Consider the following 141,005-nt stretch of genomic DNA (forward strand, 5'->3'; position numbering starts at 1 on the left):
TCTGAGCACCACCCTAAAGGACCACAATACACTATTTCATTACATCCCAGGAGGAAAGTGAGAGGTAAGTTCCGACCTAGCTTTACATTTTGTTTTTCAAGCTTCTGCTTCCGGTCTCGTAAGTCAGCAACCGACTTCACTGGAGCTAAGCGACCTTTAAGCATTAGGAAGGCTGCACTAATAAAAGTCAAGGTAAGGGCAGCCGGTTGGCTCAGTTGGTTATAGCGCAGTGCTTATAACACCAAGGTTGCCAGTTCGATTCTCACATGGGCCAGTGAGATGCACTCTCCACAACTAGACTGAAAACAATGACTTGACTTGGAGATGATGGGTCCTGGAAAAACACACTGTTGACACTACACACATAAAATAAGACATTTATTATGGCAAAGAACAAATTTTATTTTTCATTTTCCCAAAACACTAAAATAGCACACAGCATAGTAATTTAGCACACAATATAAACTGATATAGGTAATCCATAATCCGAAAACAGTTAAGTCTTACTTTGGAATTCCTTAAAAACTTACTCTCTTAAGTGACCTTTATCCAAAGTTATCAACAAACAACAAAAGGAGTTATCTCAGAAAAATCTTAGTGTAAAAGAGACCTCAACTCCCAGAAACTGGACACCTTCTATAAGAGAAAAACTTGATTTGCCTCTGTGACCGACACAATACACTCTCACCAGCACTGCTGTTTCAGGTAACACCGCTAAGGTCCCTAGTTTAACAAACGTTTATTCTATGAATGGGTTTAATATTGCAACTCTCACCATAGGGCCTCCTTTAAAATTGCGTTCCAAGTGGAAGGAAAAGGATGTGAGGAAAGGAATACAATTTTGATGCAAACCAAAATCATTCTCCAAAATGCAGAAATGGGAACAGCTCAGCATCAACTCAGCAAGGCTTAGGGCAATTACAAAAGGCTTTTACAAACACCCCCTTCCGTTAGATGTTCGGAAAACCTGCAGACAGGACCTGGGACGGCAGCCCTTCAGCATGGGTGCGGAAGGTGCATTGAGCACTTTCGTTCTACTCTGATATTCACACAGGGTGTATTCATGTTCTCTTGAAGTGGTTTGCCAATCCTGAATGTCTTTCCAACACAACTTAATGCCCTCACATTTCCTCCTGCACCCGCCAGCCTCCCGTGAGTTTCAATTCCACTCACTTTAAGTTTGTCTGGTCATGAAAACCAAAGCCGGAACTTCACACCCAGCTGCACTTTTGCATCCAGACTTACTGGAAAGAAATCATTCTAAGACAATTGAAAATTAATCTCACCACCTTTATTGTTCGGCTTGTACCTTAATTATGGCATAAACACTTTGCTACTTCTAAAGCTTGTAGAGCCAGTGACCGCAGTGTTATCCACAGATGGTGTGAGGTACTTTTTACACCTGGTAGCACTTTCTTGTATTCTACTGTTTGCTCTGAAACCACGGGCTCGGAATAACCAAGGGAAACACATTCTGTCCCGTTGCTCGGGGAGACTTCAGGATGCAGGCGCGGCAGTGTACCCAGGACCGAATGCAGGCAAGCCAGTTCCAACTCCGAGCCTGGCCCCTCAAGAAAAGCACGCGGTGGTTCATCCTCAGGGATTCCCACTCCTGACCGTTTTCCACAACATCGAGGTCCTGATCCCCGAGGCTCTCCTTTGCAGCACTGTCCTCTGTGGCTGTCAGCGGCCCCAGGCTCTCCTCCCAGCCAGGCCCTCCCCTGGGCTCCCTGGACACCACAGGAAACCCCGGCGAAACCTTCTCTTGCAGGAGCAAAGAACAGGTCCACAGTCTGGCTCCGAGCCACTGTGGAGGCGGAATTTCTTCTTACTGATTCTTTCAAATATGGAAACACTTCATCGCCATCATGAAGCAACAGGCTGACCTCCCTCAGATCATTTTTCATTTCCAATGATAACGTCTGACTTTGTGCAGTTTCATTTTCATCAACTGCAGGCTTCTTTATCCGGCAAAGTGACCCTGACGGGCCAGGGCTCTCCTGCGTTCTTTTAAGTCTACATAGCAGTTTGTCCAAATCGTCGCCCTCTCCCTTCCCTCTTGCGAGGCAGGTGCAGGGCGTCCCTCTTCCGTCCCTCATGCTGTGTTCTCTGATGCGGTGAGCCTCAGGACACGCCTTTGTCAGACAGCGAAAGGTCTTCAATGGATCTCAATATGAACCTAGAAAAGATAATGGAATTAAAGCGCTATAACGAAGAAGAGTCTAAGGGAGGCTACACACACCAGAGCATGAAGACCTTTCAGTCTCTCGGACGAAGGAGCCCTACATTTTGACAAAAAAACAGCATGACAACCTACCAATTACAGATCACAACAAAAAGAACAGTACTTTATGAATGCAGATGCCTAAAATTACTTAAAAATAAGAAACATACATGCTTAGGCTGTGTACTTTCCCCAGCAATATAGTTATCTGCATAGGTTCAACAAAAACCTGTCCTCTCTTGAACCGAGATATAATTGGATGACTTGATTATGCAACCAAGGCCTTACTTGAAGCGTGCAATTTAAGAATGACTCTAGTGTGACAAGCCACTTGTTAGGAATCGAAGTCGACTTGACTTACAGATCCAGTGTCTACGAGAACCTCCCAGGAAAGCCAGCCTGGAGGGTCCTGGCATACAAGACCCCAGCCCCAAGGTTAAGGAGGGTCACATGCTGGCAGGTCAGGAGCCTCAGTAAATTCTGGGGCCTTGATAAGAGAAGGTTTCCCCTGAACTTGTAGGCCCTGCAAGTAAAAATATGGTGGAGAAAACTTCTCAGGCTTACTTCCCCCACTCTCAGACTAGCAAATTCTAGAGGCTTTTATAATCCCAATCTGAAATTTCGCATGAAAATTTCTGGACAGCAGCTGATCTGTGACCTCAGCAGCTGTCCGAGAGCAAACTTGAGATGGCCCATCCATTAAGTCTTGCTGCCCTCACTAAACCTAAAGAGAACAGCCGTTTTCTGTAACCAGCAGTAACCTTCCTTTGACATTATGATGCCCCAGAGGGCATCTGTCAGACAAGACTTGTGAAAGCGTTGAAACGGACCAAACACAAGACTGCTGGGTGTGCTGCCTAGTGCGTCCTCTGCTTCATCTAACTCTATAGGCCCTTCTGCTTTACAGCTCCCTCAGTTGTAGGAGACTTAACAAGGGAGGCAAATGATGGCTTTTCCAAAGAAGTGAAAATCAATTTGTCTGGAGGGATGCAATTGATTATAGTCCTGTGGAGACTGACCAGCTTTACATCTATTTGTCAATTCAGTTTAGCATCCCTGAATACATGTGTATTTTGCCTAAATTCTCCTTTAAAATGATTAGAACATCTTACGAGTTCCCTCATTAATTGACGAGAAAATTTTTGACAAGAAATTTTTTTGACAAGAAAATTTATGGTTCCTTTAAAAAATAACCATAACCCCAGAACATTCATAGAAAGTAAAGAGATATATAAATCACATTCAGTAATTTTTCTAGGAGGTAGCCTAAGGAGCAGCAACCTAACCAAAACACAACACCTACTGGGGAGGAGGGAGGAAGTGTGTGAGGTGGACGCCGGGTGGAGAGAGCTCAGTTATATCATCTCCTACAGTAAGACAAAGACAGAGCCCACGAGTGAACAGTCAAGAAGCAACAATACAATCACATAATTCAGAGACAGAGAAGTCACCACTGAGAGAAGCAGCTGTAGCAGAAAGCGGCTGGCTGTGGGATAGAGAAATGGAGGCAGGAAGCTGCTTAATCTTGTGGAACTAGGTATGATTGCATAAGCATGTAAAATTTTTAGAAATGTAAAGAGATTACACTAGGAAGAAAACAAAGGAAGCAAGTCGTATTGTGGGCTGGAGCTGAAGATGGGAGCCAATCAGGGGACAATAAGGAGACACGGTCACCGCCACCAGGAGCTTGGACTTCATTCGGTAGGTAACAGAGAGACACTGAGGAAATTGCAGCCAGGAAATGTTGCTAGGTCTGCATTTTAGACTAATTACTCGGGCTGCAGTGTGGCGGCCAGACTGGAAGGGACTCACATTAGGCCAATTAGGAGGCTAAGCCAACAGTGCAGGAAAGAGGATGTAAGGAAAAGAGGGGAGAATTTTTTTAAAGATGGTGACTGACTAGATGTAGAAGAGGGTGAGATGTAGGTTTCTTCTGACTTTCAATTCTGGGTAATGAAGGTGTCTGAAAATGGGGAGGAGTACTCGGGACACACAGAGCTCAGGGGGGGTCAGAGCTGGAGGCCTCCATACAGAAGTCGCCAGCTTTGGGAGGTCGATGCAATGACGGCCCTGGTATAACAAGCAGAGAGCAGACAGACCCAGGCAGGTACGAAAGCCAGGATCTCTGAGACCTAACGACCTGACGGACACAAGGCCACCAGAGCCACCAGGGAGGGAGACTCAGTGTCGTAGACGCCGACTGCTTCAGAAAGGGGGTGAGATGTGGTTTTTGCACAAACAACTTAGTTACAGGGAAGTGCTGAGAACCTACCCACAGTCCTCTGTCCAGCAGTCATTACATGGGGTGACCTCACCTCAAGGGGCACGGGAGAGAGTATCAGGACATCTCAGCCTAGTTCATCTCTAGCTCATCCCCCATTAACATTTTCTGTTTTATAATATACACCATATTCTGGTAGAGCAAAATACGGACTTTATAAAGAAGTATATATCTGAGAAGCATGCTCAAAACTGTTTATTGATAGAAGTGTGACCAATAATCTATATAACCACTGATAAAAATATATTTGAACAGTTTAAACCAATATACAAACATAAGGTGTAATTTTTTAAATTGAGATATAAATGACATACATTGTGTTAGTTTCCGATGTACATGATTCAGCATCTGTATGTATTGCAAAATGATCACAAGTCAATATCCATCATCATGCATAGTCACAATTATTTTTTTCTTGTGATGAGAACTTTTAAGAGGTGCCATTCTTCTGAGCGTGAATTCCGGCTACAATCCAAAATAATACTTTCAAAGTTCACCAAGTCAAACATAATTAACTTCTCTTGACACTTCTCTCAAATTAACTCTCCAAACCATATTATTTCAAACCTTACATTTATTTTACTGATTTGAAATGTACTAAGGATGAAGATTTTCCTGAAATGAAAGTATTCCCAAATACATTTTTAATACATACTAAAATAGGTGTGTTTTTTTTTGTTGTTGTTTTTTTAAAGATTGCTTTAACCGCATTTTTACATTTATTCTTTGAAACATCACAGTAAAACATTTAATATCTTCCTCATTATGCAAATAGGTAAACCAGATTTCAGAGGATTGAAAGGGCATGCCCTCGGTGACACAGCTCGTATAAAATTGGGACCAAAAGCCAGGTTTCCTGACTCGAGTCCCACATCCTGCTCCCAGGACCAAAAAATAGGTTTTTTTTAAAAAAAGAATCTTAAGAAAAACAGGTCATTTAATATGGGCCACCTCTACAGAAAATTAGTTTCTAACCACTTTTGTTATGTCCTTGTACAAGGAGTTGGTACTGTTCAGATGATGAAGTATTCCCAGAATTGTGTTAAAATATTTTAAATAAGGCACCAATAATGGGCACCATTAAAGTAATCATGTATTTAATGATGGAATAAATTGTTTGCTGAAGATCTTCTGGTTCTTTAGTAAATTTCATTGTAAACTATGTATTTAATTCTCTTAACAAAAATGCTTCAGCAGGTCAGTGAAAACATTCTGACTCTGAGCCCTCAACTAGCCAGCTCTTCTGATTAGACTGTTACACACAATACTGATATTTTTGAGAGCCAGAAATAAATTTCATGTAATTTATAAACATGTAATCATTTGTGAAATATTTTGTGTAGTTTCTTCTCACTACACTACATACATTGGCACACGACATGGTACCAAACGAAGTACACACAATTATGTAATGAACGCTTCTCGGCCGCGGCTACGTCATCATCTCCCACCCGTGCTAAGTCTACAAAATGATAAGCAGCATAAATTATGGGATACAAACTTGTCCACTAAAACTGAGACCACTAGAATAAAGGAAGGAGTCTATTTTGAAGTTCAAGACAGTATGATTCAGGAAAAATAAAGTCAGTACTGGGAGTCGATTCCTGAACTAGGTCCCTCATCCCTCCCCCGCCCCCTCCCCCGCCAAACGCAAAGATGGCAAAGGTTGAAAACGGGAGCCTAGAAGCCAGGTGTGCGTAGAGAATGAGGACGCCTGCGTGTGCCCGGGATCCAGGTACAGACAGGAGAGTCACCTTCCACACAAATCCCTGCCTGCTAGAGGCAGCTGACCCGCTGTGTGACAATAGGCCTGACCCACTTAGGCAGCTGCTGCCCTCTTGGACTGCTGTCACCTTCCCTTCCCTCACCTGAGCTATTAATGGCCTCAGGGAGCTGACGGTCTGGACACCACCACTGTGTAAACTAAAAATACCCCAGCCTTGACGCTTCAGAAAGCCAGCTGGCAAGGGGACTGGGAAGAGACACAGCTACACAAGGTCGCAATGACAACGGGCTTGGAGCCGGGTCCTGCCGTGTCATGGCTCACAGACATACTCCAAGACCGTCCTGGCGTCCCCGCTTTGAGATGTGGACATCAGGACACTTCCACACTGCTGTGCTCGTGACGGGACCAAGGAGGGGGCCCAAACAAAGTGCTACTCAGCTAGAGGACGAGAAATCGGAAGGACTCAGTCCTCTCTACAGTGAGCTGAATCATAAGCAACAGTCCTAGTTCCTGTTACTAGTCACCTGTTACTAAGTTCCTCTTACTAATCACCTGTTCCCTAGTTCCTCAGTTACTAAGCAATTCCAAATCACACCTGCCCTCACATAACGAGCTGTGCAGCTCCCATGAGCCACCACCCCGAGGCCTCCTTCCGTCACCTAGATGCAAACGTGCCTCGCTCACTCTCCGAGGGCCAGGCTGTGTCCTGTCCCAGGTGGGGCCCTCAGGAACCCTCTTTTCTCAGGATGCTGTAAGAACCCAAGTGTGAAAGCACCTAGCAGCTTTTCTGACCAGCATCCTGTGGACATGCAAGCAACAGCAACTTTTATCACTATCCTCATCAAGAGTGCTTTAGGGAACAAATGACAAAATGCTGCTGAGGGCTTCTGGATAGCAGAGGGTACACAGGTGACCACTGGATAGCAACGTGAAAGTGGCCTAAACACAGACCAGCACATTTCGGGGCGGGGGGTGGGGGGGGACAGAGGCCGAGGCCCAGGCTGCAGCGGCTGAGGAGTGGGGAGCAGCCAGAGGAGCCCCCACATCACAGGAGGAAGCACAGTGCAACCTCAGTGGAGGGCAAGCTGGCAGTAACATCTAAAAATGCGAACAACCTTCCAATCAGGAGTCTACTCCCGTGATTTCCTGGCAGCAAGGGCTCACTGGGCCCCCCACCAAAGCCAAGGGCAGGGGCAGGTGCCGGTTTCAGGACTGTATAGACAAACCGGGCTCTGTCTCCTTAAAGTTTGCTTTCCAGTGAACACACATACAAGGATTTTGCAATGAAACCTTGACCATGCTGGTGCCTTCATCTTGGACTTCTTAGTCTCCAGAACTGTGAGAAATAAATGTTTGTTTATGAGCCACCCAGCCTGTGGAAGTGAAGAAACACAATCCTTCTGCACAGATCGTTTGAGAAGCAATACCCGCTCCCTCCTGAGTCGGGACTGGTCCCTCGTCCAGGAATGCTCCCCCATGCCCAAGTATGGACAAGCACATTTATGACAAAACTTTTCAATGGGATAATACCACATAGATGATTTACAAACTTACTTTTCTTTATATATGGTGAGACATCTCTTGGGACATTAGTACACATAGATAGAACTCATACACTTTACTATCTGCATGAACCATTATATGATTATTTGTAAGACTTTAAAAACTTGAGTCAAGGATACAGGGGTTCACTGTACTTATTCTTTCAAATTTTATATAGGTTGAAAATTTTTCAAAAGTTTATGAACCATGATTAAAGCATTCACGTGAAAGACAGAAAAGATTCCATAGTATTTCTATGTTTCCTATATTTGGTATTTATCAACTCAAAGTATACAGTTGTTGATTATCTTAGAAGCCAGAACAAACCAGGTTTACCTGAACTCATGCTTAAGCTTTTACAATGCTTACAAGCTTTTACAACATTTTCTTGATAGACTATAATTTCCCCCGATCTCTTCTGGGAACTCGCTGTAATCCAAGCAACAGAATAAAACTCACTGGAAGCTGCACTTGATCGTGGGAAGAAGATCTTGGGATCTTTGCTATTGTTTGAAGTTCTTCAGCCCTTAGTAAGATAATTTCATCAGAGTCAAAGCCAAAGTCCTTTCGGTGCCTACAAGACACCATGTGAGCTGCCCCCTAGACCTCTCTGACTCTCCTGCCACCTTCTCCTCACTCTCCAACCTCCTTCCTGTTGTCCGGGACACACAAGGATAGCCTAGCTGTAGGGCCTTCTCTGTGCAAAGCGAAATACTCTTCTAACGCAGACATCTCTGAAGCTAAAGCCCCCGCCTCCTACAAGGTTTTGCTCAAATGCCATCTGATCAATCAGCCCCACTCTGACTGCTCTATTTAGCAGGCAACCAGCTTCCCCATCCCTTTCCTGGACTCTTTTTACCTGATTGGAATGAATGAGTAGATTTTCAAGTGATAGGTGAACACTGAAACATACAGAGCTGGATTTAGAAAGTCATTCAGAAAAAGAAGATGACTAGAGAGACACTGGAAACAGAATGAGGAGAGGGGCTGCACAGAGGGAGGGGCACAGAGGGAAGGCAGGTCCAGGCGTGGCCAGCACAGGGCCATGTGGCAGAGTGTGACAGCGCCGGAAGACAATAAAGACACTACACTGCGATACTGTCATCAATCCTCACGACATCTCCTCTTCTCCAACTGTTCTTTCTTAGGCCTTCTCTTTTATAATAACAGTTATAAGAATCTGGGTGACCTGGGGCTAAAGCACTTGATTCTTCCCACAGGCCACATAATTGAGAAGCTATAGGCATGACTTGTTGAATTATAGTAGGTTCTCAGTACAATTTTTCCTCTTGCTTTTACTATATTTAGAATCTGGTATGGATTCTCATTTTTTTACTGCCATGTAGTTCAAACTCTGTATAAATAAGGAGGATGCTAACGACCCAAGAGTATTTGCAAGGCTTATTTGCAAACAATATTTTAAAATCATAACACTTTCCAAAGTCCTTTGGCATCTATTTTCTCATTTAATCATCTGTCATATAAAAGAGAGATCAACGTCCTTAGAATGTCTTGCTGCCCGATACACGATGTGGGGGTTCTACGTAAACATGTGGGAAATGGGAGTTCTTGGTCCCTATTACTCGTGAAACAGATTCCAGCAGCCCTGCAATGGAAAGGATGGGCCGTGTTCTCGGTAAAAAGAAGGCAGTGAGCGGGGCCCATCCCCTTTACTCAGATTCTATTTCCTGTTGCACTTGTCCTTTACCAGAGACCAAAATAATTAAAGCCTCACATCAGGTAAGTTAGTGATTTTCCACAAATGAACAGAAGCTCCAAACCTGCAGGGGAGTTAAAAGTAGCAGATATTACAGTAAAGAGACACCCCACTCCCACCCTGACCCCTTCAGCATGTGAAATGGCAGCTGCCGTGCTTGATCAAGCCCAAGATCAAGCCTAAAATCCTCATGCAGTTCTCAGACAGCCCTGCCCCAACGTACCTACCCGGTGATCACCTATCTGTGTCCCCCTTCCCCACTCACACCTAAACTGACTACAAAAGCCCACATTTCTGCCGGAGCATTCAGCTCCCGCCAGTCTCTAAAAGTTGTGCCATACCGGGACTATTACTTGGCATCAAGTCCACCAAGCATCCATTCTGGGCTTTTGGGATTGGTACACCTAGCTCTCCTGACTGCCCACACCACTTGTTCCAGAGCCAATTTCCCTCCTTCAAAATGCACCTACCCTCAGTCATTACAGTGCACATCCTGTTATGAAATTAGTATTTGAATAACCTTACCAGAGATGATCTCCCTGCCCTACAAACTGAGAGATTTGGAACCCTTTATCTCTTAATGCATATGAAACAAACAAGCCTTCGGCACTCTTGCAATGAAGAGAGCAGGTTAAACATCACACCGATATGGGTGAGCACAGAAGTCCTTTGTGAAATAAGAGCTGTGGTGGCAGAATGGACCAGCCTTCGAAGAGCCAGGGAAGAGCTGTGTGTGCAGGGCCCAGAGGCAGGAAGGGGCTTGGTGCATGCAGAATAGACAGGAAACTGAGAAAGAACAGGAAGCAGGGAGCAAGCCAGGTGACAGGTTATGAAAGTAGAATCAGATCCGCAGGTAAAAACGTGTGAACTGCATTCTGTGTGCAATCAGAACTTTGGGTTTTGTTTCTCTAACCGCCCAGTGGGGAACAGGTGCAGGCTACTGCAATAGCCCAGGAAAGTGATGTGATTCCCATAGCCTGGCCTAGAGCGGTGGTCATAAACGTAAGTGGATATATAAGAAAGGTGATTTTTTTTTAATGGTACAAAACTGATTTTCAACACGATGTACTGAGTTTTCTCTTATAGTCATTCTTGTGATTTCATAAATGACTGCAAATTATTAATGTAATTCTAGAACAAGAATTTCCAAAGTGGGAGCTTGGGGGTCAAAATATAGCCTGTGGACACATTTTTTTTTTTTTTTTTAGTCCATGAAGTTTTTTTTTTTAATTTATGTTAATTTGATATCTAAAAATCAGGATTTCCAATTTCTCTTGAAAATCATTAGATCTGGCAAACAACAAAAAGAAATCGGCCAGAGCATAAGTTTTCTGTTAGCCCTGTCCCCACACTCAGCATCCTTCACTCATTTATACCACCTGCTAGAAAGACATTTGAGTTTTCTACTCTACTAGTCTGGTACCACTTGAGGATGCCACAAGCTCTTGCTCACATAAAAGTATCTCAATTTGGACCTTGAAATAGAGAGGCAGGGTCATCTCATTTCACATTCACACAATTTTGATCAATAGTTGCTTTTAAGTTTTATGAGGCCTGCCATCACCAGTGACAGGCACCCAAAACCTGAAAGTCCAAGCACGGGGACAATTCCATTCTGAGACAAATGAAGCAGAAGGAAAAAAAGGACAACACCTGCTGAGTCTCAACACGACCTGTTCCTACTGCTCAGACTCCCTCATTTTGCACGCGGGAGAGCAACACAAGTACTGTTAGAATGTAAACTCCAAGGGGGAGGGAACTGTCCCTCGCCCATCACAGAGCCTGTGCCCAACACCCAGCAGGTACTCCAAGACAGGTAAATGACATCCAAGAGGAGCTTGGCACTTGGTCATCTATGACACACTTGGACAGGAATAATTCTCCCTCTGACAATTCTCCATTCCACTAGAAAAAGGCATCTCTAATTCAAGGGATGTAGGTATGTCGGTCATTTATAACAAAGGTGAGCTCCAGGGTGGTGTGTGTGTGTGTGTCTACTATTTCACATCTGAATTGTTTCAGGCCGCTGAGCCTTTTGAGGCTCTTCTTCTTCCACCTCATTTTCCCTCACCTTCACCCCCACCCCACTTCTACCCCGGCCAGGATCTATCAAAACAATTAACATTAATTAATCCATGCTAAGTTTCAAGGATAATTTTTCTCCCCGAAGCTTTGTAAAGTTCGGGAACTAGAAAGTCAACCATAATGCCACCCCCCACTCCAAGCCCAATTTGTCGTTTTTCTGGGCAACAGTTCCCGTTCAGGGTCAGGGCCTTTCCAGCCAGTGCCAGCTTCCACCCCGGCTCCGCGGACCCCCGGCCCGGCCGCAGGCCCTCCGCCCCTCGCCCCGGCCTTGTGCGCAGAATGGGGATAATAACCTCAGCGGGTTTGTCTCCCGTGGGGTTGCAGGAGAAATGCACGGTGCTTGGCAAACCCTCAGCGCCCAGCTTGGCATCTCATGACAGCGTCTTCTCCGTCCTGGGCGCGGGGGCAGGACCGCGCTGGGTGGACCTGCGCTCGGGGAGGGTCGGGGGAGGGGGCGGGCGCGGCTCACCCACCTGCAGGCGGACGTTGAGCATCATGGAAGCCACGATGTAGAGGTAGGGGAAGTTGATGCGCAGCCGCCAGGCCAGGTCGAAGAAGATGAGCAGCGTGCGGGTCAGCCCCTTGCAGAAGACCCCATAGGAGCGGGCGGCGGCCGAGCGCGAGAGCCGGACAGCCAGGCCCGACAGAGCCGCCGCCATATAGACCCGCGCCGGCAGCCAGCCCGCCGCGCACCGACCGGCCGCGGACCCGAGCCGCCCGGCGCTCCGAAGCCCGCCCGCCCGCCCTTTAACAGGCGCCGCGTCGCCCCTGGGCCTCCGCCCCGGCTGTTGGCCCGCGCTCCGCGCGTAGAGGGAGGCGGCGGCGAGGCCGGCGGGCGGGCGGGCGGGCGCGGGGAGGGGAGTCCGCGCGTCACCCTAGGGGAAGCGCCTCGGAGCACCGCCTGCTCCCAGCCCAGCCACCAGGCCTGACGTCACAATGCCCTCGCCGCGCCTGCGCGCCCTTGCCCCGCCCCAAAGTCCGACCCGGGCCCGCCTCCAGTCACCTTCCCGCAGGCGAGATGCGCATGCGTGAGAGGGCGGCCGTGGGAGGGTGGCTGATACGCTGTCTACGGCCGCCCCCTAATGGTAAGCAAGAAAAAAAAAAGGAAGATGAGTGAATTAGCATTGGAGAGTCGCACAACCCCGTGAATGCACTTAATACCGTAGACCTGTACACTTAAAAATTATTAGAATAGTAAATTTTATGTTATGTATGTCTTATTGCAATTGTAAAAAGCAAACGAAGGGAGGCTTCTTGGGGCCAACGGACAGAACACTCTCCCCGTGTAGATTTCTTGTGGTCCCCAGACATGTCAAGTTTAATATTTTAATAATTATGATATTAATTAAAGCCCCTGATGCGAAAAGTAAAAATATTGAAACTTCCAAAACGTCTGCTGTTCTGGGTTTTTTCGGGAGGTTCAACAGTAAGTTTTTACATTACTACTTAAGCATATAGGTTTCTATTACAGGTTTAGATAGGGAGAAGGTAGAGACCGTACTTTTAGTTCCACACAAAGTATTTCACGTTATTACTTCTGCTCTCCAAGGAGAAAGTGTGGGAATTTGCTATAGGTGGGACAAAAGAATTTCATCGATGAAATGAAAAGCAAGTCTTAAATCCTTTAAGAAAGCAAAGAGTAGAAAGCAACAGTGTGAAAATGGATTTAAGTGTAAAACCTTTTGCCCCAGAATGGATTTGCAATAATAATTTTTAAAAGTCATTTAAAATTTTTCTATCCCTAAATGAATTCACATTCAAAATCATTTTTTAAAATTTTCATTTTATTGATCTATAATCCAAAGAAGATTATAAATCACAGAGGACATTTCTAGTATTGTCATTATGGCTATTATTTAGCATTATCATTTTTCTTTAAATGCCTTCTGTATAAAAAGAATTGTATTCTTTGATGGTCAGTCATCCGATATTGCCATTATCTTTCAAGCCAAGCTCATTTAAAATAGATGTTTCAGGGAGTTTGGCTTTTGGCTAGTTTTATTATTATTGAAACAATATTTTTCAAAGTATTTGCACAAACCTTTAGTTTCTCTTACCTTTGCAGCATATTTTGACACATTTATCGACATTGAAAAGCTCTCTTCCCTTCTTTTGTAGGCTATTTTTTCCTTGCAGTGCACAGTGGATGCTATCTTTGAAGACCGCACAACACATGCTGCTGAATTATCATGGTTGTTCAGGCAATCCTTCCCCAAAGTAAAATGAACACTTCTTTATATAGTATTTAGGAACATAATGTAAACATTTTAAAGGATAGTCTCCAATGGAAAATTTGCCAAAAGACACAAAATCAATCTGACAATGTGTGAACAGGTTTGGAGATTAGCTAAATTTATTCTTAGGCTTGTAAAGATTTCAACTGGTGGAGAACTGGCAGCCCTGTTTATTAGAATTATGCAGAAAGACCAGATGGGCTGTGGCAATGTGAGATTTATATATATCTTCTCTCTGGTTACTCATTTCTTTGTCTCTAAATGCCACTAAGGTAACGAGGCATTTTTAACAAGGCTCAGACCTTTAAGGAATGAGATTTTAAGCAAAGAAACTAACTTTGATGCTGGCCAAAGGCAAGGGAATGTTAGAAAGGGGAGTGCAAAGGTGAAGTGATAAATGTCAGCTACAGGCTTGTGACTGAGGAAATCGGGGCTGTCGAGAGTGTCTACCTGCATTTCCTTGCTTGCTGTGTCATATTGTTACTTTTAAATATTTACATCTCCACCCTCTTCCTTTTCCTCATTATTGTATATAAAATGAATTGATGTTTGTTACACTTCTTTGGTCCATAAGTTGCAAAACATTGAGATGGGCCTGAAGGAAGTGGTCCTGGACTGGGAGGTATGGTAGCACCTGGACCTGATTCTGTGTTTATCTCCTGAGGACAGCGTGTATGTGTTCCTGGTTGAGTGTGAGATTATGATGGTTACATTATGATGGGTGGGAGGGAACATTTAAAAATTAAACGTGTGGAAATGTGTGCATGTGAGTACCAGGCAATGGTGGGTGTGGCAGGACCTGATCACTGTCCTCTAGGATCCACTCTTCCTTAGGGGGTAATAGAATTTGTAGCAGTGACTACATTTCCCAACCTGCACTGCAGCTTGGTGTGGGCCTGTGACTAAGTGCTGGCCAATGGGGTGCAAGAAGTGTGGTGGCTTCTTGAAGAGACATCATCAAGAATCATCCTAAAGAGACTACTGGGCACTCACTCCTCTCTTTCTCCATCCTGTGCTTGGAATTTAGATGTGCTGCTGGAGCTCCATCTTGGTACATGAGGAATGAGCTGGGCCCTGAGACTTCATGAATAAGAGGAACATACCGGCGTTATTTGCCTCTGGATTTTTACATGAGAGAAATAAACCCAGATCTTTAAGCCGTTGTCACTTTAGGTCTCTGTCATTCGCAATGAACCTACCATGTTTCCCCGAAAATAAGACTGGGTTTTATATTAATTTTTGCTCCAAAAGACGCATTAGGGCTTAGGTTCAGGGGATGTCATCCTGAAAAATCATGCTCGGGCTTATTTCCGGCTAGGTCTTATTTTCGGGGAAACACGGTAGTCCTAACGAATGCAGTGGCTATCTTTTGGTTCTGCCTGCCCAGCCACAACTTCCCATTCTTTTGGGGGACTTCCTCTACCCCATTCCTTGTGGTTCTAGTGGGCTGTGAGTCACTGGGTCCCTCCCTTTTTCCCCAACAGAATGGGCAGGTAACCAACCCACACCAACCAGAACACCCCTCCCTTGCTAGGAAGGGAAACCTGAGTAGAGTGGCACCCTCAGGCAGTAGGTCTGTTATTGTGATGTCAATATCCCAAAAAGAAGATCCTTGGGGACCCCAGAGTGGCCCTGGATCCTGTCATTTTTGAGTCCTGGTTACTCCACTTTTCCTTTGATTCTTGAACTCACCAGAGTTCTTCCCATTAATATTTCTTTCTCTTTTTTTCTTAATCCATAATAGTTTTCTGTCCCCTGAAACTCAAGAACTACAACTGATGATATTCTCCCACCATGCCCTTGGAGCCACTCGTAATGCTGATAGGCTGGCTATAAATTCCAGGCAGGAGGAAACTTTTTGGAGGTGATGGATATGTTTTCGGCATAGATTGTGGTGATAGTTTCAGGAGTGTATGCTTATCTCCAACCTCATCTTATAGACATTAAATATGCGTAGCTTTTTGTATGTCAATCATACACCAATAAACGTTTTTTAAAAATGTTGGATAGGACATGGTCCAAGGTGGGGGGAGGCACAGAACTTCCATGCCCTCTCCTCATGGAATCCGGGCATGCCACCCTCCCAGGAAATAATATGTTCTCCAAGCAGGAAGTTCCTCTGGCCTCATTGTTTCAGGGTTTTCATTCCACAGGCACGATTGATTAAATCACTGTCACATGACTGAACTCAAGCTCTAGTCCCTCTCCCCTCTCTGGAGGTTGGGGAGTGGAGCAAAGGTTCCAAGCCTCCAATGCTTGCTTGGTTTATGCGGTGACCAGCCCCCTCCTGAAGCTGTCTAAGCACCAGCCATGAGTCACCTGGGCATAAACTCAGTGCTACACAAGCATAAACTCAGGCATGGTTGAAAAGATCTTCTTATGAGTCACAAAAGACACTCCTATCACTCAACAAATTCCAAGGGTATTAGGGACTCAGTGCCAGGAACCAGGCACAAAGACCAAAGGTATTTTTTATTATACCACACTTCCTCACTCAAGAACCTGGCAGTTGAGGCCGGCTATTGGCTGGGTCCTCAGCTGGGGCTGTCATTCCAAGCACCTGTACGGGGGCTTCTCACGTGGCCTGGACTTTCACACCGTTTAGCGACTAGGTTCCAAGAGCAAGCTTCCAGGAGATCCCAGGCAGACCCCTGGCGTCCCTTCTGTCCTAGACATAGTTCTGCCCAGCTTCAAGAGAAGGGAGCATAGATCTCATTTTCAACGGGAGGAGTGTCAATATCACTTTGCAGGAAGGGTTTGTAAGATAGGAGACCTATCCTACACCTTGGAAAATACAGTTTGCCGCAGCTATGGAAATCCAACCAATACCTGCCCTTTTGGATCCCGGCCAAATATCATGTCTTCCTGCAGATTTGCCCTCACTTCTATCTTCCAAATCAGAAATGGTTTCTTTTTGTGATAGCACTCATGGCTTTATTACACTGGAAACTCCATGAGGGCAGGGACGGGCTCTTTCAAATTTTATAAGGAAAGAATAAATGAAACAGCTTAGTGTGGTGACTAAGACAGCAGGCCCTGCCTTTGGTTCAAAGTGCCATTTGCCAGAGACTGGATCTTATGCAAGTTACTAAAGGTCAATATGCCTTGATGTCCTCATTTGTGATATGGGTATAATATTACTATCTTTTATCCATGGAGTAGTTTTGAGAACTAGAAATAATACACGAAAAGCAAATACAGTGCCTGCTAAGTCGTATGTGTTCAGTGGTTAGTGGATTTTTTTCTTGTTATTAATTACTATTAATTATGATAATAACATCCTCTTCAATACACACACTAATAAATGTGACGGTTAATTTTATATGTCAACCTGACTGAGCCATGGGGTGCCCAGATATTTGGTTAAACATTATTCTAGATGTGTCTGTGAGGGTATTTCCCGATGAGACTAACATTTGAATTGGTGGACTGAGTACAGCAGAAGGCACTCTCCAGTGTGGGTGTGCAGCATTCAATCCATTGGAGACCTGAATAGAACAAAAGGTGGGTAAGGGAGAATTTTCTCCCTCTGCCTGTTTTGGAGCTGGGACACTGGTCTGCCCTTGGGCTGGAACTGATATTATTACCTCTTGTGGCGTCAGTTCTCAGGCCTTTGGACCTGGACTGGAACTATCAGTTCTTCCGGGTCTGCAGCTTTCAGAGGGCATATCATGGGACCGCCCAGCCTCTAGATTCACACGAGCCAATTCCTCACAATAAATCTGTCTCTGGGTAGATAGATGTAGATATAGAGACATATATCCTATTGGTTCTGTTACTAATCCAGTAAGCACTAGTTCACTTTTATTCATAGCATTTATCAGTATATCTGAAATTATATAAACAAATACAACCCATAATGTTTATTTCAGGAGCAGCACCGCTTTCACTTTCACCATAACCTAAGAGATGGTTCTCATAGAGGATTAGTAGGTGAGATGGTCAACAACACCCGATGATGGGAAGGAATGGAACAGAAGGAACTTGCACAGACATCTGTGATGGTCCCTCCCGGCAGGGCCTCTGTGCCTGAGTAGCACCAGCATCTATAGACCTGCGCTGTCTTGTAACCACTTTTGAAATTTACATCAATTTAAATTTAAAAACTGATACTCAAATTCAGTTATTGGAGAACTTTTAAGTATGTTTAGAACAACTTGGATATGGGAACCTACCTTTTCAATAGTAAATTTTACAAAATCTAAAGGCACAGCAAATATTTCTGGTGAACACTTAGCGCGTGAATTAAAACGTGATAGAAGTGTAAAACATCAGATTTCAAAGACTTAGTAGCAAAAGAAAGAGTGTAAAAGAGCTCAATAATTTTTGTGCTGATTATATGTCCAACTGATCATATTTAGCTCTATTGACTTAAATAAAACATGAGATTAAGATTAACTACATTACTGCAAATTCATCAAATTGTAATATTAAATATGTACAGCTTTTTGTATGTCAATCATACCTCCACAAAATGGTTTTAAAAAATTAGTTGCATTAGTTTCCTCTTGCTTTTTTTTTTTTTTTTTAATGCTGCTACTAGGACATTCCTGTGTAGCTTGCATTATATTTCTACTGGACATTTCCTGGTGTGACACACCACATCTGGGAACGTTGGCTAACAAAGGAGCAAGCAGCAGCTGGCTTGGCGTTGGGAGAGTGTGACATCATCCTAACATCTCTCCCGCCAGAATTCTGGGCAGGGCTCCAGCTGTCCAGACTTCAGGGCTAAAACCGATGAATGTTAAGGATGGGCCCAGGCAAACAGCCTGCCCTTGGGTCAGAGAATCTCTTACTGCCCAGGCCGAGGCCCTGCTGGCCCAGGGAACCACTGGTGTTATCCTCATCTTACCTAGAAGTTACCCAGAGATGGTGGGCAGAGCATAAAAGACAGGGACAGAATAGTATGTAAAGTTTCAATGGTGACCAAGAGAAGAACTAAGATAGTGATACATACAATAAAGGGGAAATGGTAGTATCAGTGAGTTAAATCTTCATTTATCACAAAGCCAAGAGATAATGTTGGCAGCTAATCAAACGAAATAGTGGTATCCGCTTATTATTCAGAGATACAGTGGAAATCACTACAAAAGTCCGATATGGTTAAAAGTGGTTACCTCTAAACTGTACATGTAGGTATAATGTTCTTTTCTTTAATTTGTTATATTTCAAAATTTCTGTAAAAAAAAAAAGTGGTTGCCCCTTAGGGGCAGATTTGGGGGCAGAGAGACCCAAGGGAAGGCTGGGCAGGTGACCGTGGTCTTTGGTGTAAGCTCTGCTGTACTAGTTGCTATTTTAACAATGTGAATGTGTCTTTACTTACAAAAAATTCCAATACAGTAATGTGTGGCTGGTATAGCTTGTTCCTCCTCACGTTTATAGCCCTGGCTGGAATTGTGGGCACAGAGAATGGAGAGCACAAGGTTTGTGTTCATTGTGCAGATGGGCAAAAGAGCTTGGTGTCTTAGCAAAGCCAGAGCCCACGGTGGAGAACCTGGGGCATTCTTGGGCTCCTACCCCAGCATTCCTCCCACTATGTCACACTTTCAGCATAAAATGTCAGCAAGGCTGATGTGATAGGATTACCTATCCCCAGGTAGCCATTTCTTTGGGACACTGGGTGCTCATAATTGAAGGAATCTAGGTCATATCCTGGGGCTTCGCTTCTTTCCATCAAGAAGGCAAAGTATGTTCACACACTTCAGATCTATTTGATTTCCTTTTTGAAATCTCTTAGCGTGAGTGTAATTATTATTCCTATATTTTTGAGTAGGAATACAATTTTGCACATAGTATTAAATTTGAAAGGGCAAACAGTGAAAAGTCTCCCTCACACCTCTTTCCCCACGTCAGCACCGTTACCAGCTGCCTGTGCCTCTTTCCAGAAATATCCTACCCATCATGTATCCATAAGCATGTACATATAACAGAATTTTTCTTATTTGAAGAATTTGTAGTATTTTTCTTCATTGCAGCCCACAAGTATCAGAAGACTCTTGCCAAGTTGTTACTTAAAAGAGGGGCATGGTGATAAGCCCTCACAAGTATGCACACACACACACACATTCAACACTATTAGCCACGAGGGCGATGCAAATGAATGAAATACCCCCTAGAAAACCGCCAAAGTGACTAAAATCAAAAGGACTGATTAGGAAAAAAAGACTCATAACACCAAGTATTGGAGGTAATACTTTGCTGATAGGAATATGAAATGGGACAATTACCTTGGAAAAAAGTTTCAGTTTCCTATAAAATGAAATACACCTAACCTATGACCCAGCAATTCCACTCCTAGGCACTTACCCATGATAAGTGAAAGTTCACATCTAAAAAGATATACAAGAATGTTCTCAGTAGCTTTATTTATAATAGCTCAAATTGGAAACACCCTAGATATCCATCAACAGGCAATCAATAAACCGTGATATATCCTATAATGTATTATTACTCAACAGTAAAAAGGAAGAAATTTCTGATATACACAAAATGAATGAATCTCAAAAGCATTATGTTGAAAGGAAGAATTCAGATACAAAAGAGTACATACTGTATGATTCTTTTTATATGAATATAAGTCCTAGAACAGGTAAAATGAACCTGTGAAAATGACCACACCGTTGTTGCCTTTGGAAATGGGTGCAGAAATTGGGAAGAAACATGAGAATTTTCCTAGGGTGATGGTCATGTTTTATATCTTGATGGAATTTGCATTACACAGGTGTATATATATATTTATCAAAATTCAGTGAATAGTAAATTTAAGATTTGTGCATTTCATTGTATGTAAGTTTTTACCTAAAAAAACAAGTGAACTATAAACTAGTATAATTAATTATACGTATGCTGAAATGTTGAAAGGCGAAATGTACTGATTTCTGTCATTTGAAATGCACCAAAAAATTAGATGAATTGTTTAATGGATAAACGGACAGATATGTAATAATGTGTAGTAAAATGCTAATTGTAAACTTTAGGTGGATATATGGATGTTCATTGTACATTCCTTTCAACTTTTCTGTGTGTTTGAAAATTTTTATAACAAAATGTGGGGGAGTAAAAGAGAAATATACCAGGGAGTGTAACCATTCAATCATGAAGTACTTCTCTATTGTCTTATTGCTACCTTCTCGCTGTTATCACATCCTTGCTGTGCCATCAGAGCTGAGCTGGGCAACAAAAGTGCTGGTTTGTCTTTCACTATCCCTGGCTGATCACGGGAAGTGGCCAGGAATACAGACCATGTGTGGTTTATGGCTACAAAGTATCCCTGCTCCAAAGTGGGTGGGTCATACAACAGTCACCATGGGGAGGTGCACCGGAAGGAATCTGCTCTGTTGTAGCTCCAGTTTCTGCCTTACAGCCACTTTTGGTTTCTTTCTTCCTACTGGAGGAACTCATGTTCCAGGAGCTTCCTGGGATATGGTGTGTGGGAGGTTAAACGTTTGAGAATTTGTCTGAAAACATTCTCATCTTACCTACCCACCCACTTGATCAATAGTTTGGCTGTGAGTAGGATTCTTGGTTGAAAACCATTTTTCTTCAGAATCTTAAAGGCAATGTTCCACCAGTGTAACTGTTGGGAAACCTGAAACCATTCTATTTCCTGTTTCCTTATAACTTGTGTTTTCTCTTTGGGAGCTTGTAGGATCTTATCTCTTCCCATTGCTCTGCAGTTTCACAATGGTGTACTTAGGGGTGGGTCTATTTTCCTTCACTGGGCTGGCACTTTCCCTTCAGGACTGGGAAATTTCCTTGAGTATATTCATGGATGTTTTCCTCCTTTGCTTTTTTGTTCTTTTTGTTCTTCCTTTTCTATTATAGGATATTATTAGGATGATTGGGCCTCCCAGGCTGGTTCCTTAATGTTCTCATTGTTTTCTATTTTCTATCTCTCCATGTCTTTTGTGTCTTCTGAGATTTCTTCAATTTGATGTTTCAAACCCTCTGTGGTTTTTCCTGCTAGCTTGCTTTTCCAAGTTGCTCTTTTTTTTTTAAATCATCTGAACTTTAAAAAAATTTTAAAAAACAGCCCTCCCTTCTCATTCATGGGTGAATTATCTTATCTGAGATATTAATAGCCTTAAAAAAAAAAGTTTCTGGCAGGCCCGGTGGCTCAGGTGGTTGGAACTCCACGCTCCTAACTCCGAAGGCTGCCGGTTCTATTCCCACATGGGCCAGTGGGCTCTCAACCACAAGGTTGCCAGTTCAACTCCTCGAGTCCCGCAAGAAATGGTGGGCATCGCCCCCTGCAACTAAAATTGAACACGGCACCTTGAGCTGAGCTGCCACTAAGCTCCTGGATGGCTCAGTTGGGTGAAGCATGTCCTCTCAACCACAAAGTTGCCGGTTCCACTCCCGCAAGGGATGGTGGGCTGTGCCCCCTGCAACTAGCAACGGCAACTTACCTGGAGCTGAGCTGCGCCCTCCACCACTAAGACTGAAAGGACAACAACTTGAAGCTGAGCTGCGCCCTCCACAACTAAGATTGAAAGGACAGCAACTTTACTTGGAAAAAAGGCCTGGAAGTACACACTGTTACCCAATAAAGTCCTGTTCCCTTTCCCCAATAAAAAAAAAAATCTAAAAAAAAAAAAAAAGTTTCCTTTTCTCTGCCCTGTTTTTTCCCCCTCAAATTTATTTATTTTGATTTCTAGGTTCCAGTCTGGAAGTTTCCCTCATATATCTTTTAATCCATCGTTGTCTGTTGCTGATCAGAAGTGGGAAACTGAGAGTTAATGGGCTGCTCTGAAGGAGTGGGGGCTTCCTGGAGACCCCTTCCCATGTTGGGGTCTGCCTTCCAGTCTGCCCTCCTACTCTAAAGGGCTTCAGGAGACGTGAAGGAAGGGGATAGAGAGGTTCCAGATTCAGCTCAGCCTCCTAAATCCCTTTGTTTTGTTTTCCAGGCCCTGTGTCTCCCCCTCCAAATACTCTCTGGTTTACCTTCTCTAGAGAGGAACCTCTAGCGTTTTGTAAGAGAGGAGGAAGGAGGACACCTTGCCTGTACGTGATAAGAAGCGATGTAGACTGTCTGCGGCTGCTTCTTAGCTTTCATCCCATCTTCCTCTCCCCACTCTCCCATCACCCCCACTTCCACAGGTACCTGTTGCCTCCAGTGCCCAGCCCTTTGGTGATTCTCTGGTGAAGAACTGGTGTTGCTTGGCCTTTCCCACTGCTAGTCTAGGTGGCTAAATTAGTTTCAACCAGTCTGTCCCCTCTTTCCAGCTTCCAGTATCTATTTTCTCTATACTTGCTGTTCTAGGATTATGTTTGTTTTGTTTTGTTTTATATCCCTTTCCTGACGTTCTAGTGGTGATTTGGGTACAAGTGAAACAAGATACTTGCATGTAATGCATCATGTTAAGTTGGAAATGAATATTATATGTTCACTTACCTATAAAGCATCTCCCCAGCTAGAAGGTAGACTCCCTGATGGCAGGGAACTCTTTTGTTCATTTCACACTTCCAACACCTAGACAGTGAATGCAATAGAAAAAAATGATTGACCTGGGATAATGGAACTAAGTAGGCTATAGGATTGCATATATAAGAGGCACTTGAGAAATAACTATGTAGCATATTCAGAAACACACATGGTCTAATATTTGCTTATTTAGTTTTAACTTGAACTTTTTTGGACCATTGGTCACCATGGATAACATTACAATAAACACTCAAAGCCAAACTTGGGGAAGTTTTAAGTTAACTAAGTTTTAGCTTAAAGCTAATTTTCACATATGGATTGTACATTTGTTTTGTTATTTTATAGTCACAGTCCAAAGTCTGATATGGTGGACTTTCACTTTATCAATCTACAGAAATAATGATCTGAATGTGGTTGTGTCATGTATTGGCTGAACAATTCATGTCCTGTCATAATAAAGTCCATACTCAAGGCTGTCTGTAATCCAGCCTGTGATTACTCTAGATTCTAGACCTGGGACAGCCAAGTGTTTAGCTCCCTCTGTGTCCCATCTGAAGACAGTCCTCAGCTTTCAACTTCCAGGACTTCGTTCTCTCTGTGGAAAACTCTTTTCTTCTTCCTCCATCAAGACCCACCAAAAATCCTACACAGACCCATCTTTCAAGTCTCATCTCTTTGATGAAAGCCTTATTAGAGTGAACACAGTTTTGGCTTCCTGATAAACACCGTATTTGTACCCCACACATAGTACTGAGCACAGTGGGCTTGCTATTCTAGCAACTATGTCCTTATTTGGTTCATTTACTATCAGGCCATAATGCAACCACAGCATGCAAATGTTTGTATAATTGAGTTAAATTATTGACCTGAGGCCTACCCTTTTATTTGCCTCTGGTCCAAAGACATGAAGGTAATTACACTTAGTTTAGGTTTGTCATAGATTCACAGGAAATTTTTATCAGCAAAGGGGACACTGTTGCACTTGAAATTTCAACTCCTTTTTAAGGGAGTTGTGAACTTTATGAACAGAGTAAAAAGGAGATGCCCTTTGCCCTAGGAACATGTTTCTTTTGAAATAATTGCAAGACAAAAACAAAAAACAAAAGGAACTCTTAAAAAAAATTTGTGTAGAAAAAGCCTGATTTCATAAAACTGTTACAATACAGAGCAACAGAGTGAATTATACAAAGAGAAGGCCTAAAAGATGAAAATATCAGTGGAAATCAACTCCCCTGGATGGTCCACTCTCACATAGGGTTGAGGGGAGTGTGAAGCTTGCAGGGGGGGTGCAATGTAACAGTACCAAAGCTTTAAAAGCACTCACCCTCTATTAAGCCAGTAACTCCGTTTTTGGGAACTGTGGTTTAAAGAAATAAAGCTATAAAGATCGTTGCACAAACATGTTCATCCCAGCATTGTTTGTCAAATGGGGACAACTCAACCCTCAGATAATAGAGGAATGCTTAAATTATGGTACATGTGCATAATGGAATGACTAGTAAGCAGCCATTAAAAATGTCCTAATGATTCAGTATGACTTCACAATGCTGTTTAAAACATGTTCATTATGTACATAAAGCAACAACTGAGCAGAAGTACACCAAAACATTGGCACTTGAATGGTCTGCTAACAGAACATTATCTCCAGAACTTGGTATGAAGTGATGAGAAAAATTCTGCGATGGTCTAAATTAAATTATAACCGGCTGGAAAGTGAGCAAAAGAGAAGAGTTAGCTTGTTAGTAGCTGGGGGCCAGCTAAGAAGACTGCTCACATTCCTCAGTGTAGGTTGGAACTTTTAAGTTCCAGGTGGCTATTTCCACAATTATCTAAAAGACATAGTAGCCAGGTGCCATCAAACCCTCCACTTCTTGTTTAAGCATGAGCTTTCTAGAGTGTTGCCCACCACTAATCCAAAGAAGCAGATGCTTCTTCCTCATGGGCTCAGTGCCTGCCCCAGAGCTAGGTCTGCAGCACCTTCTCCCACCAGCTTTATCTGTAGCCAGTGTAAATTCTTTCAAAACAACCTACATCTTTCTTCCCCAGACTGTTTCCCTAAAAAAGCCGGTTGACACCAGGATGGCGGACATGTTGCCTTCTCCACCTGGCGCGGCCGCTGGTGGTTTAGAATCTATGCCCCAGGCCCCGGTCTTCTTTTTTTCTAGCTAGCAATGACCCAATAAACCCTTGCTTTTAAAATGACTTTGAGCCGTGGAAGTTAAAATTTCTGTTCGACGAAAGCATAGGGCATAGTAAGTGCTCAACGCATTCAAAATAACAGAAAATGCATTCGCAAGGGAAGAAAGTTCAGCACATGTGGGGCTTAATGTACCTCGGTTGTGTCTGAATCATGGTACCGCATGTGGTCTTTAGAGTTTGGGGTTCCGAATTTTCTAGAAGTGCCTGTCCACGTAAGTTACGGTCATCACACCGGATGGACAGACCAACGCCCTTGCGCGGGCCTCGGGCGGGAGTCGGTTGGGGCGCCGGGACCGCGGCGCTGGGACCCAGGGCTCCCCGGACCCTGCGCCCCTCCCCGGGCCGAAGCCCGCCGGCCGGGACCGCCCCGCGCCGTCCGCGCGCAAAGATGGCGCCTCGCGCGCCGCGCCGGAGCCGAGCGCTCCCGAGCGCCCCCGAAGCCGGGCGGAGCCGCCGAGCGCGCCGGCGGGAGCGCCCCGCCCCGAGCTTGGGAGCCGCGGCGCGGGCGCGGGGGAGGGGTGGCCGGATGTGAGTGGAGCGGCCATTTCCTGTTTCTCTGCAGTTTTCCCAGCTTTGGGTGGTGGCCGCTGCTGGGCTTCGGCTTCCCGTTGGCGGAGGGCGAGGCGGCGTGGACAGCGGCCCCGGCACCCCGCGCCCTGCCGCCCGCAGCCGCGCGCCCGCCCGCCTGCCGCGCCCCGAGCCCGCCGCTCCTCGTGTCCGCGCCCGGCCGCCGCCGCCGCGGCCCAGCGAGCGGCCCAGATGCAGGCCATCAAGTGTGTGGTGGTGGGAGACGGGTGAGTGCGGGCCGGGCCGGGGGCGGGCGGCGGGGCCGGGGCCTCTCCGGGGCGTGGGCGGGGGGCGCGCGCCGGGCTCCCGCTTTTCTGCTCTCCTTTCGGGGGAGGGAATCGCCGGCGGCGGCCGGAGGGAAAAGTGAACTCCGCCCTCCGCTTTCCCCCCGCGCGCCGGCCGCGGGGCCCGACTTCGCCGGCGCCGCGCCGCCAGCCCCCTTGGTTTGCCTGCGGGTTACGTGGGCTTAGAGTCGCCTTTCCCTGCAAAGGACCTTTTCTTGGCTTTGAGTTAACCTCTCGAGCCCCATCGGGAGCTTCCGCGGTCCCGGCGCTCAGGTCGGTCGTCGTTGACCACCATCTGCCTGAGCTGCTTTGGGGACCCTCAGCTGCTTTGCCAGGGGGGATCCTCCCCGTGTACTAAGCCACTTTCCGGATTTTTTAAAGGGTTATTTTTGCTCTTTCCGTGGAGAAACTTTCAAGGTTCTAGCTGCGAGGAGCTGGTGTGATTGAGACGGTGCTTTCCTCCGAGCGTGGTGTGGTCCTTAAAAAACAATTGGCCTCCGCTTCTTGCGCTGGGGATGGGATGTCGCCGAACAGGCTCCCTGCGCCGAGCGGCCCTGTGACTCAAGGCGTCTCTTGTCATCGCTGTCGGTGGTGCTTACAGGCCCTAGAGGAAGACAAGACTTGTCTTATGCAGTTGTTTTTCTCCCATAGAAACAATCTCATTGTAATCCGAGCAAAACTGTGTGTCTCAGCATGGCTCGAGTGGTTAAGCGTACACAGGAAAGCTCCGAGAATTACTACCCGGTTCGTCCAAGTCAGAGCGCAACTGGTACATTTTTGGAGTCGGGAAAAGTCGGAGGAAGAGTTCGGGCATCACTGTGCCTTTTGATTAATATTCCCCGGTCGTGTCGTTAGGACTGCTGTAGCTTTTATACCTCTCAGTGAGGGTATGAATTCTCAGCTTATTTCGGCCATTGCAGAGTAAGACATTTGAAATTGGTTCTGGAAGAAAAAAAAAGTCAGTGCTGATAATTTAGTATCTCGCCATAGCAATATTCTTATTTGAAGATTTCTAAAACTAAAACATAAGCGTAGCAGACACGTTTCGTTTATAACTTACGGAGTGGACCTCTACTGTTCCGATTGGCTTATGTAGTCAAATACTTGTGGAACGCCTGCTACGGGGTCTGGACGGTTCCTTCAGACCCACAGCCCCCCACTGTGGGGAAACCCTGAGCCCGTCACTCACCCCCGAGAGGTGTGGCCAGGGGAAGTGGTGACGATTCAGCTGGGAGCCAAGTGCCTCAGCGCTGCGGGCCCTGCCGAACGCTTTACACGCGCCGGCCGCGTTGTTAGGGCGGCTTCTGTGTTGCTCTGGGCGCTGCTAGGCCCTGGAAAGGGAGTATTAGGCAGAAAGCAGTCCCTGCACTTGAGGTTTTTTAGTTTTGTAATACTGCATTGGACATGGATGTTGACTAGGGCTGAGCGATGTTAGGAGTGAAATGTACCTTTACAAAAAAGTTTCAGCTGTATTATTTAAAATAACGGACAGTAGGTAGGAAACATTGCATCAGTGCAAAACTTAGATACCTAGTTTTTCATACGAAAAATATTTTTCTGCTTTTACCCAAATAAAATATACTCCTGGTGGTATAGTTAGAATGTTCTTTTATTCAACAATTGTTCAAGCTGTTAACTGTGGACCTGAATTTTGTGGGACTGAGAAATCAGTTAATGTGTGGACTTTCAGGCCGTTAAGGGCAGGTTAAGCAGTGAAGGCAAACTAACCGGGGTTCCACAAATTGTAAGCTTCCTTTGAAAATATTCTTGGGAATTCTGGTTAAAGGCTATGTCATATTATAATTAGGGTCAGTTAGCCTATATTCTTCTAATGGATATTTCCTATGTGGCAATTTGGCTTTGAGGGTAAAATATGACATAAATTTGGTACATTTTAATTCTAAGACAGTCAATCCTAAACACAGGGCCTGTCACTTTTATTTGGGTGACTCTGCCCCGAGATTTTCTCTCTACTTAGGTAAGACAGTATCTCACATTCAAATATTGGTAAAGAACCATTTGTAATAGTGTTGTTTTGGCTTCAGTTTCCTAGAAGGCTTGGAGTGAATGACCTGAAGCCCTCATTTCACTCACTATAGAAACTGGCGTCCAGATGGGGCAGTGGTCCCTTTAACCTTTAGGACAGGTATTGCTGTCCAGGAATTTCTTTCCTTGAGCATGGTAAATAGCCTTCCAGGATGTCATCTTTATAGGAGTGTATGTCCACCGGTTACTCTCCACTTCCAGTGAACAGTCAGCGATAGCATGCTACATGAGGCTGTTTTTCCCCCCTTTCTCTTGCCTCCCCTCCCTCTGGTTCAAGCTGTTGTTTCTCAGTCTAGTCGTGTAGGACCCAGCTCCCTGGCCCATGCTGGTCTTAGGAGCCTTGCACTCCCCCTGCTGAGAAAGTCGGTGGCTCACAGTAGCTCACAGCAGCTCCTGCTGGCTGCCGGCCACTCACACCGACCCCTGGCTGCTCACGGCAGCCCAGCTCCAGGGAGAGCCGTTGTTCACAATCCTAGCTGTAGAGGGTGCGGCTCACTGGCCTGTGTGGGAATCGAACCAGCGATCTCAGCGTTAGGAACACAACGCTCCAACCACCTGAGCCACCTGGCCAGCCTGAGTTGTTTTTTTAAGCTTCATGAATTGTCTGTATTTTCATCTTGAGACAAAGGTTCCATATTTTTGACCTTTTGTAAAGGTGTTTGAATTCCACACTGGCTTCCAAATTTAGGTTTAGTATTTGATTTTAGTTGGTAAAATTATACATAGTGCTTTAAAAAAATGTTTCAAATGATAATCCCATTAAAAGTTTGGGATTTGGTTAATGGAGGAGGACCAGGAATCCATTTTTAGAAACCTTAAATCCACCTTTTATGAGCCACCTTTTTTGTCTTTGGCTTCAGTCACCTCATGTCTCAGTACTTCCTACTTTTTCACTTCTGCGTCACCAGGTAGCTCGCTGCCTTGTAACTGTAGTCTTCCTAGAAAGATGTTTAATCAGGAATCCTGCTACCGATTCCTGATTGGCAGTTACTTTTCCTCTGACATCTTAATGTGAAAAATTTCGAACATACGGAAAAGTTGGAAGAACTGTGTAGTGAACACACATATACCCGCCACTTGGATTCTGTAATCAGCATTTTTCTGTTTGCTTTATCACATATCTCCCCATTATTGGATGGAATAGTTTACAAGGATGGATTTAATAGACTTGAGTTTGAAGGAGAATGAGATTGATATGCAGTTAGATATAAATCCTGGTTTTGAACTCTGTATCTTCAGCTCACATATCACTACCCCCCAGGGTTAGGATTGGTGGTTCTAGAAGGGCGGTCTAGAGTCAAGGCTCCTTCAGACTTGAACTGTACTATTGGTAGTATTTTCAGCTTTGAGTGTTCTAGAAACTACTCACAATCTGAATTTTTTGAAACCTCCAGCGGTGATAATAGATGGCTTTCTATAAGTTGGTTGCGGTGTCCCCTGTTAGTAGCAAAACATTAGAATTTCAGAATGGCTTTGGTATTTTTGCTGCATGAAACTACTCTATGAGTTCATACGTTTTCTAAGTAGTATATTCTTTGCATAGTTATGCCCTTACCGAAGGTCTGTGTTCGAGTCCCCATACCGTCTCAGTGTAAATCGAGGACTTGCTCTCAAGGGCTTTTACAATTTTTGAGCTTCCTGGATCCCTTACTTTTTTTTTTTTTTTTTTAAAGATTTTATTGGGGAAGGGGAACAGGACTTTATTGGGGAACAGTGTGTACTTCTAGGACTTTTTTCCAAGTCAAGTTGTTGTCCTTTCAATCTTAGTTGTGGAGGGTGCAGCTCAGTCCAGGTCCAGTTGCTGTTGCTAGTTGCAGGGGGCACAGCCCACCATCCTTTGCGAGAGTCAAACCGGCAACTTGTGGTTGAGAGGATGCGCTCCAACCAACTGAGCCATCCGGGAGCTCAGCGGCAGCTCAGCTCAAGGTGCCATGTTCGGTCTTAGTTGCAGGGGTCGGAGCCTACCATCCCTTGCGGGACTCGAGGAATTGACTGACAACCTTGTGGTTGAGAGCCCACTGGCCTATGTGGGAATTGAACCGGCAGCCTTTGGAGTTAGGAGCACGGAGCTCTAACCGCCTGAGCCACTGGGCCGGCCCCCCTTACTTTTTTTAACATGAGGAAATTGCTAATGTTTCTAGATTGATTTTTTTTTTTAAAGTTTTGGTTTATAGATTTCAGGAGTTGACACCGAAATTTACCCAAAACATTTTAAGTAAAAAGTTTGCTTAAAATTCTTCTGATGGAAAAATAAAGAACATAATAGGAACATAAGTTATTGGCTTTAATCTTGGTCATTTCTACTAGATGGAGCAGAAGCACTCATGTGAACTTCCTTCCAGTGGATTCATTCTCATTTTCTAGAGTTACGGCATCTTTCAAAGATTAAAAAGAGGTTAAACTGAGCAGTTAAATATATAAAATTGGAAATTCCAGAGCAAATAGTAACTTCGAGAAAATCGGCAGCAGCATCAGTCCAGGCTGTGACCAAATAGGGCTCCATTCTTCCTGTGGGGAGAAGCTGTGACTTCGCCCAGAACCCATGTTGACTTTGGCCTCTGGCGTTTATTTGCGGAGTGTGTTCAAATGGAGTGAATAAATACACTAATGGGAGGCAGATAACTGTTTTCATTTTCTTTTTATCTGTTTTAAAAATTAAGTAAATATTTAAATCCAAGGTTGGACATGTACTTTATTTAAAGTTATAATTTTATATAATAGTTTTCTTATAGAACACAGATTTATAGCAAACAATGATTGGTTATAAAATTTCAGTCAATATCCAGTTATGTCTTTACTTTGAATTTCTTTACAGTTAAACCTTTCTTTCAAAAGATAATGCTTCAGTTAAAGACGAAGTTTCTGGAAGAGAAATTTTGGCGCCTTTAAAAGTATTTATACTAATGGCTTTGTTCCTCTTACATATAAAGAAGAGACTTAGGCCAGGATCTTAAAGGAAGTGCTGCTACATTTTAACATAGAATCTTTATAGCTGCTTATCCTGGACATTAAGTAGCAATAACTGTTAACGTTTTTTACACAATATCATTTGTAATTTTGAACAGGTTCACTTACCATGGTGTTAGGCTCAGCTCTCTTCCTCAGCTGCCACATCCAACCTGTGGCCAAGTGTGCTCGTTTTGCCTCAAGTCTGGGTAGCTCTCGAAATGGCCCACTTCTCTACCCCCCACACCCCCTTCTGGTCCAGACCCCCGTGGCTGGCAACTGGAATGGAGCAGCAGCTGCAGCTTCCTTAGATTCCTGCCTCAGGTCCCAGCTTCCTCAGTCTTTGCACACTGCAGTCAAAGGCTTCTGCTAAAAATGCAAATCTCTTGGTTTCTTGGCAACTGAAAGCCTTCTGTGACTTCCCAAGTAAGATCAAGTCCCATGTTCTTAACAAGAAGAGACGACAACCTCTTCAAATTTTCCTCTGCCACTTCCCCCTTACTTCTTCATTCTTCAGGTATAGCGGGCTTCTTGGCGTCCTGGGCCTCCCCCTACGCTGCCACTTTGCCGAGAACATTCTCCCTCCCGTGTCTGTCCTGCTAAGCCTCAGCATACGTTACAGCCGCCCCCAAGACCAGGGCAGATCTCTTTGCTGTACATTTCAGAGCATCCCAGAAAACTCTTGTGTCACGACTGCATTCTTCACTTTTGAATTAAATAACTGCATAAATTCCACAAGGTCATGTTCATTGCAGTGTCTTTAGCACCTCGTACACTTCCTGGCATAGCACACAGTTTGTTGGTACAGATTGAAATGGAATTAATACTCACAATGGTTTCGTGACCGAGTTGGTAGTTTCGCATCCATTTTACAGTTGAGAAAACGGGAGGCATAAGGAAGTTCAAACTTACCCCAAAATTCTAGCCAGTGAGTGATGGAGTTGGCGTTGGGTGGATCTCAGATCCGGGGTAATGACTACAAATCTTAGGCTCCTGCTCCTACAGGTTTATTTGACATTCTAAGCTTTTAACAAAATGTATGGTCTGTGAGTCATCTCTGTTTAGAAAGCCTTTAGGAGTGGGAAGCTTCCTCCTGATGATGTAATGTTTGACTCTGAGGTCTTCAGGGTGGGGAGGTCCAACTTTTTGGTAAGCCCTTAATGTTATGAGTGAAACAAGTATTGGCAAGACTGTGTTATCTGCCCTTGTTGAGAGGTTTTGCTTTAAGCTAAGAGTGCAGAGAAAATAGAAAAGCACATAACTTCTGGATGGTGAATCCTAATTTATAGTAGTTGAGATTGAACAACAAAATCCTACAACCCACGTCCAGGGTGTCATCATAACTTTAGTAAGCCAACAGGAGACGGCAGAGAGATGCGCTCCTGTGAGGAGAGCATTCGGTGAACCACTGGGTGGCTGGGGTCACAGGCTCTGGAAGCCCCTGAACTCATCATATGAATGTTGTAAAATCTGGAGACTGCTTCTTGGCTAACGCTGCAGTAATCTTAATTTTTAAGTGATGTTCTCTGGAAAACAATTGAAGTGGTTGGAAGACTTCCATCCCCATTCTGACCACTGCCTGATGGTACACTGTACCCCATTACCGGAGGCCTTCTGGTCTCTGGAGTATTTGTGCATGGTTCTCTTTTACTTGCTCCTCTTTTGCAGCTGTCTGGGAAGTTTACTCCTGTATCCCTGAGCCACTAATTAATACGTCTGGATTCTGCTGTGTTAGCTGCTCTAAAAGCTTGTGGTGATATGTGAGGGGGGGGTAGCACATGAATACAGATGAATTAAAGTGAGAATAGTTCTGTGTGGTGGTTATGACTAAGCACTCTGTTCAGAGAACAGTCACCACTGATTGCCAGCAGGATGGCTTTAGGAAGGTGCTGGAATTTGAGCTGCCACTCTGAGGCAACAAAATCTATTACTTAGCGACAGAGTGGGAATTGCAGAGGAAAGCTATAGTTGCACGTTAGTATTCATCAGAATAATTTGAGGGTAGAATTGAAGATTCTTGGATGAAAGACTCCTACAGATGGCCACAGAAAAGACTTTCAATTTTAAAACACTGTTCTTGTAATATTTCTTGACTATTATGCTAATATCATCCACCTAAACCGGATGCGAAGGCCCCTGCCTGCCTTGCTGAGAAATTTAGTCTGTTTACTTTACATTTCAGGATGGAAATATATGAGTAGTGTTAAAAGGTTATAGCAACAGTTTTCCTTAAATGCTAAGTACTTGGTGTATACGCTTTGCTTTTTCTATAAATTATTTTAACAGAATAATGAAACTAGGATTACATTCATGTTGACTAAGTAACTTACACTTTTTTTCTCTCTCCCTGTAGAGCTGTAGGTAAAACTTGCCTCCTGATCAGTTACACAACCAATGCATTTCCGGGAGAGTATATCCCCACTGTGTAAGTATTTTGAGTTAAATTGGGAATTAACTTGTCTGTGATAAGTTTTTCGGACACCTCTGACCTTTGTTTTGCTATAAAGCAATTCTTAATCCTTACATGAAGAGAGAAGATTAGTTTTCATCTCATTCACCAAAGTCTAGTTATAAGGTATTTGGGCTTTTAAATAATACTTAATGTAAAGTTCCACATAGTGATAAACACACAGCTTTCCTCATTGATTTTTAGACATTCAGGAAACAAAAGACAGTTAACTAATTGAAGTATAGAGACTGGCTAATGTAAGAGTTTCAGATAAATTTGGCCTTCTAAGCTCTGTGTGTGAAGGAACTGGAACGTTAACCTGTTTTAATTGGCCTTTCCGGCAAGTAATCTGCTAGTTACACGTCACCGTTGAGTTCTGGCATTGAAACGAGGGGGAGCCTATGGAGGACGGAATTGCTAATTCCATAGGGCAGCAGAATTGGATGCAGGTGGTAAACTGGGTTACTAGGGAGCCCATGTAGCCTGCTGAGCCTCAGAGCAGTCTGTCCTCACAGCTGCCGTGCTGCTGGAAGGAAACCTCAGGTCCCACGCGTGTCACCCGAGGCACAGCAGTCATACGCAGGGGCTCCCACGGGTGTCATGCCTGTTTTCATATAAGTGGAGTCATACTGTCCATGTTGTCCTGCTTTGATAGTGGGGACTTCCTTATCATACTGTAGCTGATATTAACCTCTTGGGGGCATTACAGACAGTGCTGTGTCTCTGTGCACATGTGACAGAGTGGAATTGGGCCAAATCAAAAGGGAATGGACATTTTAAATGTTGACAGACACTACCCATTTACTGTCTAAAAGGCTATCACTTTGACCAGCTGTGACTGAAACGACCCTTTAATACATGCTGGCCCACATGCATCGAAAAAAGTTACCTCATTTGCATTTCTGATCATCAGTGGGGTTAAAATCTTTTGAATGTTTAACTGTCCATTTATAGTCTTCTATGAATTGACTGTTGAAATTCTTTGCTTATTTTTCTACTGAAATTTTTTCTTACTGATGGAACTTTTGTATATAAAAAACATTAATCTCTCTGTCTCTCATTTGTCTTTGAACTTTGTTATGGTGTCTTCTGCCATAAAGAAGTGTAACATTTTTATGTAAATATGCCCCTCTCCCCTTTCCCTGAGTTTTATGTCTTACTTAGGAAGACCATTCCTACTTCAGTGATGCAAAAATATTCTCTAGTGATTTTTCTAAGATTTTTGTGGTTAAAAGTTTTATCTTTAATTCACTTGAATTTATTTTTTGGTAGAGTGTGAGACAGGAACCTGATTGTTTTTCCCAGATGGGGAAAAAAGTCACACTACCATTTATTGAATAATCTACCTTTTTCTCGTGGAGTCAGAGGTACAACACATCAAACCTTTTCTTTATGAAAGCTCGTTTGCTCGTTAAATTCTGTAAACCACGTTGGAACCTTAATCAGACCTTGACTTTGCTATCCCAGTGTAGTAAGACCTTAAGTTTTAATCTTCAGACTGTGTGAAAATGAATTCTGGAGTTTTAATTTAAAGGGTTATGTATTGTATTCTGTTTGGCACTTGCCCTGGTTCAAATGGCAATGCCAGCTTCTCTTTTTAATGAACTACTCTATGATATTTGTAAATTTTTAATGCCAACCTTATTTTTCCCTGTCAGCCTGTAGGCTTTTCTGGGCTGCCTCTTATAGTTAACTAACTTGTGTGTAGCAACTTGAAATTAACTGACATGTGTGTGTAATCTGGTACACTCACTTTGAAAATGTGATGCAAAAGCTTCTCAAAGCCTCTGCACTTTGGTGACCAACATATGACTAACTACCACCCTACACTCGGGGGTGTTGCAGGTGCCATCTTGTTGAAAGCAAGTCACACTAGCCTGTGAATAACTCAACAAGTGGGATTTGAAAGAGGGACTAATTTTATACTTTATTTCTTCCTGGGAGAAAAATCTTAATATTCTGCTTATTAAAGGTAAATCTTTTTCATTGCTGACAGTAATTTGTTTCAGTGAAACTTGGTAGCTTTCCTTTGTTTTTCAGGCATTTTCCTCAAGTTGTGCATTTGTTTCCCTCAGACTGTACCCTGTTTTCCCTCCATTTCAAAACTCGTAAGGCTGCGCCTCATGCCTGCAGGAGGGGCATCTGCTGGCCTGGTGGCCTCCGGCCCTTCCCAGCCTCTCAGGACCACCTCCTCTGAGACCCCTGCTAGGTCAGCGACTCGGGTCCTGGACCTGTGCCTTATGCTCCAAGGCTAAAGACTAACCATCTTCCTCCGTCCTACAGCTTTGACAACTATTCTGCCAATGTGATGGTCGATGGGAAACCCGTGAATCTGGGCTTGTGGGATACTGCGGGACAAGAGGACTACGACCGACTACGGCCGCTCTCCTATCCGCAGACAGTAAGGGTCCTGCCTGGGTTCTAATGTGTCCTTACAGTACACAGGTCCTGAGTGTTTCCTTATTGCACGCCGCCTATGGATTTGTTCATATGTACTGCCGCCTGGGGTATGTGAGTGTAGCAAGTGAGGTGAGATTAGTGCAGGTGTGCAGAGCCCCCTCGATGCAAACCACGGCTTTGTTTTTATGTTCTGAGCATTGCCAGTTACTGATACTGCGCTTGCATTTCATTTAGCAGTTTACATTGTCATTTAGCTGTATGAAACAGATACTGTTTTGTTTTTGCAAACCAGTTTTAACAACTGTTAGTTACAAGATACCGTGTTTCCCCGATTCTAATGTGTCTTTTGGAGCAAAAAGTAATATAAGACCCGGTATTAATATAAGACTGGGTCTATAATATAATATAATATAATATAATATAATATAATATAACATAACATAACATAACATAATATAATATAACATATAATTAATATAAGACCGGGCCTTATATTAATTTTTGCTCTAAAAGATGCATTAGAGCTGATGGTCCCGCCACGTCTCATTTTCGGGGAAACACGGTGGTTAAGATTGTGGTTCCTGTAGATGAAGTTAGTATTACAACTAACCTTGTGTAAAACGTGCCTATTTTCTGTGGCTTTAGCACCTAAGTCTTCTCTGTGTAGATCGAGGTTTCAGTTCTGTAAAAATGTGTTCATTGTGTCCAGTCAGAAAAACTTTCAGTTTTGCTTCTATATCAGACAGCTAAATAATCTATTTACCAAAGCTAATTAGAGCAGGAGCTGGTGAAAACCTGGGAAGAAGCCACTTCTCTTTAAGCAGTTGTCTTACTTGTATCATTTGCTTCTCTTGTTACATGTTTGTTCTTCCTTTTAAAAGTCTTTTCAAACAACTTGGGAGACTTTGTGACTAACTGGCAGTATACACAGTATAAAGGCAGTTGAGCAAAGTCCCCTTGTCTCTCTTCCTAGCTGTGTGGCCTTGGGCAGCTTTCTTCATCTCTGCTCTTTACTTCTTTCTTCAAAGTTTAATACATGTGAAGCACTGCACGCACATTACAGATACCCCAGGGCAACTGCTGTTGGGGTTCCTCCTCTCTTATGTGGGTGTATTGATCTGGATTGCTCCTCATTTCACAGCCAAACCCAAATTCCTGGGAGTTGTCCTCTCAGCAGGCCAGGCTGGCCAGAGGGGTTAAGGTCAGTGTCAGGAGACATCTGGAGAAGGCAGGCTTTGATCCTTCCATTGATTTAAGATTGATTTCACCATCACTGTCTTGGGAGGGAGTGCAGGTGAAAAACAACTAATTAGTTCCAGGCTACTGAAATCTTGTTTTTTGTTTTTAAATTAACTTCCTATTTAGTAATGATAGTTTTAAACTTTTGAAGGCAGCTTTTTCCATGCAACAGTCATTGTCTTTTTGTTTATTTCCTGTTAGAGGAATTGCCAGATAGTCTCTTTGACCTATAGTTTTTGATAATCAGCCTTTAACTGAATTCTGGTGACAGTGCTAAACAAAGTGCAAACCTCTAAAACAGGGGTTTTGAATTGCATCGTTTTCCAGTTAATCTCCAGCTGAAAATTAACTGAATAAGTATACAAACCAGCTAATTCACAAATGGTGCCAGATCTGCAAGATGTTTAGGAAACTATTCCATAACAAGCAGTGCTCAGTAATTCCAGATTCTGAATGGATTTGCAGACATAGTGACTGGTCGAGGCGGAGTCTCCAACCCCCTGGATACATCTGGAAGGGCGGGGTGCACTCAGCTATGGCCTGTGACTCAAAGGGTCGGGTGTGCCCTTTTTCTCTGAGGAAGTCACCCACGGGAAGTCACAGGTGACTTGGCAGGAGGCCTGCTTTGTGCTGAAGAACACAGGCAGTAACCAGCTGAGTCAGGCTGTGGTGGCGAGGCTGCAGTCGAGTGGCTGTCGTCCTTCTGGAGCCAGGCTTTGGACTGTGGTGTCACATTCTGGGAGGCAACAGGCTGTTTTCCTATCAAATACTGAATAGCAAAGAGGGAGTGAGATGTGCTTCCGGCCCTCAGGTAGGTCACAGGTACCTTGATACGCCCAGCAGGGGCATGCCAAGAGTGAGGCATGGGACTTGGGACTGCCCAAGAGCGAGAGACAGCAGCCAGACATGCCCGCCAGGCCTCCTTTGACATGAGGATGTATTCTTGGCTTCTGAGGGGCAGGCCCCAAGTGCCGAGGGACTGCTGCTTACAAGGTCCCTTCCTTTGAGCCGTGCTGTCCTTCCAGGATTTCTTGCTGGCAACAAGGAAGAAAGCTACACTTGGTACCAAGTGGGACATGGTCTCGGTTGTTGGCTCTCTGGTCCACAGGCCTGTTCACGTGGCTTATCCATGACTGCTCAGACCCACTCTGGCAGGGCCAGTTGGCAAATGTCTTATCTGAGGCGTCCTGAAAAAGGACGTTCGCTGTGTTTCCTGTGGCTGTTTGATGCTGATGTCACTCAGTGTTGGGTAGCTCTGTGTAGCTAAGTGAAATCGGTGAAACCGTTAGCTTCTACTTCATTCTCCAAAAGATGGTGAGCAAGTACTCATCATCTTCAGTGTAAATTGCCCTTCAGCCTTTCATTTTTCTAAATTAAGTAATCCTTAGGGCTTTTCTGTCCGTAGTAAATTGTCTTTACCTTCTCCTTTAAAAAGATTGTGTAAGATCTGCATGTTCACCTTCAGGTGGCGTGCTCAGAAGCAGGGCGGGGTCCACAAAGTACGAAGCCCCACATCGTGCCCTGGGTCTGCTCACTGTGCGCTTACTGGCTCCAGTGTTTAGTGGTGTGAGTGGGGACACACGTGCCTCGCCAGAGTCACAAGGCCCGAGACCTGTGTGTGCTGAGACGCACGCCGTGGCTGGTTTGCTTACATCTGCTGGCTTCTGTTCGGGTCAGCCAGGACCCCAGTGGTTCATGCCAGTCTTTCCATTTTCTGTATGTGACTTGAGAAGGGTTTTAAAATACGGGGATAGATGGCTGCAGTATTCGAGAAGAAGAAAAGCCGTAGTGTTTAGCTTGATTGTTAAGATTTTCCAAAGTTTTCGGGCTTTGTTAGGTTGGCTGTTGCAGCATTAGTGTCCTCCAGCCAAAGCTCTTGAGAGACACACCTGTGGTTAAACAGAATTGGGGCTGTTACTCTGTCCCAAGGAAGACAGACACACACTTTGGGGGACTGGGGTGAGCATTGGGCTTGGGTGGGGTGATTTGGGCGAGGGCTCAGCGAAGCGGGGGTTTGCTCTGGCTTGGATGCTGACAGGAAGCAGGGTAGTTCTAGGGTTGAGTATTGGAATAAACCTTACCTGGAAGGTGGGGATGGAGCAAGGCTAAAGCTGTGATTGGTACAGAAGTGGTCACATACATGTTCGCCTCAGCTGGGAGACGGGGTGTTTGGCAGTTTGCATGTGACCTTGGATTTGTCTGTGCTTAGACAAGATTGTGGCGTGCCCTTCTGTTTATTTCTTTATTTTTGGTCTCAATTTCAGCTTGGTCACACAGTCCCTTGTCTGATGTTGGTGTCCTGGGACATTGTGTGATTCCACACAAACTGGCCGTGGCAGAGTGGCGGGCTGCTCTTCTCGTCACCCTCAGCGTGGTTAGCGCCACGCTGATGATACGCGTGCAGTGGCTTTTCTCTGCCGTTGTATGTCCTGGTCTTTTTTCTGGCGCATGGAATGCCTGTATTAAAAATTATTCCAAGCCTGAAAGTAAAACCATGGTGGAAAGCATTTGGAAGAGAGTAAAATGAGAACATGAGAAACGGTAGTGCTTTTGGAGTGCTGAGATTCCAGCCATCCAGAGGTCTGCCCGCTCTCGTTCTGCTAAGGCAGACTCGTCTTTTTGTGGTAAGAACTGCTGTGCTTTTGACCAGAGAGGGAGGACAGGTGTGCGAGACAGGAGTGACAGAGTCACTGAAGGCCCACTGGGAGTCGGCGTGGTCAGAAATGACTGCTGATGCCAGGAAAGGAGCGTTCGAGTCCAGACGAAGGGTGGGCCTGGGGCCTTGACAGCGCAGTGGACTAAAGAGGCTCCAGAACACACAAGTGACCTGTGAGGAAAGCAGAGTGCGGCCACACCGCAGGTGGCCGTGCTGGGAAGCTCTCAGTGTCACAAGGACAGGCAGATAGATAGAGGGGCCTCCAGGCAGGGAAGAGCAGCATGGACGGACAGCACAGGGCATCAGGGCCGAACGCACAGGTCGGAACAGTCCATGCCAGGTCAGTGTCAGAAGCACAAAAAGTGTTTCCTTAAAGCCATATTTACTGGGGGAAGGAAAAGGAAGGAGGAAGGAACGGGCAGATGGTGTAACATTAACGAAGGATGGAGAGCATGTTCTTAATCCAAAAAGATGTTCTTAAAAATTGAAGAGGGTAGAACAGCTGTGGCTAGAGGACATTTTGAAGCTGAGTTTGTGGCCAGTCCATCCCCACGGGTCCCGGTATGACAGTGAAGACTGGGGTCACGTCACGGCCTTGAGGACACCTCTTCACGACAGTCAGTCACAGATTGAACCTGGAAGTTATGGGACCTTGACTCAGAGCAGCTTGAGTGAGAGGAAATTAAGATGATTCTCTTTTCTGTCTGTCTCTGAAAGTGTTCCAGGGCTCTGTTGAATTCTAGGGTTTGTGTTGCTGCAAGAGCCAGCCTTTCCATTTTGGGGGGACAAGGGGATGAATGGAAAGCACTGTGATGAACACTGGCCATGCTGTCACTTCTGGGCCGCCTCATCCCGATGTGCAGGGGCGGGGGGTTGCAGGTCCCAGTGCAGCAACACTGTTGTCTCAGTAATGCAGGCCCCTCAGCTCAGAGCCCCTCCCCGCGTTTGTGCACAGGCAGACTTGTCATGGCCACAGCTCGCGGGCCTGGCCTGTTCCCGGACAGGTGCCTCTGCCCTTGGCTGTGGCCTCACTGGGCTCGTGTCGGAGAACTTGGATGGAGATCTGTGAAAGGTGTGCGTGGCTAATGGATGCCAGTGACAGCACACGACGTGCCTTTGTAGAGGGAGGGACTGAGCATTAACGTCCTGGGCAAAGGAACCCACCGTGTTTGCTGCCCCGGGGGAGCGCCCGTCTCCTCTCAGTATTTACGTGACCTCTGCTCACCACCGTTGCCCTTCACACAGCCCCTCCTTATGCTGCCTTGGCCACGTTAGTAGGTGGAGTGTTTTGGTGGCATTTGGCAGCGTAGACCTGTGAGATGATTATCTGCTTCCAGATCCAAACCTTGGGAGGGTTGAGACCGAATTCTGATGAAGAAAAAAATAACAGGCTGTATTGATGTTTGTTTTCCTCAGTTTTTACTAACCTCAAACGAAGTTCTCATGCATTACTAGGTTGGAGAAACGTATGGTAAGGATAGAACCTCCAGGGGCAAAGACAAGCCGATTGCCGTATGTAAAACTTTCAGTCGACTTCAGTTTCAAGCTTTATCTGTTCTCTCGTTTCATAGTTTTCCTAGGATTTCCTGTTGAGCCTCACCTCCCTTGAGTGTCTTATATTTAATTCACTCAAGGTTGGGGTTTTGCTTGATGACACGTGCTTTCATTAGAGCGTGCCAGTTTACCTACCAGCTGGAATCAAAGCGGTTTGGAAACTGCTTTCTTCCCTCCTCCTGAGTGAAAGGAGGAAGAGGCTTTGAGGAAAGGTCCTCTCCCCAGGCTGGTGGAGGTGGAAACCTGGAAACTCCCACGGGCCCTGCGCTTGGTCGGGCAGGACTAACTGGGGCTGCCAGGGCCTCCTCCGCGGTGGTGTCCCGGTGCCTGGCCTGGCTGGGTGTGGCTGTGTGGGCGGCGCTGGTGAGCTAACCCCACTCTGCTTGGAAGTGTCCTAATCAGCTCAGGGGCCAAAATGTCATGGTGATTCTTGGACAAGCTTGTGCATGCGCTAGCATTTTGAAAACGTTCATAAAAAGCTGTTGTGTGGGATGTTTCTTTCCTTTTCAGGTACGAGATACCAGCTGGATGATTGAAAGTGTTAGCTTGGGATTGGGTGCATTTCACAAAGTAGCGTAATTGCCTTTTTCCAGGAAAATGTTTTATAAACTTAGTATTTTAGAAATACATGGGCATTTTTTAATCCAGGCAAATATTTAGACTTTTCACATAGTACAGAATGGGAGAAACAACCCAAATCTTTGACTTTTAGCCAGAAATTCTTCCAGGTACTTATTCTGCACCTACTTCTTTCTTTAACTCAACTTCAGCTACAGCTTCCTGGGGCACGTTCTCCAGAGGCCATGTTTGGGTGCAGGGCTGTGACAGCTAGGAAGACACGCACCACTTACACACTAGACCAGCCTATATCACAGGGAAACGTGTTCATTTAGCAAATACTTGAGACCGGGTTGGGGCCAGCGACTGTTGGCAGTTCTTAAGAAGCAGTTTAATTGAAACCGAGCGATCATCGAAAAATGTTTATACTTCACGTGCAGACGGAGAAGCTTGATTAAAAGCATACCATTTGTAGCTGATACTTTGAGAAACAGACCAAATTTTACCGAACTATTGGAGTAGTACCTTGAACTTGATTTTTGTCCCTGAGTATAACAGACCATTAGGTTCCCAGTGGGACTTGGGGATGATGGAAAAGAGGCCTCGCGGGGGTCTGATTTGATGCCTCCGTGGCTTCAAGTAACTTGTAGCATATTCCGCCCTCCACTTCCCCCTTCTCACACGTAACTGGCTGTTTCACCTGCTGGTTCTGGGGTGGGAGCCATCTGACAAAAACCAAGGGGTGTGTCTGAGGAGTGAGCTTTGGACACAGGCTGTGGTGCTCAGCAGTGCACGCACTTGGCTGGTGAGCCATTCCCAGCAGCATTTAGAAAGCGAGTGCGTTGGTCATCGCCAGGTCATTTTCTAAATGCCTCCCTGTGTTTCCTTTTTACAGGATGTATTCTTAATTTGCTTTTCTCTTGTGAGTCCTGCATCATTTGAAAATGTTCGTGCAAAGGTAAGTGGGATTTAGAAAAATATTTTGTTATATAATGTCATTTTCAGGAAGAAACATTAAGAAATAAAATGCCATTGACTGATAGAAATTTTCCATTATTTAAATTGTTTTTAGTAATGTTAAGGTAGTAATCAGCTTTTTAAGTATATGACTTCAGTATGCAGAATTCTAAAGTTTCAGACTCTGATTCAGAAGTTCTGTGTTCCTTGTTAAAATAACGAAGCCCTTTGGAGTCAGTCTAATACAAATGATGGCCATTACTTTTACTCTTGCATCTTTCACAAACAGTGAAACAATACATGCAAGATGTTCTTTCATCGTAGTGATTGGTAATGGCGACAGCTGTCTAGATAGTTTATTCTCATCCCCGAATATAAAGTACTTTCCAAGCTGATCTAAGAATTTGACTCATTGTACCAAAAATAAAGTGGATTGGGGGTGGGGGAGACCTTGCCATCCTCATTCCCTCTTGCACTTACTGACAAATAGCGCCTGTCTTGTGGGGGTAACTTGGGAGTCCTGCTTCCTAATCCAACGTCCGCAGGTAGTCGCGTGTCCCGGTGGTCCAGGTGGCCCCCGTCTCTAGGTAGTCCTGTGGTCCTTGAAGGTATGAGTAGTAGGTGTGAACAAGGCTGGAGAGGGGGCACAGTTTCCTGCATGAAGGCCTGTAGGGACATGTGACAAAGGGGTGGTGGACACGTTTTTCAAGTGTGTGGCCGTAATTGAGGTGAAGAACGTTCATAAAGGAGTGTCATACCTTTTCCCTTTCTTCGTATCCAGTGGTATCCTGAAGTGCGACACCATTGTCCCAACACTCCCATCATCCTGGTGGGGACTAAGCTTGATCTCAGGGACGATAAAGACACGATTGAGAAACTGAAGGAGAAGAAGCTGACGCCCATCACCTACCCACAGGGCTTAGCCATGGCTAAGGAGATAGGTATGAAGTGCATTGTTCATGTTTGCTTTACACGCGGTTTTCCTTTCCTGATACAGACTGGGGCCCCGTCTGGGGAAGTGGAGAGCCCCGCCTGCTCTGGGTGTGGCTTACTTTCGGGGAAGCAGCTAGGCAAGGCGCGTGGTGTTCAGTGTTCGGGAGGAGGAGGTGCGGTTAGGCATTGCTGTGCTGTGCCTCGCCCGGCCTGGGGGGCTGCCTCACCCGCTCTGCTCAGAAAAGGGGGGGTCGGCATGCACACTGCCACAGGGCTGTAAGAGACCGTGCTTCTTGGCAGGTGCTGTAAAGTACCTGGAGTGCTCGGCTCTCACACAGCGTGGCCTCAAGACAGTGTTTGATGAAGCCATTCGAGCTGTTCTCTGCCCACCTCCTGTCAAGAAGAGGAAGAGAAAATGCCTGCTGTTGTAAATGTCTGGGCCCCCGTCTCCTGCTGCCCTGTGCCCTTGGAACCTTTGTACGCTTTGCTCAAAAAACGATGGAGCCTTCGCACTCAATGCCAAGTTTTTGTTACAGATTAGTTTTTCCATAAAACCATTTTGAACCAATCAGTAATTTTTAGGTTTTGTTTGTTTAAAGTGTAAGAGTTCAAACTTTCACATTCTATTAAAATTTAGCCCTAAAATGACAAGCTTTCTTAAGGCCTTATTTTTCAAAAGCCCCTATTCTTGCTCAGAGTAAGAGTTGCCAAAATACCGTGAACTAAATTGCATTGTGCTAAGAACACTAAGCACTAAACTGTTGAAAGACCTTTGTCTTTAAGAAAACGTAGCTTCTGAAGTTAGGAAAGGCAGACACTTTCTCATTTCACACACAGCAGTACAGCCTCTTCTGAAATGTTGCCATTTAATGCATTGCCCATGTTCCCCTAACATTGTACTGTATGTCACAATGGAGTGACTGCAACTACTCAACTCTTTGGATGGATCTCCTTGATTTCGTAGTGAGATTTTTTTTTAAAAAAAATTAGTGTATTAGCTTTTGCTGAGATTTTGGACAGAACTCTTCCGTGTCCCTCTGATGAAGTGTTCTGCTGTAGCTGCGGGCGCACTGTGGTGGAGGGTGTGCGACACTTGATGGGATCAAAGGACAAAGACAGTATTTCGACAAACTGAAGTGGAGATTAATTTACACTACACTGTACACGTAATAATTCAACGGAACAGAAGTGTCACGGGTAAAATTTTTAAAAGGTTAATTTCCAGTGCAGTAGATGAAGAAAGTCGGTATTAATGAGTTAATCACTAAGTGTTTTTTTAAGCTTTTCTTTTTTTTTTTTTTTTTTTAATTTGCAGCCCCTCCCAAAATCGGGCATTTAATTCATCTTTGAACTGGTCATTCCCATAGTTGCTAACTTAGTAAGTGCTTTTCTTATAGAACCTAATGAGCAATATGCCTCCTTGTATTATAATTTTTCTTGATAATGCATTAGAAACTTTTTTTGTAGACTAGTAAAAGTGCATTCCTGTTTTCATGTTACTTTATTCAAGCTAGTAAGTGCTTTCCTTAGTTTTCTAGTAACTAGATGTAAAAATCATGTGTTGCATCTTTACGGTTTTTAAAATATTTGATATTCTTAAACTACGAACCTTCACATCACTGTCTTGCCAGATCACCGACCTGTCCCCTGACTAACGCTGACACTCCTGCCATGCCCGTGCGGGCACGCTTCCTTCCCGTGGCTCTAACAGTGTTCCCTTGGGTCTGTGGGGTTGTGTAAGCCCCGTGCTCGTGCTCATGGAGTTCCCTACAACTTACCCACTGGCAAGCATACAAGGTTGGACCTTTCAACCACTAGAAAATTTTTTAAATTGACAGTTGCAGATTGTGGAGTGTTTTTACATTGATCTTTTGCTAATGCAATTAGCAGTATGTTTTGCATGTATGAATTAATAAATCCTTGAATCATATGACTGGTAATAGTGACTTCTTAAGAGCTTCGTGAACAAATGTATGTTGGCCTCACTTGAAAATACTGGGTTGTTGAAGTTCATTTTTAATGTGTTTTCCAGCTGGGTGACAGGGAGTGAGTGGCCCCTTCAGGGGGAGAAGATGGATGAGTCGGCAAACAATGGGGGATGGTGTTTGGTTTCATACCTGTTGAATGTTGGTGAGACTCAATGTGACGTCCATCTCGGCCAGGGCTCTGGGCTGAAAATGAGATGCTGGGACCCAAGTTGGCATCTTGGTAGGGCAGAAGCTATCTGACAACAGGACTTTAAGATCCCTTCTAGATAGCCTGAAATTGTGCTGTAAATAGTTCATGCTAGAATCCATTTTCTAAATTGTTTTTCTTGTTTTGAAGAAAATTAGTGTTTTAAACCAAAGGTAAATAAGCTATTTAAAGACCAAATCATCCTTAAGCTTTGCTACAAAAACAGCAATCGTCCCCTTTTACACCCTCCTCAGGAGCAACTACTTTTTTTGAGTTCTTCTAATTTTGGATTTGTCTCCACATGTCTAAATCATATGCGTTCTTTTTTTTTTACTTACTAGCTCACCAGCTTATTATAAAAGGCTCTAACTCAGGAACAGCCAGATGGAAGATGTGTGGGGCCCGGTGGGGGGAAAGGGCGCGGAGCTCCCATGTCCTCCCCAAATCTCCATGTGTTCGCTCACCTGGAAGCTCTCAGGACCCCATCCTTTGAGTTTGTATGGAAGCTTCACCACACAGGCAGAATTTGGTAATTTAACTTTATTTCCAGCTGTTGTCTAAGTCGCTCAAGATGTTCAAATAGATTGTGTTTCATCAGTTTTCATTTTCATAGTTTCCGAATCCTGTGACCACCATTTCTCTTAGGTGTTGAGCTTGTGCCTACACCTGACTCCTTGTTTTTAAATTTACTTCCTCATTTTGATGAACAGATTTTCCAAGAGCTTCCTGAGGAAGAATGCGTGGGAAATCTGTTTTTGAGCCCTTACATCTTTAAAAATAACTTCATTCTACCCTGATACTTTCTGACTGGGTCTAAAATCTCAGGTTCAAAGTAACTTCAGATTTTTGGAGGTGGTTCTCCCAGTCCTCCTCGGCCATTTCCATTGCAGGGGGAATGCTTTCATTTACAAGTCTCGCGGGATTTTCCCTTTGTCTTGTGTCCTGGTTTTTATCCCTTGTGCTCTGCGGGCTCTTTCCATCTGGAAACTCACGTCTCCCATTATTCAGGGATCCATTTCTGCTGATTTCATCTTCCATGCTTTTAATTTTCAGGCGTCCTTTTTTTATTCTGTAAACAGCACTGTCTGTTCCCAAGCTGTAGCTGGGGTTGTTGGAAGCTTCTCCCACATGTTTCTCTTGGCTCCTGTTCCAAGTGTCTGACAATCCTTAGCTCATGCTTAAAGGTTGAGAACCTCAAAAGCAGACTGGAAGCTGAGCACAGGTGTGTCATAGTAGGGCAGTGTGTCTGAGATCTCTTAACCTTTGTGCCCTAAGAATGTATAGGAACTGTTTAAAAATGAAACTTGTAGCAATCGGACATTACCATGGCATTTCAATGGAAGTTTTGAGTCCTTCGCAGGTTTTCAGAAGCTAAGGTGATCTGACAGCTAAGGTCCTGAGGGGAGGTATCTCTAGAGGTCAGATTTTCCTGGGGGTTTCTTGAAGGTCCTAGGAGCCCAGTGGGAGGAGTTGAGGAATGTCATTGCCTAGCCCTCAACTGGGCTGGTGTCTCGCCCTGCTGACCCCATGCCAAAGCAAATGAAGGGCCAGGTTCTTAACAGCTTTCAAGTAAAGCCCCTCATGTTGGACATCCCATCTGCTGTCCTCCCGCATTAAAGGTGCATGGGGAATCTGGGTTGTAAAGCGGGTTCTTTCCTTGCCCACTTCACATAGGATTCTGTTTACCTCTAGCCTTCTGATCAGTCCTACCTCATTTTCCACATCCTTGTGAGTTCATGTTTTTGTGGTTTTTTTTTAACTTTTATTTAAGTGTTTTTTCCCAGGACCCATCAGCTCCAAGTGAAGTAGTTGTTTCAGTCTAGTTGTGGAGGGCGCAGCTCACAGTGGCCCATGTGGGGATCAAACTGGCAACCCTGGTGTTACGAGCATCGTGCTCTAACCAAATGAGCTAACCAGCTGCCCCGGGTTTATGCTTTTTAGGGAAATCCCTTTACTGTCATCTTACAGGGCTTCGTGCAGTGGGGAGTGGGGTGAAATCAGATGTCTGTGCAATCTTCCATCTTCAGCCAGAGGGCCAAGAAAACTCAGGGCTTCATTTTGTTGCTTACAGTGGACAGAGAAGCAAAAGGTTAAAAAATGATTGCTATAAAAGCGCCCAGTAAAACAGACCCTCCTGGAAACTTCCAGAAAAGTAGATCACTATACAGACACTAATGACACGTGTAAGTGCTTTACTCTTTAGATTCCCTCTGAACCCACTGGCCCACCTCCAAGAGCCAGAGGGGTGTTTCTATCACCCGGACGCTGGTGAGCCAGCTACATGGTGTAAACAGGAGCTTCGGTGGGAGGGCAGGAGCTGGTCTCCCCTACCTTTCCTGACCTGGTTCTGTCTTGATTGCAGTCGCAGCTCAGGGCTGATCTTAGTGTCACCAGGAGCAAAGCCCAGTCTGCACCCTCACAGCTGAGGACTGAGTTTGTGTAGCCAGGAAAATCCAGTTTGCGAAATAAACTACACAGCTGTCTGCCAAGTTCAGACTCATCTACACAGGCACGAGACCCTGTCGGTGAACATGGCCTGAGGGGTGGGAGTCTACGGATCCAGTAGTCTTAACCCTGGCCGCTGGGGCTCCCTTTCCTGGGCAGTTCTCAGAAGCCAAGGAATCAGCAGACCGCTGATTCCAGGGGAAGGAGTGTTGCTGAGCTGACACTTTGCACATTCATTCATCCCGTCATCTCAATGCTCTCCTGACTCTTGATTTTGCTAATACTATGATCAAAATTGTTTCTCAAGATTACTCATTCAGACTCTCAGATTCAGTGCCTGTCGGATTCATACTGTTGCACTGGCGTCGTGGGGTTCCCTCGGACCACAAGTCACACTAAACAGTGGTGTGAGTCCCAGCCCAGTGTCCGGAATCGGGCTACACTATGTCCACATGAGCGCCCCCAGGGGCTGGACAGGACAAGCAGGCAGCCCTGTTGGCCACCACACTGTCCAAAGCTCTCATCAGGATGTCTGGCATGTGGTCTGTGAGCATCTTGGGGCCGATGAGTATTTTGTTGAATTCGGACTCGTGTGACCACTTTGCGGTATACTGAGCAGTATAACAGGAAAACCTGAAAAAGAAAAATCAATAGCAGAGCACCACTTCGGTTGAAGTCCACACACGTTTCTTTACTGGTGGTGTGTGGACTGAGTCCGTCTGTCCCCGCTGCCCACACTCACCTCCCTGAAGTACCCTCTTCCTCCAGGTGGATGATCCTGCCAGGAGGGTAGAGAGGTGGGTATTTGCTGGGGGACTCCAGCGGGGAGTCACTGGAGAAGCTGTATGCTGGGGACCCGTGTGTCAGCAGACTCTGCTCCCCTAGAAGAGGCTGTGTCAGGTCTCTGTGGTCTCCCCCGTCCAGCTCTGTTGGAAAGTTATCGGGGTCCCCTCCGAACAGCTCATACCAGCATCCGTACAGCAGAATCTTGTACTGAGGGCGAGACCCAAGAAGGCAGCATGCTTGTTATGCAGAGGCTTTCACTGTCACCACAAGACACCTAGGACCCAGAGCTGGTGCCAGGTGACAGCAACCCTCAGAGCCGGACAAACGTCTTGCTGTTTTAGGTGATGGATCTTAGGGGTATGGAGGTCAGTGGGCCTAAGCTCAGGTGTCTCGGGCAATCAAGCCATGTCACCAGAAGCAATATTTAAAAATCAAATCGTGCAGATGTTGAGGGAAAGTTACCCTAATTCTTTATAGGTAATTCTGCAAACCAGTATTATTTGTCCCTAAAGACATTATGTAGTTTTTAAAAATTGAATGGGGGCTTGGGTAGTTGATCAAGTTTAAATTCTTAACATTTTTTTCTAATCAACAAAAACACAAAGTCAGGAAACAGGTTAAGAAGCAGAAATCAGCTGCAATCCCATTATCTAAACAAAATTACATTTTGGTAGGGTTTTTTGTCATATATCTCCTTGTTACCACCCCTGCCTTAGATCATGCCTCTGAGAATCATTTTTAAGCCTGCCTTAATAAAAAAACAAACTTATGAATACTTCCTGGCTATCTTTTCTCTATTGGTAAATATAAATGTCACCATTTTTAATGACTGCATAATATTCCACAGTATAGATACACCATTACCTCTTAAACTATACTTGGCAGCCTTTCTAAGTTTTGGGACCAAAGATGACAGAATACATACCATTGGTCACAAGACGCTAAGCGAAGTATGACAGAAAGCAATCACTTAACCTGGAACAGGGAGGGTTCTATTATAGCATTTTCTAATGGTGGTATTGCACATGCTCTATTTAGCCATTTGCTTTCTTAGACATTATCTGCAGAATAGCAGACAAAAGTCTGTACAGAGGGTAGAAAGAGCTTCCAGCAATGGTGTCAAGTGCTATGGGCTATGACGCTTTGCATTTAAAACCCGCCCCCTCAAGCTGCAGACAGCCTCGGGAGGCCCAAACTCCTGCAGAGCCTCTGACAGGGCACAAGTTACCTTGGGCTTATTACAGTGAGCAATCACTCGCAAGATTCTCTTCTTCAAATCTTCGAAGGTGGTTACACTTAACCTGTTTAGCAAGAGATGAGACGGAGGCTCAGTACTCAGTCTGTTCAGCTACCCTGACCCCAGATGAAGCATCAGCAGACTCACCGGGGAATCACATCCTTGCCCAGAACAATTGACACAGTGAAGTTCTTAGAGTATTCATAAAGGGATTTGCTGAAATTGCAAAAGAAGAAGTAGCTAAGTTTTATGATTATATTGCCAACAGAAGGCTTCAAAGAGAAATCAAGTAACTTTGCCAGGTCAGTAACAGGTCAGTTTTCATACAACTCAACTCAGTTCTCTATCCCCTAAAGGGGAAGAGAAACAAAATGGAAGCTCTAATTAGAGCAACTCATTGGCCAGATTGTTTGTAATAAAGCCAAAAACAGACCAGCAGAGACGAAACAACTAAAATTCAAACCAAATCAAGACCTGCAGACTGAGCATGTATTTTACATAAAGCTTTTGACCCAGCAACCCCACTTGGAGGAATCGAAAAGACACTGGCAAAAATGGAAGACGACGATGTAAAAGGCTGCTCATTGCAGTTGTTATTACTTGTAATAGCAGAGGCTGGAAACAACCGCAATATCCATCCTTAGAGAGCTGTGTTCAGTTCGTGAACTATGGCATATCCACAGAACCTGAGGCTTTTGCATCTGTGAGAGCCCGAGGGATATCTGGACTGTTGTGACGTGATCTCAGGACTCACTGTTCAAGTTAAACACAACTGGACGCACAACCGCATGTATGGTACACCACCTTACACTTAAAAGGGGAGGACACAAAGATGACAAGTCAAAATAAAAATGGCTAACTGCAGGGAGAGAAGACACGGAATGGGCAGAATGTGGATTTCCCTGAAAGTACCTTTGTAGAGTTGTCTTTGGAACTATGCCATTGTTTAATATAATTATGAAACAAAACTGAATCAAGGGGCGTCTGGTTAGCTCAGTCGGTTAGAGCGCGGTGCTCTTAACAAGGTTGCTGGTTTGATCCCCACATGGGCCACCGTGAGCTGCACCCTCCACAACTAGATTGAAACAACTACTTGACTTGGAGCTGATGGGTGCTGGAAAAACACACTTAAATAAATAAAAAGTTTAAAAAAAGAAAAAAAAACCTAAACCAAGTAACAACTAAAGCTATCTTTAAAACCAAAAGCCAAATGAAACAAGTGAACCTAATAACAATTAAGACTGAAAGGACAATAACTTGAAGTTGAACGGCACCCTCCACAACTAAAATTGAAAGGACAACAACTTGACTTGGAAAAAAGGCCTGGAAGTACACACTGTTCTCCAATAAAGTCCTGTTCCCCTTCCCAATAAAATCTTGAAAAAAAAGAAAAAAAAGAAAAAGAACCCCAAAACAACCCAATTAAAAAATGGAGCACCCGAATAGACATTTCTTTAAAGAAGATACACAGATGACCAACAGGTACACGAAAAGATGTTCAAAATCATTAATTATGAGGGAAATGCAAATCAAAACCACAATGAGATATCACCTCACATCTGTTAGAATGAATATTATAAAAAAAAAGAAATAGCAAGTGTTGGTGAAGGTGTGGAGAAAAGGAAACCCTTGGGCATTGTTAGTGGGAATGGGAATGTAAATGGGTACAGCCACTATGGAAAATACGGTGGTTCCTCAAAAAATTAAAAACAGAACAACCGTATACAATCCAGCAATTCCACTTCTGGGTATTCATCCATAAAAAATAAAAACTCTGACTTGAAAAGATATATGCACCCCTATGTTCACTACAGCACTGTTTACAACAGCCAAGATACAGAAACAACCTAAGTGTCCACTGAAGAATGGATGAAGAAAATGTGATTTGTGTCTGCATGTGTGTACACACAGAGACAATGGAATATTATTCAGCAATAAAAAATAATGAAGTCTTGCCATCTGAAACAACATGGATGGAACTTGAAGGCATTATGTTAAGTAAAGTAAGTCAGAGACAAATACTGTATTATCTCACTTATATGTATATGTGGAATCTAAAAAAAAAAAAAAAACCCAGACTCACAGATAACAAAAAACAGATTGGTGGTTGCCAGAGGTAGGGGATGGGCAAAATGGATGAAGGAGTCAAAAGGTGCAAACATCCAGCTATAAAAATAAGTAAGTCATGGGGATGTGATGTACAGTATGGCGACTATAGTTAACAATACTGCACTGCATATTTGGAAGTCGCTAAGACAGTAAGTTTTCATCACAAGAAAAAAAATTCTATTACAATGTGTGGTAACATAACAGATGTTAACTAGACTTGTTCATTTTGCAATATATACAAACACTGAATCATTAGGTTAAATACCTGAAACTAATAAAATGTATGTCAATTATAACTCAATAAAAAAATGAATCTTAGCGTTATACCATTTAGGAAATCAAAGGCATGGTCAGACAGACCTATGAAAGACTATTCATTCTTTCTTCAACTAAATAGTAATTGAAAACAAACTTCTCCTGAGGATGCAAAATTATAATTAAGTTACAAATAAAAGATGGTCTTAACCACAGGGCTCCCAGCGCCTTGTAACACTCAAAACAAGGAAGTACCTCAGAAGCCCTCTGGGTGGGGAGAAGGCGTAGCACCGGACTTCTGGGTGGGACTTCCTGAGCATGATGGACAGCAGAGCTGCAGCGCCTGCTCCCAGGCTGTGCCCCACAACGACAAGCCGGTATTCCTAGGGGACAAAAGTAGAATGAGTAGAAGTCAAAAGACCAAACAGTTAATGACAGAGAAAAGGAAAGGAAAGGTAAGAAAAATTAAAACCTCACAGGAGCAAGGCTGAAGGCTTGGCTCAAAATCCCATCATTGATGAGTCGTCGATACACGTATCTGGCAGCTTGAGAAATCCCCTAAAAATGCAGACAAAGGAGGTGGCTAGTGATTGTCCGATGAGGCGGGTTTCATCAGGACAGACGACAATTACACTGTACACTTATTTGTGACCTTGTCTCCCCAAATAGGAGGTAAGGGTCTCAGGCAGTGGCCATGCCCACCCCTGAGGTGCTCAATAAATATTCCCATGAACCAAAGGGTATCATCAGGAACATCTTTCCATGTCAACAGATATTTCTACAGCGTTTTCTGTAGCTACATAGTGTTATGCCGTATGGACATACCAACATTTACTCCAGCCAAGTCCCTATGGTTGGTCAGATTTAGATTATAAATGACATTAAAAAGTAAAGTTCTGAATCAGTGACATTAAGTATCCACTGTTCCTGCAAAGGCAAAACTTAGACCATCAAAAGTGAGGTACAGGGAGGTCAGGTTTTTATTTGATTTCAAAAAATAAATCAAATGTCAAACGTCCTAATAAATGTAGCTGTCACAGCTTCTTGAAAGTTAAGCAGTTCTAAGAGAGGAGAGACAATCCTATTAAATGTATTTTCAGAGTGCTCCCTACATGGCAAGACAAGATGGGCCTGGCCCCTGCGCTCATACAGCTTGTCCTCTAACAGATGGAGGAGAAATTCTAGCAGATGGGAGGCTGCTTGAGCATCTCTAAAACTACCTGATTCAGTAATTACTGATTCTGTAACTATAATTCTGGGAGTAGAATGCGGAATCTGGCCTCACGGAAGAGAAACCAAAAGAAGCGTTGCAGGGTTTAACATTCTGTGTACAATCTGACAGCAATTGTTGACAAGCCACCAGTTTCCTTTACTCCCCTGCACGTATACAATGCAGTCAACTTCCTTCAACATTTATTTGGCACCGATCACGTATGCAGTTCCGGGCGGTCAGAACCAAACAGAACCTGGACCACAGCTGCTGTTGGTGGGAGTCTCCCCGGGACATGCCTTTCAGACAAAATGCCAAGGCCATTTTCGGCTGCACAGCTTTGAACTCCATTACTGAGGACTGTGCCAGAGCCAAGCCTGGTACAGCGGAAGCCAATAGGAGACAGAGGCCAGATCGTGCCCTTAGGCCTCGAGCAGCTGTCTTCCAGGCTTGAGGGCAAGAATTGTTACTGGATGAGGCAAGAACTGTTACTGGGTGAGGCAGTGCCGGAGGCGGCCTCAGCTGGTTAACAGATCCAGGCCCAAAGTGCCATGGCTGTGGTCACACAGAGCATTTACCTGCAGGAAAATTCTCTAAGAACCGAACCACACAGCCAAGCCCATTCTGTGGTTGGCTGATTATGTGTCTCTACAACAGGGTTTAAATTTGTTTTTTTCATACATGCCCAAAAATAGTTAAACGGGACTTTTCTGTGAATTGAGGCAGCTAAGAGTTAAAGGAAAAAATTCACATTCCTAGGCCTGCCAAGCTTTTACTGGTGACAGACGAAAGCCTCCACTGTGCCGTCTTACTGGAAATGGTCCAGGCAGGACACTGCGTTTCAGTCTCCAGCAGCTACACCTACTGTACCACGCATTTGTATAAAAATTAAGCATTTTATTTAAAAAATGATTACTACAGAATACATGTTTTGGTTTTAAAAAACACCATGAAGTGTATAAAAACAGCACAGGTGCACTGCCCTGCAGCCCTGACTGACTCCTTCTCCCCAGAGTAGCTGCTGTAACCTCTGGAAATCACCCGCTTTCCATCAGACGTTAGAACACTCTGCCATGTAACCTCGTTAGTCATCAGGGAAACGCACATCAAAAGCCCCTCGACATATCACTTCCCCCATACCCACTCGGGGGTGGCGCTAAAAAAAAAGAACGGAAAGTTAAGCGTTGATGAGAATGTAGAGAAATGGGAACTTGCATAGATTACTGGTGGAATGCAAAATGGTGCAGCTGTGTTGGAAAACAGGGTAGAGGCTCCTCAAACAGTTAGACATAGAATTCCATTTCTAGGCCTATACTCAAGAGGAATGAAAGCAGGGACTCAACCAGTATCTACACCCACGCTCATAGCAATATTGTTCACAACAGCCAAAACGTGAGCAAAACCCAAATGTCCATTGTGGATGAAAGGACAAACCAAAGGGATACATATACACAATGGAGGAGTATTCAGCTTTAAAAAGGAAGGAAATTCTGACACATGCTACAACATGGATGGACCTTGAAAACATGATGTAAGCGAAATACGCCAGTCATAAAAGGACAAATACTGTATGAGTCCTCTTATGTGAGGTCCGTAGAACAACCAAATTCAGAGACAGTAGAATGATGGTTACCAGGGGTTAGAGAAGAGGAGTCAGTATTTAACGGTAGAGTGTATGTTTGGGATGATGAGAGTTTTGGGTATAGATACAGCATTCTGAATGTATTCAATGCCACTGAATTATACACTTATAAATGGTTAAAATGATAAGTACTACGTTATGTACATTTAAAACATGAAAAAAGCCACCAGCTCTCTGGGAGGCCGGTTCCACTCCTTCAGGAGGAGCTTCCACGTTCCACCCCCCACCGCACAGCAGCAGCGCCACAAGGACTGGGGTATGGGGACAGCTGCAGAGAAAACAGGCGTGACACACAGGAAAGCGTGCCCACTGCCTGCCTCTCGGGGGTCGTGACGCGCAGGAAAGCGTGCCCACTGCCTGCCTCTCGGGGGCCGTGACGCGCAGGAAAGCGTGCCCACTGCCTGCCTCTCGGGGGCCGTGACGCGCAGGAAAGCGTGCCTACTGCCTGCCTCTCGGGGGCGTGACGCGCAGGAAAGCGTGCCCACTGCCTGCCTCTCGGGGGCCGTGATGCGCAGGAAAGCGTGCCCACTGCCTGCCTCTCGGGGGCTGTGACACGCAGGAAAGCGTGACCACTGCCTGCCTCTCGGGGGGCGGTCCTGGCAGGAGGTCTAGTTTGCTCTGTTAGTGCAGTGTAAGGAGAGTACAGGTTTAGTTTGCTCTCTATTGAACTAAAGTTAGTTTTTTCACCATGAGAATGTTTTACTTTAATTACAAGGGAAGAAAAACATTTGACTGGGGTTCAAATCCGACTTGGATACTTATTCCAAGAACCGTGTGGCTTCTGGGAAGTCACTCAATCGCTCTGAACCTGCTTCTCTCTCTTAAAAAAACGAAAACCGCCACCACCTCCTAGGGCTGTCATGAGAACCTGCGCTGTAAGAATAAACGTATCTCTTTGCACAGTGCCTGGCGTATAGTAGGTATTTGTTTACAGCTTGAATTAACGTGAGAGATTTAAGAGTTGGGAAAATTCCGACCCCTTTCAGTTTCTCCTTCACAGAACCTTCCAGACCCCAGACCCCAGGGCTCCTACCTTATGTGCCAAACAGTCTTTCACCTCGCACTCTAAGTCCAGGGTCTCGCTCTCTGCTGACAGGTCCGTAAGGATGTCCTGCAAAGGTGCATTGAGGAAGGGTTGTCAGCTGGGGTGAGGTCGTGCACTGTCTCAGGCTGGGCAGGGGAGTCCCTCTGAGGGATAGCAGGGATGGCACTGTCTCCTGGGTCAGACTGTTGAGACCTCAACCCATAAAGCCTGAATTCAGGAGAGAAACCCAAGTGGCCAGGTAGCTCGTGACCTGTGGCATGACTAGCTCTGGGCCAGGCATGAACAACAGGGAAGGGGACCTGGGGCTGGGACATATCTAAGACACACCCTTAGTTCTCACTCACTGCACACAAAGCATCTGTGAGCCCTGTACAAGGGCTTACAGTCAACAGCTTGCTGAAATGGAAGGGACGGTAAGAGACACATCAGATGGTGCAGGGGGGCTTCCCGGAGGAGGTGGCACCTGAGCCAGAGACCAAAGGAAAAGCTCACGTGCAGGAAGCAGAGGACAGGCAGAACCAAAGGCAGAGGCATCTGCGCAGGAAGCAGGCAGTGGGCCGCTCAGCAATGGGCAGATATGGGCAGAGAGGCTGCCTGTGAGAGACTGGTGTGTCCCTAGGACCCCATGAGCCCAAGTCACTGGGGCTCCTCGTCTACACTAGTCACATAGCTGCACAGGTGCGCCGTCAAGGTTGGGAGCCACTGGCCCTGTGCCCAGTGCTGAGTGGAAACTGGAAAGGCAGGGTGGGGTCAGGTCATAAAGCACCAGCAGGGCTGATAAGGAACATGAACTTTGTATTAAGGCAGCGGCAAGTCGCCAGAGGTTTTTGACAAGGAATGGTAAGATGTGACCCACGTTCTAACAGAGTATCTGTGAACAGTACTTAGGACAGATTGAGAAGGTGAGAGACTGAGACAGGGTCCAAGGTAGGGAAGTTTCACTGGCCCAGGTACGACAGGACAGGCCAGGAGAGCCGTGACGCTGGGAATGGGAGGAGATGGCCAGAGACGGGTCGAGGCACGGCTCCACACACACAGCCTGGGCAGGAAGTGAGGAGAAACTGTAGACCACTCGGCCACTCCTTCAATGCGCAGCTGGGGGCACTGCATTATTGCCAGAAAAGGGGGCCAGATGGAGGAGCAGATCCGGGAAGAGGTGAGGGCTCTGCTGTCTTCGATGCCTTTGGGCAGACCCAGGTGGCTCGTGAAGAGCTGCAAGCCTGCCCCACAGAACCGGTCAGAGAGCGCAGAGGAGAAGGGAGGCTCAAGCTGTGGAGATTCATTACATTTTCTGGGTCAGCAGGGAAGTAAGAACCAGACAGAGACCAAACGGCGGTTCTCACAGCATCCGAAGGGCAGGCCATTGGGCACCAGCAGGCGCGCTGGGTCGGAACAGGAACTTGGCAATTTGAAGTGACGCTGACAACATGGGACTACCTAACTTACTGTCCCTTTCTGGCTCGGTGTAGAATTTCAAGGGGACGGTCCCCCCGTTTGGAGGCCTGGCCAGGCTCATCAGGGAGCCAAGCAGGCACCCCTGAGCGGGGGAGCCCACCCTGCTGGCCTTTATGTTTCTGACATTTCTCAATTAAAAGGAAACGACGTCATCTGTTTTCTCGAGGGGACTATTTCACAAGCCTGGATTCACTTCCTCATCTTCTGTCCTGGGTTTTCCTAACTTACGCAGGACCTCGTGACTTCTTTCCCTCAGTTCCGACAGAGAAGGCTCGGCAGGCAGGCAGGCACCTGCAGCTTGCTGGCTGGGGGCCCTGTCCCCAGCCGACCGTGTTGGGCCCCTTACCTGCAGAGACATGGTCCCTCTCACAGCGACCACAACAGCTTCTTTCCTGTGATCCAGAGCCACTAGGAAGGGAAGCTCGTACACCTGCGGGAGAGAGGAAGAAGCACGAGGCCTGAGTGACGAGCACACACGTGCTGATTCAGTGGGGCCGAGCCAGTGTCTCTGACAGGACAGCAATGAAAACCTGATTCCCGGACACAGGAGGAAGGGAGCACACTGCGTGGGCTCTCTCCCCGTCACCAGGCAGCGTGACTACTCTGCCTCTGTAAATGATGGCTGTCATAAACACGCTTCATTCACAGGAATCCCCCACAGTACAGCACATCTACATTGTTGTGTGGGCGCTGCAGTCAGACTTGGTCTCCTTCCTCTCAGTCCCAGCACCAGAAGGGAGTCCCTGGATAAACCCAGATCTGTGGGGACCAACTACAAGTCTTCACTCCGGGCCAGGTGCTGGTGACAGGTGCTGTTCACCAATGGCTCTCTTCAGGGTCCTGCCACCCTGTTACCTCGGGCAGGGTGGGGCCTGTACTTGGTATAAGCCTGAGCAGGGTATGAGGCTCTGGGCCCTGTAAGTGCCCACTTTCCTTCAGAAGCAACCACAGGTGAAGCTGTAGCTCTGGGCTCCTGGCTTCAGAGCTCGTCCCAAAAGAAAACTGAGGGTGTGGTGTTCGGCAGACTCCACTCTGCCCCGCCCCGCCCCGCCCCACGAGCACAGGCACACATCTTCCGTGCTCTTAAGTCTGTTTCCTCATCTTCAAGGACATAATGGCACCCAGTACCACTGGCTGGTGCGCAGACAGAAAGCACCTGGCCTGTGGAAGGTGCCTGACCGATGGCAGCAAGAGAGATGACGGCCACTCGCTTACAGTGAACAGTTGTGTACTTGGAGCAAGCAGGAAAGAAACGACTGCCAACCTCCTGTGCCTGGTTTCTCCTGGCACAGGAGAGGACGAGGATGACCTTGTGTGAAGGTTCCTTGAAAGAAAGAGCTCACAGAACAGTCGCAAACTCTTTGAAAAACGGTCTTCTTTGGAAGACCGCAGTTCTCTCCGTCCTTACACTCAGCGTAAGGGCAGTGCAGAGCTGCACAGCACACGCACCAAGGGTGTTAAAACAACACTCGCACCTGGTCGCAACCAGTCATTCCGAGTTTACTTGGATGGCGTGTGAGCTGGACACTGGGCTTCTGTAAACTTCCCAGGTGATTCTGGGAGCCACTGGCCTGGAGAGCAGCACTCTCATCAGTGGTCCCCAAATCATCTGCACAACGGAATCACTTGGGGGGGCTCCTGAGCTGGGGTCCCATGGCCAGAGATTCTGATCTAATTGACCCAGCGTGTGGCCTGGACTTCCGGAGATCTCAAAGCTCCCTGGGAGATTCCATTAGGCAGCAAATGTGAGAACCAGTGCACTGCGCCAGCGGTACATAACCTGTGTGCATGAGAATCACCCGGGGAGCTGCGAAGCCTTGCCAAGGACGCTGTAGAAGCCGGACAGCGCTGTAGGGCCACTAACTTCCCAGGGACTCTGATGCCTTCAGAGTATGAGACGCACTGCACTGCACTGCACTACGGTGGTTGGAGCTCAGACCCAGGAAGCAGCATCGATGAACTCCAGACACCTGTGTGGACTGACACCAAATGCAACTCACTGCTCTCCAATAAAATATGGGCTCATGTAAAAACGTAGCACAGCACCTCTGATGAAGACTTTTTCCTTCATCTTATATTAAACCTGTGTGGGTTTCCAGGGGGTTTGAAAAGCCCCTGGAAGGGGAGAGGTGGGAAGAGAGAAGGGGAAAGGGGAGAGAGACAGAGAGACTAGATATTTTTCTGAGGGAATAATTTATAACTTCCATCAGGATCTCAAAGGGCTCCAGGACCCCAAAGAAGCGAGTACCCACTGTTGTACTCTACCTTGTCATGAAAGCTGATGTGAACAAAGTCCCCGTACTGCAGCCCTGTTGTTTGCAGGATGGAGCCAAAATGACAGTTGAGCTGATCACCTCCAACCAAGTCATATTCTGTCGTCCTGCTTCTGCAACTGAAAACAGGACAACCTGAGCCACCTATCAAGGAATATCAAACTCACTGTCCTGTTTTCCCAGCAAACCTCAGTGAGGACTAGATTTACAACTTTCGGGTCTCAGTCTTGCTAACATATAATGGCCTTTAAAAGACAACATATTTATGTGCATGCTTCTTACTAGCGTGTTGACTTCTGGAATCATCTAAATCACCAAGGATGGAAAGACCCTAAAATCACCCATAATGGGACCAAATGGCATCATGTGTCTCCCACTATGATGAACCAAGGACACAAGGGTCCTCACAGAGCATTCCTGCCAGAAATGTACAACTTGATCTAATCATGAAGAAATCATCAGACAAATGCAAATTGAGGGCCATCCTACAACATATGTGGATTGTCCTTTTCAAAATGTCAATATCCAAAAGATAACAAATGACTGAGAAACTGTTCCTAATTGAAGGACACTAAGGAGACATGACACCTAAATGCAGTACATAATCCTGGACTGGAAGAAAAACTGTATAAAGACATTATTGGGACAACTGGAAAAATTTGAATACAAGTTGTAAATTAGCTAATGGTTAAGGATAAATTTCCTGAATCTTATAATTGTACTATAGCTATGTAAAAGAATGTCCTGTTCTTAAGAAATACAGGCAGAAGTAATTAGAGACAAAAGGGCAAGATGTTTGCAACTAAATCTAATGGTTCAGGGGACAAAATATGTATATACAGGGAGTGATACAGCACATGTGACAAAAATGAGTCACAGCTGGTGACTCTAGATAAAGGATATATGGGGGATCTTAGCGCTACTCTTGCCAGTTTTGAAATATTTCAAAATAGAAAGTTTTTTTAAAAAGGGAAAGATGAAAAAAAAAAAAAAAAAAGGGAAAGATGATTATTTTTAGAAAATAAAGTCTGGGCACCACAGCAAGCAACATCTAAAGGAAGGCGGAGGCCCCAGCCCATGCCGACCTACCAGTCACCACCAATCCTGCACAGCCCTGTGAACGGGTTTCTATAAATGTAGAGAGGCCACCCATAGGCAGCTGCTGCAAACTGCATGTAATGATGGCAGTTTTCTAACTCTGCATCCAAATCAGCTTCCTGGAGAAAAAGAGTCAGAGGAACAAACCATTATGGAGACGCTCAACACTAAGACCTTAAACCTGAACTCCTGCTTATACCCTTTCTGTCCTCCCTGAAGGCACCTCACAGAGAACTTCCAAAGGGAAGTCCTCTCTGGAAGGACTGGTCCTTCAATACAGATGGAGATGGACCCGTCACTTTACAGGAATGCAGCAAGTATAGTGGAAGTCAACAGTCTAAGCCCCTGATGACTTTTCTGGCTCCAGGTGAAGTGAGCCAGTGACTTCCTGCCCGATGCAGGGGAAGGCCAGCAGGTTTCCACGCCACGGCAACAGGTGAGCGGCGGAAAACTCGGTGCTTGAACAGGTGCAGAGAAACACATGCATCTAGGTGAACTATTCTCTTTCAACAGCATACAAATCTCTGGCAGGAAAACTATCGTGAAGCACAGCTGAACTATTACTGCTCCCCAGACCCAGAGAAGAGCCTACACTTTCTCTACACTACAGAGAAGAGCCACTTTCCTGAAAGACAATGCTTTCAAAATACACTGGCTGGCAAACTGGCCAGGCATGGGCTCCCTCTAACTGAACTCCAGGTCGTGAGGAGCTGCCCTACCACAAGGGTGACAGACCACAGCTGGCAGAATCCACAAATCAGACTCCAAGCCGGCTCCTGAACTACTGCTAGCTAGTCTTGTTTTGTTTTGCTTTAACACTTACAAATGGGTGTAAATGTCAAAGCTGGACAACCCAACAGAAACATGGGCTTACCTGGCAGGACCCTGGGGATTGGCTGATCCCCTCCTCAGGCTCCCGGTTATTCCTGATACTGTCCTGCTGCTGATGGAGAAGGGTGAGGCCTGCTGCAATGTCACTGGGCACCAGATCTGTGTCCTGGATGGGAAATCACAAGGGCTTGTCCTAAAACTCAGCAGGAATTGCCCATGAGTTCCTTAAAATCAGTTTTACACCGTTCACATGCATGGACGCACATACGCACATGCAAACACATGCAGATACAGTTATATGTAAAAAGGTGTTTTAAAAAGTACTTTTCTTTCGGGACTCCTCTATGTGAGCTTAATGCTTTTCACTATCCTGCCATCAGACAAATCCACCGGAGAACATAAAAATATTGTTGATATTCCTTTTCAAATTTTACTTCAAGTGACAGCTACTTTTAATCTACTTCCCATCTTTTGTAAAGTGGGGGGAGTAAATGGGTAAATTCAACACTTTTGCCAATTTAGTCCACGTTTATACTCTCACTGCCCAAGATGCTGTGAAGGTTTGGTCCAAAGGTCCATGGTAGATATTTATGAGACTCAACTTATACTCACTGGGCATATCAAGCCTCAAAAAAAACCTAGAACTGGGAAAGCAACAGAGAGCGTCTCTTGAGCCTAACCTTATCCTTCTCTCCCAGGAGGGCTAAGGAGTAGGCAGGGCCCCTCAACCACGCCCATCACTCCCGGTCCGTATCAAGAACCAGGTACTGGCCACTTGGCCACTGAGCCATGAGTGCTGCCTATGATGCAGGTTAAGACATCCCCTGAGAAGAGCCAGCTCCTCTTCTTCCTTCTTCCAACTATCTTAAGACTAGGCTGAAGCATTCCTTTAAAATTCTTTAGGGGGACATACTAATCCCTACGTGGGGGCTGCTGATAGGCTACAGGGCCAGCCCTGGACGGTGCAGGTGGACAACTCAGGTGAGAAAAAGACCACAGGTGCACAGGCTGTCAAGAGAATTCCTCCCCCTTACCTGGTCTCAATACTGATCAGAGTAACAGTTTATTAAAGGACATTATATAAAAAGGCACTTTAAATGTGAAAGAAAAAAGAGCATTTCCAAATCACTAAAGAAACCACTCTAGAATGATGACACTCTTCTGTTGCACTAATCTATTCAAACTCTTCTTCCAAAGCAGAATATTATTTCTACCAAGCTACCAAGTAGTAAGAAACCAAGTCTGACAACGTCTTGGATCCATGACTCTCCCTATTTCTGCTGGGTACCAGCTGGATGGAGGACATGAAAAGACAAATTATTCCCAAAATGTACAGGTTCCTTAAAAACTTACTCCGTTCTTTAAAAACGAATTCAAAATCTTGACAGTGTAAACACACAAGTGTCAGGACAGGATGTGCTGACCAGAGGCAGGGTCTGCAAACGCAGGGCCCTGGCTGATGCTGCCCAGAGCACTCGCGTGTTCATCCCAGGGGCCACTTCCCCACCCCGCCACACCCACAGACTACAAATTCTCAAGAGCTATTTTATGTGAACTGGGGGATGGGTCAAAATGCAGAGTGCTCATCTTAACATAGGAAGCATTTACTTAAACACAAGAAAGAGACGAAACCAGACCCCGTCAGCTTACTGAAAAGTAGGTTGAGAAAAGCTCTGCCGTACTCGAAAAAGCAACTCGAGTGTGGTCGTCATTCCCGATGCAACAGCACAAGAACTTCATTCTGGTCTCCCACACGCTCGTGGCTGCTGTCTTGAGGCCGTTAAGTAACTGACTCGACTCCTGACTGTCCAGGTGGTTGGGAGCAGCAGAGGAATACGGTGCCATTTTCCCCCCCAAGGGGTCAAAGACAATGATAATGGTGACCACAGTGGAGAGGATGATAATCCAACTGCAAAACAAAGAAAGCAAAAGGCTCGAGGGCTGTGGGTTCTCCATCCAGAAGCCAGAGGCTCCCTCCTGCAGCTTCCGGTTTTGCATCTGTACAACTGTAGCTCAGTTACGAAGGAAGATGTGACTCTCCCAGAAGCTGACTAAGAGGAGCAACTTGTTTCTTCTGGAAAGTTCCTCGAGCCTAAGGCTAACCAGGCCCCACAAAGATCAGAGCCCTAAAAGTAAAGATCACAAAAGAGGAAAGGAGCTGTCTAGTGGGTAGAGTTGCAAGCTGGGCATGGAAGCAACTGGAACTTGTTCTCCATAGCCCCCTGACCACGACCCAGGCCCTGACTCCCCAGTGCCTCAGGGTTCTTCTCAGGAAAACCAAAAGGAGTTTGCATATCATGAGATACTCTGACAGGTCTTCCAGTCATGTGTGTACATGGTTCTAGCTTGTCCACAATGTGCAAGGCTCTGTGGGTTCACGACCATGTGCCATTGCGAGACGAGCCTGTGAGGGGACTCTGCTGTGAGACTCAGAAAACGCACCATCAGCACATGTCCCTTCTTTATAACACAAGGGGATGTATGTAGAAAATATCAAGTTTCTAGCCTGAAAAATGCAAGTCTTACTCTAGTGCATTATTCTTTGCCTCAATTCCTGACACCGTATTTCTTCTCATCCTACCGTGAGTACTTGCCCTTGTTTTGGGCTTCAGGTTTTCTTCCTTCTTATAAGAGAAGAGAGGGAATACAGAAAAATGAGAACCAGTAAGAAAGAAAACTACATCAATAAATGCATAATGGAAGATGAATTATTTCTCATGTATAAACAGGTGCTTCTAAATTTTTATGATTTCCTCAAAAAGGTCCAATTTCTAACTATTTTAGGAAGACTGCATGATGCTGGGCGACCTGTAGTTAATCAGAAAGGTCTGTTTGCCTACATGTCAAATGCATTTGGGATAGGAAAGTTAAAGATATGACGGGAAGCCCTCACCTGACGACGACGGTTGCAATGACGCCATTCACAACTGCCCTGTCACACTGAATACCATCTGCAGTCCAGGAGGCCCCTAGAGAAGCCCAGACCATCTCTGGCAGAAAGAGCGTTAGGCGGATGTAAAGCAGCTTAGACATAGATTTCCGTGGTCCAGGATTACAAATGGTTCCTGAAATAGAGAAAATATCCCAATTGGTCACTTGCACCCTCAGAGATGAAGAGCTTCCTTTCTACAAAAATACAGCTATTACAGCACATACTGGTACTGTATGCACACCATCTGACTTTTTCTACTTGTAATTGGCAATCAGTGCCTAAATTTGAGGGCAAGTGACAAAGTAAGGGATGGGAAACATGACCAAAAGGCTCAGATTCATTTCTTAGACTTACAAGGGTTTAAAAACACTTCGGGGCTCTAACAATATAATCATTGTCTAACAATATAATCATTGTCTAAACTTCTGAGAGCAAAAGAAGGCACTATTAAAAATTATGCTGGGACAACCAGCAGAGAACAGAACTGTTCCGACAAACAGAGATAAACTGTCATTACCCCAGTTCTAACCAGCCTCGCACTGAGTCCTCCACCCCTCCAGGCACCTCCGAACACTTTCGAGCAGTTACTCTTTAATCCTCACAACGGCTTTGAGACAGTCACCATCCCATCTCACAAATGAGGAACCTGAGGCTCAGAGAAGTCAGTAACTACTTTCTAAAATGTAATCCAGGTTTGCAGGACCCTGACTCCGCCTCAGCAAGGCCCCCAAGGTCCTCACTTTGGGGAAGGAAACAATTCTGATTTTGAGACCATTTAAAGAAGCCTAATATTTTAGACACAACATTTTTACTGTATTTGTAAAAACAAATCCAAGTATCAATAGAGGTCCGAGTGCTTTAATTCTGATGTAAAACATCAATTCTCTCCCTTTGGGAAAATGTGATAAACACCAATTTAAATAACGCAAAAATGCCATATGATTAAAACAAATACAGTGATTGAAAAAAATCTAAGATGTAAAGAACAATTTGGTCAGGAAATAGTTTTTAAATTCCAAAAATTATTTTCCATTAGAATGAATTATTTAGTCACATTTAAAAATATTAGACCCTATCAGGCCTCACTTTGGCACAAAGGCAAAATCTTATAAGGCAACTGAATCAGCACTCTCTCTTCTGAGGGACAGTGAGCGCAGGCATGAAAAAAATCCGTTCTATATTTGGAGCTTGTTATTGTACAACAGCCGATCACCCGAGAGAAACAGGAAACTGTGTCTGTCCACACCCTGCTTTCTGGAGAGCCGGGGTCCCAAATACAGGAATGCCCTAATGCTGTCAGTGGCATCTGGATCTGAAACTCCAACGTGCCAGTACTGCATGACCGAAATAAATAAGGAGTTCTGCTTTTAAGGTTCCAGAAAAGAAGCAAGATACTGAAAAGGTCTCCTTTCTATAGTTAAGCCTGCCCAGAAAAACATTCTTATTTTATTTAGATATTTATTTTCTTCTCAAGATAGAGAGTTGCTGGTGTGGCCCTGGCTACTGCAGTGGGCGTCTGAGGTCACATGGCCCCTAATTGACCAGCACAGCTATGTCCCTGAATGGTATGTCCTCAATAGTCTTGGTGAAGCAACCCTACCATCCTTCACTAGGCACAACCATTTACTTAAGGAGCAACAAAAGGAAAAAAGGAAGGCCTGTCAAAGAATTCAACACCTCTAGCCACTACAGTGATTTCCTCTGGCATGAAGCGAGCAATGAGCTGTTGAGATACAAATGCAGAGCAATGTTAGATGTCCTAGAATCAAAACCAAATGAATGGGAGACCTTGCATGTTGAGGGTGTTCTATCAAAACGTGGTCGTCAGTAATTAAACCTCACACCTGGTAGGAAGAGTAGGATTTCAGCAGGGAGGTTCTCAAATCAACACTAGAAACAACCACAATAATATCAAGATTCTTCCCAACTAAGCTATAGAGATGACCAGGAAAAAGAGGAGAGGTAAACACACAAGCTTTAGTCTTTTGGATAAAAATGACTGAATTCCATTTGTCCCACATATGCCCTCTACAACTCGTGGTGTTTCTTTTAGAGAAGTATCATCCAACAGCTAAATAAACATGATCTTTCAGCTCAAAAAGACAGATTAATTATTGCGATGACTTATGAAACAAAAGGGGCAATGGAATTTATCCACGTATCAAGAATAAAATTTATCGGGCCGGCCCGGTGGCTCAGGCGGTTAGAGCTCCGTGCTCCTAACTCCGAAGGCTGCCAGTTCGATTCCCACGTGGGCGAGTGGGCTCTCAACCACAAAGCTGCCAGTTCAATTCCTCGAGTCCCGCAACTAAGATTGAACACGGCACCTTGAGCTGTGCTGCCGCTGAGCTCCGGATGGCTCAGTTGTTGGTTGGAGCGCGGCTCTCAACCACAAGGCTGTCAGTTCGATTCCTCGAGTCCCGCAAGGGATGGTGGGCAGCGCCCCCTGCAACTAAGATTGAACACGGCACCTTGAGCACCTTGAGCTGTGCGGCCGCTGAGCTCCCAGATGGCTCAGTTGGTTGGAGCATGTCCTCTCAATCACAAGGTTGCCGGTTCGCCCACAACGGCAACTGGACCTGGAGCTGAGCTGCGCCCTCCACAACCAAGACTGAAAGGACAACAACTTGAAGCTGAACGGCACCCTCCACAACTAAGATTGAAAGGACAACAACTTGACTTGGAAAAAAGTCCTGGAAGTACACACTGTTCCCCAATAAAGTCCTGTTCCCCTTCCCCAATAAAATCTTTTTTTTTAAAAAGGAATAAAATTTATCAATGTGTTAACAGTTATTCAAAAATATACCTACAATTTACAGTTTATAAAAAAACTCATTGATTTTGTGCAGGTAATATATTTAAGGGTAAAAAAACTCAAATTGTTCAAATGGGTATAAAGGAAATATGTAGCCTTCCTTCCATCACTAAACCCATTTTTCAGTTACCTTCCTAAAAGTAAGCTTGTGTAGCCGCCCTCTGCGTATGAACAAAACATGTAACGATACAGATGCCTTTTAAGAAAAAGTAGCAAACTAATACAATGTCCTGGACCTTATCTGCTCACAAAGCATTTCTCATTCCTTTGAACAGGTGTGCAACAGACCCTCATATAAATGAACTATGCTTTACCTAATGCCTATGGACAGGCATTGAGTTCATTCCAGCCTTTTGTTCCTCTAAACAACACTGTAGTGAATGTCCTACCAGTACTTCTTTGCGCACATTCAAATATGTAGGAAAAAGCTGGTACACATGTACACACATACACGTACACACAACCATCAAACTTGGCTTCCAAGAGATTCAACCAAGTTACATTCCCACCAACAAAACAAGCTGCTTGTTTCAGCATAGCCTCACCAACTCAATGTATCATCTAGGTAGATTTTTCTTACTGTGATGGAAGCTGAACGTTTTTTATATACGTAAAAGCTGTTTATATTTATTTAACTTTTCATGATCTTTGCCCATTTTTCTACTTACTGGTCTCTTTCTTATTTATCATAGAAGCTCAAAGTCTCACGTGTTACAATATTTTTTTCCCATTTGTCTTTTTTTTTTTTTTTTACTTTATGGTATTTTTCACTGAAATTTGCATAATGTTTTTAATAAAGCATATGTGAATCATTTGTAACAAACTGGCAATTAAACTAAGATGCTTTTATAAACATGGTATTTTCAGTTCAGTTGTGGCACCTCCAACTCAAACTGGTTTAAAAACAGGAACGATCTGCGTTGACTTGAGGGACTGGAGTGCGGGGCCAGGACAGGAGTCATGGCTCCCTGCACTTCGCACAGTTCTGTCCTCTGTATGTCAGCTCATTCTGGCCTCAATACAGCAGGGATTCAGCAGCTCATCCATACACAGCATCATCCAGAAGGAAAACAATACGTTCCTAGGGGAGCACGGAAGGACTTCCCCAGAACTTCTCGGTGAACTCCCTGAATTTCACTGGTGCAAATCAGGTCACATGCCCATTCCTGAACTGATCACTGACACATGGGGATCATTCCTGAGCTGGGCAGAGGGCCAGCTTCTCTGACACATACTCTTGGTATGTGAGGGACGGGAGACATCCTGAATAAAACTGCGCTGTTTGGAGGAGGCTGCTGGGTAAGCAACCCACCCATAACCCCGTGGCCGTCAGCACACGTTTTCTGAGGTCTGATCTGGTGTGACAGGAGGACATTGTGCGAGAGCTGAGGAGGAGGAGGGGCCATGCGTCACAGGGCTGTGAACGTGCCCCAACACCACCAAAAACACCTGAAGGGAAACACTTCAGGGAACATTGACAATAAGCTTACACTTATCGCTTCAAATCTGGTCCCACTAGTACAGCTGTGAACGTGGATGTACTAACCGGAACATGATCTGAACAGAAAGAGCAAACAAACGAGGTGATGGTGTACGTGAAACGACACCATCTACATACCTCGTCTGTCAGAAGTTCTGCCTTCTTCAACAACGTCACAGTGCTAAAGCCACACTGTACACATTCAGTCCCTTCAGCATCCAGCACCAGTGACACCCCAGCCTTGGGGACCGACACAGACCGCAAAACGAGGACCTTCTTTGACCAGACCCCACGCAGCCAGGCTCTCAGAGGCACACTAAAATACACAGAGCTGTTTTTATAGCTTGCTACAGCAAGCGGGCACAGGCCATATTCTTAGTCACCCAAAGCCTACGGTATGTTTTCATGAAACACTTTACCACTAACATTTCTTTGTATAACTCTCCTTGTGAGCTACTATCTTTTAACCTTCAGTCTATCGTTCAAAAATGTCAAGATCTGGCTTCTGTCAGCCTTCCCCAGTATCAGCTACTCCCTCCCAGTTTTTTCATCACTACCTATGATCTGTAAGCACGCCTCCTACATCCCGATTCAAGCAGTGATAAAACCCCGAAGCACACTGCATGCTGGCATGCCTTGCCTGTGACCAATGAGGTTTATTTACTGATGCATGTCTTTGTTAGCCACCAGAGTGCTCAACTCAGCCGACGAAGGTTTCCAACTTTTTCGGAGACATTCTCAGTTAAGTGATTGCAGAGAATGGTAACATGTAGAAACAAATTATCATTAAGAATAGATGTAACTCTTACAACTCACTAATAAAAGGACAAATATCCCAATTTTAAATTGGACAAAGGATCTAAGTAGACATTTCTCTAAAAATGATACACAAATGCCCAACAGGTACGTGAAAAAATGCTCAATATCACTAATCATCAAGAAAATGCAACTCAAAACCAGCATGAGATACCGTTTCACATCTACTAGAATGGCTATGATCCAAAAGTCAGATAATAACAAGTGTTGTTGATGTGGAGAAACGGAAGCCCTTATGAACTTGTGGGAAAGGAAAATGGTACAGCTGCTCAGAAAACAGCCTGGCAGTTCCTCATAAAGTTGCAGACAGTTACTGTATGATCTAGCTATTCCACCCCTAGGTACATATCCAAGAGAAATGAAAACCCTATGTCCATACAAAAACACGCATATGACTACAGCAGCATCGTTTGTAATAGCCTGTAAGTGGGAATGACCCAAATGTCCACCTGCTGCCTAAGGGATAAATATGGTCTGTCCATTCAGCGGAATACTACTCAGCCAGGAAGAGGAGTGCAGTACTGACACATGCTATAGCATGGATGAACCTTGAAAACATTTTGCTAAGAAGCCAGATCAAAAGGCTGCACAGTGGATGATTCCACCTGGATCATGCCCAGAATAGGCAAAGCTGTAGAGAAAGAAAGTCGATTAGTGGATGCCTAAGGCTGAGGGAGTTGGGGAGAAATGAAGTGTGACTGCTAATGGGCACAGGATTTCCTTTTGGGGCGATGAAAATGTTCTCAGGTTGATTGTGGTGATGGTTGCACAACTCTGTGAAGACACTAAAAGCCACTTAACTGTGCATTTTAAATGGGTGAATTGGATGGCATGTGAATTATATCTCGAATAAAGCTGTTAAAATAGACCGGCTGTCAAACAGAAAAGGCTACTCTTCACCTTTCATGCTGACACACACGATGGCCAACACGGTGCATATAATAACTGCCAGGAGAACAAGGAGAACGATCAAGTAACTGCTGAGCAGGGCTCCACCAGCACAGTTCAGCTTCCCTCTGTACGTGAGGTACAGAGTCAGAATGCCAATCCACCTGTGGAGAAATAGCGCGGGTCAGAAATGGGATCCAAGGAGGTGCTTCACAAAACACAAGAAATAAAAGGAGCTTTTTTCCAAAACAAGGTGAGGTTCGCTTTGGAATATAATTTTCATCAATGAGAGATTTAAGGCAACTAAGAGTATGACTATGATTAATGAGTGTTATATTTCCCAGGCCTACACCACTGTTCTTCTTCTATGCTTGTCATATACGTGAGATGTATTTACAGCCATAAGCAAGCAACGATAATCTGAGCTGCTGGAAAACAGCCCCTCATGACTCAGAAACATGCAACTGGTAAACCAACAATCCATATGCTTGCTAAATTATTAATGAAAGAATTTTTGCTTCTGCGGATTAACAAGAAGTTGGTAAACACACATTGTAATCTGCTGTGTGTAATACAAAAAATGAGGGGTTGGGAAGCAAGTTATGCAAAGATGTTCCATGGTGAACACTGAAAACTTGAAAGGACAAGTATTGGGAATTCCTATTTTGTATTTCAGTGCAGAACAATGAAAGGCAGCACCAAATGATACAAAGTAATAGTGACCTGTCACTGGAGGTGTTTCAGCAGAGGGCAGGGCACCATTTGGAAAGAACACAGTATTAAGAATTGAAGCCCACACTAAGGATTCTAGTCCAACTGGAACTGGATTATATAACTATGCTTTTGTCGGTTCTGTGATATTGACTCTGCGTTTAGAAATAATGGAAAATGATCTCGGAAAGACGTAGCTCTGAAAACTATGAAACTGAGCAGCAGCTCATAACTTTCGTGTTTTTATGCCTTTCCCCTCAAGAATCTTTTCTCATAACCACGGTGTTTGCTCTCCCTTGCTCAGACCCTCTGGGAACACAGGGCCTCCATTCCACACTTGGAAGGACAGCAGCGCACATGCCAAACCTGTCTTCTTCTCGTCGAATTCAGCCACAAGCCACTCAAAAATGGTCCTACTTCCCCTCTTTCCTTTGGCAAATACGACATGCCCTGCGTTCCCACACAGAGGTCAGGAATGATGCAGGTGGCTGCCCCTGGCTCGAGAAGCAGATTCCGAGGCCATGGCTTTCGGCAGGCAATGCGGTCCCGGCGGCTCCCAGGGTCAGGGCTCGGCGCCGCCCGCGTGGGCAGGGGTGCCTGTGCGACCCCGGGCACTGCCTACCTGCTCTGGGCCTCAGTCTGCCGTCTGTAAAATGGGGCGAGTAGCAGCACCTACCTCCATAGGCGGAGAGAACTAGATACGAGAACTCAGAGCAAACTCTGGACACCGCAAGTACTTAGCGACACTGTCGCGACTCTCGGGCGGCTCTCCCTCGCGGCCCGGGACGCCCGCCCGCAGAGCCCGCCGCCCTTACCACAGCACTCGCAGGAACAGCTCGAGGAAGCCCGGAAAGACTAAGTCGTCGCTGGCGATGGCCCAGCGCCGGCCGAAGAGCACCATCCCCGGCATGGTGAAGGCCCGCCGCCCGGCCTCGGGCCAACCTGCAGCGCCCGAGTCGCCACTCAGCGTCCGGCGTCCGCACGCCCCCTCAGCACGCCTGCCCGCGACTCCACGCAGGCGCACACGGGGGCGCAGCCGGCGCATGCGCACGCCGAGGCCGAGCCTGGCGCACGCTGCTGGGCCTTCTGCGCCTGTGCAGATACGCTGACCCGGGGGACGCCGGCTGAGCTTTTCGCGGGTGTGCGGGAGTGTGGAGTCCATTCTACTAATATTTCCATTTTATAATAAGGAGTCATCTGGCTCGGAGGGGTTAGCCAGCCTAGAGACCCACGTCTGCTAATGGCGGATCCGGGGGCTCATCCCAAGTCTGTGGGACCCCAGGGCTGTGACGAAGTTGTCCCCTCTGTGCATCCCATTGTCAGGAGAAGGGAACTGGAGACCCTTCTCGAATTCAGGGCCAGAAACCACCTGGCATCTCGGGGCCGGTGGGTAGTTAGCCTGAGCTGCCTGCCTTGCTCCCCAGCCAGCCCTCGCTCAGTGCTGAGTCGCTACTATTCATTCCTCCTGCAGCAGCCGAGGTGACTTTTTTGACTGTACTTTGTGCCTAAAATAGACCCAACCCCCCACACAGGCCTTTCGCTGGTAGGCACACAGCACAAGCCTGTACATGAGTATTGAACTGTCTCCCCAAGTTAGGGTTACTACTCTCCCTCCATCACCCCACTGCCTGGCATCATTTTCCCACGCCCCGAAACACATCAAGCTCATTCTCGCCCCAGGGCTTTTCACATTTGGTTTCTTCCGCCAGGGATGCTCAACCGCAGGTATTGCCATGTCACTCTCTCACTTCATGCAAGCCTCAGCTCAAGTGTCACTGCCTCCCTGGCCACCTTATCTAAAACAGCACACCCATCGCTTCCCATTCCCTTACCCTGCTTTCATTTTCTTCTCACAGCACTTAGTCACTCCTTGATATTGTATCATGTTTATTGTCTCTCTCCTCCCATCTTAGAGTGTAATTGGCGTGAGAGTAGGCACCGTGTCCATCTTGTTCACTGCTATGCACATAATGGAAGCACATTATAGGCGCGTATTTAATACTTGATAAATGAATAAACAAACTCATTAAATGTCGATTTTCCACCCCTGAAGTTCCTTCAGGGATCTTCTAAAGGGCAAAATTTCAGTGTTAAGAATAATAATATTGGAATTGTATTGATGGTTGTCAAAATGATACAGGGAATTATAAATAGGGAAAAGTTATAAGGTTTTTATAGAAAAGAGCCATTCTGCCGTTTCCATGTAATATGGATCCATTAGATGAATTAGACCTATTCTAAAACATTATTTCATCATGTGGGTACGTCATACAAAGCATATTATTCCTTTATTTTAAACACAGGGTTTTCAATTCTATATTAAAATACCTACTTTAAAAATTGATGTTTAAAAAAAATATCAATTTTTTTAAATAACCATTTCTTGTTATTTCCAAAGTGAAATAGCCAAATCAAAGCATAGTTCTTGAAAAGGTAAATGACCCATCATGACGTTAAGTGAAAAATTTCAAATACAGAGATGTGGGACACCTAAGGACCCACCACCCAGATTTAACAAAAGATAACAGTCTGCCATATTTGCTCCATCTTGAATTTCTGGGGGGAAAAAACTTTGTTATCCTCTGTTTGTTCTTTCATGCTAATTTCACTATTTAATTGCAAACTACAGTAAGTATTCTTCAGATTTTCTTGGCATTTCATCTTATCTTCATATTAACTTGAAACTGATCTTTACTTTCATTTTTCCATATCAATTGATTCATAGTCCCTCTATTTGTCCCTTTAGGGCTTGATTTTCTTTGAGTAAATTTCTATGTCCCAAGAAAAATGAGATCCTTGCATTTAACATTTGCTGCCATTGTTTATATCACATGGGGGTGCAGTTTTAGCCAGGTGGTCCTTCAGGAAGTTGGGTTCTTTTTTTCTAAGCATTCTTTACAGGCCTGAGATCTTCAGTTTTCAGAACTGTAAATAAGTCACGTTTCAGGACACACCAGTTTCCCTGTTACAGAACCATTTATTGTCTTAGAAACCTTATTTGATGAGTAAACAGGTTCTGTTTCCATTGTTTTGGTAATGGAGTCAAGTGTAGTGTAGTATTGGTCTAAACACTCCCCTTTTAAGTGCCCAGGGCGAAAGTAGGAGTAGCCATCTGGAGTATTCTCGTATTATAAAAAGTACTCAAATTGTTTAAAAGGAATAATGCTGTACTATGCTGCAATTTACTTTTAAATTGCAGGGACAAGAGGGAATTGTTTCCAAAATGCAGGACAAACACCCACAGCACCTGCGAAGGCTCCACACTGCGAAGGGTAACCTCGATCAAGATTAGTTGGGGGGTGTGGGGATTGCCGCACGTACTGCGGAGAGAGCAGGTTCCTTGGTAATTCCACATTTAGCCACTAGAGGGAGGAGCGCACAGGGGTTGGGGGGCGGTACTCCACCTGGAGCCTCAATGCAATGGGCCCTCATCAGACCTCCCTCGGACGGGTGCTTTGGGAAGTTATCTAGGAGTCGGTGTCTATAGATGCATCGCTCTCCCAAGGGCAAAGCTGACTAATGTCATCTAATAGGCCACAACTGGTCCTGGGTCAGTTTTCAAGGTAGTAGTCCCAAGCTAAGCACAAAGGGAGGGAAAGAGGGGGTCGTCTTGAAGCACCAAGCTGTGTTGCTCATTTACACTTCACAGAAATCCTGTGGAAGGAGCGTCTGCATGTAACCCAGGGGAAGGAGGAGCGTGTTAAATCCAGGGTCACAGAGCTGGAGTGTGAGGGGTCAAGACTCGGAAGGAGGCTTACTCAGGTTCCCACAAATCGCTTTCTATTGAAACGAAATCATAGCTTGACGTTTCCAGAAGTTCTCCAACCTCGAAGTACCTTTGGAAAGCCTGGGCAGGGTATCATCACAGGGCCTTCCGCCTGCACCGCTTTTTTTTTTCTTTCTCACCTATTTCTCTACCTTCTCCTCTCTTGACCAGACTGTAAGGAAGCGGGAAATGTTAGTAATCAACACTGATTGAACTGGGCAGGGAATGGACTGGGTCTCTAAGCAGCCAACAGCCAGTAGCTTTTCAGACTTAATCACTTAGTGAGCAAATTGGTTAACTGCTTTATTTCTCTTCATGCTTACACTGAAAAAAACGGGTCACGCAAATAAAACAGCTCAATAAAAAACATTAGTTACCTGATAACCTTTATTCAGGAAGTGAGAGTAACTCTGAAACAGTGCTTCGTAAGGCGCGTCACACAAGGCCTTTGTGTCCGTCATGTGCGAGGACGCTGCCCCAGTCCTGCACTCCCACTGTGGCACCCTATTTGTTAAGATGCCATCCTGGTTGGGCACAAAATGGTGGTCACATCTTGGCCAATTTTATTTTTACTTGGGCAGAATGACTAGAGAAAACACTGGTACTTCATACATCAGGTGGTGTGAGAGGTCCCAGAGCCTCTGCTCTCCAGCGAGCCTGCCCCGCCTGTTTGCTTTACATGCACACAAAAAATGTGAGTCCCCCCACCCCACCCCACCCCCAGTTTGGGCAGCAAGCAGTCTGCTCCACTCATGACAGGACTTCCTCCCCTTCCTCCATGTTCTCAGGATCTTCCAAGGAGGATGAAAACAAACTAAACCAAGACTAAGATGCTGGAAAGAAAGATACTCAGACACAGAAGCAAAACCATGAGGCAAAGGGTGAAGCAAAGTGAGAGAGGTACAGACAGGAGGTTACACTATGCAGTCACACAGCCAACTGAGGAAGATGTTAGGAGAGACGCTAGATGAAAAAAGAAAACCCACCCAGCTCCCTTCTTCCACACTTGAACATGGCAAGCACAACTACTCCATCCTCTTTGTAGTGAGCAGTTAGTATGTAACACTTTAACACTTATGGTGCATCACATAAAAACGAAGTCATTTGCTTTGTATAAATAAAAAAAAAAATGTAGCAAATCAATCTAATGGCAAAATCAGGAGGAAAAATTCCAAATTTTCCACAAAATACACAAAGTTTTAGGTTATTAAGTGGACAGTAAGTGTTTGCAGCTCTATAGAGAGCTTTGTTGCCAATTGAAAAACAAAAACCATCCTGACATAGGATGTTCCAAAAGCCTAATTCATGAAAAAAAGACAATTTATTCTGTGTTTAATAAAGTGTTTATTAAGGTGGTAACACAAGATAAATCATGCAAGAGCTCAGTAAAAACAAAACAAAAAACAAAAAAATGTAAGAGTATAAGGAATGGCAACTGGTACTGCCAATTTTTAAAAATGTAAATCATTTTACTATCCAAAAGTGGTATGAACAACCGTATGAATCTCAGCATGAACATGGTTGTAGTAATCTTTTGGAACTATAAACGAAAGTGATAGGTAACTACTTGTGTTCTATTCCTCAGAGGAGTAGAGTCCTAGATCCAAAATAATCAGGAACGGCCTTTGCATCCCCCACTCAGATGGCAAGCAGCCCGGAACCCCCTGCCCACCGAATTCTTTGACACCCTTGGGACACTCTCAAACTGGCGTTTCTTAGCAGGGGAGCAGGGCAGGCACCTTTGGTGACTCTCAAAGGAGACTCCATCTACATTCAGAATCTTAAAATTTTTGGTAATGAAAACCATAAGACTTGCATGTCATTCTTACCAACCTTAAATGTAGTGTTGTGATGTCCAAGGAAGGATTTCCACATCAGGTGGGAAGAAATTTGAACAGATATACCAAATTGAACATAGTGTCTCAGATTTCAAACAAGTATGACTCATCTTTTGGCAAAAAATAAAAATAAAAATAAAATAAATATAGTGGAATGCAAGTTTGATAGATAGAAGAATGTGTAATCTACCAACTGTCAAAGAGTATAATTTCATTGCAGACACAAAGAATCAACAATTTCAAAGAATTTAAAAAAAAAAAAAAAGGTTTGCACTATTTCTCACAAAATCTTCACTTTTGGAATTACCCCAATTGAAGCTACACACTGAATTTATTAATACAGCATTAAGTTTTTTTGTGTAAAAAAATCTTTGTACATAGTAATAAAAAAAGATAAGGCAAGATGCATTAAACAGAAACCTCCTGGTTCTTTTCCTCTGTGTTCTTAAAGAGCCTCTGATGACCTTCCGCAACATTAGAGTTAAGTTTCTGATGTCCCCTATCAAGCATCTTGTGCCTGTGCTGGTAGGAATTCTGTCCGAGCACCCTGAAGGACAGATGCCACTGATGGTCTTTGGCACTTACGCTGGCAGACTGAGCTTCTTTCCCTTGAGTACTAGAATGTGAAAGAGAGGAAGAGAAAACAAAAGGTGACTGATATTGACAAGCTTAGTTTCCTTCTTCCCAATCCTACACATCTGTCACACTCATAGTCAGATGAGATACTACATAGTCATGTTCGAGGAAATACACTTTTGGCAACCAACAGCCATTTGATTCTGATGTCAATAAACAAAGCCCTCTTCACTATGAAAATGTCATGCACACATATACTGGAATTTTCTTCATGCACCCGGATGCCATAGCAATTATATTTAAGAAACACAAATTTGATTGAAATTGTCACTAAATTAATAGCAGCTTTTTAAATCATGACTTTCTCCCCTAATCAACATATGTTAAAATGTAACTGTTACTGTGTACAGAGGTCTATAAAATTGGATGTTAAAAAAGAGGTAATATTCATAAGCCTTTGTATTTAGCAATTCCACCATTAGGAATTTTACTGTATAGCAAGGGTCTGTGGTTTGTGTTCACGGGCTTCTGAATCCCCTAAAACTATATGCCTAATTTTTCCCCCCTTTCTCCTGCCTGCCCCCTCCCCACTCCAGTTCAAGCCGTTGTTTCTCAGTCTAGTCGTGTAGGACACAGCTCCCTGGCCCATGCTGGTCTTAGGAGCCTTGCGCTCCCTCTGCTGAGGCTGTCGGTCAGCCACTCACAGCAGCTCACGGCAGCTCTCGCTGGCCGCCGGCCACTCATGGCAGCACACAGTAGCCTACAGCAGCCCAATGCAGCTCACCGCAGCTCACGCCAACCTCCGGCTGCTCACGGCAGCCCAGCTCCACGGAGAGCCGTTGTTCACAATCTTAGCTGTAGAGGGTGCGGCTCGCTGGCCCACGTGGGAATCCAACCCCAGACTTCGGCGTTAGGAGCACAGCGCTCCAACCACCTGAGCCACAGGTCAGCCCTATATGCCTAAATTTGTGTGCAAATACATAAATATGATTTTGGGGGGGCAAGGACCATAGCTTTCACCAGATTTTTATGAAGTTCACATGTCCTATATTCACATAAATGCAAAAATGTTCATTACAAGAATTCTGACTTAAGCATTGGCTTTTCATAGCAGCCACATAGGCAGCAAAATAGAAGTAACAGTCTGAATACCCGTGAACAGGGGCTGAGTAAGTATATTTTGGTAATAGACACAATGAAACACTATGCCTATTGAAAGTCACGTAGATTTCAATTTACTGACATGAAAACATGTGAGCCAGGAACACAGCCGATTATGGAATCCCATTTGTAGTTTACATCATGTATTTGTATGCACAGAGAGATATCTGGAATTACATTTATTGAAATTTCATTAGCAATAATTAATGACCGTTGAGTGGTAAGATTTCAAGTGATAGTTTTCAGAATTATGAGTTCTGATGCAATTTTTCAAAATGAAAACAGTAAAACTATAGCAAGAGACAAAAGACTAAAAACCTGATTCAGAATTTAATTTGATAGTTGTTAAAATGTTTTTCTGGGGGCGGTGAGATGGCTCTGTTGGTTAGAGCGCGAGCTCTGAACAACAGGGTTGCCGGTTCGATTCCCACATGGGCCAGTGAGCTGCGCCCTCCACAACTAGAGTGAAGACAACGAGCTGCCACTGAGCTACCGGAGGGGCGTCCGGATGGTTCCACTGGTTAGAGTGCGAGCTCTCAACAACAAGGTTACTGATTCAATTCCCGCATGGGATGGTGGGCTGCACCCCCTGCAACTAAAGATTGAAAACAGTGACTGGACTTGGAGCTGAGCTGCGCCCTCCACAACTAGATTGAAGGACAACGACTTGGAGCTGATGGGCCCTGGAGAAACACACTGTTCCCCAATATTCCCCAATAAAAAAAATAAATAAATAAAATTTGTCTGCAGCCAGTTCTGCTTCAGAAAGCCAGTGCTAGCCTGGCAGCGTGCTGGGCACACGCTGAGGGCACAAAGCAGGCAGGACGCAGACGACATACCTTTAGTGATGTACAAGTAGAAGAAGTCGCAGTAGAGGATGGTCTGGACAACGCCGGCCACCACAGCAATGAGGTCAAAGAAGCCCTCAAAGTAGAAGCGCCAGATCCAGTTGACTAGATAGAGCGCCCGGTAGAGGCCCAGGAAGAACAGGTAGTGGGTGGTGATGGTTTCCGCCTCCCCGGTCTTGCTGATCATGAACAGCTGCGGCAGGATGGCCACCGACTCCAGGTAGATGGAGAAGGTCCACAAAATCTGTGAGTGAAACCACAGGTTTTGGTCAGCAGCCAGTGCCCGCCAGGGGTTCACAGGGAATACTCTTGCTTTACTGTGGAGCAGCACAAAAAGTGGGGAGTCTGGGCAGAGAGCCCAGGACAGAGGAGCTCAGCAAGTTCATAAACCACAGAAACCTGAGCTGCATTTCAGAGGCACAGACGCTCCCAGTGACCAGCCAGATCACATGGATACCTACCTTTGCCTGGGAACTTCCCTTACCTTGTCTGCCCAACGTCATGTTCTTCCCTGTATAATTCTCTGAGAATCTACATATATAACGTTTCTCCTGAATCAGCCTGTCCCACTCCAAATCTGGGGTCCCAAACCAGCTCTGCTTTCTTCAGGGTGGCCACACTGATAACCAGACTCCTTAAACTTGCTCACTGCTATTTTTCCTCACCAGCTGGTCTTTCCAGACCATCCAAATATTCTATTTTTCTTATTCTTTAGGCTCTTTGGGTGTGGTTAAATCAAAGGGCTAAGAAATCAGAGCTGTAATTATGCAAACTCTCTGTCCAACGTGGCACTTTTTTCAGGCTGACAACAGAAGGACTCGTGAGCAGTCCCTTGGAGGGTTTTAAAAGTTCAGACACTCCCGGCACCCATCAGACGACCAAGGGTGGTGCGATGATGTAACCAACCCCAGAATGCCAAGGGAAGGACGAAGCACTTAGGAGCAGCCATGGGCCTGCACAGTGCCAGGGGCGCCACGCCAACCACGTTTTCTAAAGCTGAGGAGTGGAGCAGCACTGCTTAGGGCCGTCACAGTGTTAATGTGCCACCCCCATACATGAAGCAGCAGCAAAAGTTGGGTTAGAGCGGGGAGGTCATGTTCATCAAACACTTGAACAGGCAGAGAAGCCAAGTTTATATTCTAGAGGAGTCAGGTAATAATCTGTCGTCAGACACCCAAATCCCTGGAGGCTTAATTCCTGTCCACGATGTATTTATTAATACACCAAATAGTGTATGTTGCACCAGAAGTTTGCCAAACCAAAAAAAACACAGAACCCCACTGCAAACAGGCCTATTTCCCTAGGGAACCAGACCGCACCACTAAATAATCTCTTAACTAACCTCGAGAGGAGAGAAATCATGGTTGACTAGAAACGAGAGGCCTCCCACAGGGACCACAAGAAACTCCACTCGGAAGGTATCGTGATTTCCATCGTAAGTTGCCTTAAATTTCATGTAGATCAGGTACACCGTGGCATAGGAGCAGGCGATGTAGATTAGCTACAAACAAAAGAAAAACCATCAGGTTACCCATACCTTATCATCGTTCCAACTCCCTGGGCTTTCTACATCATCCATATACATTTTTTAAATGTAAAATTTCAATATAGTAAAATTCACTTTTGAGGGGTACACAGTTCTATGAGTCACATAACCACCACCACAATCAAGGCACAGATCGGTGCTATCACCCCGCAAAAAATTCCTCTTGCTGCCCCTCTGCAGTCAAGCCTCCCCCAAGCCTAACCTCTGGCAATCGCTGATCTGTCCTCGGCCCCTGCAGTCGTGCCTTTTCTAGAATGCTACATAAATAGAATTATACAGTATGTCACCTTTAAGACCAGCTTCTTTCAAGTAGCGTAATGTATTTGAGATCCCACCATGCTGTCGCAAGTATTAATAAGACAGTAACCTCCTTTCTACTGCGCAGCAGCAGTCCCCGGCATGGATGTACCACAGTTTGTTCATCCACTCACCTGTGAAGGGCAGGTGGGTTGTTTCCAGCTTGGCGGATGGTGGATAAAGCTGCTATGAACATTTGTGTACAGGCTTTTGTATGAACATAATTTTTCATTTCTCTTGGCAGTAGGATTGCTGAATCATATGTTAAGTATAAGTTTATAAGAAACTGCCAAAGAATGTATTTTTAATCCCATTTTAAATTATTAGAATGTAGCTTAAGAAAAAAAATGAATGCGAAGTTCAATGCAGTTCAAAACCAATTCACTTCCCTCCAGCATCTATTTCTTAGCTAGTCCTTTTCTAAAGGTAAGATAAACAATGTAATTCATGTTAAACTTTACGATGATGGTTTTTTACTTAAACTGTGTTACTTTAACACTGAACATTCAAATTGTTGCTTTAAATTTTGTCTGGTTACAAAACAAAAGTAAAACCAAAACTAAGTGACAATTTGTAAAACATTGCTGCCTATGAGGGAGCGATTCCAGCTGCACTGCCGTCTAGCTGCTGAAGGGCTCCCAATCACATTTTATGTTCCTGCACATTCAAAAGTCAAACACCATATATTCACCCAACCCAAAACAAAAGTCGGATATTCTGAAATTACACCAGTTTTCAGACTGCAGAATTTTAAGCCCAAGAACCAAAGAGCAGGTTTAGCCTATGAATAGAGAGAACTGGGATCCTGTGGGTACACTGCCTGGTACTGCTGCTTAGGAAAACCACCATGCAAAACTTAACGAGGGGCAGCATTTGGGCCATTGAATAAATAGGAAAGTGAAAGCAATCACCAAGCCCTCATATGCTTAAAAAGAAAATAAATAGTCAACAAGGTATTAAAATTGTTAGTCATACCCATCCTCCCAAAAAATCAAGGAAGATGAGTATCTTATACTGTTACAGGGGTTCTATCCATACCCAAACCTATGTATACGTGCATATGAATAAATTAACGTATAATCTGCATGTATAAACACAACCTGTGTAGAGTCCCCACCAGCAGAACATCCGCCTGAGACACGTGGGCTGGGGTTCCCTCCCTAGCACCCAGCCTACAGCCCAGCCATTATGTCCATCAAGGCCCTAGCAGCCCCTGGGAAAAGCAGCCGCTTTTCTCCTCTCATCAGTGCTTGGCATTTAAAGTACAAAGCTACCGTGTTTCCCCAAAAATAAGACCGGGTCTTATATTTTTGCTCCAAAAGATGCATTAGGGCTTATGTTCAGGGGATATCATCCTGAAAAATCATGCTAGCCCTTATTTTCCAGTTAGGTCTTATTTTCGGGGAAACACGGTATGAACACACAAAACTTGACTCTTTACCTGATTTGCAGGACATGCTTGGAAACTAGAACCAAGCAAGCAGTATTCCTCTGAAAGCTAGGTATCCTGAGGGGCTTCTAATACCTGCTGGGATAAGCAGGGACCTGGGCATTTTTCAAGTAAGCTGATTTCCTGATTACTAGGCTCCCATCACTTAGTAATGAAGAATGGAATGATCATAGGTAGCTCAAATTTGCTTTTTTAGGAAAGACTACAGACTCAAATGTTTTGCCACTCTGACCTGTGCTTATGAAAATGCTTGGGAACACAGTGTTGGGGAATTGTTTTCCATGGCACACCAATAGGCTTCAGCTTAAACCTCACTTCCTTGGGTGTGCCAATAACCAAGTGCGTACAACAGTGCCCGGCACACAAGTGCTCACCAAGCCTTTGAAGAATGAATGAATGAATGAATGAATGAAATCAGACTCCTAATCTACATCCTGAGAGCCGCCATACTTTTCCTTCATAGCACCTATCATAAACTGCAGCCGTTCACTTTTACTGGGATGACTGGTACTCCCCCCACCAGACCATGACTTCTGCTTGTTTCTGCCCTGCCCCCAGTGCTAGGCAAGTGCCAGGTCCTGTGAGTGTTCGGTAAGTACATGTCCAGCATTGTGTGAAAGAATGAGTGTGCAGCGTGTACCGGCAGTGCTATACAAGATATCAGGTGTAGGCACACATTCTGTATTTTAACAGTTATACATTTGCTTTCATGTGGATCAGGAAAAATGTAAGGACACCAAAGGTACCATGGATACTAATGTTTAGGACAAATTAAAAGGTTTAAGAAACGTATTTAATAAATTATGGTACAGATGTCATTTAAGCATGGCAAAAGTAATAAAGATGGCACACACACAGGAAGTTTAAGAAACATGAACTTACTAGGGGGAAAAAAGTAGATGCCTGCACAGAGTCCAGCCCTGGCTTTCATTCCTCTTTCTGAACGAACCTGCTGGGTTTCCTGGAGAATCTGTAATTTCCCACTGCTTGAAAACATAATAGTTTCCCCTCTTTCTTATCAAGAGCCTTAGAAGTTTATCATGCTCAAGGAACTTAAGATTAAAAAATTTCTAAGTGCAAAGCACTTTAATTAAATACTGCTTTGAAACTGAAAAAATATGCTTAATGGTTAAGTTTCTATAGGTCTGTGTCTTATGGATGCAATACATTCCATTGGATGCTATACCATACCTTCATAGACGTATTATATAATGAAATAAAGGACGTAAAAAGATCCAGGTAACGAGTTGTGAAGACCAGTGCAAAGAGAAGCTGGCTTTTTCCAGAAATACCTACAGAAACAAAAGGACAGTATTAGAAAAGCCTGGAAGAGCTTTATGATTCTTGTAGACAACCCTGCAGGAAGTGCAGGTCTGGAAAGTGGACACCAGGGGTCAAACGCTGATGTGTGAAATGACTAAATAAATGAGTGGTTTTAGTTGTTCCTCCCCTTGCATCCCTGAACACGCTCCTTTGGGGAGGTTTCTTACTATGATGGGGTTAACTACAAGGAAGTGACTTGGTTATGCCAGGGCCAATATACCAGGCGGTGCGTTGTTCAAGGAAGTCACATTAGGTAGGAACAAGTTTATTTCAAAACTTCTGCTATCATTTAGTGTTGTAACTTGTCTGCTATCTTTAGCACCGTTCTTTCCATTTTAAAACAGTATCTTATGGTGACCAATCTTTCAAGGACGGAGCTGGAATCTAACCGGTGAGGAGATGAGGAACTCTGCTTCAGATAAGACTCTGGGCATCAACTGAATAGTGGTATGGCCTCCCAAGGTGGCTTCGTTTGAGAGTGCAGCATTTACTTGGACATGTTAAAATTTTTTAAAATTCCATTGCTTAGATTCATCACACAACCAACCTCATACTCACATAACAGGGTGGGGACCTCTTGCTACAGCTAGTCTTAAAAAGCAGCAGTCTTTTTTTTTTTTTTTTTTAACACCTTAAAACTGTTTCTACCTCCAGAGCAACTGTTATGGCACATCCAGACTGAGCTGGCGATATCTGGAAGGTCACGTAGCGTGCACCGGGCTTTTCTGATATTTGTATTTGGCCCAATATTTATGTGACAAAGGACGTGAACTAAGGGTTTCAGATGTTGGTGGTTGAGTGAATTCATCAAGGAAACTGAATCTTAACTAGATACCAGAACCCACCCACCCTCATCTACATGGCAAACCTCACACCATTGAGCATGTATTTAGCAGAAATGTCACTGCACCCAAATTATTAGCAATACTACAGAATGTAAAAATCACATTAAAAAACATATTTTACAAAACAGTTTTGCAGCATGGTGAAACTATAGGCTTGGATTTAAGAAGGTTACTTGCAGTGTTTGAATAATTGCAGTTCCAGCCTATTTACAACAACACCCAAGTAGAAATTGAAGAAAAAGATGAGTCTCCTCTTCTTCCCTTTCTGGATCCATCAACAGTAACCAATTTCAAGGATTAAAGGTAGAGCTACAGACAGTAAGTCTGCTCCTTTTAGTTTTTCCCCAGTAATGAAGAACTTTATTTTCCTATCAAAGGTCAACGTTCCAAAGGAGAAACAAGAGACTGCCGTCGACAGAGACCCTGAGAGAGAAGACAAGATGGGGGAGAACAGGGAGCACGCACTTCATATTTGATGTTTGTTGGAGCCTTGAGATAAATTTCCAGTTAATTTCCTGTATGGTTCTTTCCAATATTTTAAATAAAAAATTATAGGATACATATGGGCAAAGTTTGTTGTAAAGGGTTTATTCTAATGGAAACTTGGAAGCCAAGCAGATTTGAAATGTTGTCCTTTTTAGCATTCCTATATTAACAATCAGGGACTATTCCCCTTTGCAACCCAACTCACACGTCACTTCCTATGGGGAAGTCATCTTTGAAGATGCCATCCCTCAATGCTGTTTATTCATTCAACAAATGGGAACTGCTTCTTTCCAGCTGCTGCCCTAGCTCCTATTACATTATAGCACTTATAAAATACACTGTGATTACCTGGTTGCTTGTCCCCCTCCTCACCCCCACCAGACAGAGAGATCCCCAAAGGCCAGGGTCCTGCCTTATTCCATGTGGTATTATGTGCTGAGCACTGGGCCTACACACAGCAGGGCTAAGGAGATATTGCTGAGTGGATGAACAAATGGACAAAACAAAATGGAATTCTTTTTATTTTCACGTCATGGGGTAAATTCTCATTTTGTGGTATTTTGGGAATACTTCCAAAGAGTTTCAAAGTCATACTGTGTCTCTGACTGTAAAAAGGCAATGTCCTCTGGGCTCTGACCTAATTTACTGCCAGTCAGAGGGTAGGGGAGCCCCCTGAGCAGACCATGGCGCAGGAGAGAGGGACAGGCAGCATGTGGCCTGGAGCTTGTCCCGTGGTGCAGAATCCACGCAGGAAATGCCATGGCAGAAATCTGAGGACGCTTACACAGTTCTACCCTATTCTTCCTGGCCTGGGATCCTGATTAGCAAGTAGCAGCTTTTTCCTTCAAAACAAAAAAACTGTCCTGTCCTCACAGGAAGGCAGGGATCCCAGCTGAAGACAGAGAAGGGCCAGAGGCAGGAAATCTTCTGGGGGGGAAAATAACTGCTCAGATACCAGAGGGACTCCTATCACAGGGGCTCCTATCACCATTTTCTCTCCGTTTTGAGACCAGAGTATGTGAAGGCTATCAGGTGACAAGCTCTCAAGAATACTCGCTCTAACCGCTTCTGTAACAGCCATCCTAATACCAAATGCGCTGAATATCCAAATTAAGAAGTATAACTTATAAAATGAAAATCAGTCATTAAACTTAACACCATTCTTCTCTTTTCCCATTGGACCAAGTTAAGTTTCATAAAAGCCCACGACTATATACTCCACTGTGTTACTTTAAATTATGCTGTAGGTTAAAGTTGCATTTCTTATATTCCCACTGATTTATAGAACAGAGCCCTCAACCAAACAGGAAAGCTTTCCAGGAATGACTTTTGTCCTGCTAACTGCTAAGATGCAACCAAGCCGTGTAGGTCACACCATGAGGATAATCCGGACAGCAGCATTTAACAGCGGTCCTGGGCACCGTGCTCCAACTATTGTCTCAAAGGATCGGATACTCTCCTAAAGACGTCAACTTTCCCTGGAAGCAGCAGTCCAACCGTCAGGAACAGACTCACTCCATGGCTCTTGTGACTCAGGGAGAGAGGGTCTGAGTTCAAGTTCAGCCCCTGAATGCACAGGGTAAGCCTGGGCCCATTATATACCTGTCGCCCACCCAAACCTCACTTCCTGCATCTGTCAAATGGGGACAAATTATGCCAACTGTGTAGGACTGTTGGAGAAAGTGCTTTATATTATACCTGCCCCACTGTAAATGCTTGATAAATGACAGCTCTTACTATGTACTGTTTTGACATTTTTCTTGTTTTCAAAGAAATCCATGCTATTTTTATCAAAAATTCCATTGAGCTAAAATATATGGAATAAAAGGCAAAAGGACCTTTTTTAACACCCTTCCCACCTCTATTTTAAGTGCAACGTTCCAGGTCTTTTTTAAGCCCCCTTTCTACTCATTCTTTCTAATGGCTGTATGGTGTCCCACGGTGTGAATACAGCAACATTTGTGTGATCACTCCATTAACGGACATTTGGGTTGTTCACAATTTTCGTTCTTACAATTACTGCATTAACACCCTTTCATCTATAAACAGTGTTTAATACTCATTTAGGTACAATGAACATCTTTATATAAAGTTTATTCACACATTTTACAATTTTTGTTGTTCAGACTCCCTAGAATTGCTGGGATAAAATGTATAAAACTTTTGGTAGAATACATTGTCCAATTTCTGCTAGAAAGGCTGTACCAATTTACATATTCACTAACACCAGATGAGAATGCTCTTTATTTCACAGCCTGCCTACATTAGATGTTGTAAACCTCTTACGCCCGTCCCCCCCACCCCCACCCCAGCGGGCAAATGATGATATGCATTCTATTCCAATATCCAAGTGCCTAACTACTAGTGAGGCTGGGCATTCTTTCACGCTTCACTGGCCTTCTGTTATTCTTCTGTGAACTGCCAACCTTATCCTTTTTATTTTTGTAGGAGTATTTTATTATGGATATTAACCCTTTGTCACTGACATATACTGCAGATTATTTCTCCCAGTTTATTGTCTTTTACTTTTGATATTCCAAATTAGTAAGTGAACTTGGGGAGACGTATCACCGTGTTTCCCACCAGCTTCCCTGGTCCCATCCAGGACCATGGTTTGAACGTACACCAGCAAAGTCTTACACCTCTCTTCACAGGGTCTTACACACCGCTTGTTGGGAAGTCATGGAGCCTTTCCTGGAATCCTGCCTGCCACTTCACAGTCATAGGATTAATACCCTATATTTTAATCTTTTTACGTATTACCATTTTAACTAAATTGCAGCTTTCTTGAGTGCAGAAACTTTTATAGCTGCAAGTTGCTGCTCTGAATTGTGTCCCCAGTGCCTTGCACATAGTGGGTGGTCAATAAATGTTTGAGAACAACGATTATTCAAGAGATTGGCATTCAAAAAACAGGTAACATCTGCTACAAAGAAGGAGGTAGGGGGCCAGCCCAGTGGCTCAGGCTGTTGGAGCTCCGCGCTCCTAACTCCAAAGGCTGCCGGTTCGATTCCCACATGGGCCAGTGGGCTCTCAACCACAAGGCTGCCAGTTCAACTCCTCGAGTCCCACAAGGGATGGTGGGCAGCACCCCCTGCATCTAAGATTGAACACAGCACCTTGAGCTGAGCTGCCGCTGAGCTCCCAGATGGCTCAGTTGGTTGGATGGAGCACAGGCTCTCAACCACAAGGTTGCCGGTTCAACTCCCTGCAACTAGCAACGGCGGCTGGACCTGGAGCTGAGCTGCGCCCTCCACAATTAAGACTGAAAGGACAACAACTTGACTTGGAAACAAGTCCTGGAAGTACACAGTGTTCCCCAATAAAGTCCTGTGCCCCTTCCCCAATAAAATCTTAAAAAAAAAAAAAAGAAGGAGCTGGGAATGTGATGCAAACACTTCCTGAAGTACTCAATGGCAACAGTAAAAGATGAGGTGTTTTCCATTTACTTCAAAAATATAAACTGCCCAATTCTGAGAAATGCAGAGACACTGGTACATTCCTGTCATGTTTGGTAGGGTGAAAAGACTACAGCCTATTTACCAACAGCTAACAACAATGTAAGCAATAGGTAGGTGCAGGGAGCGGGGAGTCTAGGGGAGGATGGCTGGCTGGGCCTTGCGGCTCTCAGGATTCCACCAATAATTTAAGCACAGTACACACAGCCCTATGAATAACCAGCAGCCTTCAGGAAGATACAGACAGGAAATTCTTCACCTACAAAGCCAGGCTGTTCTCCCAAGGCTATCCAGGTCAGCGTCCCGGACAAGAATAAAGTGGTAACTTGAGCATACTGTGCATCCAGTTGCAATGATTGTTCAGGAATATGAGAAACTTACATTTCATTTGGGCACCCCTCTGTAATGACAATGGCAGACACAGGAGAATGCCAATTCATACAGAGCTAAACCAAGATCAACTTCTCCACCCCACTTTAAAACAGGTCCTTTACGGCAACCATTCTTAAATTAGCCGGTCCGGAAAACAGTATCTCTAGCTTCCTCTTCAATAACCTGCCTCATCCCTTACCGTAAGAGAAAAAAGCCCCATGACTCTAGCTGCAGGCGTGTTCAAACAGGTGCCAAATTCCTAAAAGGAACCCCAATAGCAGTATTTTCAAAGAAACGCAACCTGGATGTACATGTCTCCTATTCCAGTTATCTGAGAAACTCGTATCAGATTCTAACTCTTTCAAAAATCTCTAAACAACTTTTATCATTTAGGATGGAAAAACAAAACAGCGCGTCAAATTTAGCATTTAATTCTGAATAAATGGTTTGGTGATTTTGAGTTTTCAAAGGCCAGAAAGTCTCCCTAAAGAACTAAAATGATCCTAAGTCTGACAATAACAATAGGTTAGTAACGCCCTGTAACTACAGGCTCACTGTAGGAGTACTTAACAAACACACATGGACTTAACTCACCTACTTATCTTCCTTATTATTTTGGCTGAAATATGTTTGTATTTTTCTAAATGCTCCTACATCTCCCAAATGAAAATAGTGACTATTAAAAACCAAACAAACTAAACGGCAAACTTTCTCATCATCTCCTTATTACTCAATTCTGTATCTGGGGAATTGCACTAACTTCTTCCCAACATCTTAGTTTAGACACACGTTCACCTTAATGACTTGACACATGAGGGAATTCTGAGAAACACACGAAAAAAGATGAAGAGACTCATACAAAGATTTAGGTGCAAAAATAAAGATTAAAAGTAGTATTTCCTGGGTGCGGGGGAAGTGGGGATAATGAGTGAAGGAGGTAAACCAGGTAAGTCAGTCCTGGGGAAGTAACGTACAGCACGCTGACTACATTTAATAATACAGCGGTACCTCGGTTTTTTAATGTAATCCACGAGCTCTGAAACGTTCGAAAACAGCCGACAGCTAGGCCTCAGGATCTTGCACTCAGCGGAAGCTGTGTGACATGTTCAATTTCCGAGTCGTGTTCGAAAACTGTAGCATTTACTTCCAGGTTTACGGCGTTCATAAACCAAAGTTTGTCAAAGGAGACATTCGAAAACCGAGGTACTACTGTACTGTATTGGATACTTGAAAGTTGCTAAGACAGTAGATCTTAAAAACAATAGATCTTAAAAGTTCTCATCACAAGAAAATAACTGTAACTATCTGTGGTGATGGATATTAACTTATTGTGATAATTATTTTGCATTATATACATATATATCAAATCATTGTGTTGTATACCTAAAATTAATACAATGTTATATGTCAATTATATCTCAGTAAAGCAGGAAAAAAACCATTTTCTGCGTGCAATAAAAAAAAGACCAAAACAATTGGTCTGGTGTCAAACATTTAAACTAAAATTACTTGGACAAAACAGATAACTTATTCAAAATCCTTGATTGCACGTTACTGATTGCCTCTACTTCAGTCCTGGCTTTACCACTAATTTTCTCAACCTCCCTTAGACTCAGTTCCCTCCTTCACAGAATGGGAACAATAGCACCTCATAGTTATTTTAACGTCTACATGGGGTAAGCCATATAGGGCACTTAGTTCACTACTTAGTACTAGCAAGGGCTTAAACGTCAGCTGTCACAATCGCTGCAATTACTTTGCTGTCATTGGAAATCTTACAACTAAATCTCTCAGAACCGTATATAAATTGAGAGATCACCTCCAAGTCAGACACACTGGTTTCAGTACATGGACTTTGTAACATCGATTTTGTTGCTCAAAGGTCTTTTTTGGTTTTGCTTACTTCCTGGATCTCAGCTACGTTCCAGGGAGAGAGGTGAGGCCTGAAGACGGCAATCAAAGACGTGCTGTTACTTTAGAGGTGGAAATTTTCACAAATCAATCGGGTAAATGGAATCTCTGCCACCCAAGTCCGTTAGGACGCCATCTCTTACTGCCTCTGCAAAAATTAAGTTGTTGAATTGATGAAAAGTTATTTCACTGAGGCCATAGCACCAAAAATAAGTTTATAAGGAAGACACTGCATTTCGAGAAGTCATTAAAAAAATTCGCCCGTCTTAAGCTTTTAGGTTTAATAAAACGTAAAAGTCCACAGCGTTAAGAATAATGCAGGCATAAAATGGGTACCTTCAAGGAGGGAATCGCCACCTCGCTGGTGACGTGGAGGGAGGAATCACAGGAGCCGCCGGCGGACCCCGCGGACGCCGCAGTGTAAGAGAACCCGTTATCAGATGGAGGCCCTCGGAGCTTGACAAACTAGTGTGTTTCGCAAAGTACCATTGAGTGTCCCCAAGAAATGCGCTTAGAGACCCCCCACATGCCCTCCCGCGGCAGGCGTGACCCTGGACCCGAGAGGCGGGGGAGTCCGCGGACCTCCACGGACGGGTCCTACCTGACCGCCTAAACGAGCGGCCAGTCCCCCAGGGGGCCGGTGAGGAGCGGTGACCTCTCCCGCGCCCGCCCCACCTCCCGGGCAGGCCTGGCTGCCACGTCAAGCCGAGCCGGCCGCGGTCCTGCCCGTCCTCCTCCCGCCCGTCCCATTGATTCGCAGGCTCCCCGCACCTGCCGGACCCCCCCATCCAAACTTTTCAGGGAGAACACGGCCCAGGGCTGTCCGGCTGGCGCCTCCTCCGCCCCGACGGCTCCAGTCCCGGAGCGGACCAAGCGCGGAGCGGGGCCCAGCGCCGCGAAACCCCGCCCCGGCCTGAGCGCCCACCCGAGGGGTCGCAGGCCCCCTGGGGTCCGGCCGCCCGCCAGGCCGGCCGAGGGGGTGTGTCCGGCCAGCGCAGGCCCGCGGGCCGTGGGGCCACCGAGGTCGGCGGGTCCTCCGGGCGACCCGGCCCCGCGCACGAGCCTTTGCCCGGCCTCGCCCGCCGCTCACCGGCGCAGGAGCGCGTCTTCCAGATCTTCAGCAGCAGGATAACGATGGCCGCCAGGTGGGACAGGTCCCCGGTCAGCCGGAAGATGTTCATGGCGGCGGCGGTAGGCGCGGTGGCCCCGGCGCTCGGCGGCTCAGGCGGAGGCGGCGGCGGCGGCGGCGGCCCCGGAGAGGAAGCGACGAAGATGGCGAGAGCGGGCGCGACGTGGCCAGGGACGTGGCCGAACTGCCGGCGCACGCGCGAGGCAGTCTGGGAGAGCGGGCCGCCTCCAGGCCCCGCCCCGGCCCCGCCTCTTAAAGGGCACGCGCCGAGCGCAGAACCCGCGGGGACTGTCAGCTCCTGGGTTCCCTCCCGAACACCCCGAATCCTCGCCAACTTCCCCTTGCTGAGTTTCCGGCTTCTCCTCGGATGCCAGCGATTTCTTTTAATTTTTGAAATGACACTCCCTTGTGAGCGACGTTTTGCCTCTCATTAATCTTAGCTCTACAAGCTTACTGTATGCAAAAGTGTACGAGAACAAGAAGAATTAATCCGTAATGGCATCACCCAAGATGAGGTCAGTATTGGGGGTGTTGGGGAGGATACAGCTTATGCGGAGGTCTAAAGATTTTATTATTCTGGGGACTCTCTTTGAGAAAGAGTGCAAAATTAGGAGGAAAGTGAACAATTCTGTAGGATGAGAAAATAAATCACAAGAAATTACTAATGGAATGAAGCTGACAAACAGGACCCTCAGCATAATTTGCGGACCCCAGTGCCAAATGAAAATGTGGGATCTCCGATTCAAGAGCTGGAAAAAAAACCTGCTAAAGGTACTAAAATATAACACTTTTCCCTGTGTTTTGCAGTCTCTCTTGACTGGGTGTATTTCCTGTTTGCTATTTAATGTCATTCTAAGTAAAGAAAAAACTTTTAATTATGATCATGAACTTTACTGTTTGTCTTTATATTGGGCAATATCAGTTCTGGATACAAATATCAGGGCATTTACCACAGATGCGGAATCACTGAAAGCACCCAACTCGTATCTCAGGACTTGTCCATGGAGGGTGCCTGGAGCTGGTCAGAGAGATGAACACAGGCCAGACCCAGGAAGGATTGAAGGAGGACGCGGGGGTCCACCAGGCGGAGTGCAGCCTAGGGAGCACACTTTTGGGTACGGGGATACTGGATGGGCCAGTGTTGTTGCTCCAGTGAGCCAGGGTCAGCCTTGGACTTGGATGGAGTATGTACCTGGGCTTGATGGCTGCTGGTTCCCTCTCCCTCCACCTGACCTTGCTGGAGCAGGAAGGTCCAGCCAGGCATCTCACCTTCCCATGCGCCACCACCTCACTCCATGGCAACCCTCGAAGGTATTGCAACCTCAGTGCCAGGACATGCTAGGTACTTGGATCAGGGATGGGTGAGAGGCTTGCCCCTGCTGAGATGACCTTCAAATGGTGGGATGGCCAATGCCATTCCCTGCCCAGAGAGGCCACAGAGCACACGAGTTCAACCAGACCCATTCTGACCCAGCCAGACACCTGCACCGAGGCCCCCACTGAAGTGGACGGTGGCAGTGGGCACTGGGCTGGAGCAAAGAGGAGGCAACCAGGCTGCCAGAGACACAGGAGAGCAGTCAGCCAAGAACCCATCCTGAGGCAGCAAGGAGACGGCGAGAGTGGAACCATGCAGTGGCCACGACTCTTGCACACTCTGTTGTCTCATTTGATCTCACACGCAAAACACAAATTCAAAGATAAAATTATTAAGGATCTGAAGACGGTGACCGCAGAACATTAAGCCTTGAGTGTGGGGCCCGCTGTTCCTGTGAAACTGGTCGCTTACCCTTGAAGCTAACCCTGCTGATAGATACCACAAACAGCACAGAAGCCAGAAAATAACACAATATGTTTATTAATTAACTACCTCACACACATCTGTAATACTCTTTTTCCTACATTTTTTTCACTGCACACTCTTTGGTCACCTCTTCATATGATAATGGTTTTTGTATGGTCTGTGTGTTGGAGTAACAACTTCAATAGTACAGAACATTGTAATTATTTTCTACTTTTTTATTGAGATATAATTATATTCTCGTAAAGGTGCAACATAATGATTCAATATTTGTGTATATTGACAAATGATCACCATTATAAGTCTAGATAACATCCATCACCTCACATCATTACAGTTTTTTTCTTGTGATGAGAACTTTTAAGATTTCCCCTAATAGTACCTTTCAAATACACAATACAGTATTAACTATAGTCACCATACATTACATGCCAAGAGTTATTTATTTTATAACTGGAAGCTTGTACCTTTTGACCATTTCGCCCACCCCCACCCTGACAATGATTTTGAAATATTTTCTAGAGAGAATAGAAAAATGACCTTTTCTCCAGCATAGTTGATTGAAAACATATTTTGATAGTTTGGAAAGATTTCTTTCATCTTCTCAACTTGTTATTGCTAATATCATGGAATTTTTAAGATTTTTGTCACATCTGGGAAAACCCCAGTCAAGCTATTTTATATAAAAGCTGCAAGATTTCAGGGCACTTCTACTGTTCTTGCTCAGAGACTACCATGTGATACTTTTTGAATTGGTGACACTCATTAACCAGCTTGCTGGTACTTCTTGTATTTCATGGTTTTGGTCATTTTGAAATATATCCACAAATTACTTGACCCTCCCTTAAGAAGGGAGCTGAATCCTCTCCCCCTGAATGTGGGCTGGGTTTAGTGACTCTTTTAACAGAATATGGCACAGATGATGTCATATTACTTCCAAGACTAAGTCCTAAAAGGTATTCCTGCTTCCTCCTGCTCTCTCTCTCTCAGATCACTCACTCTGAGGGAAGCCACCTACAGGCCATGAGGACACTCATGCAGCCCTGTAGAGAGGTTCACATGGTAAGAAACTGAGTCCTCTTGTGACCAGCCAGCAAGGAACGGGGGCCTTCTGTCAACAGCCATTTGAGCAAACCCTCTTGGAAGCAGTGGTCCGGCTCGTCATTGAGCCTTAGATGAATGCAACCTCAGCCGACGTATTAACTATAACTGTTGGGGAAGTATAATTAAAATCTCCTGTCACACCAGTAAAAACTCTGTTCAGAATGTAAAAGAGAATGAAAGTTTTATTATTGAATAAGCAACAACCAAACTGTGATGTGCATCACAGGCAGTGCACTAAAGAGATTTCAAAGACAGAATGAACATGGGTGAGAAGACATTTTCAGAAACAAAAGCTGAAAGGATTTACTACCAACAGACTGTCACTATGAAAAATTCTAAAGTAAAAAGAGTACTTGAGGAAGAACGAAAATGATCCCAGAAGGAAGGTACGTGAAGCAAGAAGCAAGGATAATTCAGAATAGTGTGAAGATAAGAATTCTGCAGAGTTGGAAACTTAGGGAGGCCCAGAAAGCCACAAGAACTTAGCACCTACCCTTTCATTAGGTAGAAGCTGTGTCCAGCCAGGGACAATGGGCCTGTTTCCCAGGATGGAGTTTTCCACTAAGCATGAGAGGAAACTGACCAAATAAAAATGTCTTCTGTACCTGTGTTCCCTTATGACTCAGAAATTTAACTTCTGAATCAGCATTATTATTATTCATTTCCACAGTATTTTCCAAAAATATCACTTGGTACTTAGTATAGGAAAGGCTAGTCAAGGTTTTGGGGTGAATTTATTGAGCAAGTGAGAAATGGTTCTCTATTCTTGGCTACAGGTGTAAATCTCATTTATTTTGGGGACGTGTAGTTTTTGGCAACTAAGTAAAGTGTGTTTTGCAAGTATTATATATTTCAAATACGTCTACCAACTGGTAAGTGTAAAACTCTGTAACCACTCAATATTTTGGGCCACTCACAGGCAAGCATAAATTATTTCACTGAGCCTCAATTTTTGGACATCTTGGTTGCTTTCTGATTTAGGCCGCTCATTGGTAAACAGTGCCAAATAAATTGATTTGTGTAGTGAGATGTTGCTAAATTGTATAAATATTTATATACAGCATATACCTGTGTAATTCAGTAATGGGACGGTGGTCCTGTCACTTCCTCTTTTTTCTGTAAGTGAAAAAGATTCAGAGCACACGACCACTTTTCATTCTTGGAAATAGATGCATAGAACCACCTTCTATCAGGACAATATGAAATTAAACACTGAAAGTATCCAAGTACTTTGAGAAGGGTGTCCCCTCTTCATCTCCACCTCCATTGTGGATGTGTAAATCTTTTTTGGTATAGAGTAGGCTTTGTAAGCAATTTTTTTGTAAAATTACAGCATGTTGGCTCATATTGGCCTAGTGATACCTAAGAGATTTGTAATTTCTTTTCAATCTTCTAGAGCTGATGAGATAGTTTCAGTCTCAAGTAACCATCATCAAAACGTTCAACACACATTTCAGTTTGCTGTGAAACCTAGTGGTATAAAACTGTACTTTCTTTTCTCATTTCTGTTTGCATGTAAGTTTGCTGTGAAAATGTAAACCTCTGAAGTATATGAGGTTATATCTGAGACTTATTTCAGCATATTATGTATCTGAATCCATGATATCTTCAGAAGGACTATGAATTATAAGTGTGTACACATATGCATATATTTGTATACGCCTCAATACAGACACACATATGCATATGCACACACAATTTTGAATAATGTGACGTTATTTGAAGAGAACTTTCTGCAGATTCCTTCACAAGTCAGGATTAAATTAATGATTATTTAAAGACCCTTGAAAATTCTGAGGATAATTTTCTCATGAAGTAGATTTGGTGGCTGATAACAGACACTTAGAATTGGCAAAACAGATGAAATGGCGTGTACCTTGCTTTTCCTCCTCTGTAGACTAGCTCTCTGCTTCTCTGGCCCACCCAGTAAGTTTACATCACTTCTGTTCCAGAGAACAGCCACAGCGAGCCTGGAATCTCTCGGTATTTATTTAAGACCCACTGGAGCTGGATTCTGATTGGCTCAGCTGAGACTGGGGACCCAAAATCCAACAAACTAGCCTCACAATGACACATTGTGGAAAATGGCTGCCCAGGGTCCACTGGATTTACTGGGAGGAGAGGCAGTGTGTGAAGCCTGCACAGACAACCAAGAAAGCTGTGCACCACATGACCGGGGCCCTGTCTCTCACTCCACTAAAAACATTCCAGGCAATTTCAGGCCTCAGGATTCAGGCCAGAAGGAATGGTCATCTTCAGTCCAGCCCAAATTTTGTTCTGATTCCTCTTTTCAGGCCTCTAGACTCACCTTTTTCCAGGATGACCGACCGATAGTATGATTTATATTTCCATTAAGAGAAAGTATCCATATAGAAAGATGATCACGTAGAAGTTAGCATCAGTACGTTCCCCAGAAGCTACATCTAGTTTTGAGTGACAGTGCATGTGACAGTCCAGTCCAAGTTGTGTTGTCCCAGTCAGCCCCCCACTTCAAGGGCTCAAAGAGTCTTGTTTTACCCAAGGTCATCTTGTTACATCCAATTCTGTATTTTGCTTTTTTACTTATTATATCATGAGCATTCTTCCATAACCTTAACAATTCTTCAACATTCTAATCGCTGTATCACATTCCAACAAATGACTGTCGTGTGGCTTACTTTGCTGATCCCCTATTATTGGACACCCTGGTTGCTTCTGATTAACTCCACAAGGAACAACAGCATACCTCAATGTCTCTTTGCATTTGTGGGGTGAATTTTCAGTCCGGTCTTTCTCCTGAGGTTCCCCTCCTCAAGCAGCTCCTGGGGGATCCCTGAGGGATGTGGTGGCCTGATGCTTCGGCAGCTTCTATGCTTAGAACCACTGCTTCTGCCCAAGCCATTTGCATTCCCTGAGTGCATTCCCTCCTAACACATAGGAGTCCTACCGACATGACTAAGCCACATGATGATGTCTGCCCCACGTGCAGTGGGAGAGGGCAGTGCTTCCAGGTTGATGCTCTCATCTCACGTCTGGGCCTCTCCTCCCATAGCTCTCACAGGACAGGACCCAGCGCACCTCCTCTGGTAAGGGAGTCTCCACCTCCCCCCCCAAGAGGGCTATCCCTTTCCCCACCTCACAGGCCTTCCTGCTCCTGGACACTGAACAATAGGAACATCCATTTCCTTCTGTGTAAACCCCCTCACTAACCCCAAATGGTCCAAGAGCACACAATCACTGTGTTTATTCAAGGCTGGGGACTTCAGGAATCCAGTCAAACTCTCTTCTAGAGAAAATATTTTCCTCACCTGTAGGGCACTATCAAGATAAAGATGTAGTTCACGTGCACAACTAAAGACCCCGAACCCCTTCGTCTGTGGAATAGCATCTGGTTCCATGGTGATCTCACAGCTTTCCCCCAGAACACTGCGTGGGTCCTGCCTTTCTGTGACTAAGTGGTCCATCCTGGTGAATTTCCTAAAAAAAGGGCATCTTCAAAATAAGATAATTAGCATGTTTCCATCCAGAATCCAGAACTGCCAACTAGCCCCCAACACAGATCCCTTGCTGACATTTAAAGCAAACCAAGTCTGGGGTTTGGGTGCAAACCAAGTATAGGGTACCCACCTATACCCCAGGATAGTATGAATGCATCAAATGGCATAGATATTTTATTTCAGGGGTTGCAAACACACAGCTGGGCTCCATCTGGCTCACGGGAATGTTTCCTTTGGCTCATAATTGATCATGTTTTTTTAAAGTTTTGAGTTGGTTGCCAAGATTTCACCAGGACATTTTAAGTAAAATACTGGGTTTCTGGCTTTTTTTGAGAAAGCCTGAAGATCAGGCATCATACAGCTGGAAGACGATGGTTAGAGGGGGTCAGGTTCCCCCTGCAGACAGGGTATCCACTCCCCAGCTCCCCGGTGCCCAGCCCTCCGTTTTCCCTCGCCGTCCCTGTGTCAATAAGCCATCATCCTTGTCCCGTGTTATTGTTTTCTTACACCCACCCACATGGTACGTTTGCACTGCTTGTCTGGCCTCTGCAGACTTTTACTTTGTAACTCTGGCTTTAAGGGTCTGGATACAGATGGCTGAACTGTTTCATGGAAAGGAGGCAGTCACTGTCTTGAGGAACTTGGTAGCCCCCTATCTTGATATTATTTTGGTTTGATTTAATGGGCAACCATGGAGCATTTGCTGCGTGAAAAGGCCAGCAGCTGGGCCAATGAGAAATGAAGTTGATGACAGGGTTATCGGCAAGTAGACAGCTGGTAGCTGAAGCCTGGGTGTGCAAGAATTTGCAAAGGGAGGGTAAACAGTGCCCAGTGCTGCTTTACTAAAGGTCAGTTAAGATAAGGACAACAAGCCCTCCCTGTAGTTTCCTGTCAGGGGTGATAGCAGTTCAGGGGATGACGGGTGAGAAAGCCAGACTGGCACGTGCTGAGAGGTGAGTGGGTGGTGAGAAGAGGCAGCCAGTGTAGACAACAGCCTGAAAGCTCTGATTCTAAAGGTGGGGTGAGAAGGCACCGGCCACTGGAGTTTAGAATATTTTGAGAGGGCTGCAGTGGACGGGGAAGGAGTTAGTGGGGAGTGAGCTGTGCTCTGAACTGGAGTTAAGGGCAAGGCCCAATCAATCACCACGAGATGAAGATGAGAGCAGGTACACAAAAGTTCGCAGATGGAGAAGGTGAGGGAATCCTGCTTAAGGGAATCCTTTCTCTTGGAAGCACCAGCCCTATCCAGAGATCTTTGAGGCCTCCTTAGAACTGGGACAGTTACATCCTAGGCACCTGATAAGGGAGTGTTTTGGGCTGAATTGTGTCCCTGCCCCAATTTCATATGTTGAAGTTCTAACCCCCAATACCTCAGAATGTGACTGCATTTGAAGATGGGTCTTTAAGGTGGTAATTGAGATTAGGTGAGGTCACATGGGAGGTACCCTAGTCCAATAGGACTGGTGTCTTCAGAAGCAGACACACATGAATGCACACACAAAGAGAAAAGGCCATCTGAGGGCATCGTGAGAATGTGGCCATCTGCAAGGAGTAGAAAGCAGCCTCAGGAAAAACCAAGCCTGCGGACACCTTGATCTTGGACTTCTAGCCTCCAGAACGGTGAGAAAATAAATTCCTGTTTGTTAAGCCACTCAGCCCGGGGTATTTTGTTACGGTAGTCTCAGCAGACTAATACAAGGAGAAACAGAAGGTGGTAAGGAAAGAGAAAAGGGCTTTCTGCTGAAGTCACCAGCATCTGTACACCCGGGAACAATGATATTAAAACAAAGAACACGTTACACACAACAAAAATATTGCCATGCAGAGGAAGGGCTTTAGATTTAGGCAGACCCAAGTTTTTGATCCAGCAAGTCACATAACCTTCCTGAGTTTCAGACGTTTTATTTGTAAAAAGGAGATAACAAAACCTACCTCAGAGAATCACTGGGAAAGTAAAATGAAATGAAATATGTAAAAACACTGAGCACACTGCCTAGTAACGACCGACTGATGTGTAAGTAGGCTATATGATTTTCTTAGTATTACCGAGAGATAAGTAAATCCCTGGGGCAAAGTGCCTGCATTCACACCTAGTCATTTGGTGAGGAGTTGGTGGGGGGACGAGGCGTCCATATTGGCTCATGTGCAGGGCTTTGTACTGACTCAGGTGTAGAATTACCATGAAATACAACCCTAGGAAACCAAATTCAGAGAGGCTGACCCACAAGATGTTTTCACCCAGCACTCTGCCTGGCACATAGTAGGCAGTCAAAATGTATTGGCGAATGTGTTAATGACCGAAAAAAGTTCACTGAGAATGTTAAAAGATTAAACATCTATAGCCATCTGTTGATGGGTGTAAGAGTCAACCCTCTTAGGTTTGCAAGTGACAGAAACCCATTCAAACCAGACTAAGCCAAACAATTAAAATAAATTAGAATTTTAAAATGTTAGGAGAATTTGTTGGCTTGGAAACTGACAAGTCCAGAAACCTGCTTCAGGCATGGTTGGATCCAGGGACAAAGAGCTGTATGGTGTGATCTCTCTTCTGCTCTCCTGTATTGGCTTTACATCTAGGCAGGTGCACTCCAGAGGGTGGCCCTGGAAGCTCCCTCCAGGCTCCCACCCTCTATACATCCAACAATTCATCCAGAAAAAAGGAAGCCTCCCTTTCCAAACAGTTCTAATTTGAGTCTTGAATTGACCCTGAGCCCCCAGCCAGAGTCACCAGACCATCCTTATCCAATCAGCATCTCTCCAGGGCCTGGAAGTAGGGGAGGGATAATTTCCCAAAGGAAAAGCAGGGAACTTTCTCCAGAATAAGGGAGACTGGTTGCTAGGCTGGCACAGACCGTACTGAGTGTATCTAGAGAGGTGTCAGGTCACTCATGGGTGACTAGGTGAGAACAAGAAGCATGCCACCTGGAGGACACAGGAAGATAGGTTGGGTCCAGGGAGGATCCAGGGCCCTGAGGATTTTAAGAAGGCTGGAATCTGTACCAGAGTGCTTGATCAAGAGGGCATGTGGTAGACTGAATGCAAAAGCAGCCCAGATTCTCCACTCACTCTGAATCCTCACATCTGCAATGTCATTTTACAGCATATCTCATCAAGGGTGGAGCCTATTTCCTTCCCCCAGGTGCTGGGCTGTCTTTGTCACTTACTCTGACAACAGACTGTAGTGGAAGGGATGGTGTGCCAGGTCTGAGCTTACAAGGGGTCTTCTATGCCTTTGCTTATTCTCTCGGACCCCTGCCTCCACCATGTGAATGATCCTGGCTATCTGGCTGGAGGCTGAGAGGCCACAGGAACCCACCCCAGCAGACCCAGCCAAGGCCCCAGACATGGGGGAGCCCTGATTAGCGAAGCTGACTCGCTGACTCGCAGATGACAGTAGATACATGAGTGGATCCGCTGAGCCCAGCTCAGGGCAGAACTGCCAGGTGGCCCACACACTCAGGAGCATAAGGGGCTGCCATCTGAAGCACCCGAGTTTTGGGACAGACTGGTACATGGCATTGGTGGTAAATCGATAACCAATACAAGGCAAGTTAGGGAGAAAACTTAGCTAGTACGTGGCTGGCCGACCTGTGCCCCCTGCCATGGGTTTGGACCTACCTGGGGAGGGCATGTGTTTCTAACTTGCAGGAAAGTGCCGTATGGGCTACCTGGGCTGTGGGATCACACCTGTTTCACAGCCTGGTGGAGTCTATGATCTCTACGGATCTCAGGTGGGAATTAACTGCCCTCCTGCCATGTTTCTCAGAGACACAGGCTTTGGAAAGTTATGGAAATTATCCAGCTGGACCTGCTGGGGAGAAACACACACCACTAGCCACAGCTGGGCATATTCCTCCACCCCACCCTTGAATTATACATTATGGTTTAGACATTTGCCTATGAGTGCCTATGAGTGGGAAACAAGAGAACATACATGGCTTCAAAGAAGGGCCTGTGGGAGACTGGGAAGAACCGAATGGGCCCCAAACACTGCCCAGGCGCAACATTAGCCATTTGGTCCAGAGACGTGTTTAGAGCCCCTTTCAGACTTCCCTAGAAGAAAGTTCAGGAAAGAGGTAAACAGGAAGCTGTCTGATGCCCAGAGCTGCCAACCAGAGCGTGGAAAGGACTAAACAAGTTGACATGCCCTCCATGTCCACAGCCTCCCCCGCTCCCTCCCAGTACCCAGGTAACTCTCTCCTCTATGCCCAGTCCTACCAGGGGCTCCAGACACATTACCATGACCTCTGGGGTCCCAAATACGTCCTAGATCGTGTCCTCTGCCCCTAAGTCTACTCTACTTGCAGGACCTGCTCCAGGGACGTCATCGCCACCCATCCAGTAATCGGCCGCCAAATCCTGCTCATCTTCCACCTGAATCCGAATCTCTCCATTCTCTGTACCTCTCTGACGACCCTGGTCCCACTCCTGACTCCCCACTTCATATTGACCACGTATAAACCGGATTTAAGTTTGTTCACTGGCTAAAAAACTCAATTTCAATTCTGCAGCCTGACATAGAGGGTCTTCCTCATCCAGTGCTTCCCTATTTCTCCTGTTTCTCTCCCACCTGCTCCCCTTCTAGGAAAAGACAACTGCAGTTTCTTCCAGCTTCCAAGACCCAAACTGGATGCAGACTTGGGGCTCTCCTTCCTGCCTGCCTGCCTGCTTTCTTCCGAGCAGCCCCAGAAGGCCTGGGCTGGGTGAGGGACCTCCGGGCCTTATCATGCCCCGTGGTGTGGCATGTTCAAGAGCATCTGCTTTCTTTACAAGATCTGTGCTCCACTATGGTGTCCCCAGGGGCCGCGGTTCAGAGCAGGCTCAGAAAGGAGGTTCGACGTCCTTCTTCCCGGCCCCACGAGGTCTGGCCAAGCAATGGAGGAACAAATAGCAGACACCGCCCCAGGACCATGGCCACTTGGCGAGCCACCCGCTGACTGCAGCCCACCCTCTTGCCCCAGGCCCCCCAGACCCCTGACATCGACGTCATGAGGTGCTCACAGCCAGCATCTGCATGCAGGCCCGGGAGCCAGGCGGGTACAAAGCACAGGACGCCCGCGGAGTGTGGGGTACAGCCAGGCCTGGGCACCGGGGACCAGTGCCCACTGGCAGCTGAGGTTCACCTTCGTGGGGAGTCAGAGCGTCTGCTCTTGCCCCGCACCCCCAGAGCTCAGAACCGGGGCTTGGCCTGGAGAGGGGGACACGGCCGAGCCCACACCTTCGCGGTGGCCGGAACTCAATGGCTGAGGTAGCTGGAGATGCAGGTGCAGCAGGCGCAGTGGCCTGAGGTCCCGGGCAGGAGGCGGGCGGGGGGCAGGCACAGCCCAAACCCCAGGCAGGTGCACTCCGGTGCGCTGGGGCCATCGCCATCACCAGGCCAGAGGTGAAGCCATCCCTGAGCTGCGAGCGCCCTCCCCGGCCTGCAGGTCACTGAGTGCTCGCTGGTGAGGGGGGAGCACGTGGGAAGGGCTTGGTCAGTGGTCCCAGGAACCCCCACATCTTCCCTGCCTCGTCTCTCACCCCAGTGCCAGGGCACAGACCTACCAGGCGCCCCTCAGTGGGAAGGGGGGTTGTGTAACTCACTGGGGCCCTATTCCAAACCAGGCATGACAGAAGACCCCCTTCATTTGACTCTGGCGTTGACCTCTCCTGAGGAGCCCCTTAAGCCTTCCACCCTGGCTCACCTCGAACTTGCTCATGAACTCCGCAAAGATGCCGAAGAAGGCCTCGGAGGTGGTAGCTTTCGAATCCTCCCCGAAGAAGGCCAGCGCCTTGCCCAGCTCCTCCATGGCCTCGCGCTGCAGCCCGTCCAGTGCCCGCAGCACAGGCTGCGCCATCTCCAGGAACGACTGATGGGCCTCTGTTAAGGAAACTGCCCGGCCTCCGGGGTCCCTGGGCAGTGACCCCAGAGGCTCCTGGGCAGTGTCCCCAGACAGCAGCTAAGCTGCCTCACTCCCGTCTGTCCCAGACCCTAGGCTGGGCTGGAGGCCCTTTGCCTACCATCCCCCAAGCTCTTCCCAAAACCTACCACAGTCAGTCGGGCTGCAGGGCTCTCACTTGCTCCTCTATGCAGGGCAACTCCTCCCTCTGGGCTCTGCTCAGATGTACACCCTCTGCCCCAAGCACTCACTTGGAATGGCCCCATCATGCTCTAGGCCTTACTCTCGCTCTTTTCTACAGCATCTGTCACTACGCTTGGTGGGAATGCTCCCCTCTCCTGACTGCCTTTGGCTGGCCAGGGCCTGCCAGGCCTCTCCTGCTGTCTTATGACTTAAGCCTGGGCTCTCCTGCCCATGAGGACAGATGGGGCAAGGCAGAGGCTTTAGGACAGTCAAAAGAGCTCCTCCTCAGTTATACACAGACTTGGCAGAAGTGCTCGGATTCGAAAAGACCCAGGATGGACCCTCTTCCAGCACTCCTGGACCCACAGCAGCCTCTGCCCAGAATCTCAGGGGAGCCACAGCTAGCTCTATCTGACCATTCCAGCGTCAGGCTGCTCAGAGGATACTGTCATAACCACGGCAAACTTGTCCTCGCTAGAGGGGGACATGCTTTGGCAGGCGGCCTGTATCTCACTGATGGTGCCGTGGAGGTCAGCCAGGTCACTGATGAGGGCCCGTTGGTTCACTGTGGGGAAGGGGACAGAGCCTCATGGAGCCACACTCCCAGCCCAGGACGGCAGTGCCTCTGCCTCCCCACCCACCCACCCACCCAGCTTACCTTTGGCAGCCAGGGGCACGGTGGGCAGGTCCTGAGCAAAGCCCAGGAGTTCAGGGAAGTGCTGGCTCAGTGATTTGGCAAGGATGTGCAGGAAGGTGGACTTTCCATCCACCGTCTTGGTGGAGTTCAGCTGCAAGGGGCCCCCAACACACGTCCTCCTCAAGGACCCTATCAGACCCCTATCACATGGGCCCAGGTACTCTCAGCCCTGCTCTCCTGGACTGTGGCTTATTCCTGGCCCTCAACACTTGCCAACTCCAAAGCTCATAACCCAATTGCTAGTATTCCTTACTCTAAAGTCTCATCTGCTAGGATGCCACGGGCCTCTCTAGGAGTTTGCAGGTTCCCTGGCCCAGATCTTTGAGACCCCCAGGAACCAGGCTTCCAGCCCCCAACTCGGGGAGGCCCCTAGGTTTTCCTATCCTTGTCAGCAGATATAGCCCGAGATTCTCTGACCCCAGGGGGATGGGTAGCATCACTCATGGATCTTCGCTCTTGTGGTTTTCTGGAAGCATCTGTGGCTCATCTGAGCCTCAGCCATCCTAAAGCATTCGTATTTACAAACGGACTCTTCGCTTCCTCCTGGAGCCTTCCCTCCCTGCTCCCCCCTACTCCGTTATTCCAGATACTGAAGCTTAAATTGGAGGAGCTCACTCCCACCCTAGCCACCCTCCAACCTGTGCTGTATGACATCCTGGCCTGTGGACAGCCAGCTCTTCCTCCTGGGGGAAGCGCTCTCCTTGGTCCTCATGTTCTCTCCTCCCCTCTGCTTAGGCTTGGCCACCTCAACCTCAACGGCAGAACAAGCTAATCAATTACTGCCAACTAGTCCCTCACCTCTGTCAGGAAGTTGATTTTGAAGCCGGTAGTCTTGTTGGTTTTGGGCTGTCCATCATTGAGATAGTTGCCCATGGCCAACACAAACTGGAAAGAAAGGTGGGCAGGTAGGTACTCACCCACCCCTCACCCTGGGTCCATCAGGAGGCACCTCCAGGCTGGAAACCCCCGGGGGCAGAGGGGCAGGGAGAGTGACCAGGGAGGGGTGCGCCCGGACCTCCAGGATCTTGGCGAGCTTCCGGCTGTTCTTGAGCTCGAGGGAGGCCTGGCGCAAGCACTCCAAGCTGCCCCGGATCTCTTCTGTCTTCTCCTGCAGGGTGGCCTGGAAGTGGAGGCTGCGCAGGCGGGTCTTGTACTCGGGAACCGACAGCATCTGGCACGAAGGCAGAGCCAGGATTCATCCATCCCGCCAGGAGACCCACTGCCCCATGGCAGCCTGAGGGGCGGTCAGCTGAGCCTGGTATTCCCTTAGGAAAAATAAGCACCACCTCGAGGAGGCACCCTCATCCCATCTACTTTGGACCCTGGGCGGGGATTGGTCATTAAAGGTGTAAAACTAGGACTCAGAGGTGTGAGCGTGGGGGCGCGAGTGGAGCGGGACCAACGCAGCCCTGGGACATAGTGAAAGCCCGGGGGAGGCGCTGGGCAGCAGCCCCTGACCCCAGGCTGGGTCACGGCCGCCGCACCTGCAGGACGAACTGGTCGGGCTCGCTGAGGCGGCCGGGCGCCTCGCGGAAGGCCTGGTAGCGCAGCTCCTCGTCGGCGTCCGGCGCGAAGAGCAGCAGCTGCGCCAGGTGCGCGGGCTCCAGGCGCCGCGGCTCCATGCTCATGAGCACCTGCCGCAGCTCCGCGGGGCTCAGCTTCAGGTGCGCCAGCAGGATGGCTGCGGGCGGGGCCGCCAAGGTGAGCCGGGGCGGGGCCTCGAGATTCCCCGGGGCTACTGGGTGGAGCCTGGGGCGGGGCGGGGGGAGGAACCGGGGCGGGGCGGGGCCAGCCGAGGATTGAGAGTCCTCTCCGCGACCGATTAAACGGTGAGGGCGGGGTTCTCGAGGAGCTAGATCTGGAATTGATTGGGGCCGAGGAACTAGGGAGGGGCCTAGAGGCGGGACCAGAACTGGGGAGCCAATCAAGGGGCAGGGCTTATGGGGGGGTGGACCCGAGGCCGGCCTGTGCGCCGGTGCGATCAGGCTGGACGTGCGACCTGGGTGGGAGCCCTCACCCGCCGGTGGCAGGTGTGTGTGTGGGGGGTAGAGGGGGAGGCTTACAGCCTAATCTCTGTCAGCATCCAGGGGGCGGACCCCCGCCTGAGGCCCAGACAAAGGGCCACCTCCTGCCCTCCACAACCCCTGGGATGCCCCGGCCCCTCACAAGTGTTGTAGGCCTTCTTGTGGGAGAGGATCTCCACCACCTCCTTCTTCCTGAAGGGCTCAGGCCCAGGCACTGGCTCTGGAAGAGAAACTGGTGGTTTAATGAGGGGAGGCTAGGCTGAGGCTGTCGTGGGAGGGCTCAGGAGGGGTGTGGCCACCCCCAACAGGCCACTGCCCCCTGACCATGGCCTTGACTGAATCATCTCAGGGTATCCACAGTTCCCACTCATGAACTCTTGGGCCCAGGCTAACACACTCAGCATGCGGGGTGCGTGTACCTCCCCCCATCCTCTCTCTCCCCTGGGTGCATGGGACTGAGTTGGTTGAGTAAGGAGAACCAACCACCTCTTGACCTTGCTGATGCTTCCTGGATGGACAAGGGCTTTTCTCTTCCATCCCGGGACCATTTTCCACGCACAATATCCCTGGCTGCCTGGAGCCCCACCCTACCAACAGCTATAGGGAGATGCCTGGCGAGGGGTGAGGGGGGAGAGAGACTGGAAGGGCTCCCTGGGGGTGCCTCCTGTCTGGCTGTGTGACTGAGCAAATTACCTAGCCTCTCTGAGCTTTCTCATCAGGAAGTGGTCAGTGTCACAGGGTTAGTTCTGAAATGAGGGTCAAGGGTGTGTGGCACTTGGGAAGCATAAATGCCAGCTGTTATCATCATCTCCATTTTGAGGTGGAAAAATTGAGGCTCTGAGAAGTTAAATACCTCGGGGGCACAGTAACTAATGGCAGTCAGTGTAGGCCTTGGGGGCTCTGAGCCTGGGGCGGCCACACAGTCAGGTGTCGGGTCCCCCAGGGCCCTCAGGCCACTCACTCGCAGGTTTCTGGGTGCCAAAGTGGAGCTCCAGGTCGAGGTACTTCACCATGTCACTGAGCTTGTCATAGTCAGAATCCTCCCCGAGCTGTGAGGGGGGGGCTCAGTGAGGAGGCACGCTGGCAGTGGGATGGCCACTCCCCACCCCACCCACCCACTCAGGGCTGCCCTCCATACGGACAGCCGGGAGCCTCAGGTCTCCCACCTGACCCCAGATGGTGCCTTCCGAGTTCTCCACCTGCTCCCACCGCAGGCGCTTGACGCTCATGTGGCTGGTCTCACTGCGGCGGTGGCTCAGGCCCCGGGACAGCATGGGGGGTGCACAGGGCACAGGCGGGGGCAGGGGCGGCGGGGGTGGGGGAGGGACTGGGTGGCTGAGTTGGGTGAGGGGCTTGGCCAGTGTCTGAGTGGGGCCCCGGGGACCGTCAGGAGGGCGGGAGCTGGGTTTGGGGTCATGGAAGGGCAGGGGTGGCGGTGGTGGGGGGCTGAGTGGGGGTGGGGGGATGTGGTCAGACATGGAGGAGTAGGTCAGGGAGCTGCCTTCCTCACTGCTGCTGATGCACTCGCTAGCGCTGCTTCGTTCGTTGGTTCCAAAGCTGCCCTGGTCATCGTGGAAGCTCATCTGTGGGGGCAGAATAAGGAAGAGCGGGGCCAGGTGGGGCCAGGTGAGGGAAAGCGGGATGGTCTGGGGACGAGGATAGAACAGTCTGGGGGATTAGCCTGAGGCTGTGGGTGGATTGGCCTGACAGTGTGTCAGGTAGCCTAGGACAAGGAATGGGTAACCTGAGACAGGGTGTGTGGGGTAGCCTTGGGTCAAAGGGTGGGATAGCTCAAGGCAGGGCGAGGGGCAGCCTTAGACAGGTCCCCCGCAGGCCTGTGCAGGGACCAGGGACACTTCCCTTAGACCCCGTGTCACACTGGCTCCCTGGGCCTCACGTCTGCCTGCACACTCACCTCCTCGTAGTCATTCTCAGGGCTCAGGAAATCGTCCACGATGGTGACCCGGGGGCCCAGCTGCTCACTCAGGGCGTCCAGGAAGCGGTCAGTATCCCGGCTTCGCACAGGCCGAGAGAAGGTGAAGAGCTTCCTGCGGCTCGGCTGGCGGGCAATGTCCGGGCTGGGGGGGCTGTCGGAGTGGATGGGCCTGGGGCCTGGCTGTGGGGAGGGTGCCCTGCTGCTGTCCAGGCTGGCGTAAGGGTGGGACTCGGAGCTGCTGGGGGAGGCCGGTTCCCCTGAGCACAACGGGTAGTAGCAGGGGGAGGGCAGGAGCCGCTCGCTGGGCCACGAGACGCTGGACAGGGTCCTGGGCCCTGGGGTGGGGGAGGGCACGTGAGGACCCTTCTACAGTCAGTACCTGGGTTCCAGGTGCAGGCTGGAGGATAGGGGCCCAGGGAAGGTTGGCTCTGTGTCCCTGGGCACCTTCCCTTCCCTCTCTGGACACAGCGCAGATGAACCTGGGTGACCCCGTCCCTCCATGTTCTTCCTTGAGCGTGATCAAGGCTGGTGGGGGCACCCTGCTTAGGCCCAGGCCAGGCAAGATTCCAGCTCATCTTGAAAGGGACACCAGCCGTCCCACCTGGGACCCACTGAATGTAACTCAAAGGGCTCAGGGGCCTTCTCCAGGTCCCAGACCTGGTTGTGAGGCACCGCCCACACCCAGCAGGCCCTGGGCTCCCAGGAGCATCACCAGGGGTCCTGCCTTCTAAATGCAGAGAAATCATCATGTGTGTCCTGTGAGCAACCACCTTTCCAGCTGCGCCTTTCACAGAGCAAGGCATGTGCTTAATAGTGTATCCAACAGCCACATGCTAACTTGGGGACTCTTCTGCAGGCAGCCCTCTGCTTTTCTAGATCCACGGGGGGGTGAGGATCAGAGGGGGCACGGAGGCACGAGGACAACCCTGACCATTATGGCCCCTCACCATGAAGGCTGCTGGGGTTCCCCACAACTCAATCCCATGGCCATGGATCAAAGAGGGGCCTCCAGGGTGTGCCTGGAGGTGGGGTAACACCCAGCTGGCCAGTGCTGCCCTCAGAGCTGGGCTGGCTGAACCCCTACCTGCTGTGCCTGCCGAGCTGGGCACTGGTGGGGAGGCACGGGATCTGGACGTGGTCCCCATCTTCCCTTTGAAGCTGCTGCTCAGCCGGGACTCCAGCTCTGCATAGACAGCCGACATCTGCGGGGGAGGAGGCAGTGAGTCCAGCCGCCCCCACTGCCCCCACATGGTCCTAACATGCCCCAGAGGCCAGGCCGGGGTGGTCTGGGAGGCAGATATCTGCCCCAGACCCCTCTGATACCACCAGGAGGGCAGACAGTTCTCACCATCTTGGGATTGGGGGTCTCAGGGAGGGATGTGCCGTCGCCTGCCTGGCGCTCGCCTGGGATCAGAGGAAGAGGCATCTCCTGGCAGTCGCTGGGACCTGCTGGGGAATTGGGAATGGCAGAATCTGCTATGGGGGGGTCTAGTGACCACTTTGCATCTCTCAGGCTCAGGCCCCAGCCCAGACCCAGCCGGGGACCGTGGAGAAAGAACCTGCTAGCTCTGCAGACCCAGGAGGGCCACCCCTCAGCCCATGTATTCCCAGCGATTTCTCACCTCACCAAGCCCATTTTGCATGTGGGAAAACTGAGCCCTGGCTGCACCCTCACACCTCCAGGCTTGCAGCCTGGGGCCTTACCACAGCCCAGACTGGTCTCCAGGCCCTGGGCCCGGAGGCTGCGGCGGCACGTGGAAGAGGCCCTCAGGGAGCTCCGCCGCTGGGGCTCAGGCAGCTGCTCGGGCTCAGGCTCGGGCTCAGGCTCCAGGTCCAGCGAGGGCTCGGGCTCTGAAGGGGGACATAACGGGGAGATGGGCCCTTGTCCTCTCAGCCAGACAAGGAGCTGCCAAACACAGGGAGGGTGAGGCAGCGGCTATCTGCCAATCTGTGACGTCTGTCCCTGCTAAGCTCTAAGACAGCTGTCAAGGGGAAGCCTTGGATGAGAAACTGGGTGCCAGGAACAGGAGGAACCTAGGGGTGGTGCTAGTCTGAGGACACAGGCTGGGGGAGATGGCCACAGCCCACCCCACAGGGCCTCTTCTCACGACAAGAGCCTAGGACCCCATAACCCAAGGTTTCAAAACCCTGCCCACATTGGACTTATGGGGTGAAAAGGAGGGTTCCAGGTTTAGGCAGTTGTGTGAGACACCTTCTGCCCACCCTGCACCTTACTAAAGTTTCTTGCTAAAACCCCCGACCATTCCCCTACTACGTGTGGGTCTCTGGGACTAGGGATAATGGGCACACAGGGCCAACATGGAGGAGATGTGCAGGCTGGGACACAGCAGACGCAGAGTGCCCAGGACAAACGCACAGGGTTTGGCACACTTCCCAGGCCCACCGCCTATACGATCAAGTGCATGGTTTCGTGGGCACACGGGCACTGTAGCAGGCAACAGCAGAGGAAGGCCCAGCAGGCCCTGGTGCATGTCTGTGTCCAGCCAGCTGTGACCTGGCTGCACGCTCACAATCCAGGTCTGCAAACAGCGGCCACACAAGCTTCTTGATCTGTGCTATACTTCCTCAGGTGCAAAGCACAGCCACTGAGGTCACCCCCATCTTGTGGGAGAGAAACCTCAGACCCCGGGCATTCTGTGGGGTGTGTCAAGTCTAAGGGCATGCTGCATTTGCTGCCTAAAGCTGGGAAGACACGTTCGTGGGGCCAAGCGTGGGACCAGCCAGCTGTGCTGGGCGTGGATGTGCATGGCACACGAGCACATCTGTGTGTGGGAGGGGCCCAGGATGGCTGTACCACCTCACAGGTGAGAACAGGTGGGCTCGGCAGGGCCAGGGGCGGCTCACCTGTCATGGCCGTGTAGCCCAGGAAGCACGCAATCTTCTCCTGGCAGAGCTCTTGCTCCTCATAGGTCAGCAGCTGGTAGATGAACTGCCAAAGCACCTGCTTGGCAGGCGTGTCCAGCACGGGGTAGACATCCACGATGAGGGTGTCAATGTTCCTGGGCGCAGTGGGGTGCAGGAGCAAGGGGTTCATTACTCAGGGGCTCACCGTGGGGTGTGGGACAGGGGTGGACGAGGGGGGCACTTCCAGGCCATAGAATGCAGGCTTGTGCCCTGCGCCCCCTTCCCGCTGCTTAGACAGAGAAGTGGGCAGGAAGGCAGGTTCTGGGGACAGGCTGCCCGAATTCAAGTCCTGCCTCTGCTACGTACCAGCCAAGTGACCTTTCTTAAGTTACTTAACTTCTCTGTGCCTCAGTTTCCTCAGCTGTAAAATGGGGATGAAAATAGCATCTACTGCACAGAGCTGTGTGAAGGCTGCCATGCATGGCATGTACTGGGAAAGCAGAGGGACTTTACATATAAGATCCAAGGGAACTGCACACAGCTCCACAGGGAAATGAGCACAGTGATGCTCAGCACCGTGTCCCTGGGATGGAAGAGACTGGAGGCGACCCCCTGTCTGTCACTGGCAAGGTAAATGGGTGAGACAAGTTGCTGTGATCCACGGGGATTCGGCTGCGGTTATAAACGGTGTATTAAATACACACAGAGCAATGCGGACAGATCTCAACACAGAGCACTCGGTGAAAACAAGTCAGGCACATAGAGCAGAGTGATGATGTAAAATAAAAACACATCTGAAGGAACAGCGATGCCCACTTTTTGAGAACAGCTTTGGACAAAAGGATGTCCGTTAAACTCATCAGACTGGTGGCCTTGGTGGGGGAGGGACACAGGAGAGAGTGTGGGACCAAAAGGGAATGGAAGGTGGAAGCACCCAAACGTCCATCAACCGCTGAATGGATGAACAAAATGTGTTCTTTCCATGCAATGGAATATTACTTGGCCATTAAAAAGGAATGAAGCACGTGTTCTAACTTGAATGAACGTTGAAAACATGGTGCTAAGTGAAAGGAGACAGACACAAAAGTCCACATAGTGTACGATTCCGTTCAGATGAAATATCTAGAACAGGAACATCTAGAGAGACGGGAGGTAGATTGATGGTGGCCGAAGGTAGGAAGGAGCAGAGAAGAGGGTGGGCAATGGTGAAAAGGTGCAGCGTTTCTTTTTGAGGTGATGAAAATGTTCTAAAACTCAGTGTGGTGACAGTTGTACATATTTGTGAATCTACAAAAACGCAGCGCACTGTACACCCAAACGAGTGAATTGTATGATGTATCAATTATATCTCAATCAAACTGTTAAAACAGAAAAAAGGAGAAGGAATGAACAAGTGAGGAGCTTGCACAGGCCATCACAGTGACCGTACGGGCCGAGGAGAGTGACAAGTGCAGCCTGCTGCCCTGATGTGCGAAAAGACAGTCAGCCACCCCCAACGGGCCTGGCTGGTGGCAAGCGCCCACAGGCGAGGCTACTGTGGGGCCCCCAACAACGCTGCGGATAGGCACTGTTGGTTTCCGCTTTGCAGAGGAGGCTGTGACCTGCCCAGGTCATATGGCTGGGAGGTTTCAGAGTCAGGGTTTGCTCTGCGGCAGCCCGACTGTGCCCCCCTTGGGGCCCCTCGTACCAGTCGCTGCCTTATTTGAGCCTCCCCCATGAGAAGGGGGGTGAGGAGGCTCAGGCAGGGAGACCCAGATGGTGACTCTGGGCAGGATGTGGGGCCCACCCAGGTAACCACCACCTTGGCCCGGCCACCTGTGCTGGAAGAAGCTCTCAAGGGCCCGGCAGACCCCATAGCGCTCGGCAGGCGTGAGCAGGTGCTCCAGCTGCTGGCTGAAAGTCCTCCCCTGCACACGGATACTGGATGGTAGGATCTCCGCCACCCACTGCAGGGAGGTGAGTGCCGACGACGGGTTGGGGGAATCCAGAGAATCAGAGTCTACAGGGCCACAGGCGGGAGAGACACGGGTGATTCCATGTCCCTGGGCCAGGTGCAGTTTCCCTGGCAGCCGAGGCAAGGGGCCCTCCTGAGCTGGGAGGTGGCTGCACAGCACCATGCTTCGGGAAGCACATCTGCTGCCAGCAGCTAGGGATGGGGACGGAGGGAGAGCCGGGCCGGGTCCCGGAGGTGATCCCACTGGGTCCTACAGCACCACCTGGGAGGGACGCTGTGGGTTTTGGGGAGGGGGCGGCAGGGTCTCTGTGGGACACAAAGCCGAGTGGCAGTGGGGGGCTCACCGCTGGTGAACGGGACGAGCCCCTCCTCCACCACCAGCGTGGGCATCGCACCACTGCCCTGAAGCATGGACACCACCTTGTCGTGGGAGCAGTTCCTGCCAAGCAGAGGTGGCCCAGGAGGGCCTGGCCAGATGAGCCCTGTCCACACCCCACATCGGCCTTCCTCTCCTGCCCGCAGAGGCTACACAGCAAGGCCCCGCGGGGCCACAGCCACAGCCAGGGCCCTGCCTCTCCTGCTCTAGAATCTCTGCAGGAGAAGCTCCTGGCCCAAGGCCAGCTGGACACCTGGTCACAGAGGGGTCGTACCCATGTCATCCCTAGGCAGAGTGCTCCCTAAAGGAGAAGACACAGATGGTCACTTCCGCTCTGTCCCCTGCATGGAGCGGGGGTGTTTTCAGGTTGGAAGGATGAACTGACATCCTAGCTAGGGTGGGAGGAGAGATTCAAGAGTTCCCACAGGCCAAGGCCCAGATCCTGGGGACCAACTGGTTAGAAGAGATGGGGACGATGGCCTGGATGTCCCAAGAGGCAGCAGTCTTGGGGAACAAGTTCTGGTGCCCAGTAGCCTCTGACCTCATGTCCAGTCCATTGAGGAAGAGGATCCGGTCACCCGACCTGAGGGACGCATTTTCAGCTGGGCTCCCTGGAGGCAAGAAGAGAGGGCATGCTGGTCAGCAGGGCAGGGCCTACTCCTGTTTGCCAGGTGAGAAATGGGACAGGTGGCAGAGCAGAGCCAAATTCAGGCCAGCGGCGTGCCCACATTGGACCCAGTGCCTCTGCGTTCTCAGCTGCTCTAGGTGGGAAGTGATTCTCGGGCAGGGGTGGGAGCGCTCGGGCCCCGTGGACCCCTGGGCAGCCCTGCGCTGTTGGAGAAGAGCTGAAACCCAGGAGACCTTAACAGCAGTGTTTCTCATCATCTGTGCCTCTGTGAGGACGTCACTCCAGACGCTGTTCTCAGCCCCTCATAGAAAGGTCCTCATTACAGACGACGCTGTACCTTTGTCACAAGGGGAAAATGTGTCTGTCTGGAGGGAGGCGGTCCCCTCCCTCAGGCTGGAAAACACAGTGTATTACTTATGATTTTTAGGCTTTGACATCTCGGCGCCTGGCTGACACAAGTGCTATCCCTCCCAGGGCTAGCCAATTCCTAGAGACACCAAGTGTCTGGTCTGCAGTGCACCTTTGAAATGCAAACCCACCAATCCTGAGCCCATGCCCTGCCCCACCTCCGGGGGCTCTCAGAGTCACTAAGCACCCGCCCTCGTCACCCAGGCCCGGGTACCAGACAGCTAGGGACAGACCTGTGCCCAGAGCCCACTGAACTTATTCAAACAACCCTAGTCCTAAGCCTGCTCACCTGCCTCACCTGTTCCTTCCCACGGAAACCACAGTAAAGGCTCTCGTCCATGTTTTCCTCTCTCCTTCTGCCTCCTGACCCACCCTGATTCTTCCCCATGTGGCTCTGCATGGCATGCTGTGCCCCCTCTTCTTGGGTAACAAACTATCTTTTCAATGGCAATCATCTCCTGATTTGTTGATCTCTAAATAATAAAACCTGCATTTTAAACACATGGGAGGAACTAATTCTCACTCTGTCTTGATGACCCTGAAGGTCAGACCTCACCCAGACCTAACACCTGGGGAAGGGGCGGCTGGTGTTTTCTTGTGATGCAGAGTTTCTTTCTGCTTTTTTTTATTAATTGTCACTAAATTTGATTTAGAAGCAAGTTGGGGGTGGAGATGATTAAATGTAACTAAAACACATTCTCACATTGTCAGAAGTTCTCTCTTAAGGCTGCGGGGATTGTCAGGAGAGGAAAGGAGTGATCAGGGAAGACTTCCTGGGGGAGCAATATGGGGAGAAGTCCTTTCCCTGGGACTGAAAAGGGGGAGAGGGTGATGGTGGTGACAAATCCAACCTGGCCTGCTGGGAAGCTTGGGCCAGCCTGGGGAGGGAGGGGTTATAGCACGGGATTAAAGGACACTGGATTGGGATTCAGGAGACCCCAGGTTCTGGTCCTTGATCTACTAGTCTCTCTAGGCCTCAGTTTCCCATATGGAAAAGCTCCCATTGAAGCATCTACTTGGCCTCCTATGATAGGAAAGGCATGGGGTTACCAGCCTGGATGCTGAGCTGGGGAGACCACCTCACCTGATGCTGCCCTTGGCCAAGTACCTCTGACTACACACGTGGGAGGGCAGGGAGGTGGCAGTGGTGGTGGCACAGTTGGAAGAGACACAGCCAAGGAGGAGAGCTTAATCATTCTAGAGGACGCTCCCTAGACAGCAGTCTTGGGCCCTTTCTGAACAACAGTATGTCAACTAGTAGTGCACAAAGCTGAGAAGACCTGGAACATGTCAGTCACCAGGATTAGGTCTCAGAATGATCCCACAGCTGGTACAACGATGTAAAGACACTTAGGCGCTCTCCTGGGGATCAGAAGATGCCTGACTCACAAATCCATTTACTGGAGATGTGAGATGCAGAGGGTAGAAGGACTCAGTCTCAACCAAGGCACCGATGGGGATGCATCACCAGGAGCATCAAGCTCAGGTGCTGGGAGGGGACTGGTGCAGGATGGGGCAGGTGGCCCAGCCCTGTGGGGTGGTTACAGGGAGGGAGTGCTCAATTCAGCTGCCAGGAGACCTTTCTGACCCCTCACCGCCACCCCCACCTTCCACACTGGAATGGGCTCCCTCAGCAAGAAATGAGCTTCTCCCTCTCCCCCGTCCTCGCCCTGTACCCACTGGAGGGCAGGAAGGAGGAATTCCTGCTCTGCCTTCTTCAAGATAACACATTCCAGGAGCAAGAAGGGGCCGGTTGAGTTGGAGGAGGAGGGGAGTCCAGATTGGGGGAACTGGATAACGAGCCAGAGGCCCTGAAGCCTGTTGCCTCTCTGGGTCTGGCCTGCCCACAAGTGCCAAGTTCATAGCGAACACTCTGGCACAGGGAATGTTGCCCAGGGCACAGCCTAGGCAGACACCAGCTCTGTCCTGGCTGCCTGTTCTAGGAAGTGCCCCAGCCATCCCTGTGGACATAGGAAAGGTCTGGATGGAGAACTTGGTTCTCTTGGCTCAGGAGTGATCCTGAACTTGGACGGGGTTTGCTCCAACTTTGGCAGATAGATGGTTTCTGTCTGCTGCTCTGGGACACTCAGAGGACGCTTGCTACATGAGGTTGGTATCTGGGGTGGAGAGGGGTGCTGAGCAGAGGCCTAAGGGGCCTTCATCCCATCCCGGACACCACGCCCACCACTCACCAGGCAGCACAGATTCGATCCAGACAGGACCGTGGCCACGGAGAGTGAATCCGAAGCTCTTGTTGCCCTTGTAGACGCGGACTGTCCTGGCAAGAAAGAAGGGGCAGGCTGGGGGCGAGCAGGGTGCCGGGCTAAGGAGGGGGGCTGGGGGGCGCAGGGGACGGAGATGCCCCGTGTCCCACTCCTCTTAACATCGCCTGCCCGCCCCCCGCCAGGTGCCCAGCCCCGCGCCCGCTCTGCCCAGATCTGCATGGCGAGCCCACGCATTGACCAGGAGGCGCCCGCAGCCCGTGCCCGCTCCCCCCACCCGGGTACCTGCGTGCGCCCCCGGTGCCCGCGCGGCAGCCCAGCAGCGAGGCTGCCTTGCGCGGGGGTGGCTCGTCTGGGCGGCGCGGGGCGGCACTGGCGCGCGTGGACACCAGAAGGCGCTCGGGCCGCTCTTCGCTGCGGCTCCGGCGCAGCCTCTGCGCGCTCTGCGCCCTCCGGGCGCGGCACAGCTTGCCCAGCAGACCCTGCGACACCACCTCGTCGAAGCGCGCCCGGTGCTTCTTGGGGATGAAGATCCTGCCGGCGACGACGGAAGAGTCGGGGCACGTCCCCGGACTGTGCCCCGATCGCTGCAAACCGCGGCCCAAAGGCGCCTCCCTGTGGGCGCAGCCCTCGGCTCAGGTTCGCCCCTCAGTCTCCTTCTCGGTGCCCAGACTTGCGCCCCAACCCGCTGGGGTCGTCACCCGGCTGTGGCGCGCGGCTCCCTCCACCGTCCCCTTTACTCTGGCCTCTGGGGGACCTCAATACCCCCAAAGCCTGCCCTGGACCAGGTCCTCCCCGAGCCTTCTTCCTTTCTGTGGTCTGTCCTCCACTCCCTCATCTCACGCCCTTGTACCTGACAGGCCAGCCCCAGCCAGGGATCCCCACCACCCACCTTCTCCGAGCCTGAGTCGCGGTGACCAGGCTGGAGAAAACAAGCCACCATCTGCCCTGCTCAGACTTCCCCAGGCTCCATCACACTCCCAGTCCTGCTTGCTTCTCCCGCCAGCCCTCTCTACAGCTGCCTACTCAGAATGTGCCAGGATCACCACCTCCAGTCCTGCCTCTCTCCCTTTCCCCCACACTGTTGCGACTGCCCAGGACACTCTCTCCACCCTTAGCTAAGCCTGGCTTCCCTTTCAACAGCCAACACTGGCTTCCTTCAGTTTAATCCTCCATGTTTGAGCAAGTCTATTATCTGGGCCAGCCAGGCACTGGGCTTCAAAGCTGAAGGCACTGTGGCCCCTGCTCAGAGAAGTCATCTGGAAGTGGTGAGAAGCAAGGGGGAGGCTCGCGTGGTCCCCCGTGCAGGGGGCCAAACCATGGGATGGTTCTTTGCTGATCATGGGTCTCCTCTGCCACCTGGAAGCCCTCTGGCGGCTGGGTCTGCAGCTCAGCTGAGCCACAGTAACCAGCCAGCCAGTGCTCCGCACATGACAGGGACTTGGAGACTCAGTAAACAGGGCTGCTGCTGCCACCGGCGGCCCAACCTCACCTCTGAGTGACGGCAGCAGTAAACCTGCTGGTGGACTCCTTGGTCCATGGCAGAGGATTCTGAGGCTCCGTAACTTCCCAGGGTCACACAACTGGCCGTTGGCACAGCTGGGATGGAAGCCCAGGCTCTGAGCCTCAGCACTGTGACAGGGCTCTGCCAAGGTCCCCTGAAGTTCTGGTTGCTAGTGAGGCCTCCCTGCCTGTATCCCATAGCTCTTTTCCCTGTTCTTTGTAGCAGGAGCCAGTGCCAAGGGCATGGTGAGGAGAAGGGAGAAGAGCCAGCTGAAATACAACCCCTCTGAGGTTGCCCAGTGGCCCCATTCAGTTCCCCGGACCTCTGTGGGTAGGACTAATAAGGCCAGGTGGGCAGAATAGCCACCTGGTGGGAGGGTAGGGGCGTGGACCTTCGGGAAGGAGGCTGCCCTTCCCCCAGTAAGCTCTGCTCCTGGATGTCCCATGAAACCAGGAGGCCAGAATGAATGGCCTGCTCAGCTGTCAGGAGCGTACTTGCCTGATCTGCTCATCCTTACTCACTTGCAGCAATTCCCCCAAATCTAGAACCTCAGCCTCATTCCCCAAATGGTCACTCAGTGTCTCTGGAACCTGACACCTGCATCGGCCTGAGAATTCCCCAACCCTCCTGGGCCCACCACATCCCTCTTGCCCAGGCAAAGGAGAGATGACAAGCCAAAAACTGTCCATCTCACACTTTGGGCTCTAGCCCCAGGCTCCAGAAGGCATGAGCCCCACGCCCACCCCCAGCCCAGCCCCAGCCCAGCCCCTGGGTCCAATCTGGACAGGGGCCAGATGACCATCCCAGCTCCATCCTCCAGCAGCAATTAGAAAAGACCCTGCCCCCTCCACCAAGGTGGAAACCATTGTAAGTCACCAACTGCTCAGGTTGGAGAAGGTTGGGTGACCCTTTCCCTGACTGGCATTGTTGGGGCTGAGCCGGAGGCCAAGGCTGCCAGGGGAGCCACACGCCCTTCCCGGCTTGTGTGGACCCTCCGTCGGCTCAGTGTGGCCCGGGCACCCCAGCCTTGGGCCTGCTTTGAATCTACTGTCCCAGCAGAGCCATGCACAGTGGGGTCTCATGGACCATCGTGGCCCATCACTGTCCCTCTGACCCTGACAGCCTGGTTATGGCTGCCCTAGGACTCCCAGGTCTCCGCTGTGCCAAAAGGTTTCTCTGAGGCCACAGGACAATTCTAGTGCCAAACAGTGATGCTGCACTCAGGGGCCAGTTCTGTTCTCCTTGCCTGGGGGGTCAGGTCTAAATCCATCTCCAGATCCCTCCCAGGGGCTGCCCTAGGGTTCTCTCTCCACCACATTCCCTTACTCGGCTCTCTGTACAGTTCCCTTCAGTGGAACTGAACAGTGGCCCAGTCTAGGAAGGAAACAAAGCTTTTCAATCCCAGCCCTTAGTCCCTGCGCCACTCACGGGTTCTGGGCGCCTAACACGGGGAACTCGCCCCTTTGTACCCTTCCTGTTTCTGGCCACCCTTCCCAGCCCTCGGGCCCCAGCCAGGCAGGGCAGGTGCCCACCCAGGTCAGGGAAGCCCTTCAGTGCCCCAGCCGCATCCCCTCTCGGGCCGGCCAGAGGCAGGTCCTCTGCGCCCAGGGCGCATGGTTCCCGCGGGCAAGGGCGCCGTGGGGTAACTACCGAAAGTGCCGAGAGAAGCCCTGGTCCTTCCCCATCTGGAGCCGGCGACCGCAGCGCAGCAGGTGCAGACGGAAGGGGGCGGCCGAACTCGAGAGCAGAACGAGGCGCGGCGACTCCAGGCACCTCTGCCTCGCCAGCGCGCGAGGCCCCTCCGGCGCCCGCCCCTTCTCCGGTGGCCCCGCCCCTCCGGGGGGGACCCTTCAGCTAGCTCCCGCGGAGCTGACGCAGCTCCAGGCTGTCAACGGAGCCTCCTTTTGGCCCCCTCCATTCGTCCCATCCAGACTCCTCGCCTCCGATCTCTCGGGCCGGGTCAGCCGGGCTCCCCGCATAGTGGCGAGTCTCTAACACCCGCTGCACTGAGACTGAACCCCACAGTTCAGAGGAAGCCCCAACTGCCTTTTGTAGGACACGGGGAGGCCTGTAAAACAGGGGATGGCCTTCGCCCTGGGCCTCAAGGGGCTCAGCAGGAGCCAGCACCAGCTCCTGGAAGCCCTCCCGACCCACCCGGGGGAGGCTCTAGTAGAGAAGACGCTAGAGAGGCGGTCCTTGAATGCCACTTTCAGCGGCTCAGACTGCACTGGGAGACCACGGAGAACCATGGGAGGGTCTCAGGGGGTAAGGGGAGGTGGCGGGACCCCTGACGTTGGGGTACCAGAGGAGGGGCGATGCTGGGAGGGGAACAGGAAGGGTGTTGAGATGGGACAAGTGTCTAAATTCTAAAAACAGATGAAGGAGAGCGTAGGAGACCTGGTGAATGAGGAGACTGAGGAGGGGCCACCAGGCTGGGTAGTTCCCAGGTGAGTGGGTGGGGGTCGCGAAGACCTCCCTAAGATGGGGTGTCCTCCTGGGAGAGGAGGGGAGGAACTGCTACAAAGAGGAGGAGAGAGATAAAAGGAAAGAGAGTCTGGACTCTCCCTCTGGCTCTGGGCCTGCAACTCCCTGCAAGTCAGAGCAGGAGCAGACCCCGGAGACCACACTGCATTGTCCTTTCTTGCTGAGCCAGGTCGTGCCTGCAGGCCAGAAAGGGCTGATAGACATGGGGAGCCAGCCCAGGGCATCCTGGGGAGGGGCTCCTGGGCGCACGCTCAACAGGGGAAACCAGCACAAGGCTCTCTCCTTAGCAGGCGGCAGTCACCGCCCAAATAGGCTGGACCTCAGAGGCAGGGCACCCCAGGACTCTCCCTCGGTCTCAGACACGAGAGGGACAACCTCCATGGGTTGCCTGCAGATTCCTGCGGCCCGTCTCAGGGAGGATGCTGGCCCCCTGACCTTCAGGCTGGTACTCTGTCCAGGCCATGCTGTCCAACACACCTCAGCCCCACCTTCCTGACCCCAGCAAGGCCACCACCCTGAGGTGACCTCAGGGCAGCAATTCTCCCCAGCAGCAGCAGCAGGAAGCCAGAGCCAGTGCCCTGTCCTCCCCAGTCCTTGTTCATAGAGAGAGGAATATCCCCTCGCTGTCAGCACGGCTCCCTGATACCCACAGGTCCACAGCTGTCCCAGCATGATGCAGCCATTCTGGGTAATCTGTATGAGCTGCAATGGCCCAGCACCCAGAACCAGGCCTGCCCAAAGGCTGTGAACACTGCCCACCTTGCTGCGGGCAGAGGAGATGGCAACACAGAGCAAACGCTCATGCTCCAACCCAGACACAGCCAGCAGTATACACATTGCCTCGGGGCCGGTGAAGGCGCCGGAAGGGGCCAGCAGCTGGCCTGCCCTGAAGCGCCTACCCCAGCCAGAGTGTGCCACCAAAGGCAGATCACTCCGGCGCAGCAGTTCTCAACCGGGGACATTTGGCACTGCCTGGAGACAGCTTTGCTTGTCACAAAATGACAACTGGGAGGGGGCTGTGCTTCTGGCACCCGGTGGGTGAGGCCAGAGATGCTGCTAAACATCCTACAATACACAGGACGGCTCCACCACAGAGAATTATTGGGCCCAAAAGGTCAATAGTGTGGCAGTTGAGAAACCTCTCTAGGGAGAAGGAGACCCTCCCTGGGGAAACCCTTTCTAAGTGAGCACATACATATGACTGGCACTTCTGCTTCAGTGTCAGAGAGTTCTCCCCATAACTTTGTATGACAGTGTCCCTGACACTTGTCATTACAGCAGAAGAGGGTGAAGGAAGCACAGAGGTTCCCTCACATGCTACCCGTGGATTCTCGACTAACCTCTTCTGCTTGCAGTTGGCAGAGTTCATTTGTGTAATTTCCTACCAAGAACCCTGCTGAGGCCGGATTATCAAACCCCTTTTATAGATAAACAGTAGAGATCAATGAACCTGCTTAAGGTCACACAGCCAGTGAGTGGATGTGGGATTCAAGCTAGGTCTGTGGGGATTTCAAATTCCAGTATCTTCTGCCACATCCATGCCTGCCCCTCCCTCTCCTTCCACATTCCCTGAAACACTAGCAGACCCCAGAGCTGACTTAGCTTTCCTGTTTGCTCCTAACCACGTCGCACTTTCCAAACTGCCTGGCCTGTCCTAATTAGAAAGCCATTTTATCACTTCATCAAACTGGGATCCCTTTGGGGACAGACCCAAATTAAGCTCTGAGTCGCGGAATTAGCTGCCCTTGTAAAGGGAGATGAGACCCTTTGCTGACGTGGCTGCCTGCCACTGACCCGAATCTCCCTGTCACAGCAGTGCTGGCCAAGAGAACTTTCTGCAATGACGAATATGTGTGCTGTCCAGACAGTCGCCACTAGCCATGTGTGGCTACTGAGCACGTGAACGGTGGCCAGTGAGACTCGGAAGCTGAGTTTTAAATTTCATTTAATATTCATCACATTTAATTTTCAATAGCAACACGGGGCTAGTGGCTACTGTGCTGGATGGCCCAGCTTCAGTCTCACTGCTCCTGCTCCTGTCTTCCCGAGCCTTCCGTGTAGGCCACGGGGACCAACCCTCGGAGGCCACGCAGTGATGTGGGGGGTTCCAGCCTGCGCTGGGCACACACACCTACCCTTTGCTGCTCAACCTCTCATGTAAACCTTGTCTCTCCTCGCTGGGGGGCAGGTGGTCCCACCCCAGGCCACAGATGTAGCTCTTATGGCCCCTCACCCCATGCAGGGGCACTGTTGGGTACCCAAACCCGTGGCCTCTGTGGCACCGTCCTCACCCTGGCCTTCAGGGGTCCACCTCTGTGACTGATGCCCGGCCCTGATGAACTCCCCACTGGGAACTGTCCTCCCACCTCCACAGGACACCCACCAGACCCCACTGGCAACTTCCTGACATTGGCACCTGCTGCCTCCTCTGAGGAGCCCACCCTAATTGCCCCCTGATGATTTACCTCCACCGTCTCCACCGGCACTCAGTTCTGGGAATCACAGAAAACTGCGTCTGTGACTCCTGCATGGCCCCCTGAGCTCTCTTGGGAAGGTGCTGTGTGGGGATCATTGCTGCCCTGGGACACGAGGGGGAGTTGCAGAAGTGGGGGTGGCTGAAGTCACCCTGCCAGAGTACTCCTCTCCCAGCAGAGCCCAGCGGGGCGCCGCCCCCTCCTCCCCCGGCCTCCCCAATTTTCCTGTCGCACTTGACACACGCTGACAACACAGGCTGCTGTTTCATCCTCCCCAGCAGCGCTTGGGGGGGATGCTGCGGGAAAGGGCATCCCCAGGTGTCCTGCTTCCCAGGCACTAAATCGCTCACGCCCAGCCCACGGGGGCGCTTCCCCAACCCCGGCTCTTCCTGACCCACTGGGGTTGGGAAAGGCAGGCGTGGGGGCTGTCCCAAGAGGCGGACAGGCTGGCTGGACAGAGGCGGCAGGGACAGAAGCCGGCGAAGCACTGAAGGGAGATGAGCAGACGAACAGGGCTTCTACAGAGTCCAGCTGCTAGCAGCCTAGGGACGTGCACGAAGTTCCCAGGGGATACCTGGCTGCCCTCGACCCTGCCCCAGACCTGGTGGAGAGGGGTGGAGTGGGGGATGTCCATCATCACCTCCCCAGGGAGCCCTCAGAGCCAGCACGTCTCTACAGCAAATTCGGCTCCAGAAATAACTTTTTGTTCCTATAGGGATTTTCCCAGCAAGGGGCAGGCCCCTAACTCACCCCAGGCAGCTCATGGTGGCCTCTTTCGGTGGCTTTCAGTGCTCCGCTGCAGAGCGGAGACACTGTGCCCGCCAGGCTTGGGGGGGGGGGGGGTGGCCAGCCCCGTCCCTGACATTGGCCAGGCCCAGAGGGAGGGGCAGGCTGTGGGGTGAATGGCAGCGAGGGGAGGGGGCGGGCTGAGCCCAGGAAGGGGGAGGGGTCAGGGAGGGGGAGCAGTCGCAGGCCTCCGAGGCAGGGTCGGGAGAGAAAGCCCCGCAGGATCCAGGCAGGGAACGCAGCGCTCAGGCCCGAGCGGGCCTGACGAAAGCTGGGCAGTGACCCTGGCAGGAACCAGGAGGAAGGGAGGGGGCTCCGGAGATTCCCTGGACCACTCCAGGTGTGCACCACCAGATTTTTTTTTTCTGAAAAATAAACTGAGAGGTTCCAAAGCTGAGCACAACAGCAGAAAGTGCACAGCTGACTGGGTTCACATTCCTGTGCCTGCCACTCATTTGCTGTGTGACTTTGGGCCAGCCTCTTAACTTCTCTGAGCCTCAGTCTGCCTCTGTGAAATGGGAATAGCAGCGCTGGGTGGATTCAGCCAGACAGTGTTCCTCTAGGTTGGCACCTAGCTGGCATCAGCAAAGGACAGAGAGCGCACACTGTTTACAGGACCGGGTGGCAGGGATCCACAGCAGGACCCTGGACTTCACATCGTGCCACTGCTCTGTCTCCATAATGAACTAGGAGTTTCCTGGTATCCTGTTGATTTCTATGACCTGGTTTTGGATAGAGCCGGGCCAGCTGCGACTTCAGATGAGGAGGTCGGTCCCCTCTGTGCCCGGCCAGCCTAGCAGTTAGTGTCCCTTTCCTTCTCAAAGCGCTGTTCTGCCATCCAGCACAGGCAACAACCACTCTTCCCAGGGTCACTGGCCCACCCTTGGGGTATTGGGGTCCAGGTCAGGAACAGGCCACGCAGTGACAGCAATGCCTGGGATGGCGGTGGGTCTCCCCTAGCGAAACAAGACACGCCCTTCCTGCCCATCCCACCCCAGACTGAGGTACCTGAGGTTGTCCAGGAGTGGCCCACGGGCCTCGCGGGGCAGTGCCAGGGTGAGTGCCCACACCAGATCATCCACCCGCTGCTCGGCCGCGAACTGCTTCAGTGCAGCGAACACCTGCTCCTTGGCAGTCGGCTGGTCCCCCAGGATTTCGTCCACCTGCAGGGAAGGGCCCTGTGAATGATCACAGGGGACCCAGGGCAGAACACCAGGGAATCTCGCCCCCTCCTTCCTTCTCAGTTTACCTCCACAGGACAGCTGACGCGAGCGGCACTGCCCAAGTCTCTCCATTTGAAACCTCTGCAGCCCTGCGACATGGGCATGGCTAGGATCTAAGGAAACTGAGGCTGGGAGGGGTGAAAGGACTTGCCGAGGGTTACGGGGTCAGGACTCAAGCCCAGAGATAGCCCTTCCACTGAATAATGTAAGAATCACAGGAATCACAACACAAGAGCTTAAATGTGCGCCAAGCACTCAACACTTGCTAATTACTGTCCTTATAAACCGTGCTTCCTTCTACTACACTGTTCACTGAGAGATTCTACAGAGAACATTCTGGCTCCACGGAAAAAGCTCTGGCATGCACGCTTATTAGCCCTGAATTTGGACTCCCTTGGTGCTCTCTCTGGACTTTCATTCTCTTCACCTTCGTGTACAAACCAGCTGATGTGGATCTACTCAGAGGAGTCTGTGGAAATGGGCATGTCACACATCCAATCAGGGGACATCTGTAGTTTATTGGCTATTGAGCCAAGAAAGGAGGGAACCCTTTTTCCTGGTGGGAGGCAAGACCTTGGCAGTTATGTTGTAGCTTTGGCCACTTGGAGGCTCTTGCCCAGGGCTTTGGCTCTTGAAGGAATGATGCAGAGATGCGGGGACAGCAGAGGCTGGTCCGGACAGTGGCAGAATCCTGTCATGCACCCTGAGCGGACTCTTCCTGAAGGATACTTCAGGACAGCTATGCTCCAGATTGCGATCTTTTCTTGGTTCTAAGTCTGGGTCTCCAGCACTGATTCTCTGAACTGTCCCTCCCACAAATTCCTTTCCTGCTGAAGTTAGTGGAGTTGATGTCCGTTGTTTTGTTCCCAAGTTCACTCCATACTCCGCAATACTGGACATCGTTGATTCTAGGGTATATTTTTTCATGTTTTAACATCTCTGAGATCAGCGTGTGTCTTGTGGTTAATTGTCACGCCTGTGCGTGTGTGAATTTGGTCATAGGTATTCTTATTTACATCTGCTGAGCTATGTGCATGCTAGTACTAAGTATGTCCAAATAAGACTAAAAGTCCTTTTTCAATAACTACTAAATTAAGTGACAAGAAGGCGATGAGAAAGCATGTGTCATGGGTTAATTGGCAGGGATTTTTCATGGGTTAATTTCATGGGTTAATTGGCGTTAATAAAACAATGGTGCATCTTGCCATTGACAGTGTTTTCGATTTGCTGCAATGCGGTACTATTTGCCCAGTAAGGATGATGCTGTCGGTCTCTATTTAAAATCATGAAATGGGGAGTGACGGCTAAGGGGTGCAGGGTTTATTTTTGGGGTGATGAAAATGTTCTAAAATCGACTGTGGCAAATACACTAATAACCACTGAATTGTACACTTTAAACGAGTAAATTGCATGATATGTGAATTGTATCTCAATCAAGCTGTTCTAAAATACATAGAAAAGTGTGATAAATAGGGAAGTAAAAAAAGCAGGTTATCAAAAGTAACACATAGTGTTACTTTTTTATTATGTATAATTACACATGTGCATAGGAAATACACACTAACTTTTTTTTTTTCACACTAACTTTTATAGTGATGGGATTTTTAAAAAATTCAGTGGCTTCCATTTTTTCTACAGTGAACTTATATGACGTATAGGCAGGAAAAGAAACACACATTATCATTGTTCCCTCTCGCCCCCCGTTTTTTAGTACTGTTATAATAAAAATTCTTACAAAAGAAAATTTACCATTGTAACCATTTTAATGTGTCCATTTCAGTGGCATTAAGTGCATTCACGCCGTTGTGTAATCATCCCCACTAGTCCCAGAACTTTTTCATCCCCCCAAATGGAAACCTATGAAGCAGTTACTCCCCATCCCCTTATTCCCCAGCCCCTGGCAACCACTAATCTACTTTCCTGTCTCGATGGATGTGCCCGGACTGCATATGAGGCATGTGCATATGAGGTCATACATTGTGCGGGCTCGTGTCTGGCATTTTTACTTTTTTTAATGCCGCCGTCAGTGAACCATCGTCTCTGGGCACTGACTTCCCGAGCCGACCTGAAGTGGAGGTGGGAGGCTGGGCGGCTGAGTGAGCCTCAGTTTGCCACCCATCTCTCAGGGGCATGTGGGTGCGACTTTGGCCAGAACCAGGACTGTCCGGTGCCACTCATTCACCTTCCATCCACCTCCCAACTTCTGAACAGACACTATATCCCCGCCTCCGCCCTCCACTCTCAGAGGATGAAGGGCCGAAAAGGCACTCCTCGGGGCCTGTCCTGACCACCCTGTCCAGTGGCCCCCATCACTCTCATCGCCGTCATCTTTACGTGAAATAGCTTGTTTTTTGATGTGTCCACTTCCTCACACATCAGCTGTATGAGAGCAAGCTCCCTGCCGGTTTTATTCACAGCGGTTTCCTAGTCTTTGCACATCATGGTCCATCATCAAGAACTGCCAAATGCTCGAATCTCAGCGTCTCTGCTGCCTCCTTTCCTTCAGCTTGTTTAAAAGTTCAAGCCTCTCCCAACGTATAAATAAACACATAAACAGAGTCCCCCCGGCCCCATGATCTTGTCACCCGCTTATTTCTCTGGCCCAGCACTGTGTACACCTGCTGTTTCCATACGATAGCCCCTCCCCACTACAGTCTGGCCCACTTGCAGCGCCATGACAGTGCTCTGGCCAAGGGCCCCACACGGTGACTCCTACATCTTCACCTTCAGCCCAGAGCTTGCTCCTGAACTTCAAAACTGTTTCTCCAACTGCTCCCTAGATGGTGGCACAAGGGGGTGAAGGAAGGCTTTTCAGAGGTGGTGACGCCATAGAAGCAGTCAGGGGCCACGTTCTGCGTGTGCCTGAGTCCTGGCACATGCGCACCCCAAGACTGTGTTACTGTCTGTCTCCACTACCAGGTATGACGGCCTGAGACCCAGACCTGACGTCTTTCTCCTGCCCAGCCCCAAGCACAGGGCCTGGCACACAGTAGGCACTCGGTGAATGTTTATGGAACCAAACCAAAGAGCTGCAAGTGGCTGGCCGTTCTCGTTTTGCGTTTCCTGCAGTTCCCCTGCCGATCTCAGTTTCCCTTTTGGTGCTGAGAGCAGGCTGCAGGGCAGGGCACCCCCACCTCGTGCACGCACCATGTCCAGGAAGGTCAGTGGCTTTGAAATCAAAGTCAGCTGCAGCCTCAATTCCAAGGAGAACATGGCTAGCAGGAAAGATGTTTTATGTAAGAAAGAGGAAAAAATAGTCCTCCCTCCTGGGGCCTGTGCCACAGTGCGGTTTTGGTGTCAGCTATTATCCAGATGCTCTCAACCTACATCTAAGCATGAGGCACCATCACGGGACACTAATGGATTTTCTATTAAATATCAGATTCTTCAAGGAGGAAAAACTGGGGCAGCGAGGGTGCTGGCAAGAAAACCAGGAGCTGATTGTTGAAAACCGATGGGGGGCTCCATAGATGCCCTTGATCTTCCTGAGGCAAACTTTTTTGGGGATTTGTTCTCAGCTTTTGGAGGTGCTTGGTGAGCTCTAACCAGAATCCATCACTTCCTATGCCCTCTTGCCAGAAAACACACCACAGCTGGCCTGGGCAGCCCATCAGATTGCACCCTCTGCTGATGACCACCCAGGCCCTGCTTCCTGGCCAGCTCTGCATGTCCAGCCTGCCCTGCTGCAGGCTCTAACCGTGCCTCTTTCTGACTCTCCAGGGATTGGATGCAGTCTGGGACAGACCTTTGTTTCTAGAGCAGATCACCTGGGATTATAGTAGACATTATTAGTTGCTACAGTCTGAATGTTTGTGTTCCCACTCCCCCCCAAAAAAAATCGTATGTTGAAAACGTAATATCCACGAGTTGGGGCCTTTGGGAAGTGGTTGGGTCCCGAGAGTTGGGCCTTCACGAATAGAATCAGTGGCCTTATGAAGGCACCCCGAGGGAGCTCGCTCGCTCCTTCTGTCACATGCAGACAGAAGTCTGCCACTCAGAACAGGACCCTCATGCCATATGTTGGCACCGTGGCCCCAGACTTCCATCCTCCGGAATGGTGAGAAATAACACAAATGCCTGTTGTTCCTAAGCCACCAGGTCTCTGGTATGTTGTTACAGCAGCCCAAGTGGACGAAGACCCCACGTTAGCAACACAGACAATAGAAAGAACAATCCACTGCCACACACGTGGACACAAGTCACCGACACTGCGGAGCACTGAAGTCTGGCCCTGAGGAGAACATACTTATGAATCCATTTACATGAAGGTAACATGCAACAATCATCTATAATGATGGAAGTCAGAATAGCGGCTACCTCCTGATAGAGCAGATAGACAAGGAAAGGGGGACATAGGAACCTTCTGGGGTGAAGAAATCATTCTACAGCCTCCATCCTATTATTATCTGTATTTTATTAGTCTACACTTTGATCCGGGTGGTGGTCACAAGGGTGCATTCATATATAAAACTTACTGAGCTGTACACTTAATGCACTGTATACCTCTATACCTCAAGGAAAAAAAAAAAGCAACCCCCACAAATAAAGCGAACACAATTACAAAATTAGTTAGGTTCAGGGCCATGAAACTTGAGTATCATTAAATTTCTGGTAAACCTGCCCTTAGAAGATTCCTCAGTTGCAAGTTATGGGAGCCTCAAGCTCCTGGCCCACTCTGGGCAGCAGCTTGCCCTGCCGGACATGCCCTGCCCGCACGAGCCCCCTCCCACCCCAAGGGCCCTACCTTGCGGCTGAATTCCTGGGCCTTGCGCCTGCGTTCTCGGTGCACCGAGTCAGGGCGCTTGCGGCCCGCGAGGCGCAGCAGCTCACGGCCCAAGGAGAGACCGCGGCCAGGGCGCGGAGGCCGCAAGACTGTGGTTGGGGGCTCTGGGCCGGATCCCGCGCCGGGGCCGTCGTTGGGGCCCGGAATCACGCCCAGGCTGGGAGGCACGCGCGGGCAGCGCCGGGCCAGACGCACGAGGCGCTCGCGGTTCAGGCCACCCACGGTGAGCCCTTCCACCTCCAGGATCTGATCCCCTGGCCGCAGACCCCCAGCGTGCGCGCTGCTCCCCTCTGTCACCTCCAGGACGAAGCAGGGGCCAGAGCCACCCAGTCGGAAGCCGAAGTCCTCAGGCCAGCCCTGGTTGGTGGCCGGCATGGCAGCAGAGGCCGTTGGGCTGGAGAGGGAGAGACAGCACGTGGGATTCCTCCTGGCCCTGTACACACAACTGCATGCCACTTAAAGCCCCCCCAGGTGTGTGTGTGTGTGTGAGTCTGAGCCTTGACGTCTCTCTGCCTCCATGTGGAGGACCTGTTCCTAGGTAGTGTCTGAACTCCTGGATCCAGCTGTGCCTGAAATCCACCAACTTCCATATGACAAAAGGACTTCCCAGTGACATGAGCTCACAAATTCCTACTGACATTTGGAGGGTATTTGCCCTGTGAATTCTAACACTCTCCTTCTGACCTCCCTGGGGAAGCACTGTAGCTGCTTTGGGGTCTCTGGGATTCTGGCTCTATGGCAGGCTCAGAGGGAAGAGGTGACTGTCCTCTAAGAGGCCAACTGTATGGCCTGCTGAGGTGGGCTGGAGGCACAAACACAGCCTGGCGGCACGAGGATGACAGTCTTGGATGGAGCTGTCTGTGTGTGTGTGTTTCCATACATCTGTAGAGCAGGGATTCCTTTTAGAGGAGCCCATGGATGGCCTCTGGAATTGTAGGCGATATGGCTTAGTTTTCCAGGGGAGTCCACAGTTCTGAGGACTTCCTGGCTCTGGCTCAGAAGAACCTCCCAGGGTTGGATTTTGAAGGCCCTGGTCTCGGGTGCCCCTCAGCCCTCCCCTGCTTGCGGACCCTTGCCCATGGGAGTTATTCTCCTTCTGGCTCCCTCTCCCAGCAACTGGACTCTCCAGAACGCCTAGGGAACACTTTTTGGAAGCTGGGGAGTTGCGGGCCGGGAGGGACCCAGGGTTCCATAGCATCATGGACTAAGCAGTAATGTCCTTGAGCGACATTCAGTGAGAAACTATGTCACCTGCCCACCAGAGAGCATAATGTGACAACTCCTCACCCTGGGTGGGGTGGATGGAGGCTGTCCCACCCCAGGGGCCCACATCCTCCTCTGCTAGGCAGTGCGGCTGCCATAGAGCCTCAGGGACACTTCCTCTGTCTCTTGGTGGCAGCACCAGACTCCTAGGTCCACTGGGCCCAGGAGGGGTGGGGCATCACAAGGTCTCGGAGGGGCTTGTACCGTGAGAGAAGCAGTCAGCTCCTCCACAGTCAAGGAGGGACTGGCTGAAAACTGAATTGGGGACAAGGACACATGCTCCCCCTCCAGGTATTCACCTGTTGTAACCAACACACCTGCGGCAGGGCTGCCTGTCAGAGGCCAGAGCAGGCAACTCCCAACAACACCTCCACACCCAAACTCTGGTGCCCACAGGGCTGAAGACACTGCCAGCACTCGGACGCCCCGGCTTTAACCATGTCGAGCCCTTCAGTGTGTCCCAGCCTGGAAGACTGGCCCAAGCCCTCTCCCGTCTCCCCGGAGCTCCTGATCTGGGCCACTCTCTGCCCCCTCACCTTTGCCTGGAGACAGGAATCCGGCCCGACAGGGCTGGCTGGGCTATCTCAGTGCACGAGAGGGAAGCATCCCAGGACCCCTCATCCCAGAACACCGGGTGCCACACCTCCTCCCCAGGTTTGCTCACCTTCCTTATGGGTGACTGCGATGGCCACGGTGACAGAACCCAGCACTTGTGAACATCTGCTGCTCAGCGCCCTGGCATCAATTACTGGTGCGCCCGAGGTGACAGCTGGAGTTTCTAAGGCAAAGTGATCCTCTGAGTAACCTGAGAGGGCCCCCGTTACCAGGTAGAACAGCAGGATGGCTGGACAGCTTGGCCAGGGCTCAGGGTGGCGGGCCCCTGCTGCATGGTCCTGGGGGGTGAGCATGGTCCTCAGGCAGGAGTGAACACTGATGAGGGGGCCTTGGGATGGCACAGCCTTGGGGTGAGAGCTTGGCAGATGGACTGAGGATTCAACTGGGTTGTCTGGGGTGAGGGGTGTCAGTCTCCTGATGGCAGAGGGGGCTGATGGGACTCTGTAGGGCATAGGATCCAGTACACACACTACCACTGGAACCCCACAGGCCAGGTTTTATTGGTGGGGGGAGGGGAGAGCCAGGCCATAAAAAAGATCCGGATGGGAGCAAAGATGCTGACCTAAGTAATTCTGGAAATGAGTGAAGTCTATAAAACTAAAGGCAAAAGGAAATGCCAGAGCACTGTGTTCTATTTGGTAAAGCTGTTTCCCATGGAGGTATAGGTTAGCAATTCTGAAAGCACACTATACATGCATACTGGAATTGGACAATTAAGTAAATGGATGTGGGAGCCAGATTTCTCTGTTGGAGTGGGAGGTTACAGACAAGCAAAGGGGGAAAGCTAGAATGATCTACGTGGTACTGGATGAGAATAGGGACACTGGTATGAACTCATGTTTAGCTTACTATAGCTGGAGATGGATACACACAGAAATATTTATAGATGTGTCCATACGTAGGGTAGTATCTGCACATATATTTGCTTGCTTTGTCAGCCCCGAGGGACTCGAAGCAAAGACACCCCAGCAGCAATGAGCACATCCAGTGCCCGATTTGAATTTCCATATCATTCCCCAATAAAAGGAGCCTGGGCTCCTTGGAGAAATGACTTGATTATCTGGCTTAGACAGGAAATATATAACATGAGCCTGGAGCATCTTCTACTGCCATAGAGTAAGGAAGGGCTAAACTACCTCTCTCTCTCTGTCTCTCTCTGTCTCTCTCTTTCTCTCTCTAAGGGACACAGGAGTTTGCTGAAAGTGGACAATGCTGGAACAATTTGAGCAAAAAGGTAAATAACATAGTATCAGATTATAACCCAAAATATAAAATAAATATCCACCAGTCCATACTTATATGAACAATTGATTAAATAAACGAGGAAGAGACAAATCTCTTGTGCAGTAGAATTCCCAATAATTTATGTAGCTACTTCCCCGTAAGTGTGGGCTGTGCATATTACTTCCTTCCAAAGGGACAGCATGAAGCGGTGGGCGGGGAGTAACTTTACAGTGGACAAACATGACCTCAGTCAGGTGCTCAAGTTCAGCATCAATAGGGATAAGTCAGGTTGATGGTACTGTACCATTTATTTGATGTGATGAGAATGGCCCTCTTCTTCTGTGGTTTTCCTCTCAATAAACCATAACCAGTCTAACCATGAGGAAAGCATCAGGCAAACCCAAATCGTGGGACCTTCTGAAAATACCTGACTCTTGAAAACTCGCAAGGTCATCAAAAACAAGGAAAGTCTCAGAAGTTGTCACAGATTAAAGGAACCTAAGGAGACCTGATGACCAAATGCAGTGTGGGATTCCGGGCGGGCTCCTGCGACAGAAAAAGAGCATTAGGTGAAAACTAAAGCAATCTGAATTAGCTAATAATAATGGATCAATATTAGTTCATTAGTTGTGACAAATGTACCCTAGTAATGTAAGATGTCAGCAATAGGGGACATTGGGTATGGGGTAAAGGGGAACTTTGCACTATCTTCATGACTTTTCTGCAAATCTAAAACTATTCTAAAATTAAAAGTTTATTTTTAAACCCTCTTCTCAGGATGTGGGGGATGGGAATCAGATAGACTAGAAGGTACTCTTAATAGGTCACCATGACTGAGCTGGATGTTTTCCAGTTTGTTTTACCCAAAGGTGCTCTCCAAGTTAGTGTGTGTGTGTGTGTGTGTGTGTGTATGTGTGTGTGTGTGTGTATGTGTGTGTGTGTGTGTGTTTGTGTGAGAGAGAGAAAAACAGAGAGAGAGAGACAAAGAGAAAGAGAGAGAGAAAGACAGAGAGAGATCCATATGTGTTCCCTAGTCTTCTGTATGTTATAACTCTGATAGGGAGCTAATAGTATATCCTCATATTAAAAAAAAAACACACGAGTGAGCAAGTGTGTCTGCAGAACATGGTAGAAGAGTGTCTGATGTAATAGAATACAAGTTCAAGCACAGGCCAAATGCTTAATGAGCTGCATAACTGTTGTGCTGCATGGCAATTAGACATAAACTGCAGCTGTCACATGGGTGACTTGGCTTGCCCTTCTGTCTTCTTGCATTAACAAACTGATGTTTCTCTAGATGGTAAAAAATGGAGTTACCTGACACTGCTGACGGGAATGTAAAATGGCACAACCATTATAGAATTCTGTGGCATTTCTTAAAAAGCTAAACACTCACTAACCACACGATTCACTCCCATCCCACGCTTAGGCATTTATTTCCCCAGGAGAAACTGAAGTATCTAGGTCCACAGAGACTCAGACATGAATGTTACAGCAGCACTAGTCACAGTAGCCCCAAAGTGGAAACAATCGGAGCAGCCATCTACTGGCAATGGATAAACTCATTGTGGTACACAATGTATCCAATGGAACCCTACTCAGATATAAAAAGAAATGAACTATGGATCCAGACAACAACACGGATGAACGTCAAGAGCCTCACGCTAAGTGAAAGAAGCCAGTAACAAAAGACTCTGTGATTCCAGGTACATTAAGTTCTATAACATGCAGATGAATCTGTAGTGTCAGAAAGCAGATCACTGGTGTCTGGTGCCAAGGTGGAGGGAAGGGTGCATTGCAGAAGGGCATGAGAAAACTTCTGGGGATGATGGAAATGATCTGTATTTTGATTGTGGTGGTAATTTGCCAGGGATATATATATGTCACAATTTACTGAATTGTACATTTAAGTGTATGCAGTTTATCATGTATAAATTATATCTCGATAAAGTTGATTTTTAAAACTTGAATTACTTGAGGGGTACACTCCGAAACTCTATAACTTAAAGAGGATGGGGAAAGAATGCGCACTGAGCCAGACCTGATCATGTGCCAGGTAACTGTCATTTGATTGTCACAACTCTCCCAACGAAGTCACACAAGCTCATGAGCAGTTGAGGTGGGATTTGACTATCTCTGCCCTCCTTTTTCTAAGCTCTCAGAGGACTCCAAGTTCTGGAGTCTAGAACTCACCGCAGAAGAACACTTCTCTGGAATGTAAGCCTGGATCCTTTCTCCATGTTCCATGTTCGATCCTTAAGGCTTTGCCCAGGCTGTCCCAATAGACTCTCAACATGTGTGGGGGCACTTCCCACAAATCCCACAAGGTTGAGCCAACCAAACCCTTAAAACGCCAACAGGTGGGGGTAGGGAGCCAGGCCCAGGTTTCCAGGGGTTTCCTGGGGGAGTTTGCAGGAACGGAAAGGAGAACCCCTGGAGACTCGTGGGCGGCTGCTGCTCTGAAGGACTGGCATCTTTGACTCCCTTTTTAATCGTACACCCCAAAGTCAAACACCAACATAGCCTAAGGACTCTGCCATCGACTTTCAAATCCTAACCAGAACTCACCAACTTCTCTGCACTCCCACTCTCCTGAACTGGTTCCTAAGCCTCTTCACTGGTCTTCCCTTGCCCCCTGCAGCCTATTGGCAACATAGCAGCTAGAATGATGGATCTGTTAAAAGGGAAGTCACATCATGTCACTCCTCTGCTCAGAAACGCTCCCCACTGCTTACATCCTCACGAGAGCCTGCAGGACCCTCCCAGGCAGGCCCCTGGCATCTCCCTGACTTTCCCCCTTGCTCACTCCCTCCATGCATAGGCAGGCATGTTCCCACCTCAGGGCCTTTGCACTAGCTCTTCCCTCTGCCTAGACTGCTTTCCTCTGGGTGTCTGCATGTGCTCCTGGTGCCTCTTACAACATGTTCCGCTGTCTCTTGTTCCATGAGCCCTCTCCTAGCACTCCTCCAAGCCCTTCTCCACAGCACTTCTCACTGTCATGCCATGTAACTTACTGATTTCTCTCTTTCATTGTCTGTCTCCACCATCAGAATGCAAGCCCTGGGAGGGCAGTGATGTCCATGTTTTTTGTTCATTGTGATACCTGTAGCACCTAGGACAGTACTCAGCTCATAGTGGGTACTCAATAAATTATTTGTCAAATGAGTGAATATGCCAATAAACCCTGAGATGCCCTCCCTCTCATAGAAGGAAGTGCATTCTCCCTGCGAGGCTGCCCTACGGAATTGTAAGGGAACCTCCAGGACGGCCCCCAGTGGCACAGATAAGCACTGTTTTGTGATTAGTATTATATTCACTATCATTATGTTCTTCCGACAATTCAACTGTATTCCCAAAAGTTACAAATCATTTTTTAAATAAAATAAGCTTTTAATTTTAGAGTAATTTTAGATTCACAGAAAATTTTCAATGATAGTATTTTCCATATACCCCATATCCAATGTCCCCTATGGCTGACATCTTACATTACTATGGTACATTTGTCAGTTAATGAACTAGTATTGATCCATTATTAACTATATTTTTGTACCTATTAGTAATTCTAATTTAGTGTCTTCGTTGTTACCTAATATCCTTTCTCTGTCCCAGGATCCTATCCAGGATGGCACATTTAGTTGTCATGTCTCCTTAGGTTCCTCCAATCTGGCAATTTCCTTGGTTTTGATTATCTTAACAGATTTTCTGTGTCTTTTTAAATAGCTCATAATAGATTTATTAAATGTTCTTTAGTATTCTTCTTCCCGTTCCCCTTCCCCTCCCTCTCCCTCATTTCTTTTTATTTTTGCATATCATTCTATTATATGCATGAACCACAATTTCTTTATCCATTTACCTATTGAAGGACATCATCTTTGTTCCTTCCAGTTTGGGGCGATTAGGAATAAATCTCCTGTAGATATTCACATACGGTCGGTCTTTTGTGTAGACATCACTTTCAATCAGTTGGGTTAACTGTCTAGGCATATGATTGCTGTCTCACGTGGTAAGACACAAGTTAGTTTTGTCAAATCGTCAACCTGTCTCCAAAGTGGTGGTACCGTCTGCATGCGCACCAGCAGTGACTGAGATTCTGTTGCTCCACATCCTTGTAGGCAACTGGCATAAAGGCTGTTTTGGATTTTAGCCCTAAAAGAGCTATTTAAAGTTACTTTTTCCTAATGCTAAATGATGTTGAGTATCTTTTCATAGGCTTATCTGTCATCTGCGTATCGTCTCTTTTTTTTTGAAGATCTTATTGGCTTTATTAAGCGATTCATGATTCATGATTGGGCAGCACCCCATCTAGCAACTAGAAGGGAGCACCCCATGTATCCTTTTTGCTGAGGTGTCTGTCCAGATATTTTGACTATTACATTTTATTTTGTAATTGTTGACTTTTAAGAGATTTTAAACAATATTTTGAATACAAGTCCTTTATCTGATATATGATTTACAAATATTTTCCCCCGGTGGGTAACTTGTATTTCCATTCTCTTAGCAGTGTTACTCACAGAGCAAAGTATTTAATTTTAATAAAGTCCAGTTTGTTAAATTTGGGGGCATGAAGCTTTTGACATTGTATCTAGAAACTCAAACCAAGGTTGTGTAGATTTTTTCCTAACTTTTTCTTCTCGCCAACTCTGAAAAACACGCCTCCCAACCATGGTGCCCTGTCCAGAGCACGTTGTAGGTGTTCCGACTCCTCCATCAGAAGAGGCTTTTCCCCCCTTAAATAATTCACAGAAATATGATTGAAGGCCACAAAATGGAGCCTGCTTGTTAGGGGCTGAATTGTTTCTCTTCAAGTTCATATGTTGAATTCCCAACCCCCCTACCTCAGAATGTGACTGGATTTGGAGATAGGGCCGATAGAGGTGATTAAGTCAAAATGAGGTCGTCGGGGGGGCCCTGACCCAACATGGCTGGTGTCCTTATAAGAAGAGGAAATTAGGACACAAAGAGACACCAGGTGCTTGCACACACAGAAGAAAGACCATGTGAGGACACAGAGAGAAGGTGGCCGTCTGCAAGCCAAAGAGAGAGGTTTCGGGAGAAGCCAACCCTGCAGACACCCGGATCCCAGACTTCCAGCCTCCAGAACTGGGAGAAAACAAACGTATATTGTTTAAGCCACCCCGTCTGTGGTGTTTTCTATGACAGCCCAAGAAAACTAATGTACTGCCATAGTAAAAGTTTATCTGCATATAGCAAAAAGACTCTTTATTCAGGATGTGAGAGCTGGGCAAGTGGCCTTGGCCAAGGAGAGCAAACGAGGGCAGACGGGTTGATTGGGAAAACCCAGACATCAGTTTAAAATTGACTGGCGTCTTCTTCTCTCCATGCCAAGTCTACCCTAGCACATCTGGCCACTCTGGACTGAGAAGACTCCAAACTGGGCATTACTATCTTGTAGTCATGTCGTGTACTCCTACCCAAAGCCTCCTAATATATCTGTATTATGTCCTGAAGATCAAAGGCAGGGGAGTAGGTGACCACCTGCTGGAGGAATGGAGCGGGTGGTCCAGATGATTGTTCATCCCCATGACATGAGAGCTGAAGTTGACCAATGACATAATGGTATTTTCAGAGCAGGTTTGATGATTGGCATGGGGCCATGCTATAGCTTTCACCAACAACTCAGATCGTGTATTAGTCAGGGTGATTAATGCTAGCTGCTGTAACAAATGATCTCCGATCTCAGTGGCTTAACATAATAGTTTTATTTAGCACCTAATCACAGTCTGGTGTGGATTGCGTGGCTTTCCTGGCCCGGGAGAAGGGCTACCTAGGCAGCTATGTGCCATCTCTGAAGAGATGTTGTTCTAGTGGCTCGCTGGTCCAGAGGAGCCATCAGAACCTGGGAGGCTAG

General features: G+C 47.8%; 5 protein-coding genes across 12 annotated transcripts in view; 1 reads left to right on the forward strand and 4 right to left on the reverse strand.

Annotated features, from left to right (window-relative positions):
* Positions 1-361: 361 nt before the first annotated feature.
* On the reverse strand, positions 362-25,682 carry LOC308491365 (small integral membrane protein 10-like protein 3). Of its 3 annotated transcripts, XM_081034848.1 has the most exons (3): positions 25,566-25,682; positions 23,204-23,281; positions 362-2,179 (listed from the first exon to the last, which is right to left on the reverse strand). In XM_081034848.1, the coding sequence occupies exon 3, from the start codon at positions 2,097-2,099 to the stop codon at positions 1,311-1,313; it is 789 nt and encodes a 262-aa protein (XP_080890974.1). In that variant the 5' UTR covers positions 2,100-2,179; positions 23,204-23,281; positions 25,566-25,682; the 3' UTR covers positions 362-1,310. The 3 variants fall into 3 exon arrangements, with proteins under 3 accessions (XP_080890974.1, XP_080890975.1, XP_080890973.1); XM_081034849.1 differs by lacking the exons at positions 23,204-23,281; positions 25,566-25,682 and adding an exon at positions 12,049-12,489; XM_081034847.1 differs by lacking the exons at positions 23,204-23,281; positions 25,566-25,682 and adding an exon at positions 12,049-12,187.
* A 265-nt stretch (positions 25,683-25,947) lies between these two features.
* RAC1 (Rac family small GTPase 1) lies at positions 25,948-45,951 on the forward strand. Its single transcript, XM_081034850.1, has 6 exons — positions 25,948-26,226; positions 33,629-33,700; positions 36,008-36,125; positions 43,027-43,089; positions 43,870-44,029; positions 44,322-45,951. Exons 1-6 carry the CDS (start codon positions 26,192-26,194, stop codon positions 44,450-44,452), a joined length of 579 nt encoding a protein of 192 aa, XP_080890976.1. The 5' UTR covers positions 25,948-26,191; the 3' UTR covers positions 44,453-45,951.
* A 770-nt stretch (positions 45,952-46,721) lies between these two features.
* On the reverse strand, positions 46,722-73,244 carry DAGLB (diacylglycerol lipase beta). Of its 2 annotated transcripts, XM_081034845.1 has the most exons (15): positions 73,040-73,244; positions 71,526-71,677; positions 65,476-65,647; positions 64,233-64,491; positions 62,626-62,748; positions 61,743-61,870; positions 60,646-60,772; positions 58,727-58,810; positions 56,914-56,991; positions 53,506-53,586; positions 53,284-53,411; positions 50,812-50,880; positions 50,656-50,728; positions 49,384-49,634; positions 46,722-49,274 (listed from the first exon to the last, which is right to left on the reverse strand). In XM_081034845.1, exons 1-15 carry the CDS (start codon positions 73,132-73,134, stop codon positions 49,079-49,081), a joined length of 2,016 nt encoding a protein of 671 aa, XP_080890971.1. In that variant the 5' UTR covers positions 73,135-73,244; the 3' UTR covers positions 46,722-49,078. The 2 variants fall into 2 exon arrangements, with proteins under 2 accessions (XP_080890971.1, XP_080890972.1); XM_081034846.1 differs by lacking the exons at positions 61,743-61,870; positions 64,233-64,491 and having other exon boundaries at positions 73,040-73,238.
* A 4,896-nt stretch (positions 73,245-78,140) lies between these two features.
* On the reverse strand, positions 78,141-93,420 carry KDELR2 (KDEL endoplasmic reticulum protein retention receptor 2). The gene is made up of 5 exons (XM_081034989.1): positions 93,192-93,420; positions 84,898-84,998; positions 81,756-81,914; positions 80,405-80,657; positions 78,141-78,444 (listed from the first exon to the last, which is right to left on the reverse strand). The coding sequence occupies exons 1-5, from the start codon at positions 93,280-93,282 to the stop codon at positions 78,410-78,412; spliced, it is 639 nt and encodes a 212-aa protein (XP_080891115.1). The 5' UTR covers positions 93,283-93,420; the 3' UTR covers positions 78,141-78,409.
* Positions 93,421-95,073: 1,653 nt separating this feature from the next.
* GRID2IP (Grid2 interacting protein) overlaps positions 95,074-141,005 on the reverse strand; it is a 60,445-nt gene continuing 14,513 nt past the window's right edge. The window contains exons 2-24 of one of the 5 annotated variants that reach the window (XM_081036024.1): positions 133,962-134,075; positions 131,996-132,428; positions 127,037-127,191; positions 119,066-119,314; positions 118,751-118,836; positions 116,064-116,133; positions 115,491-115,585; positions 115,008-115,191; positions 113,193-113,347; positions 112,032-112,178; positions 111,676-111,773; positions 111,412-111,529; positions 110,307-110,662; positions 109,558-109,974; positions 109,353-109,440; positions 108,534-108,611; positions 107,852-108,048; positions 107,383-107,538; positions 107,166-107,252; positions 106,329-106,458; positions 106,117-106,235; positions 105,293-105,457; positions 95,074-105,049 (exon numbers count right to left, since the gene is read on the reverse strand). In XM_081036024.1, coding sequence (XP_080892150.1) covers positions 104,978-105,049; positions 105,293-105,457; positions 106,117-106,235; positions 106,329-106,458; positions 107,166-107,252; positions 107,383-107,538; positions 107,852-108,048; positions 108,534-108,611; positions 109,353-109,440; positions 109,558-109,974; positions 110,307-110,662; positions 111,412-111,529; positions 111,676-111,773; positions 112,032-112,178; positions 113,193-113,347; positions 115,008-115,191; positions 115,491-115,585; positions 116,064-116,133; positions 118,751-118,836; positions 119,066-119,314; positions 127,037-127,191; positions 131,996-132,409 — 3,636 coding nt within the window. In that variant the 5' untranslated portion in view covers positions 132,410-132,428; positions 133,962-134,075 and the 3' untranslated portion in view covers positions 95,074-104,977. Of the gene's footprint in view, positions 105,050-105,292; positions 105,458-106,116; positions 106,236-106,328; positions 106,459-107,165; positions 107,253-107,382; positions 107,539-107,851; positions 108,049-108,533; positions 108,612-109,352; positions 109,441-109,557; positions 109,975-110,306; positions 110,663-111,411; positions 111,530-111,675; positions 111,777-112,031; positions 112,179-113,192; positions 113,348-115,007; positions 115,192-115,490; positions 115,586-116,063; positions 116,134-118,750; positions 118,837-119,065; positions 119,315-121,934; positions 122,215-125,992; positions 126,049-127,036; positions 127,192-131,995; positions 132,429-133,961; positions 134,076-141,005 lie in introns of those variants that run through there. The other 4 variants (XM_081036023.1, XM_081036022.1, XM_081036021.1 and 1 more) reach the window with 4 other exon arrangements.

Source organism: Rhinolophus hipposideros (assembly GCF_964194185.1).
Source record: "Rhinolophus hipposideros genome assembly, chromosome: 23".
NCBI lineage: Eukaryota > Metazoa > Chordata > Mammalia > Chiroptera > Rhinolophidae > Rhinolophus > Rhinolophus hipposideros.

Excerpts from the sequence above, each read along its gene's own strand:
- DAGLB (XM_081034845.1), bottom strand. The coding sequence starts at position 73,134 with ATGCCGGGGATGGTGCTCTTCGGCCGGCGCTGGGCCATCGCCAGCGAC. Across the intron at positions 64,492-65,475 it reads ATTGCAACCGTCGTCGTCAG|TTGGATTATCATCCTCTCCA; the intron begins GTGAGGGCTTCC and ends TTTGTTTTGCAG. Across the intron at positions 53,412-53,505 it reads AAGCCTTCAGCCTTGCTCCT|GAATACCGGCTTGTCGTTGT; the intron begins GTGAGGTTTTAA and ends TTTGTCCCCTAG.
- KDELR2 (XM_081034989.1), bottom strand. The coding sequence starts at position 93,282 with ATGAACATCTTCCGGCTGACCGGGGACCTGTCCCACCTGGCGGCCATC. Across the intron at positions 81,915-84,897 it reads TATATAATACGTCTATGAAG|CTAATCTACATCGCCTGCTC; the intron begins GTATGGTATAGC and ends TTTTGTTTGTAG. Across the intron at positions 80,658-81,755 it reads ATGATTTCTCTCCTCTCGAG|ATTTTGTGGACCTTCTCCAT; the intron begins GTTAGTTAAGAG and ends TTTCACTCACAG.
- RAC1 (XM_081034850.1), top strand. The coding sequence starts at position 26,192 with ATGCAGGCCATCAAGTGTGTGGTGGTGGGAGACGG. Across the intron at positions 26,227-33,628 it reads TGTGTGGTGGTGGGAGACGG|AGCTGTAGGTAAAACTTGCC; the intron begins GTGAGTGCGGGC and ends CTCTCCCTGTAG. Across the intron at positions 36,126-43,026 it reads CGCTCTCCTATCCGCAGACA|GATGTATTCTTAATTTGCTT; the intron begins GTAAGGGTCCTG and ends TCCTTTTTACAG.
- LOC308491365 (XM_081034848.1), bottom strand. The coding sequence starts at position 2,099 with ATGAGGGACGGAAGAGGGACGCCCTGCACCTGCCTCGCAAGAGGGAAG.